The sequence below is a fragment of the Phragmites australis genome, chromosome 2, assembly GCF_958298935.1.
Source record: "Phragmites australis chromosome 2, lpPhrAust1.1, whole genome shotgun sequence".
NCBI lineage: Eukaryota > Viridiplantae > Streptophyta > Magnoliopsida > Poales > Poaceae > Phragmites > Phragmites australis.
In genome coordinates, this window is record NC_084922.1 from 27,402,422 (window position 1) to 27,546,300 (window position 143,879).

Genomic DNA, 143,879 nt, shown 5'->3' on the forward strand with positions numbered 1-143,879 from the left:
GGATACCTAACTCCTAATAGGCTAACTCAGGACACTCGATCATTTTTTTCTAGATCTGCTACCAGGCGCTTTGCTTGTGCGTGCCCTTGGCTCTGTCAGAACCAAGCTTGCATCATGCATTCAGAGCTTTGTTACGCCACAACCTCTGGGTTACACCGCTACGTCCAACCAAGCTTTGTTATAGCACATGCATGCCGAGCCATTACTGCTAACATGTACGTCAAGCTTGCATCGTCGATCGTTCTTGTGGGCCTCCATCGCCTTCTTCTTGAGTAAAGTTCATCCCCGATTTGTGATGGGAGCAGTATCTCGCTCAACAACGAAAAAGTATCACCATCAAGTGAGGAGAATGAGGCGGGAATGCCCATTCAACATGTGTAAGTCATGTGCTGTAAGGTAATGGGAAAGACCTTACGGATATGCTTTCAGAGGTGATGCTGAATTCAGATCAGGATGGTGCACTACTGCAAAAGGGCATATTAGTGTCGGTTGAAAAATAGTTTTATTGTCGGTTTTTCAACCGGCACTCTTTATTCGGCACTGATATTTGACTAGTATCAGTGTCGGTTGTGCACCCGATACAATTGCCATTTCTAGAGAATATACCACTCCCGTCACTGCTCTCGTCGCCGCTGCCGCCGGGCTCTGCCAAGCACACCAACAAATGTGACGGCTTGAAGGTCGCCGCCACAGCACAGCATAAATACGGTAGCTCGAAGGCCACTACCACAACACAGAACATGTGTGGCTCAGAAGCCCTTCAGCCCGTGCATGGTAGCACGACACGACTCCTTGCAGCCGTCGTCCGGCGCGCTCCGGTTCCATCCGGTGCTCCCCTTCGACGCTCCCCACTAGGCTCAACCATAGGACCACCGCGCCTTAGCCAGGCCCGCATGGAGCCCCTCCGGCTCAACCAGCCCCGGTGGAGTCCCTCGAAGTCGCCGCCATAAGATCCAACGGAGCCCCTCGAAGTCACTGTCACCTAATCCGGCGGCCACAAGCTCACCGTCGCCAGATCCGGCAGCCACGAGCTCGCCGTCGCCTTCCTCATTGATGGAGACCAAGAGAGAGAGAGAGGAGGAGGAGGGCGGCGGGGAAGAGATGTCGTGAGGAGTTGCCGGTGAGGGTCGGAGGACTGGGGGGGGGGGAGAGGTGGTGAAGGTCTAACGAGAGAGGGGATCGATGGTGTGGGTAAGAGATAAGGTCAAGCTATGAGCCCATGACGGACACGAGTTGAGCTGGAAGCCGATTCAATTAAAATTTTGGGTCCGATCCCATTATCAGTGCCGTATCAGTGCCGGTTTTTAATTCCAACCGGCACGAATAATAACTTATTAGTGTCGATTGTTTTTTAAAACCGACACCGATACTAGTTTTCTTACGAACCAACAATGATAATCGCATCAGTGCCGATTTTAATCTAACCGGCACTGATGACTCGACATGGATAACCAATTCTGTGGTAGTGGTGTTAGTTGCATGGGGCCTTGGGAAGCATGGTTTGTTTACCGCAAAATCTTTATATAAGCAGGTAAGTTTTGGAGGTGTGATTAGTAGAAAGATGAGTGTGATGTGTGGGGATCAAAGCTACCTTTGAAAATAAAAAATCTTTGTATGGCAAATGTTTCATGACAAGCTGCAGATGGCAGAACAACTAAAGAGGAGGAACTGGCCGGAGACTCAATTATACGTGCGCACTACAAAAGAAATAGCAATAGTAGACATAACATTATAGACGGTTACTTAGAAGCCATCATTTATAAATTATGCACAAATGGTTGATAGGAAAAAACGTATATGATATTCCTAGTCATCTAGGAGAGTGAGAACACAAATGGTTTTACAAAGGCCATCTGTGTGTTGACGGCTCTTAAACACAGATTGTTATACACACCGGATAGTCCGATGATCAGAAGATTATACGGATAAATGCACAGTGTGAAGTGGCTCGGTTATCTCATGTATACATACCGGATAGTCTGACGACAGAGTTCAAGATTACATCGAAACATCCAGTGTTCACAATATATTTGAGTGGGGTTCCAATGGCTAGTTTTACTGTACACAGTGGATGGTCTGGTGTTTGTGTTTCTATTGACATCGGATTATCCGGTGTTCACAGTCTTTTGAAGTCGTTGGTGCAACAGCTAGTTCGTGGGTTTGAGGATATCAATACCACCACTCGATCATTTGAATGTGCTGGAGTACAGGAAAGCTCATAGACACTTGAGAAGACATTCAAGCCACCAAAATACTAAAAGTGATGATCCAAAATAATTAAGCACAATATTAAGGAGTGATTAGTGCTAATAGGCCTAGAGAGAGTTGTTGCTAGGTATTGCTACCTAGAGAGAGGATCAAGAAGTGATCCTATATTGTATTAAGTGGTACATCAGCACCTTGGAGTCTTGATGACTCGTCGGCATCGTAAGCCTTGGTGGTTCATGATTGTTGACCCTTCGGCATGGTGTGGAGCAGTGGCAAGACTCTTGTACGGGGACACGAAGACCCTTGCTTTAGTTGCTCAAGTTCTGATGTGAAGACGGCGACAAATAACAGCAAGAGAGTCTTATGGTGAGGCCTTGCCTTAGTGACTTGGTGGCTCAAGGGTCATGATACGGTGATATCCGGGAGCTATAGCCTAGGTGGTTGCTTTAACATGGACTTGTGGTGGCGTTTATGCTATTGATACCATAGGATAAAAATCTTTCATGTCGAGTTTGCTCTCTCTACCATATTTACGTTTCCGCATTTACTTTTACAATCTATCATTGCATGTTTACCTTCATAGAGTAGATTACTAGGATTGGCTATAGGTTTCAAACCTTTTTGAACGATAGAGTAGACACACTAGATGAACCTAGAATAATTTAGATAGAAATTGATATAGGTTTATCTTGTAGAGTTTTTGGAGCCGATTAGTTTTAGATGTCCTAATTCACCTTCTCTTAAGACGTCACCGATTCCTACAGTTGGTATCAAAGTTGATTCTCTCAACCCTACATTTTTTTTAGAACATTGTGCTCTTAATAGGCTTAACATCCTAGAGAGTTGTGACGTCCGGGGTAGGGATGGATATCGGTAGCGCTCCACATTTTGGCGGTGCTTATTTCCCCTATTGAAAAATTCTAATGACTTGTCATTTGCAAGCCAGATATTTAGATGTTTAGAGAGTCAATGAGGAGGGGATGAAGCAACGTCTCACAAAAAAGGAGAGAAAATTCGATGCTTTAGCGAAGAGTATCCTTTTATCATCTCTAAGCATTGATGCATTTAATCGAGTATATTCTCTCACCAATGCTCATGATATTTGGACTAACCTCATTGAAATATATGAAGGCACAAAGGATGTACGCAATGAGAAATATCATTTGCTAGTCTCTGAGCCCAATAGCATTAAACAACTTTTCTATGAAAGTGATAATGACATGTACTCACGTTTGAATATTTTTGTCAATAAGATCAATAGGCTAGGTTTGGCACCAATTAGAGATGATTAAGTGGTGAGAAGAATACTTTAAGCTCATCTTTCAAAGTACAAGATGATTGTGTCCATCATCTACGACAACAACAACATTAGTAAGATGACTCCAAGCCAAGTTCTCAGAAAAATCACCGCTCATGAGATTACCATGAATACGAAGATTGAAGGTTAATCCTCATCCGGTGCCAAGAACTTTGTCCTCACAAGCAAGAAAGCTCCTTACCCACACATGAAAGAGAAGATAAGACGACAAGAGCAAGAGTCAAGCTCAAGTGAAGATGATGGTGATGAAAATAAAGAGAGCGATGAAGAAGATGAGAAAACCACATCAAGTGATGGAGAAGATGAGCAAATCATATCAAGTGATGAAGAAATGGATCCCAAAATCGTCAAGCTCATCTCAAGATTAAAAAAGGACCAACGCTAAGATTGATCATCCAATCTCGATGAAAAACTTAGTCAACACAATTGATCATATCAAGAAGTAGAAGAAGACCAATAATAAGAGTAAGACAATGGGAGGAGGCAAAACATTTGCAAGTATAGGAAGATGGGTGAGTGAAGATGAAGATTCAAGATCAAGTGATTAGAGCTTCACCATCCATTCCTCCAAGAGAAGTTCTTCCTCAATGTCATCATCATGCAAGTCATCATCACACAAGTACCTTATGGCTAAAGGTATGCAAAGTAATGTAAGTGATGATGAATCTAATGAGGATTCATCTTCTTAAGAAGAACTTATTGAATGGATCAATGAGTAACAAAATACCTTAAAGAAATAAGCTAGAGAACTTAAGAAATTCAATGCCCTTAATGATATTCACGCTACTTTAGTTTCTAATTATAAATACTTAATGAGCAAATTTGAATTGCTAAACAAGGAGCATGAAGAGCTTAAGACAAAACTTGAGGGCATTGAATCTCAACCTGATGTCCATTTGAAGCAATCTACCTTGCTTTTTTATTTTAATCCTAAGTTAGATACTTTCACTTCTTGTGATGATTTGATTGATCTATCTATCTCACCTCTTTATAATGAGACATGTATTGATAATATTATTGTAGAATCATGTATTGATCTCATTGCACAAGAGAATGATGAGCTCAAGTAAGAAGTGGAGAAGCTCAAGAAGACTTAGAAAGATTGAAGGGCAAGAATCATGTCCAACATCATCAAGATAACCGTAACAACATGATGACCAAGCTTGTGGAGAGGTCCACCGTGATATGTTTCAAGTATTATCAAGAAGAATACAAGTCCTTCCAATGCAAGAAAATCAAGAAGAAGACCAAAGAGAAGAAAAATGTGATGAACCTCTCAAAAAAGACCTCTAACTTCTACATCAAACTCAACTACAAGATCAAGACCAAGTGCAACCACTACAAGCTCAAGAAGAAAGACAATGGAAAAGTAGTTGCACACATGGTTGATAGAAAGGATTGGAGGCAAAACCAGCCCATTTGAACGCCCAAGAAAGTCATCACCAATATGAAGGGACCTCAATCGGTTTAGGTTTCAAAGAAGTATTGAATTCCATAGGTCAGCTTGGAGGATTTGGAAACTTGATGCACAAGATGAAGTGAATGTTCAAGCAAGAAGCCAATTGTACAAGATTGGGCGTATTGATGAAATCATTTATCATCATATACCCAAAATCCCCCATCAAAGTTAAAAGATGTGATGGTAGCTAGATTTTTGTTCATGCGTTTTGTTTTGCATCTAGTACCTTTGCCTTGTTTAGGACTGTATGTGCATATTTCATTTCTTTGCAATTCTTAGTGTAGATTTTTCATATGGTAGGTTGCTTGTGTTTCTCTCTAACCCATGAGCAATATATGGTTTTTTCATATGGTAGGTTGCTTGTGTTTCTCTCTAACCCATGAGCAATATATGGTTTATTAGTTTTAGGTTCTTTACATGGCATATTTCATCAAGTGGTATACTTTATGTATCATGAGTCCAATCTATATGATAATTTCCCCATTGTTATCAATAATAAGTGCGTGTCTTTCATAAGTATTTGATACTTGTATGCACATATTTAGGGGAGAATATCCTATGGGTTGTGATTTTAAGACTAACATGTGTTGCAAGTGATATATTTTTAGTCTTACGGAGTAATCTAAAAGTCCTCAGAGGTATGCAATGCTTATTCGTCAATTGGTATTATTGTCAATTCATGTGATCTTTTAAGCTACCTCCATACATAATATGATTTAATTTTCTTATCTCTACATATTATCTAGTTGTGCATATGTTTCATTCTCATCATATGTATGCACACATATAGACGAAGTTTAGATCATATTATGTGAGTTTTATGAATTGTGATCAATATGTTTTCATTTCAAATGGTATCCACGTAGCTTATTTCAATTGTATTCCTATAGTTGGCATGCATACATACGATTGATATCATTTACCCTATAGTTGGCATCATTCCTTTTAATTGGATTTTTACAAGTGCTATCATCTTATTGTATCATGGTTCATGAAGCTCTGTCCCGTGTGCTCTAAGGTTTTCTCTTGAGTTCAACATGTGTTTGCAGCCTTTTTAAGATTGTTGACAAAGGAGGAGAATTTTGATGACCAAAGCAAGTTCAAGTTCCATGATACAAGATTGTTGACAAAGGGAGAAGCATGATGCAAAAAGTGCGCATGGAAGGATTACAAGTGATATCAAGGCAAGAAGCGCGCAAAGCAAAGAGTTCTTGCATGGGTCAATCAAGGAAGATAGTAACGATGGAGGAAGGGGAGAATTGTCTCCGTGAGAGTCACAATAAAAGGGGGATAAAGTGAAGGTAAGAATAAGATATGACAAAGATGAGGTTTTTCCTTTACAATTGATCCATCTTCGGTTGGTATCTTTGGTGCACTTTCAATTATAGTGAATGTGATCCTTTTTGGGCATGTATGTGATTTTGGTGATTAATAACAAGTCAATGGGACTAGTGTGTTTGTTAATTATATGCTTTAGTAGGTCTCATGGATGCTATAAATGAAGAAGTCACTAAAGCCAAACTCAAGAAAGATTGAATTGGACGAGTTCAGAGAAGATTACCCTCACCGGACGGTCCGGTGCTCAGAAAAGATAACACATCGAATGGTCCGATGCTCAGAAAAGATAACATACCGGATGGTCCGATGTTCAGACAAATATACACGTAGAGTGTTTTGACACAGAAGAAAAGGTTAAAGAACACACCTGAGTATTTTCTAGGAGGTGCATTTCCGTAGCAATAGAGTTGTAAACACTGGATGGTCCGGCAATGAAGAGGAGTGTACACCAGAGGCTAAACTGGAGCAATTTTCAGAAGGTTTTCAGTGAAGGAGGAGTTGTACACATCGGATGATCCGATGATCAGAAAGTTATACACACCGGACAAATGCACGCTGAGAAGTGACTCGGTTGGCTCAAATATATACATCGGGTAGTCCGGTAATGGAGTTCAAGATTACACCGGAACATCCGATGTTCACAATGAGTTTGAATGGGTTCCCACGGCTATTTTTTGCTACTATACACGTCAGATGGTCCAGTGTTTGTACTGTTGTTGACGCCGGGTCATCCAATGTTCACGGTCTTTTTGAATCATTAGAGAAATGGCTAGTTTGTGGGTTTGAGGCTATAAATACCACCACACTCAGTCATTTGAGTATGCTAGAGTACAGGGAAGGTCATAGACACTTGAGAAGACATCCAAGCCACCAAAGTGCTAAAAGTGAACATCTAAGGTAATTAAGCATAAGATTAGGGAATCATTAGTGCTAATAGGCCTAGAGAGAGTTATTGCTAGGTATTGCTGCCTAGTGAGGGGATCAAGGAGTGCTCCTACATTATGTGGTACGTCGGTACCTTGGAATCTTGGTGACTTCCTGGCACTGTGAGCCTTGGTGGGTCATGATTGTTGACCCTCCGATATGGTGTGGAGGGGTGGCAAGACTCTTGTACGGGGATATGGAGATCCTTGGTGACTTAAGCTCCGAAGTGAAGAAGATGGCAAGTGATCAGAATAGAGGCTTGTGGTGAGGTCTTACCTTAGTGGCTTGGTGGCTCAACCTACTTGGTGTCGTCCGGGAGCTATAGTCTAGGTGGCTGCTCCAACGTGGATTAGAGGTGGCATTTATGCCATCGATACCACAAGAAAAAAATCTCCAGTGTCGAGTTTACTCCCTTTACCATCTTTATGTTTCCCCATTTACTTCTTGCAATCTACCATTACATGTTTACCTTTATAGAGTAGTTCGCTAGGATTGGTTATAGGTTGCAAGCCTTTTTGAACGGTAGAGTACACACACTAGATGAACATAGAGCACATTTAGATAGAAATTGATATAGGTTTATCTTGTGAAGTTTTTGAAGCCGATTAGTTTTATGTGTCCTAATTCACCCTTACTCTTAGGATGTCATCAATCCTTACACGCGCATAAAAAATCGCGTGAATTATAACTTGCGATGCGCGACCCCCGCGAGGTGGCTCGGGTGAATCTTTTTTATTTTTCATATGTTGAAAATATTGTTTTTTCTAAAAATAATATCACATACGATTCTTATTGAGAACCATCTGTGCTATGTCATATTACAGATAGATAGGTACTTGTATGTGAAAAGCTCAATATCACAAACACTTTCGCATAGACGGCTTCATTACCTGTCTGTGATATGCGATAAAAACCGTCTATGATAGTGTGATATGTGGTAGTGGCGCTTTATCGTGAGGTGGAGGATTTGAACACATCATGTTGTTCGGTGTCCCATGGCCATTTATACTTGGAGCAACATCAAGGAAGCTCTGGGCTAGGATAAATATTGGAGGGTAGCTTTATAGGGTCTCTAATAATACATGTCAACTAGTTATAAGGTTGTCCACGTCAAATTATTGTCTAGATAGAGGAGAGAGGTGAAGAAGAGAGAGAAAAACTAGCTCTTGATCTGTAGATAGACTGTAACCATAAGACAAAAGATTCATGTGATAGGTTGAGAGAATATGAGTGGGTGGACTAATTAAAACTTTAATTGTGCTATAGACTAATCATTGGAGATGTAAGTTTTTGCACTATTTATAAATGACGTGGAAGAAATAAGGTAGGAGAGTTATTTGCTTTGGTTTGCGGGTGGATCTTTTATGGAGAGTGAGAAATAAGAGGGCAATTGAGAAAAAGGTTGTGAAAAGCCTGCTAATATCTTGTTCAAAATCAACCTTTCTTTGCAGCAATGGTGCATTGTAACACCCTGATTTTCAGATTTCTCAAATTTCTAAAATTTTCCAAGATTATTGAATAGTTTCACCAGTAGAATAGGTTTAAAAGCTATTTTCTTAATCAATCAATCAATATAGGTTATTATTTTGTGTGTATTGCATGCTGAGTTTTGCTAGGAACTAGGTAAATGCATTAGAATTCTTTTTCTTTTTCTTTCTCTTTGGTGTTTCGAGTGAAAAAGATTTTGAAAAGGTTTTTACAAAACTCAGTAGTGAATAAGTTAAGGATCTTAATGGTTGGAATTCAAAATCTTTGAATTAATCATATATTCAATCCTTGATCATATCTGATCCTTCTCCAGTTCAATTTAAATCTTATCCAAATCCTTATTTAAAGTCAATCTCTCCTCTTTATCAAATGCTACCCAAATCCAAATTCCAATTCCATATCTACTCCTATTCTCGTTCAACCTCATCTTTTTCGTTTCTCTAAATTCACTCCAAGCTCAATTCAAATTCAAACCCTACTCAAATTTCTCTACAAAAGTTTTTTTTTAAACCCTAGATATACCTAAAGTGTCTTTGGGCTCAATCTTGCTCAAGTCCAAACCCTTAGTCAAGTCTTCTAGATGGCCCAACAAAGGGTCCACAAAATCTGTAAATTTTTGCAGAGTCCTGAACAGCCTCATCTTCACATAAAGTTTCGGAGTTCAAAACAGCCTCAAATACAAATCTTGAAAATACCAGCATGGAGTTATGGCCTCCGAAATCAGTACTGCGCAGATAAATCCGAGTTCAAATAGTTTATCTTATGGTGCATTTTTAGAAATCAAGATGACGTTTTCAGAAGTTTCAATGACTACAAAAGTTGTAGATCTTTTCGAGTACTAAAATTTAGAATCAATAAATGTCTAATTTGGAGTCCGGACAATGGAGATATCATCCTCGGAATAGAGAGCTACGAAAAAGGAAACCGTAACTGACTCGAACTCGAATCCGATTCGTGTTCGGTTTGGACTCCACCTCAACCAGCCACCCCTAGACCTATAAATATGAGTTACACGCCCTTTACTACCCCTATTCCATGCCCCCAAGCCCTAGAAGTCGCTGCTGCCATGTCTGTGCGTCGCCGGAGCGCCACCGTTCGCCGGAGCTGCCGCTGCCCGTGATGCGCTACGTCGTCTTCTCCGCGAATCCTCCTTCCTCGACCATCAAAGAAAGGTGAGGACCCCTTTTTATCCTCCCTTACTACTGCTTTAGCATCATACTAAGTCTCTAGCCAATCCCTAGCCTCGGCCAAAGCCCAATCTACGCCGCCACGATCGTCGCCATCGCGGACAGCCACACTATAGCCGATTGGCATTGACGTTCCTGACCGACCAGAGGTCAAATCACCAAGCCCTTTCACCGGTGCATGTCCCATGATGTTCCACACACCCTCACCAACCAGGTCGCCCAGTAGAGCAGCCAAACCACCACAATCAAGGTCGACATACCCGTTGTCCGGTTTCTGGACGCATTCTGCGCGCGCACCGGATTTGCATTCGCGTTCCCCGTCATCCGAAAGCCGTATGGATGCATCAACCGCGTCACGGCGTGTCCCATCGAGTCTTCTATGTGATCCTAGGAGCCCATCCTTGTTTGTGCATCGACACAACCAGGACGCCATTGCCAACCACATCATGTCGCAGCCATCACCCGTCTCATCTCCATTGATCGTTCTTCCTCTCAGTGGATGATCTACCCAAAACTATGCCATAGCATTGTGTTCTCGGGATATATGAACATCTTTGTTCAAACGGTTTCATAAATTTCATAGCCAATCTCTGGGAACGCGAGCGTCTTCGTTCCTGCATCTGTTCGCGGTCACCACCAAACCTAGAAGCAGTCATCGCTGTTTTGCCGCTACCTTGGATGGCCCCTTCTAAAACCAACCATACCATTGAGTTAGTTTTTCCGCATTCTACGCCATGCTTCCCTCGTTTCACTGAAACACCATTGAGCCCGACATCAATGTCTGTGGCCACGTGCCCGATCGTCATCTCCGACGAAACCTGAACCACCACTGCTACATAGAATCAACAGTAGTATCCTTAACCAAGAAGCGCAACCTTTGGCCTTTTTGATCCATCATAGGTGATCGAGACTAGATCTCCACGTATCCCTTCTTTAATCCAAGATAGTACTTGCATAGCATGTCAAGTCAGCACCACATCATTCTCCTTAGCTTAGTCAGCGTAGTCTGGTCTTCCCTACACTTCTTGAATCTATGCAATAATGTTGTCAAGCCTGACATAGTGATTGTGCAATAAAACCTTTCCCATTGAAAGATAGTTCCGGAAAATCAGGATTTCTTTTTCAATCTAATCCATCTCTCGAAAGTTGTTCTCTTTTCATCTTAACTCCGATTTAGGCGATTCTTGCATATAAATATTTCTAAAATCATCCCTATCCAACCATAGTATTTTTTTAAAGTGTTTTGATGATGTTTGATATGTTTTTCTTAGTGTTTGCTTTGTGTTGTTTATCGGTAGTTCCTGCGATTAGTCAATAATGTTCCGGAGCAGTTCGATGGACTTCAAGACCAAGATTTCAACAACACTGAGCAGCATTGGGCAACAAGGCAAGTGTCCTTGATCATCTTGAACCTATGTTTTTAAATGTTTTATTATACAAAATTGCATGCAGTGTCAATATGATGGGTAGTCACCTATGTTAGGGTTTTTCCTAGATTTTCTCTTATCCTCCCTTGTAACCTAGATGATTTATGGTCAGGTGTCTTTTATGGATAGATTGCTTAGCCATGCTTTTGGGATATTGGGAAGTGTCATAATCTTGACTATTGAACATATGCAACATTGGTGGTTAATTTGTTAATGGTCTAGCAATATGGAATCTTAGGCCTTGAGCAAAGTGGTTTTGATGGTTGTCATGGTTATGTTGTTGGTTTAGTGTTTGCTCAAGTAACCTAAGTAATGAACTGTTCATGGAGCAACGACCTAAGAAGTAACGTATCAATCACGAGACTGATATGGGTAAGACGTGACATACTAGTTAGAGTCTATCTAGTGTGTGTTGTGTTAGCACAAAAGGGGGCTTCTGGGTAGGAGTTTAGCTTGCGTAAAGCCTGGCGGTGAAACCTAGTGGGCAGACACATACTAGATCAATCTCTGGTTAGTGGTAAATGTCATTCAGTGATTCTTTGCGGTACACCACTGGCGTGTGTTAAGTGTTTCGCGAACACGGCAACATGAAATTTACTGACTCGTGGGGAAAGCTGGACAACCTCTGCAGAGTGTAAAAACTGTTACAACAGCCGTGCCCGCGGTTATGGGAGACTTGGATCCTTACATGATTAGTGGGTTATGGTTATGGATTTGGTTGTAGTTATGGTTCTGGTATAGGAAGTACTAGATGGTTATGGTTATAGTTCTGGTACAGAAAGTACTAGATGGTTGTGGTTCTGGTTCTGGTACAGAGAGTACTAGATGGTTGTGGTTTTGGTTATAGTATAGGGAGTACTAGACGGTTATGATATGCAAGGTGGGGAGCCTTGTATGCTAGGTGTTGAACTGTATAGGTTACATTCACTTAATAATTGCTTAATACTTTTGAGTCCACATATGTTTTCATTACTCGCATTTACGCAAATATACCATGTGTTAGCATATTCTTGATATAAGCCTGCATATCATTATTTTTCCCACACTTGCTGAGCACGTCATGTGCTCACACTTGCTATTTTTCCTATACCATGCGATATGTGTGTTGCTGCTCAGTGAGTGAAGATGTTGAAAACTATCAAGACGAGGTTGTGACGTTTTAGGCGCGTGCCTCCAGTTGGTTGCCTGCGGTGTTGTTGGGCACCAGTTTTTCTGTTCCGCTGCAGATATCTTCATAGAAGATAATATATGTCAATTGCTATAAGAGTTTAACATTTATTCTATAAAAGTATTGCTTTTGTTACTTCACCTATGATGTCCTTAAGTGTGTTGAACATCCTGGGCACATATAAGCCGCATCTGATTTTGGCCGCTAAAACCGGGTGTGACACGCATTCTGCTGGGCGCGAAGGATAAGCTTCAAGTGAAGGCGGTGCTACGGAAGATTGAAGACACAATTCGAAAGACGCTAGTAGTCTTTTTTTTCAAAGAGGAGACCTACACTCACACAGCTACATAGGAGCTGTACGAGCGCCTCCGAGAGGGAGCACTGGGGCTCGAACCCGGATCGCTCCCTGAGAGCTACCTCTAGGAGCTGGTAGTCCTTTTGGTGATGCTTTTGGGGTACATCCAGTGGATTGCTTTTGTAATGGGAAGCTAGTTTGTAGACAATTGTTGGTTTTAACACTATCATGTTAGGTTGTTAGCAGTTTAGAATCATAGTTCGGATTTCTCCCTCTATCTGTATGAACTTGGCTTTCAATATAGGTCGGGCTAGCCCCATGTTTTCTAAAACCAAATGCGTAATTTATTATTAAATGTTGTTCAAGAGGCGTGATCATGCCAGGTTTTTGATAGCTTTCGCGACGTATATATGGTTCTACAAAAATTATTAGAATAATCATTAACAGTCTTATTAGGGGAAAATAGATTAGCCTGAGGATAATGGTTGATAATCGCTATCAGGGTCTCTCCAGGGCCTTCAGCCTCCGGACTCAGCAGGAGGCCATATCCTCAGAGGCTACGAACCCCCTCGAGCCACCTCTCTGGTGCCTATGCGGCTTTCCAAAGCCTAAAGACGCAGCCGGCCTCCGGAGATAATATCAGGGAAGAAAGGACACCCCCTACAGTTGACCTGACGTGAGGTGACGGGCGATTAATGCCCGTGCAAGTGGTGCTTATCCTGACACCCTTACGCGATGCAAGTTGTCCTGACAACCCTACACGATGCATGTCGTCCTGACACCCCCGGCAGAGTGGTGCCGGGCCGCAATTGGTAACCAGCTCATCCCTCAGGGGCCAAGCACCATAACAGTTACCACGGTAGATATTTATCTTCTATGTATGGTAAAAGATAGTTATCCAGGATAAGATCTAGTAATTCAATCAGATCCTAAATATTTATACATCGTGATAACTTGTACATTAAGCTACGTACTACCTATAAATAGGGAGTCGTGGTCACCTGGAAGGGGAGGTGAGAAGGAGCACGCTCAACACAGCACGAAGGAGCATAATCACAAAACCTTCATGTGATACTCCCTCTAACTCGATCCATATTTTTACTATCAATACATTTGTGATATTCCTTACTCTCAAACTTCATCTTCAAATTTGAGTCTCCTCCTTAAAAAAAATCTCACTATACTTACTGAAGCAAGATAAACTCTTACTCTAACCAATCTTTCACGGTTGACTGGTTGTAAATTAAGAAACAACTACGAAACTTTTGACAAGGAGACCTAGCTAAATGGCAGCTATTGATGGTCCCTCATTTGGGATCTTGTAGCTAAAGGAGTGTGCATGCATAACACTGGTGCCATAATTTAGGGACAATTAACCAATCAAGTTACCACTAAAGTCCAAGCTACAAGACCTAGAAGGCGACTCCAATGATCAATTTTATATGGTTTCCGTCCAATGATATGTCCACATCCATGCCCAAGCAAGCATATTTGTAGTGTGCTCTAGTGTAAGTTTCCCTAAGCTAGGTAGCTAGCCCAGACACTGGTAGCTGTGGTTGTGGTCTTGTGGACACGCTGGCCTCCACCCATCTTTCTCAAGTCGTCTCGCCATCTGCAGAAAAAGGGCACAGTACAGATTCGGCCGATTTATAGCAACGCCATGGCGCGGAAGTGCTCCCACTGTGGCAACTACGGCCACAACTCCAGAACCTGCAGCCTAGGACACAGAGAAATCATGCTCTGCGAAGGCAGCGGCAGTGGTGGCGGCGGTAGCGGTGGTGGTAGTGGGCTAAGGCTCTTCGGAGTGCAGGTCCATGTCACCGCCGGCGACGGCTCGGCGTACATGAAGAAGAGCTACAGCATGGACTGCCTGCAGCTCGCTGCTGCAGCGGCTCCTGGCTGTTCCCTCGTCTCGCCGTCGTCGTCGTCGTCGTCGTCACTGCTGCTGTCGATCGACGAGGGCTTGGAGAGGGCGGCGACCAATGGGTACCTGTCTGATGGACCTCACGGCAGAGTTATGCAGGAGAGGAAGAAAGGTACGTGAAGACATGAGCAATATTTTTGCGGTTGTGCTCATGTTGATTCAAATATTTTTGCGGCAAAGTTATGCATAATATAGATTTTTTTTGTGAAAAATAAAGAGCGAAGATTTTTTGTTTGGAAATTCAGAAACCTTTTTGTACCTAGTTTTATTATCTTATTTTATAGTCCACCAGTCAGACCTAACAAAGTTGCATTATCTTATCCTGATGGTGCAACGAATGAAGCAACTAAGCATAGATATTTGAGTTTCTTTTACTAAATCTATGGACTACATGTCATCCTGCAATTGAATAATTCTTCTGTTGGTAACATATATCTGATGTTCTAAACAAATGAGATAATAACAATAATATCTGTGTGAACATGCATGACAGGAGTTCCATGGAGCGAGGAGGAGCACAGGCAGTTCCTAGCCGGCCTGGAGAAGCTGGGCAAGGGCGACTGGCGCGGCATCTCCAGGAGCTACGTCACGACGAGAACCCCGACGCAGGTCGCCAGCCATGCGCAGAAGTTCTTCCTGAGGCAGAGCAGCATGGGGAAGAAGAAGCGCCGGTCCAGCCTCTTTGACATGGTACGCATGCATCCCCAAGTGTGCGGTAGAGCTATCAGCATCCTGTAATTATTACCTGAATTTTGAGTCCTTGAATCAGTAAACAATCTGGTGCTACTGCACGCATGATGCAACAGGTACCGATTTGCGAGAACGGTGCGCGCATTTCGGAGCCACTGAGCAGCGAGGGCGCCTCGACTTCTCTGTCACTGAACATGCCGCGCCATGGATACTCCGAGAGGGCGGCCTTCGACCTGAACTCCATGGAGGAAGATGACAGGATGGTCGACGTTTCATCGGAGTCAGGTGCTAGGACTAGACCGTTCCCCGGAGCACCGACGGAGCAGCTTTCTCATGGCCATGGGCACAGCCACCATTGCTCGCCCCTGGACCTGGAGCTGGGCATGTCTCTGTCCACGCCATCCATCGGAACATGACGTGCCGTCGTGAAGCCTACTCATCACCGTCGTCGTCGTCATGTGCTCGCGCAGGTGGCTCCAAAGTTTTCAGTGCAAGATGCCATGGCCGTCGCGTGCCTGCTGTCGCACTTGTCTGCCAAATGGAGATGAGCTAGGCTTGAGGCAATGTTGTTTGTAAAGACGTTGTGCAAGTAGCACTTTAACTGTGGATACAAGTACCATGTGTACTATCTTTAGCTCCATGTAATCAGAATCGGCTCTGCTCCTGCTGTATGCCACGTTCTTCGTTCATCCCCCCAAACCAAAGCTTGCAATTTGCAACTATTTTCTCTCTCTAATTTTGCATCTCAAGTAACAGCAACATCTTTGCAGATCGATTTGGCTCTCCAACCAGAGCATTGGAGAACAGTACAGAAATCTCGCTGGAAACAATATAATTCCTTTGGAATTCTATGAAATTCCCGCGTTCCAAACGGCACCTTAACGATTTTAGCATGTACCGGCGTTTAGTACGTTTCAACAGTGTAGCTACGTACATATTCCCAATCTGTTTCACGAGAATAATCGCTGTGTTTGCCTGTCTGTCTGGTGCGTCGCTACCATGATAGGCACTGCTCACACATGCTTCCACAGGCAATGACAACTGGGATTCAATTCAGATGGCAATGGCTAGCAGCATCGTGTGGTGCCCTGCATCGTACCATCATTCGCGCGGGACCTAGGAGGACGATACCCCCAGATCTGCGATATGGTAGGTGCGCCGGCCGTACGGCCATTTGCAGTCCAGATTCATCTATTATGTAGTGGTATACTCCCTTCAGTTATAATACACTAGCGTATCAATCCGTACGACTGCACAGGCTAGAAACTTAACTTGTAGCTGAATTGTAGATATTTGTATTAATATTAGTTGTATGCTAAGATACATTAACTATTTATATTTAAATATTAGAATGTTAAATATAAATATAATTTTTGTTTATAATATTGGAATCATGTTTATTATTTGTGAATAGATCTAATTTATAATTTTCATTTTATGTCTTATGCAAATTGATTTTTATTTGTTTCTTGATTTTTTTTTGAAATCATTATTATTTTTAATATCGTCACCGTATCTCATATTATTTTTTTAAATACATTATAAATTCTTTGATATTACTTTTGTGTGATAATCTGTAATATGTTTGCGTTCTATTATTTTAATTTTGTAATGTTTGATTATAATTGATTTAGAATAGTGTGTTGATTGCTAACGTAATTAAGTTGGAGTTTGCTAACGTAATCTTGTTGGACAAATGATATCAAAAAAAAGAAGAAAAGGCAAGGCAAGGCAAGAAGTAATCTTAGAGCTGGACTCTATGATTTATTTTTTAATCTTCTATATTGTTTTGTCTAGTTGTTAATCTATGCTTATAGTTAGTCAATCAATTAATTCGACGGTTGGATGTTTTACTTTTTTATGAGAATTTCTAGGATTTTCTTAGGATTAATGTGGAGGCACCAAAATAAGCCTCCAATTAGTAAATATAAGATATTATTCGGGGGAAAAGATTTAATAAAAAAATTTAAACTTTGACTAATAGTAGCTTTCAAAACATTTTATTTAAAAACCTTAAAATCATATATGTGAATTTGTCTTAAAAATGCTATATTTTATTTAAAAATCTTAAAATCATATATGTGAATTTGTCTTGAAAAATACTTTAATAATATCATAAATTCAATAGATTTTATAAATGTAGTCTAAAAGAAATTAGTAATCAAAACTATACATTAGATACCAACTGAGCCCCGCACGGCGCCAAATTGCCAACAAATTGCATGAAGGGTCTATTTGGTTACTCTCCTGGCTAGAGCTGCTACGTCAAATCAGCCGCCTGAAGTTGGATGCACTGCCTTCGCCGGAGTTGGCACGCCCGAAGTGCCTGCCCGATTAGGCTGCCGTGCTACGCCATTCATTCATGCAGTAGTACCAGGGGCAAGTTGCAGGGCGTGCCCGATTGGGCAGCCGCATCCTTGTCACGGCTGCTGCAAAATCGAGATGGGAACATCGTATCCTCTTCCTCCTAGCACCTGTGGTTTATGCAGCAGGAACATGACTAGTCGATGCCGAGAAGGGAAAAGCTAAGGGGAGTGTGAGGCGTATCAGGTGCAGGGTGTCTGAGTCGAGTGGCAGAGGATAGAGATGGATGGCATATTTTTTCCCGTTGCTTTTGAGTGGCTGGTATATGCCACTTGGCAGCAAAAGAGGAGTAGGTTTTTGGTTGCAAAAGTCGCGTCGTGCTGGCTGCAGTGGCTAAATCAACATTCCAACCAACAAATCCATTCGATGGAGAAAGGTGAAGTGGAAAGGATACTCTATCCACCACCACTTTACTATGCACTGCAGTTATCCACCGCAGGCAGATGCGGGGAAAGGAGTGGATATTGGTTAACTGACGCTGAGCTCTCGCATTCACGTTGACTTTTATAATATTCCATTTAGTCATAAATAAATGTCATTTTAATTACGTGCAGTTAATCATTTTAAACTTCGATTACAAATTATTTTTTGCGTTGAGTTTAGATATTTAAAAATAATATAGGTGTATTTATCTTGAAAAGTATTTTTTACAATAATATATTTTTGTTATGTTTTATAAATATATTGTAACAAAAATTAGTAGTCAAAGTTGTGTATAGATGATCATGTCGATTTCCAAAATACTCCCTCCATCTCAAAATAGAATATGTTTTAAAGTTGAGTACAAGTATTAAGATAAAAGATAAAATGACAATCTGATCCTATTTTAATATCATTAATTGTATGAGAAATAAGAATTATATTAGAAAGAAACTTACTTAATAGAGGAGTAATACTGAAAAATTTGAACTAAATTTATCTCGAAATTGTAGAACGTCGTATATTTTGAACATTGTAGAAGAGGTTAAAACGTCATCTATTTTGAGACGTAGGGAGTAACACTTAGTTAATAGTAACTGCACACGTGAAATCAATCAAGTATATAGCAATAAAAAAGTATTGAAGGTAAATAATAAAAAATTGAATATATTTTTTAAATATATGAAAGATAAATATTAGATGTTTAGATATGAAAGATAAATAATAGAAGATTAAATATATTTATAAAAGGAGAAACAAGATCCAACTTTACACGGTGATTGTTTAATTAATTTGGACAGACGGTGAAGATCATCTAAATTTACCATAACTAGTGAATTATATAGAAGTACAGATAGTCAGAAAGTATGTAACTCTTTTTATTTGAAATAAATATATTTCTATAGATATTTTTAGATAATTATCATATTGCAGATCGTGCCGAAGTACTAATGAACTTATATTTTAGATATGAGGGAGTACTAAGTTTTACGCGCCTACCAAATTACTGAAGAGAATTACTAAGCTGCCAGAGAACACCGGCCGGAACAATCCTCACGGAGAGAACCTCGACGCATGCATGTATGTGCACCTTTTCTTGTCGTCTAGCTCCAGAAAACCCCAGCACGTGAGCTGGGGGAGCGGCCCCGGTGCATGTCCGGTACCCGCCACGCCGGCGATGGCCGGCCACGACAGCGGGATCGGAGTACGTAAACCCTTATCCATGTGCCCTCCACTGCCGCTCCCCGGCGAGGGGACCACACCGTCGTCCACGTACGGCCACGCCCGCCATCGCTCTGCAGGGGCGAGATATAATTTGGACGCAGCGCAGGTTCGCCTTTCGCGGACGGCGACGCGCGAGCGACCCTGTCCCTACCCCCCCCCCCCCACCTCCACCTCCACCGTCCCTTACATTACACGTACGCCTCTGCCTCATCGTCCGCGCGCGCGGGAGCGTTCGTGACATTTCCTTGGCGGGGCGCGGGCTTCGCAGCCACACGCTGGGCCGGGGGCGTGAGGGCATGTGCGCGCGCGCGGGACGACGGATGGAAAGGCACTCGTGCGGACGCTGGCGCAGGTCCGTGCATGGCGCTGCAGCGTGCAGAATATACTGGCGCCGTAGCCATCGAACCGGCGGTCGCTCCTGTGGCCTGTGGGTGGATATTATGCCTATTGGTGTTTCTGATGATTGGATCAATTATCCGAACAGTTAAAGGCTTACTAAAACAATCAACAACTCGATTTTTAGATCATATAAGGCGTATATAAAGCTGCTTGTTCTCATCCTCTCACAAAATGATGATCAATAAGTAAGATTAGCTGATAAATAGGTTGCTCCTAAGTTATCACATCAAAGACATGTTAATCTAGACCGAGTCACACCAAGCTCTTCAAGAACAAACTGAACCCAAATAATTACAGTCGTAGCATTAGCAAGAGATTTATATTATGCTCCAGTGCTGGATCTTGATACTGTAGCTTGCTTACGAGCACTTCAAGACACAAGATTTGATCCTAAAAGCATTAAAAGCCTCTTGTGAATCTCCTATCATGTGGACACTATGTTCAGTCTATATCAGAAAAGGCATTTACCATAGATGGTTACTTACTAATCTTTATGCCCAAAGCCAAAGTATATGAAATATACCGTAAAATTCTTTTGATAGCTATCAAATGCAAGGATGCTGGAGCATGAAAAAATTAACATACCTTGTTTACAACAAATACAATATCTGGACGAGTTAATGTTAGATATTATAAAACACCAGCAATACTTTTGTACCTCGTTGAATATTCACTATTTAATAGCTCACCATTAATAACTCGTCCAAGCAATTCAGACGCATACTTCTCTTGAGAGAAAATAATACCACCATTGGTTTTCTTTACATCCATTCCCAAAAAAATAGTGTAATCACTACTGCAAAAACCTCCTTCACTGTCGGCTCCAAAACCACCTTCACTGTCAGTTTTGAAGCAGGTAGTGGGCAACAGGCAATGATAGTCATGGACTATCATTGCCGGCTGGGTGGACCGGCAGTGAAGGGCCTTATTACTGCCGGCTCAAGAATTCAGCCGGTAGTGATACCCAAGGCATCACTGCCGACTCAAGGATTCAGCCGGCAGTGATACCCAAGGCATCACTGCCGGCTCAAGGATTCATACACACAGAAGGAGCCATGTCGAGGGCATCTGCCTTATACAATTCATACAAGTCCTTAAAATACACACATAAGGAGCCATCCCCGTTGAGAAAATAATCATATGTATATCTTACGGGGAACACCTGAAAACCCTATCTGGAATGCTCCAAGTACCACTGATGTAATCGGCGCATTTGAGTTGTAAAGTTTTTTTCTCTATCTGGTTTGACCAAAGGTTTGGTCAACTCAAACGGTCATGTAACATCCAACTTTTGGATATACACTCCCACAGTAAGCCATGCTAGTTCCTCTGCTGTTATTCTTGATTTAGCCAGGAAGCCCGCAATGCTTGGAGAATCTTTAATGATTGGGCCTAACTTGCTCTTGGTCTGCTTCTTGCTGATGCATTCATAGTCAGTCGGCGGCTTTCTTGAAACCGCCCCCATTTGTTTAACTTTAGCCATTTTCGTGAAAAATTTCATGGCATCTTCAGGCACAACAGGCTTCGGTGGAGGTGATGGAGGATGAAAATGAGATGTGACACTGGCATCCACAATCTTTTTGGTTTCCTCAGTAGTGAGTGAATAGACATTCTTGGGTTCTGCCAACTTCTTAGATGCCACCAACTTCTTAGATGATGTCGTCTGCTTGGATCCTGTGGAACCTTATCGTGTTTTCTGAGCTGATGGTTGGGTTCTTGATGGTGCTGGCTTCTTGAATGTCAGAGGGCTGGCGCCGAGCAATATAGGGGAGGGCATTCACTGCCGGCTCAATATAACGACCGGCAGTGAAAGGTTATTTTCACTGCTGACCCAATTTGAGCACCAGCAGTGAAAGTAGTTTCACTGCCAGCCTAATATGCCCACCGGCAGTGAAACCCTTTCCCTGCTGGTGGCTTGGGGTGCAAAAAGTTTTTCAAAGTTTCACACGCGCGCGAAGAGACTCGAACCCACGACCTGCACAAGTAAAACCGAACAAAACGCTGCGCTACTCAAGTGATTTTGATTTAATTTGTACTATCTATACTTATTAACATTCTGTTGACCTAAAATCCTAATACATATTTATTTAAATTTTAACTTGCTATATACCAAAATTATGTTTTGTATATACCTAAATTTCCTGGTTCAATTTTCTAATACAATAAAAAAAATATGTTAATAACTATAGGTAAATCATTAAAAATTGAAAATAAATATGCTCATAACTATAGGTAATTCATTAAAAATAAAAAATAGTAATACATAGCAATAGTGCTAGCTTGTGCTATTGCTAATTCATTATTAAAAATAAAAAATCAATATGCTCAATAATAAAGATATTTCTACCATAAACTAGAAACTGAAGGTTCCATAACAAAAGTGAGGTATATTAATTGCATCTAAAACAAATTCATACATAGTAATTAATACAATTTAGCTACTTTGTCTTAACGATTCTCTCTTCATTATGATCACGGCGTACATAGGGAGGTTCGTCAGTGTCTTCCATGGGATCTAGATCGACGTCCTCTCCAAAAGGAGGTAGCGCGTCGAATTGATTGTAGTCTTCCTCGTCAACAACATTCTCCACTCCGACAATCCTTCTCTTTCCTTAAAGAACCACATGGCGCTCCTCCTTGTTAGCCGGGTCTGGGTCCTTTACATAGAAGACTTGCATAACATCATTCGCAAGTACAAATGGTTCTTCTCTGTATCCAACGAGTTTTTGGTCCACTGTAGTCATACCGTACTTGTCGACCTTCACACCCCATGGGAGTCTCACCCATTGGCATCGGAAAAGAGGAACATTTAAGACTCTATAGTAGAGCTCCCAGATCTCCTCTACGAATCCGTAGTAGGTCTCCCTATTTCCATTGCAGTCATAGGCATCTCTACGGACACCGCTATTTTGCTTGGCGCTCTTATTATCTTGAGCTCTCGTATAAAATGTATATCCATTTATGTTATATCTTTGGAATGTGAGGATTGTAGTTGATGGTCTGTGAGCCAACACAGTCAATTGAGCACACTCTATCTTCTTATACATCACCTGTCTACGTAACCAGGCGCCAAAATGATCTCGGTACTCTCACGCGATCCAAACATCGGACTTCCCTGGGTTTATGGTGCACAACATTTTCTGGTGTTCTTCGACATATGGGTCCACTACAACTGATTGTTGCAGAACTACGAAATGTGCCTGCGTGAATGAAATGGGGTCATTAGTGCAGAATGAGTTTGCACCTATAGTCCTTTTCCCCTGTAGCCTCCCCTCATGGTGAGATACAGGCACACCAATCGATTTGAGATTCATGTAGTCGACGCAGAAATCAATGACCTCCTTGATTCCCCAGCCCTCGGCCATGCAGCCTTGCAGCCGATTTCGGTTACGAACATATTTCTTCAGGACTCCCATGAACCTCTCGAGAGGATACATCTAATGCAGAAAAACGGGGCCAAGAATCCATATCTCTTTCACAATGTGAACAATGAGATGCACCATGATATCAAAAAATGATGGAGGGAATAACACCTCAAGCTGGGATAGAGTCTCGACCATGTCTTCATACAGCTTATCTAGCTTGGTCGGATCGATGGCTTTCTGTGATATTGCGTTGAAAAACAAACACAGCTTTATGATTGGATTTCGGACCTTCGACGGCAGAATACCTCTAATTGCAATTGGAAGCACCTATGTCATCATCACATTATAATAATGAGACTTTATTCCAATTAATTTCAAATCTTTCATGTTTACTAGTGTCTTTATGTTGGCGGAGTAACCCGATGGAACTTTGATTCTATGTAAGTACTTGCACATTGTAATTTCTCTACCTTGCTCATACTGTAGCTAGCGGGACCAAGATATTTGTCGTCTTCTTCCATATTTTTGGGATGTAAATCCAATCTGAGTTTCAAACATTTCAGGTCCTTCCGTGCTTGGAGTGTATCCTTTGTTTTGCCAGGTATGTCTAGTAACGTACCAATCAAGCTATCACACATATTCTTCTCAATGTGCATGACATCGATTACGTGTCAAATCACCAAATCCGACTAATAAGCTAAGTCATAAAAATATATTCTTTTTGAACATAGGAGCTCTAAGATTAGATTTCAGAACTGGTGTACTCCCACGTCCCTTTCCAAGGATAACCCTAAGTCCCTTTACCATGTCATATACCTATCTTCCAGTGCGATGCTTAGGAGGTGATAGAGTCTCAAATTTCCCATCAAAAGCTCTCCTGTTGCTGCGGTATGGGTGATTCTTACGAAGAAATTTACGATGACCTAGGTACAGCATTTTTCGGCTATTCTTCAGCCACAAGCTCTCTGTTTCATCCAAACAATGCACGTATGCACAGTAGCTTTTGACTGTCTAGCTTGATAGGTTGTCAAGGGCTGGCCAATCCTGGATTCTTATGAACAGCATTGCGTGTGGGGTGAAGTTCTCTCGTTTGTATGCATCCCATACCTGCACACCATTGTTCCACAGTATTACAAGATCTTCCATTAATAGTTTTAGGTATACATCGATATTGTTGCCAGGTTGCCTCGGCCCTGGTATTAGCACCGGTATCATAATGTACTTTCGCTTCATACACAACCAAGGAGGAAGGTTGTAGATACTTCGAGTCACAGGCCAAGTGCTATGACTACTATTCATGTTGCCGAATGGATTCATCCCATCCGTACTCAACCCAAATCTTATATTCCTCACATCTTTTGCAAAGGGCTCTTTGTATTTCCTATCGATGTTTCTCCATTGTGTAGAATCAATGGGGTGTCTCAGCATTCCATCATCCTTGCGCTCCTCGGCGTGCCACTGCATCAGTTCGGCATGCCTTTTGTTTACGAATAAACGCTCCAAATGGGGGACTATAGGAAAATACCACATCACCTTGACGTGAGGTGTGAGGAACCGTCCAATCAGTATTCTAATTAATCATCAGGAGGATCATTATTCATAATCCAACCACGATGATTAACCAGAATCCCGTTCTAGTAGTCACAGCACGTGTTTTGTGCCCAAGGATCGGAACACATGGCTCCAACATAGTACATCACAACATAGCTTAATAAAGAGCAAGTAATAAACATTTATATTAAAAAAATTAAGCATGCAACTGATTCCAATAATTTATAACAAAAGTGAGCTAGGAGGAGACAAAAACCCCTCAACTCCTAACTAATCAAAAGATCTACACAGTGGAAAGAATAAACTAGACAACAAAAGAGAGTGAAGCCACATGCCCTTAGGCTCCACTCCAAAAGCTCGAGCTTCGGAGTAGGATGCACTACTCCTGCCCGCCACCCTGATCGGCAGGCACAAAGTAGCCGAACAACGCTCCTTCCTCAGCAGCCGGAGTACCTGCATCAACTTAAGGGTAGCACCCTAAGTACGAAGGTACTCGCAAGACTTACACAATATGGGTACATAATATCCCGACTCCAAGGATTATGCATTGAGCTATTAGCAAGAATATAAATATGCGATTAAGTTAATTAAAGTGGTAAGCAACAAACCAACATATATGAAATTACCCTACAACTACCAACTGATCATATGAAATTGTAACCACAATAGCATCAATGTATAACATGTGCCATCTCGACCACCTCCCATATATCCGAACCAAAAACCACATATCTGAACCATCATCCACAAGCAAGAACTCTACGACCGATACAAATGAAACCATAGCATGCTCATGACCGAGAGTGCGACAGTTCGAACTATTTTTACACCCTGCAGGAGGATACTCCTGGACCCACACAACTCGGGAACTATACGGCTTGTGCCACCCGCTAAAGTGCACACAAAGGGGTAACCGTGTCAACCTTTCCCAACCAACTCCAACCGTGTGCGGCATCCATCGCTCGGCGTAGCGGTACTAGAACTACTCCCGGAGAAAACTAGTACCACTTACAAGCCCGCCCGCTCACACCATCTATATTCAGGCCCCACAAAGCCACAACTACGAAGGTATTTGACTCGCCTTACCATTAGATCGGCATGTGGTGAGTAAGGTAAGTGCTAAAGACAACTGTACCGACGGACGGCCTTAAACGATGCAAGTGGCCTACGGTGTCCAGGTTCCCTTCCCGAACTGCCCCCGAACTTTCCTTGAGGGCGGATGACACCCCTAACACTGCCCATATCTCGTCTCATACTCACCACTCAACCAACCATAACAACCTCAACCATGTACCAGGAAATAATCCACGTCGTTCTTGTACTCTGTGCTGACACGGCTCGCATCGTACATCCATCTTCTGTCCATCTACAATTATATCATTATTGTAAATCCAAATTCATAACATCTAGAAGATTTTGCGATCACTAACAAATAACTTACATCGCCATCTCCTACCGGCAATTGGCCCGGGTTGAAGGAGCCACCTTTTGTATGCTTTCGCGTACGCTTCTGATGAGTATTTGTTGGTGCCATCTCTAGAAATTTTCTTTATTATTCAACCCTTTTGTAGGACTAATTAAGTAAAAATAAAAAATATGCTTATACATAAAGTTTATATATTGGAGCTTGCTAATTAAATAAACTATAAACAATATAATTGGATTTTGCTACAAACCTAAATATCATGGAGAAATTTTCTAATTCATTCAAAATCAAAATAAATACGCTCATACCTAAAGTTTCATATAGGAGCATGCTAATTAATTAAAATATAAAAATATAATTGGAGCTTGCAACATACCTAAATATTATGGCTAATTTTTCTAATTTATTATAAATCAAAAATAAATATGATCATACCTAAAGTTTATGTATTGGAGCTTGCTAAATTAATTAAAATATAAAAAATATAATTGAAGCTTGCTAAATATCTTAATTTAATGGTTAATTTTTCTAATTCATTAAAAATAAAAAATAAATATGCTCAAACCTATAGCTAATGTAAATCAATAATAAAGACACTTTCCACCATAAGCTACTAATTGAAGCTTCCGTATAATAAATGAGATATAATTGAATCTACATTGTCTTAAAACATCATGGCCATAGGTGCATCTCCATCTTTCAAAATCTAGAGCAATTTAGCAAATAGGTGCATCTCCATCTTTCAAATGGATTAGAGATGAAGTTACATACCTTGGAACACCTAGGGCATGAGGATTCCTCAATATTTTGAAGCCACTAAGAACCTGGTGACCAAAAATAGCCACCACCGAGCAAACATAGCTCCTCTCTATTGTGTGCTCGGGCTTGGGGAAGGAGAGGGTGGCTTTTATATAGTCGAGACATCACTGCCGGCTCATATAACAAGCCAGCAGTGATGCCCTGCTATCACTGCCGGTCGGTGGATTAAACCGGCAGTGAAGATAGAGCAGGGCATCACTGCCGGCTCAAGCCAACAACCGGCAGTGATGCCCTTATCACTGCCAGTTCGTAAGCCACGATAACTGTATTTTTCCTATGTGGCTTATGAACCGGTAGTGATTCCCCATCATTGTCGGTCCATTAGGATCCGACAGTGATGGGTCGGTATATATAGGGGTTTATGTAGCAGTGAATTCACCTAAGTCTTTTAGAGGAAAATCAAGCTTTAGATCCTGAAGAAGAGTTTCAACTGCAATTTCTAAAGAGCTTGCAAAAATTATATCATCCACATAAATAAGTAGAAATATAATTACTCCTCCCTTATTATATAAAAATAATGAAGTTTCTGCCTTGGAGACAAATAAAACTAAGCTGCTGTTATTTTATCCTCAGTCTAGAATACCATGCTCTAAGGACTTGTTTTAATCCATACAACGCTTTATCAAGTTTGCACACATATCCCGGATAAGAAGGATTTTCATACCCAAGTGATTTCCTCATGAACACTTTCTTCTCTAGAACACCATGTAGAAACACATTCTTATCATCTAACTGTCGAGACACCAACCCCTGAAAATAGCCTATACCAGAAAAGAATAAGCTCATACCACAAATAAAGAAGAGAGCTTCCAAAGACATAGCCCAAGAAAGCTTCTGAACCTAAGAAGAAAGCCCCTATGATAGAACCTATAGTGATCCCTGAGAGACGATATGTGTGCACTTACTGATAGAGAGAGGAACACCTAGTTGGATTTTGCTTTTGCCGTAGGAGAGATGAGTGACGTGAGTGGGAGTGGAGTATCTGAGACATGTATCGTCCCTCTTTTGGTGTACATGAGCCTTTTCCTCACTCTCGCTCGTAAGTTTCTGACACTCTTCAGTTCTCCTCTAGAGGCGTTGCCCGGTGTGGATTTTACCATAATGGTTTTGGTCCACGTGTAAGAGGATTTGAGTCCCAGCGCTTAGGTGGACCATGTTTTTCTCATTATGATACTCTCCCTCAGCGTGTTTGTGTTAAGTTGCATGCACTTACTATTTCTGCTTCAGAGTAGATGACTCAGTACTGGATTTTCTGGAGGTTTTTGACAAACCCCAGTACTGAGCCATCCACCTTCTATTCTTCTCATATGTAGGTGGCAGGCGGAGGCCTGGAGAACAAGTGACTCATTGACTCTGGTTGTTCGTGCCATATGACCAAAGATTCATCATGTTTCTCCAGTCTCATCCCAACGAAGCATCATGAGTACATCACATTTAGGGATGATCGGAAAGGTAGAGTGAATGCCAAATGAACGGTAGAGGTAAATGAGAGTTTCACTCTAAAAGATGTGGTTTTAGTTGAGCATCTGAGATACAACTTGCTTTCTGTATCTAAGTTGCTTGATGAGGATTTGGAAGTACACTTTTTGAATTATTGAATCTTTTGGCGCTTTAATTTGCAAGATTTCTTAAGTTGTGAGAGTTTTTGAAGTCAATTTTTCTAAGTCTTTTGGTTCTTCTTGGTGTTTAATTGCCCAACCTTCTTCTGAGCTTTGGATGTGGCATAGGAGACTAGGACACATGAACTTTGATTTGCTTACTCATTTGAGTGCCTTAGGTTTGATCCGAGGATTGTTCAAGCTCAAGTTTAAGAAAAATATTGTCTATGCTCCTTGTCGACATGGTAAGATGGTTGTCGCTTCTCACCCACCAGTCAATCTGGTGATGACTGAATGACCAGCAGAACTTCTCCATATGGACACTGTTGGTCCTTCCCGGGTTCATTCGGTGGGTGGGAAGTGGTATGTACTTGTTATTGTTAGCGATTACTCTCGCTCATCTTGGGTCTTCTTTCTTGTAAGTAAGGATGAAGTGTTTTCACACTTTCGGAGCTTAGTTTTGAGATTGTTCAAAGAACTTCTAGGTGTATTGAAAGCAATTCACAATGATAATAGCACCGAGTTCAAGAACTATATCTTTGGTACTTTTTACCTTGGACATGGCATTGAGCATCAATGTTTTGCCTCACACATTCCTCAGCAGAATGGTATGATTGAGACTTTGGTGGAGATATCTAGAACGATGCTCGATGAGCATAGGACACCTAGGAAGTCTTGGACTGAGGCCATTAGCATAGCGTGCTACATCTCAAATTGGATTTTCTTACACTCGATCTTGAATTTGACTTCTTATGAGCTGCGCTTTGGAAGGAGGCCGAAGGTTTTACATTTGAGAGTTTTCGATTATCGGTGCTTCATCCTAAAACATGGTAATCTCGACAAGTTCGAGTCGCGTTCTTCCAATGGTAAATTTTTAGGTATTTTCTTCATAATCATGCTTACAGGGTTTATAATCTTGATACTAACACCATCATGAAATCCTGTGATGTGACTTTTGATGAAACAACCCCATGTGCTAGTTCTGCCTTTGAGTGTGCAGGAGATTAGGAGATGAGCGAGAGAATCATTGTAGATGGTGACCTTCCTTCTCTCGATGATGATGAGGATGATCCACTACTTCCTTCGACCACACCTACTCTAGAGTTGGCTCCTACTTCTACTCCAGCAAAGGGTCCTACAGCCTCTATATCCACTTCACTTGCTCTCAAGCCTGCACCAGCTGTGTTTGAGGGGGAGGTTCTCTTACGGTGTGAGGCCTCTCAACACATTCAGCAGCAACATCCCCCACACATGATGATCGGAGATCTCGATGAGAGGGTAACTAGATCCAAGTCCGATTCTCATGCTCATTTTACTGATTCTACAATCGTTACTTCTTTTGAGCCCTATGATGTTATACATGCTTTATCTAATTCAAATTGAGTCAATGCTATGCATGACGAGTTAGAAAACTTTGAGAGAAATCAAGATTGGGTCCTTCTTGCTAATGTTCACACCATATGTACAAAATGGGTTTTTAAAAACAAACAAGGAGATGATGAGTCTGTAGTGAGAAATAAGGCTAGACTATTGTTTCAGGATTTCACTCAAATATAGAAGATATACTTTGGAGAGACTTTTGCACCGGTAGTTAGGCTAGAAGCTATTAGGATCCTTCTTACTTTTGCGGCATCCTAGGGTTTCAAGCTGTATCAAATGGATGTCAAGAGTGTGTTACTAAATAGTTTCATACAGAAAGAGGTCTATATCAAGAAACCCCCAGGCTTTGAACACACCAAATACTCACATAGAGTATACATGCTTTAGGAAGCTTTGTATGAGCTTAAGCAAGAACCTAGGGCTTAGTATGATAGGCTTAAGTTTTCTTGTTAGAGCATGGGTATGTCATAGGTCAGTTGATAAAACTTTATTCACTCTTAGGTGTGACAAAGATTTCCTACTTATTCAAATTTACATGGATGATATCATATTTTGTGGCTCTTCTCATGCACTTGTGAGCAAGTTTGTAGAAACTATGAGCAGGGAGTTCAAGATGTCGATGATAGATGAGCTCAACTTCTTCTTGGACTTCAAATCAAGCAATGCAAGCAGGGCACATTTGTCCACCAAACGAAGTACACCAAAGAGTTGCTGAAGAAGTTTGACACGAGCGACGCGAAGCCCTTGATGACACCGATGGATACCTTGACTATGCCTCATCCAGATGAAGATGGTGAAGCGGTGGACTAGCGGGAGTTCAGGAGCATGATTAGCTCCCCCCTGTACCTGACGGCGACAATATCAGGCATTCACTTCGTTGTCTGTCTCTACGCACACTTCCAATCCACCGAGGGCGTCTCACCGTCAAGTGATGAAACACATTCTGAGGTACCTCAAGCACACTCTCGAGTTTGGATTTTGATTTTCTGCTTCCTCTTCGCTTTTTCTTCGAGGTTTTTTCGATGCGGATTTTATTGGGTGTGGAATTGACAGGAAGAGTACTTCTAGTATGTGTCATTTCTTGGGTACTTCTCATGTATATTGGTTTTCTCGCAAGTAGTCTAGCGTTGCGTAGTCTACTACTGAAGCTGAATATGTAGGTGCTATTAGCTGTTACTCACAGATCTTGTGAATGGTTGCTACCTTGAGGGACTTTAGGTTAGATTTAAGGAGTGTGCCACTTTTGTGTGATATCATTGCCATGAGCTTAGCTAATAATCCACTCCAGCACTTCAGAACCAAACACATAGATATGAGATTTTACTTTCTTAGAGACCACAATAAGAAAGGGATATAGACTTAAAATACATTGATACCTAACACCAGCTAGCCGACACCTTCACCAAGCCTCTAGATGCTGCTAGATTTGCCTATTTGAGGGGAGAGCTTGGTGTGTGTCATCCATATGGCATTGTATGAGGGGGGTTGATTTTGTATATATTCTATCTTACTTTTGTTGCATTTGCATCGTATCGTATCATGTAAGATAATCATAGTAGTTTAGCTTTGAGTTCTATGTCTTTAGCATTTTCGATTGTTAGATTTGAATTTGGACTAAGTTGAGTAGTTATACGGAGCAAACTTTTAATCTTAGGCTCCTCTTGATGCTTTGACATGAAATATTTCAAGCAAACTAACTTTTCTTAAGACGAAATTTGGTAATTTTATGAATTATATAGACTATAAAATGCTACATTCCTGATCATCATGTTCATAATTATTTTGGTTTAGTCAATACTTGTGTTAAGGTTAGTTTGATGAATATCTTGTTCTAGGCTTCTTGATTTAAGTCACTGGATTGGGGAATATTGCACTATATTTTCTGTCTTTGTCAAATAGTTAGCTCCTAATGGAACCTTAGGAGAATATGTGTTCCTTGTGTCTCAAAGACATTACTTAACTTGATCATGTGAAAACTTGATTTTTTGTGAAAATATGAATAATCTTGTGAAACCAAATATCTTGTGCTAAAATGTGATCCAATATGGTTGCCTCAAAATCTCAAGGTGTTTGTTGTACCCAATCGTGCGACACTTTGCTTAGATAAGAGGCAACTTGAGGATAAAAATAAAAGAAATATGACTAATTACTCAATTTTGTTTTAAATCACTTGATCTAACTAAGTTTTAGTTTCATATGTGAGTGTTTGCAAAACCTACTGTCGTGAATGCTTGTTTGCCTAGTTTGATATTGAAGTTAGCTAGTTCTTAATGCTTGTATTAACTCGACACGAGTGAATGCTTATGTGGTGATCGTTTTGAACATGATTCGGCTATATGAAATTAAATGTGCTAACTAATTGTTCAAGTTTAGCTTGTGCAGCTTCATGTTCATGTGCCACTGCTTCTCTTTAAGCCTTTGTGCATTTGTGAGCTCCATCTTCTACTTTCTGTACCCCTTTGATATTTTTAGCTTTTGTAAATGTTTTATAGTATACTTGTGAAAGCTTATTAGGATTGCATGTTTATGCATTGCATAATATTTTGTCTTTGATGTTTGTATTACCAAATAGGGAGAAATGAATGAAAAAAAGGGAGAAATGAAAAATTTACACAAAATCAAAGAAAAATCTTGCATAAATGAAAAATATGCATTCATCAAGGAGAGTATTTGATTTTGTGTTTTTGAGTTGTTATTGCTCTTTTGAGGTTTTTGGATTGTCTTTGTCTCTCTTAGGCTTTATGTAACCTTTCTTATATCAAGTAATATGTTTTTGCTCTTTCTAGAATTTTTGTCATTTGGATGAGCCTATCTTCTTCAAATCAAAATTTTTGTACTTTGAGGTGTTGTCAATGCACTCATCAAGGGGAGATTGAGAAACCAAGTTAAAATATGCCTTGATTTATATGTGATGAGTGATTGATAAGGTTGTCGATTTGGTTTGTCGAGTTTTGGATTGCTTGAGCTTGGTTTAACCATTTTCATTATGGATTAACTAGAGTTGGAGTTGGAGAAATGTGTTTGCTTGTCTTATATTTTACAGATGACGGATGTAACTTGGTGATCGATGGCGGATGATTGGGGCTAAGCGGGTGCTTGCTGCTAGATGATCAAGGAGATCGGGCAGAGTCAAGGGTAATTCTAACTATACACGTGGAGATCAAGCAAAGCATGAAACGAAGAATGAAGATGGCGTGTTGACAAAGTCAAACGAAAGGGATGCCGATTTAAGTGATAAGACGGCTCGAGGGATCAGGAGTGCGAGAGACTTGCCGGCAGTCAGGATTGCAAGACGGAGTACACGCATCGACATCAGAGCGCTTGCTTAATGTGTAAGCAAGTGACAAGTCACGTTTTAAGAAACGTGCAGAAGGTTTCACAGTTGGACCTCAAAACTATGGAACAATTGAATGAATATGTGGCACTAAAATAGGGTTGACCTCTTTAAGTAATGAAGTTTATGTTTTTGCATATGCTTCAATTTCCCTCGTTCTAGTCTTTCTCTATTAGTTCCCTTGCAAGTTTGTAAGTTTTTTTTTATGATTTTCTTATTTTTGAGCTACAATTTTTTTTACCTTTGTGAAGTAATTCTTCTTGTTGCTCGAGGCATAAACGTTCATATACTCTTGTATTTGAGAGGGTCTTGAATCTCCTTATCTCTAGATCATCAACTTGGAGAATTGCTTCTTTCGGTGATTTCTTTTTGCTTTGATATTTATTAAAACTTCAAGTTTTTATACACAAAGATATATAAAATGATCTTGAATAAAGCATATGATTCATATTTCATCCGTAAAATTATATTGTCTTAGAACTTTCTTTTTCGTTTTATCTCTCTAAAGTTTATGCTTCCGTTCTTATATTTTTAAGAAACGTTGAGTGAAAAAAGAATAAATCATCTATTTTGTAAAAAAATTATAAAACATCTATTCATCTCCACTCGTTGCCTATCTCGGTATACATATTTGATATCTTGTTGCCTGGCATCTTCTTTCCACCAACGTTCTTGCTTGGACAAATAATATATATCTATATTAGAGTAGCTCCGTTAATATTTTGTTTCAAACGTGATTCAGAGTTGTTTTGGCTGGTGAAGCTTTTATTGTTACATTTGTAAATGCACGGTCGGTTGATCATGTTATATGTATGCTAAATCTAATCTTTACCTTTCATCCGTATCTGGCCTGATACTTGTTAATGTATTTGATTCAATCTATATTATATTTATGACCGGCTCTATTCGCATGCCATATTATCCTCCTCTTCAACTCCAAATACGTTTTTTCTGTCAGACTATGGATCTGTTTAAAACATGTTATTTTTCAGAATTAATGCTTTTTTAAGCTTTAAAAAGTTCAACATTTTAAATGTACCAGTTCTACATTTTGAATATACAATTTCAGCATGTCTAATATATATTTTCAACAATTCACACAGAAAGTGTTGCTTTTTTAATTTATTGAATTATGTTTCATAATTTGTTGAATGAATTTTTAAAAATGTAGTTGCATATAAATTGTGTTTTAACAAATCATATATATATATATATATATATAATATTGAACGTGTCATACCAAATTGCTAAATTAATTTGATAAATTGTTGAACCAAGTATTTCAAATTGTTTAAGTGCATAGAAAATACGCGACATTATAGTAAAATAGTAAATTAATGACAAGGATCGGAAGAAAAAAAGAAAAAAACAAACATGGGCCCGCATATCCCGTGTTGGGCCGTACAATGGTTAGGCGTCTCTATACATTAAACCATCTCCAACCATATTCCCTTCATTTCGTTCTCTTCCCGATTCCCTTCCCTGTTCTCATTTCCTTTATTTCCTCTCATCTCCAACAGCTTCCACTCGAGGGGAATCGCGAAGGGAAAGGAGAGAGAATCCCGTCCTGAAGGGAATAACCCTGGGAATCCCGTCGTGACAGAAACCGTGAAGAGAAACCGTTGGAGCGCTGAAGGGAACGAAAATCCCGTCGTGAAGAGATTTTGGCCCCTGAAAGAAAACCGTTGGAGGTGATCTTAGCTCATCGTCTGCCTCCGTCGTTACAGACGCCGCCGAGGAATTGATTCAGATAGCCACTTCTGCTGCATCTCTGCCGCCGCCGCCGCAATGGCGGGAGACAGATCCCCGATCCATCCGCCACCGGATTCCATCTGGTATTGTTTCTCTGGTGCTAATCCGCCACCTTTCCGCCTGTGATGGCTGGGCAATCTTTCCGCTTGCACACCACTTCTCTCGAGATCGATTGACAAAAGGGTTGTCATGTGAGCACCCGTTTCGTTTCAGGGTCCTTACTAGCCACACCATTGATCATGTGCCAAATATTTTCTGCTAGCTAATTAACGTCAGTCGCAATCCAACCAGATGAAACATCAGCAAAAAGGATATATATAGTCGATCATCACCAAGCATTATGGTGTGATTAGAGAAAGAAAGCCTCCACACGAGGAGGGGTTGATGTTGAACCGTTGAAGTACACGTGAATTACTTATCTTTCTCTATTAGTTTAAACTTTTAAAGTTAATTAGTCGGTGCATACAATCTAATAGCATCAACCAGTCATCCTCTATGAGATGGGAACCGAAGGAAAAGTCACCGGGAACAATAGAATAAACAGTAATCCATGGGAGAGTAAATAGTGTTTTGTGGTAAAAAGCACTGTAGTAAATACTGTTTATGAATTACTGTACTGATCTTACTATAACAAAGGAATTGTAGCAGTTCTGTTTCCTCTCTTATAGAAAAATTATAGCATAGGTAAGTCACAACTATTGTTTATAGGTGACTTACCTCTTCTAAATCAGATGATCTGATTCTGATGAGATGTGCTTCTGTCTGACGACCAGGGTTCAACATTTTGTTTGGCTCTACAATCTGCATAACGATCCACTGCGCACCGTAGTTATTTCCTGTAAAAAGAAAAAAAAAAAGTCATCCCCGGAAATCTTCTTCCACCTAATTCAGATAACAAGTTAACCCATCTATCTGCTCACAAAGCAGTGAGCAATTTTAATCACCAGCAGCACAACGGGGAAAATAAGGGGCAAAGTCAAACGCAGTATATGTTTTCTTAATCCAACGTTAAAATTTAAACTTGAAAAGGATGAACCATACCCCGGGGAAAGAAAACTTCGTAAGGGTGTTAACACATGGGTTATCTCATCCTTTCATCCCATACATCTCATATCTTATATTCATCTATTCATTAATTTTTTTACCAACGACACAATTTTTTCAACTACCTCTCTATTGTATGATTCTCAACGCAAATAAACAGTCTTAATAACTTATACGCGCACACACGAAAAGGAGCAATGATGCACGCCTGGCAGCTATAAGGTGGGAAGCCGCTCCAGAACTTCATTAGCATTTAGAACAGCAGAAAAGTAGCAGCACGCTGGTGGAACTAGCCGGTCAAGAAAAGAAAAGGCAGCCCTCGTATCAAGATGGCCAAAGAGCGTCCATTCCAGCAGCACAATCACACAAGAAAATAGTCTAACCACACAAGGTGGACACAGCATAACTGTCTTCTTCCTCATCACCTTATGTCCTTGCTCACTCCTTCCCCTGTCCATCCACAGCAAAGCAAATTAGTGGTGGCTGCGTCGCGGCCGAGCGAGCTGCTCGGCTCCTTCAAGCAACGCATCACAATCGACCCACTGGACCCTGTTGGATCACGGCAGGCCTAGAAAAAGTGGGAGCAGTATGTTTAGGAATTGTCTGTAATGTACTGGTGCTATTGGATTTCATGCCAAAGCTGTAAGCCTATGAATGAGGAAAGAGAACTCAACAAGTCCTAAAGGATAAGACCATCCCCAACGGAAGCTGCAAAATTCAGAAATTCAGTGCTACAGTGATTTGAGGACTACTGTTCATCCGTTTTCATCTCCAGCAGAAGCTTCATCAGTCCCTACAGTAATATAACCGGACCAGCACAGTGAAACGGGAGAAGCAAATTTGTGGTCTACTGTAGCGATCCTCAATACTGTTTATAAGTATAACTGTGGGATTGAAAAGAGAAGGAAAGTAATGAAAAGTAATAAATAAGATAGCTGTTGGAAGATGATGTAATAGTGTTATAGAAAATGAATTTTTAGAGTCTCTGTTAGAGATGATCTAACTGAAGGCAGAAGTTCTCAAACAATACGAAGGCAGATGACTGTTAGTGCTATCAACATTACCTAGCTGCATATGATGAGCCAATCCAAACATAGGATGCTTGTTTTATCCTTTTTCTAATTTAATGGTCCGCTGAAGTATAAGTCGGTTATACCAGCAAAAGATTTGTAGTCTGCTAGTTTCATGGGTCAGAATGCGGCCCATGGCCCAACTGGGCCAGCTGGTGCAGAGTTACTGTTTATGGCTTCTGTTCACCCCGTAAACAGTACCATGCGTGCTGTAACACTGGTCAGGCTCACAAGGTCACTTACCCGTTATGTAGATTAGGGGGTTTACAGAGTATTCCATATTATAATAGCTTACTTAGTTATTTAGTGTCAAGTTATTCTCTCTATAAAAAAGAAAGTCTATCAATAAAGTTAAGATTAAAATGGTGAAACCCTAAAGCTCTCACGTCTCCTGGCCGTCGTGCACCGAGTCCTCGTCGCCGCACCTCTCCTCTCTCACCTCTAACCTTTCCATAATCCCTCCAATAAATTCATACTCATAACATCTGATATTAGATATCACTTCGACGCTATGAGTTACACCGGAAGGTTCGATCCTCCATCCACCCTAGGATCAAGATGTGCAGATGTGATTGCTTGGACGAAAGACTACATGAGCTATGTTGGCAGAGGCAAACAGTAACTGCAGCATCGTTCATCCCGTGAATAGTGCATGCGGCCTGTAGCGTCGACCCAAAATTTCTTGCCAGCCGCCAATGTTCTCTCGGCGCCTAACGTCCACCTTATCCTCACGCGACTAACTAAAGAGATAAGAATTAAAGAGGTGGTGTCTCAATCTTTGTCCTAACTGTGATGAGCAGTTCAGCAAAGGTCATGATTGCAAACAACTCTTCTTCATCGTCGCTAGACGCGACTCCATCAATGGTGATCCTGCCATGAGGTCCAGTGGAGGATTGGATCCTTCAACCTCGTGGACGAACCTGACCAAGATGATTCAAGGATTCAGGGAGGAGTTTGACCGGAGGTTTGGACCCATGCCTTCATCGGGTCAGCCGGCAAACCACAATGGAGGGGCGCTGGACCGATCTGAGGAGGGCTTTGCGTCAGAAATATATAAAAACTACACAGATGGATATAAAAAAGGTTCGTATGTTTTTTTGTCATGAGTAGTTTCACGCCAAGAATGATGAGATCTGTAGGAGGATGAATGACTCCCTTCCGAAGGTTAGGGAAAGGAAGATGGCTGCCGCGCATCACCCACGCTGCGCCACCCCCGGAGAACGGGGATGTGGATGATGTGCAGCACAGCTGTCTCACAGCCTCGACGACGGACGTTCCCAACGTCCAGCCTACCGACGCTGTTATATATGCCGATCTCCGCAGCCCCGACAACCGTCACCGCTCTACCAATCATCGCCGATCAGCCAGCAGCAGCATTCGCGCCAGAGGTTGGCGTCACGCCAATGGTAAGCGCCGATAACCCTGTTGTTGCGGGCCGTGTTCCAACATCCACCGGCGGCCACGCCATGGCGAGGGCAATTGATCCAGGTGGAACAGATGCCGCCAAAGTCATCACCAACACCATGACTGGCCACACGTCAGCGTGTGTCGGCGACCAAGCCGTTCCCTTGGCGGGAGCGACATTCTCAGCGACGGCGACAGTTCCTTAACCACGGGCAGCGGTACCCGTGCAAGTACTCCCTCCGCGAGCCAGATTAGCGAGGGATGCACAAGCAGCAAGGGCAGCGACAGGAGGACCACCGGCGGTGGAACTTCACTACCGGAAACGAGACCTATACCGAGTGCCTACGTGTATGCCGAGTGCATTATATCGGGTACTCGGCAAACAGCAACCTACGCCGAGTTCCCAACGAAAGCACTCGGCAAACAATATGGCACTCGGTAAATTCATAAAAAAACACTCGGCAAAAAGAGAAAAAACACTCGGCGAATTAGGACACTCGGCAAAAAACGTGGCATGTGTCCCTCCGTTCGGCGTCTGATGGCGAGTCTCCACTTTGCCGAGTGTCGTCTAACGGACACTCGGCAAACATGTATGTTTGCCGAGTGCCCGATATTAGGCACTCGGCAAACTATTTTTTTTTCTTTATTTTCTTTTTGGTTTCCTTTTGTTCTCTTTTCTTTCTCGTAATAACAACCGACCAAGGGCCGCCACACATCGATTCCGGTACTACTGCAGTATGGTTTAAGGATGATATTGTTATGAACTTGGAGTTAGCATTCAGTCGTGCTTCAAGATTGAGATGCAGCAGATGTGGACTCCTGAGAGCGGCCCTTGGAATCAGTTGTGCTTTAAACATGTGTCAAATATGCTACCGTGTGAAGAGCTGAGCTCACAAACAAAGGAGAATGACAATTCTTCTTGCTTGCCTTAAAAAAGGAATTTCTCTGCTATATATTATCATTCCAGCTGTCATCCAGACAAAGAAGGAATTTTCAATGCTTGCCAAGTGGAAGAAGCAAAAGCTGTCACGTACGATGCTTAGAAACCGAAGCATCTACGAAAAAGAATCGTGATTTCGAGAGGGAACGGATCAGGTTTGAAGCCAAAGTGACGGTTGAATCATCGTTTGACCTTGAAACTTTTTCTACACTTAACATACAACATAGAATATTCCATGTTAAACTTTGGCATTTTTCTGGGTCCGTTTACTATTTTTAATTCATTAAGTGCATTTCCTGGCTTTTAATGGATATAAGTCAAATTTGATCTGCAAGCACATGAAATAATGAACAAAAATGGGTAGAAAAATCATATTCATGTTGTTGAGTCTATTTTTAGGCCTTACCCAAGAAATGAAAAGAAATTTGAAACATCTGGGCGGCAACACTCGACCACCAACATGTAGCTTATTGGTTTTCTAATTCTAAAAAAAACAAACGAAGTCTGAAAAACATGAGACTTGCCATAGCGTCATAATATGATACGTAGAGGCTGTGATACAAATTTGAGAAGGTTTCGCAAAAATTATCACGTATGATGCTTAGAAACTGAAGCATCTCCGAGGAAGAATCGTTGTTTTGAGAGGGAACGGATCAGGTTTGAAGCCGAAGTGATGGTTCAATCGTCGTTTGACCTTGAAACTTTTTCTACACTTAACATACAGTATAGCATATTCGATGTTAAAATCTGGTATTTTTTGGGGTCCGTTTGCTATTTTTAATTCATTAAGTGCATTTGTAGCAGAAAAAAAAATTCAGGTGTTTGCCGAGTGTTCTTGCGTTTACACTCGGCAAACAAGCGCTTTGCCGAGTGTTCTATATTTGACACTCGGCAAAACCAGACACTCGGCAATTTCACGAATATAGGGTTTCCCATCCCGGCCGCGCGCGGGGACAGATCTACTCCGATTTTTTATTCCTTCTCCCCGGCCGCCGCCGCCGCCTCCCGCGGCTCAATCCGCCGCTGCCGCCAGCGCCGCCCTCCCCCTCCTCCCAGATCCCCCTCCGCTGCTGCCGCCCGCCTCGCGCCGCCCCACCCGACGCCGCCGCCCGACGCCGCCCTGCCCGCACCGCCCCCCTCCGACGCCGCTCCGCGCCGGCCGCCCGACGCCGCCGCCCGACGCCCGCCTCGCGCCGCCCCGCCCGACGCCGCCGCCCGACGCCGCCCCGCCCGCGCCGCCCCCCTCCGACCTCCTGCAAATCAGCAAGGTACGTGCTAAAATGATTGGACTACATGCTAAATATGACTTTCTGAAGATTAGATTGACATACACTTAGTTGATGCACATCCATAATCACAAGCAGTACCATGTTTCTTTACACGTCCATTTATATCCAACAAATAATGGTTGACATAGTATTGAAAATGTAGTTATAAAGCAGTTTGCAGGCACATAGAGTGCATCATAAGTGTCATTCCTGCCACAGTTACTAATGTCCCAATTTTAGCCTTCCGAATTAGCCCTACTTGACTAGTGCTTGTTACAACTTGGCATATGCGACATCACATCCTTCTTATACTATCAGGGCAAATTGCATTTACAACAAAAAATTGAAGACAAGAAAAATCAACTGGGATATGAGTAAAGCAATGAAAATAAACTGTCAAAAAACTACAGTATCATTTTTGCCCATTAATGTTAAGTCGGTGAGCATGAGGATGTACGGGCTTAAACTGAAATCACTTGGCTTATGTCATGAGCAATTGTAAATGAAGTAACATTAACAAGTAGGCAATATTGCATAGTGCTATTAAAAAGACCACCAAGTTGGAAAATATCATCCAATCTGCCACTGACATGTGACCACCAGCATAAATGTCATCCTCGCACTACATGTTATTTGAATTTATGCCTCCTTGAGATACTACTGAGCTAATTTTCTCCTTAAAGGTTTGTTGCCACTAAAGCATGGCTAGAATAACAATGGTGAACAAGAAAGCTTCATGGGATAAATCAGGACAGTGAAAATTCAAAATTAATTTTACCTTCACTGATAGTACCCGCTGTGGCAGGTTGTCCAGCTTTTGCAGGCAGTGACAATTGTTTCTGTGAATTGTCTGAACCATATGAAGTAGGATTGATTGTTGAAGCTACTGCGGTGTCACTTCTTGTTGTGACTGACTTCTTTTTCTGCTTGAAACTCAAGAGTGCCTTGCCATCATATTCTACAGCATGCATCCAGTCCTCGTATGCTTTCTTTACCAATCCGTCGGCATAGATCTGCAGTTCTATTTGAGTACGGTCATAATGTATTCAACAGACCACACCATCGTCCTGCTTGGTTAGAGGATTCGGGTTGGTGGAAATCCTTAAGATTTAGTCAATAAATCCAAAAAACAACCCAAGGCAATCCCTCTCGTCCAAACACCAGCTGAATGTTTACGACTTCCAGGTCTCGACTTTGCAATGATTCAGTTAGTAAGTATAGGGACTGTACCAGGAAGGTAATTAACTAAGAAAATAGGGGATACAGAACCAAGACAAACAAAGTTCTGTGGTAATTTTCTTAAATTTTTATTCAAATGTTTAGCCTAATATATGGATGACAAAAACTGAAACATTACGGCATTCTAAACTTGAGACTAATATATATGGCATTTGTATTCTATCTCATTTAGCATATTTCTTCCATTAATCTTTCATGCTTACAATGCTAAATATAGGTGCTGTTTTCCATGAAAATATGAGACTCTAGAGTGGTTTAGTCTTAATCACTATCATTTTACCTTATTTTAATCAAATGTTTAGTCTAACATATGGATGCCAAAAACTGAGATATTATGTCATTTCTAAACCTGAGACTAAAATCTGGTTTGCATGTACAACTACTCTATATTTGCAAATTTTCTTAAATTAGAACAAGCTGTTAATTTAGGGTTTAGGATGTGCATGTCGCGTAACCTATGCGTCTCTCGTTTGAAAGAGTTATGGTTATAAATATGCAAGTCTTTGCATATCTATAACCGTAACTGTTTCGAATTGTCCATATTTTTTGGACAGCCTGAGGATGTGTAGATTGGGTTCGTTTCAATGCTCTACTCCGATCGGAGACAGAGTTTCGGCAGCGTCTCCCCGTTGTTCTCCGGATACACATTGTCTTGGCTTGTTGCCGAGACGTGTATTTGGAGAACAGCGGGGAGGTGCTGCCGAAATTCTTTCTCGGATCGGAGTAGAGCATGGAAACGGCCCAATGTACACATCGTCGGGTGGGATTAGGACCTATCTTTACCTATTAGATAGTTTGATGCATGCCGATTCCCTCTTATGGTAAAACACAAATATTTGATGGAAATAATTAATTGTATAGGTAGATGAAATTGATTTTTATATTACTTGCTGAATAAAAAATATTATATGTGTATGTTTCCCAATATGTTAGAGGATGGATGATCGTGAGTGGATGTACACTGGCCGCTCTAGTCAGGGTTTTTTGACCGATGAATGGATCCAGAAGACCGATGCATTCTTGGAATTAGCATTTGCTAGGCCAAAGGGACCTCGTGGAACTTGGTGCCCCTGCAGTATTTGTGCAAACGCGCGTCAACAAACAAAGGAGGTCATGGGTCAACACCTTTGTAAGAATGGGTTTATGCCACACTATACCCGGTGGACCTACCATGGTGAGTCCGAACGTGCCAGAGAGGAGGTGGTGCGTCAACGCACCAACGACTACGATGTCGGGGTCGGAGACATGCTAGATGACTTTCATGACGCACATTTTAATGAAGCACGTATGGAGGAAGTGCCGGAGTCAACCGCAAAGGACTTTTATGATATGTTGTCTACAGCGCAGCAACCCCTTCACGGGCATTCCAAGGTTTCTCAATTGGATGCGATCGGACGCCTAATGGCTATCAAGTCCCAGTTTAGCTTCAGCCGAGAAACCTTCGACGCAATGCTGACAGTTGTTGGTAGCCTTCTCCCGGAAGGTCACATTCTGCCAAAGAGCATGTACGAGTCGAAGAAAATCCTCCGTGCACTTAAGATGCCATATGAGCAGATACATGCTTGTCCAAAGGGATGCATCTTATTTAGGAAAGAACACGCGGACGCAAAGTACTGTGTGAAGTGCAATTCCTCTAGGTATCTTGAGGTAGACTCTGGTGATGGTCAGAAGAGGCAGCTCGCAATCCCCGTGAAGATCCTTCGGTATCTTCCATTCGTACCGAGAATCCAACGTCTGTATATGACTGTGGAATCTGCTAAACAGATGACGTGGCACAAAGATGGGCGTCGATACAATCCTGACAAGCTGGTACATCCATCGGATGGTGAAGCATGGAAGAGGTTCGATCTGATTCATCGTGACAAAGCTCTAGAGGCTCGTAATGTACGAATTGCACTCGCAACTGATGGGTTCAATCCATATGGTATGACTTGTGCCTCATACAGCTGTTGGCCTATGTTTGTTATTCCCCTCAATCTCCCCCCCCCCGGCGTCATCTTTCAACGACAGAACATATTCCTGTCGCTGATAATTCCGGGGCCTGAATACCCGGGGAAGAATATGAGTGTGTACATGGAGCCGCTGATGGATGATTTGGTCCGTGCTTGGGAGGATGGGGTCTGGACATACGACCGAGCTACAAAGACAAACTTCAAAATGCATGTTTGGTACCAGTACTCCCTGCATGATCTACCGGCGTATGGGATATTCTGTGGCTGGTGTGTGCATGGGAAGTTCCCATGCCCAGTATGCAGGGCGGCTCTGATGTTCATTTGGTTGACAAAGGGTGGCAAATATTCTTCCTTCGACAAGCATCGACAATTCCTTCCTCTTGACCATCCATTCAGACAAGACGTGAAGAACTTTACGAAAGATGTAGTTGCCGAAGGCTCAGCACCACCTAAGATGACCGGTGCCGCGGTTCGTGCTCAGTTAGACGCTCTCGAGTCCAATGCCCAAGGAGATGGATTTCTGGGATATGGTGAGCAACACGCCTGGACTCACAAGCCATGCTTGTGGAATCTCCCCTACTTCGATGATCTCCTTCTTCCACATAACATTGATGTAATGCACACTGAAAAGAATGTCGCTGAGGCCATTTTTGGCACAATCATGGACATTCCTGAGAAGACGAAGGATAACATTAAGGCTAGAGTCGATCAAACGAGATTATGCAATAGACCACAGCTAGACATGGCTCCTCCCAAAGGCGGGAAATCGTGGACGAAGCCAAAGGCCAATTTCGTTCTTACAAGGGCCCAAAGGAGGGAAGTACTTGAGTGGTTCCAAACCTTGATGTTCCCTGATGGGTATGCAGCGAATCTGAAGAGGGGAGTGAATTTAGCTACTTTGCGAATCAACGGGCTCAAGAGTCATGACTATCACATATGGCTTGAGCGGCTACTGCCGGTGATGATTCGAGGCTATGTCCCCGAGGATGTTTGGCTAGTGCTTGCGGAGTTGAGCAATTTCTTCCGCCAGCTTTGTGCCAAAGAGTTATCTCATACCGTGGTAGCAGACATGGAAAGACTGGCGCCTGTGTTGCTCTGCAAGTTGGAGAAGATCTTTCCACCCGGCTTCTTTAATCCGATGCAACATATGATTTTGCACCTCCCGTATGAAGCACGAATGGGGGGGGGCCCGTGCAGGGCCGCTGGTGCTACTCAATTGAGAGATTCCAAAAGATTCTTCGAAATAAATGTAAAAATAAATGCAAAATTGAAGCATCCATAGCCGAGGCATACATCCTGGAGGAGGTGTCAAACTTCACAACAAAATACTATGCTGACAATCTTCCCAGTGTGCATAATCCACCCCCTCGTTACAATGTTGGAAACCCCGAAGATGAATCAAAGCTTAGCATCTTTAGAGGGCAACTTGGCAGTGCAAGTGGTGCGACTAACAAGACCTTGCAACATGAAGAGTGGCGCACTATTATGTTGTATGTCTTGACCAACCTATCCGAAGTGGAGCCGTACATGCAGTAAGTGCTCAATACATTATTTCTCAACTAGTCACAAGTTTGTGTCCAACTCCGCTTCTTCTCATTGCTATAGGGAATTCAATGAGCAATTCTGGCATGAATCAAGGGAACCTACCCTCGAGGAAGCTTCGGCCCTTCTTAGAGATGGTGTGGGAAATGACATGCCCGATTTTATTTCTTGGTTCAAACAGAAAGTACTTTCTAACTTGGCTATTACACCAACTTGATTTCATTTCTAACTTGATTTCATTTCTTACATGCGACTAATACACCAAGCTATCCCGCTTAAACTTGTAGGGAACAACCGACGAGTCTATGAGTGCCGACTTGAGACAAGTTGCGGATGGTTGTGCCTATAGGGTCAGGTCATTTAAGGCTTACGATGTGAATGGATATCGCTTCCACACAGCAAGCCACGAGCAGAGTCGGCCCAATCGTAGAACAACAAATACCGGAGTTTTTACTGCAGGCTTAGATGGGGCTGAGTACTACGGAAGAATTGAAGAAATATACGAACTAAATTTTGATGGGAGCAAACCTCTGAATCCCGTCATATTCAAATGCCATTGGTTCGATCCAGAAGTAGTGAGATGGACCCCTAATCTTGGGCTAGTCGAAATTCGACAATCAACCGTCTTACCAGGCGACGATGTCTATATTGTGGCTCAACAGGCCACGCAAGTTTATTATCTCTCGTACCCGTGCAAAACCATTGAGCGTCTTAAGGGTTGGGATGTTGTGTACAAGGTACCGCCACACGGTAAACTACCAGTCCCAAACAATGAAGATTACAACATAGACCCCAACACATATGATGGAGAATTCTTTCAAGAAGATGGGCTCGTAGGGAATTTTGAGATCGACTTGACGGAAGCTCAGGGCATGGAAGTAGACAATGAAACTGGTGCTGACGAGGACGAAGAAGATGAGGTTGAGAATACAAGGGACTTGGAATTACTTGAGCGGTTACATTTAGACAATGACAGTGATGACGCCATTCCTCCTCCCGAGCATCAGGATGATTATTTCGACACGCGTGATAGTGATGATGAGACTTATGATCCAGCTGATCCCGATGATGATGATTATTTCTAATAACTGTATGTTTATTTGTAATAACTGTATGACTTATTCTTTCTCATAGCATGTTTTTTTTAGTATGCTTCATTTATTTACATCAAGTTGTAACATCCGTACTAATTGGTTTACTTGTTCTCATAGCATGGTGGGCGGTATGAGGAAGTTAACGTCGCTATACAAAAAGGCGACGGGGAAAGCCACGGATGCAGGTGACGGGTCCGGAAAGAGACCCCGGGGAAGACCTCCAGGAAGGCCGAGAGGTGGAGGTAGGGGTGGAGGAGGTGCTTCTATACCTGCTGTTGAGGAGGAGACTGAGTCGCCTCTAGGTGCGGCTGAGTCTGAGTCTGACTCGCCTATACCTACGGCTGCGACTCAGTCTGGGGATGAGGAGGAGCAGGTAGAGGAGGAGCAGGTAGAGGAGGAGCAGGTTGACCAGGGGGGTAGCTCTAGCTCTACTTCTTCTCATGTGTGGCTGCGTGGTCCTTCGAGCCTCCCGAGGCGACCGGTGCCAATGGCTAGACGCCCGCTCATTCGACCAGATGGAGAGAAGTAAATGGCTCTCTCTACTCTCATTATTTTTTTGCCTTTGTATCTTCAATATTTCAACACATACTAATAAATTGCCTTTACACTTGTGCAGGAACTGGCTGAGGGTTGGAGAGGGTGACCACTCACGCCATGTAAACGGCATCCTTGGACTTTTGATCAAGGAGAAGTTCCCTGGCATGGTTACTTTGGGCGGAGTAACCGAGCCGGCATACACATGGGCCCACTATGCAGCCGCGCCGGACGCCCGTGACCGGGAGGGAAGGGTGTTTCCCAATAGAGCCGAGCGGGTGAAGGCCGAGCTGTGGGTAAGTTTCGTTCGCACTACATTAGTCAATACTAATCGCATGGAAATTATTTAACTAATGACTGGATCCGTCGCGTCTATATGCAGGATTTTTTTAGATGCGAGCCGGGCTTGGAGGCTAGGGCAGCTGCTGTCATCGACAAAGCTGCCAAGAAACTTGTTAAGGATATGCACTATGAGGCGCGCGTCCAGGCCGTGATCAAATTTCACGCGGAACACCTTGGAGCGAAGGTGACAAAAAAAGACGCTAGGACCATATCTCTGACCCGGGAGCAGTACCTGAAGGTAAAGTACAATAAAGCTTATTGTTCCTTAGATTACTAACACTTAATTTCTTCTTCTTATATATCATGCACTTGATTATTTAGGTGCCTCCGGGGTGGTGCGCCGGAGACCTTCCGTGCTGGTTTGTGATCATGGACAAGTGGTGCGCTCCCGAGTGGGAGGAGAGTCACAATGCTTGCCGGGAAAGGCGATTGTTGATGCCTGGCGCGCCACACCATTAAGGCAACCTCAGCCTGACTGGTTTCGCGGCTAGATGGGTATGCAATAGCATCTGTTGTTTCCAAGCTCAGTTCTCCTTAATTTCTGTGCGGGCGTCCCCTTTATGAATGTTATTGCTTTTCTGTTGCAGTCGGCAAAAAATGATGGCCAGCCTCTCTCTCAGTTCAAGGCTTATGCTTTGGCCCATAAGTCAAAGGCGATGCACGGGGTTGCTTATGACCCGAATGACCCGGCCTCAGCGTACACCAACGAGAACGTCAAGGCTCGCCTGGATGGATACACATCGATGGCAAAGGAGGTCCACGGCCCAGACTTTGATCCGAGCGAGCAGGATCTTGATGGGGAAGTGGTTATGAGGGCGGGAGGAGGCAAGAAACATGGCCGGTTCTGGATTGGCGACGGCACACTCGATACGGCCACCACTCCCTCTCTCTCTCAGCTTAGAGCTCAGAGCACGAGCTCAGGTCCGGGTATACGCCCTCGCCCAGAGCCTACACGGATTGCGATGAACGAAATGCAGGTTAGTTCTGTTTCATTCATCCTCCACTATCTTTACATGCTTTGCATTGGAATGATGATGAGATTGCGATGACATACTGTAGGCCCAGCTGGATGAAGAAAAGAGGCTCCGGCACGAATTAGAGAGATCGTTCGAGGAGAGGATGGCGGCAGAACGATCCCAGTGGTATGCGATGATGACGCCCCTTTATGCTGCAATGGGTCAAACTCCGCCACTGATGCCGACCCCTTCTCGTCCACTTGCTCCACAGGCTCCAAACACTGGCGGCAGAACGATCCCAGTGGTATGCGATGATGACGCCCCTTTATGCTGCAATGGGTCAAACTCCGCCACCGATGCCAACCCCTTCTCGTCCACTTGCTCCACAGGCTCCAAACACTCCTATGAGTTAGTTTATAACCTTGTAATCACCATTATTACTATTCTTACAACCATAGAGTGTTGTGCTAACTATCTACTTTGTGCAGTATCCATCAGAGGGATCGAATACGCCTGGAGCTGGAGGTTCGCACTTTGGTACTCCACCTCACTTTGGTTTGTTCTCCTCACTTTGAAAACTTACTTTTGTAACCCTATATCCATACTTACCATTTCTGTTTACTTTCAAATGCATACTTCTTAATTAGCGTTTTTGCTCCTTAATTGATGCAGGTTAAGGTGGTAATCAAGTGTTGAGTCCGTTACGGCCTGCTACATTTTCTTTTTGTTTGGACTATGTTTTGCTATCTTGTCACGACAATTTGTCATGTTTGTGTCACTTGCGACGGTTTATGTGATGTTTGTGTAATATGCGATGTTTATGCGACGCTTTATCTGATGTTTGTGTAATATGTGATGTTTATGCGACGTTTTATGTGATGTTTGCGTAATATGCGATGTTTATGCGACGCTTTATGTGATGTTTGCGTAATATGCGATGTTTATGTGAAGGTGGTAATCTGTGAAATATATGTATATTATTTTGAATTGCAGTGACAGTTTTGAATCTGGTATGGATCAATTATCGACCTGCTAAATAACAGTTTGCCGAGTGTAACACTCGGCAAACAAGGCTATGCCGAGTGTTACACTCGGCAAAACGGACACGTGTCACAAGGCTGTTCAATCTGGCATTTTGGATGCCACTTTGCCGAGTGTCCACGGGATACACTCGGCAATGCGTGGCACGTGTCGCCAAACTGTGCTATTTGGGTGCTATTCTGTGCTCACTTTGCCGAGTGTATACACGGACACTCGGCACAGTGTCCTCGTGTTTGCCGAGTGTATCCCTGAGACACTCGGCAAAGTGTCCTCGTGTTTGCCGAGTGTATCCCTGAGACACTCGGCAAAGAGGCCGTTAACGCATTGGCACCGTTAGGTCACTTTTTTTTGCCGAGTGTCGTATTTGGTTCTCGGCAAATATGTTTGCCGAGTGCACGATATAAAACACTCGGCAAACAGTAGTTTGCCGGCACTGTGTATGCCGACAGTGATATGCCGAGTGTTACACTCGGCAAACATGTTGCCGAGTGTTTTAAGGCCTTCGCCGTGTGCCCTAGGCACACGGCAAAGTCTCGAAATCCGGTAGTGCTTGTGCCGGTAACCGCGCAAGGACACCCCTAACTTTTCTGGCAGAAGGCCTAATGTGGCTTGTTCTCCTCAGTACTATGCTCCTCCATCAATTTTGTGAGGTCGATGAGCTCCAATCTGCCCCATGACCATCCCGTGCCCAGATGTGCCTCGATCTCTTTGGGTCTACAGGAAGGACATCAAGGTGCTAATCGGGTGGTTTGTCATGAGACCAAAATGCAATGTGCTCGAACGTGGCCCTCATGGCTTCTCGTCACTGGCGGGACACAGGGAAAGGTACTGATCTACTACCTGTTCGACTATGGCTCCGATGACTTCTGCCGGAATTACGGCCACCTACAACTACATCGACGTCAGAACCTTCACCGACATCGACTACTTCAAGTTGGTCATCCTACAGTGCACCATCTTCGTCACCATACTGGGCCGTGGCCCCCTAGTTTTTTTTGTTAGTATCTAGTATGTAGTAGCTAATTTGGTCTATACACTGTTAGTGACCCTCCCTGCTTCAGATGGACTTCCTCTTGAGGCTGGCTCATGCTGTCTACACATGAACATAATCTAGCAAGTAGCAAGCATCAGCTAGCAAGTGCTGATGCGCTAGCTATCTTTCTCCAAATCGAAGTCCTTTTCAATGAGTACACATGACTATACCATAGCAACCGCAACATTAATTACATATTCCAAAAGAATTTGGTCCAAGTTTAAGTAGGATCCTTCAAGAACTATGAGCACATAGGTTGTTTAAATTTGTGTACCAAACAAGACCAGCACTTCACCTATTTTATTTCTCCAATTTCTAATGTGTTATGCTTCTAAAAGGAATTGCATGCACTGTGGTAGACAAATTTGATCAACGAATCGTGCAAGCACTAAATCAACTTTTGTGTGCTATCAATGAGTAAGGAGTGCGATTTTGTCTTATAAACCATTTCACACTAAATATATAATTATCCCACATTCGGTATCAGTAAGAAAAAATTTTTATAGCGAGAGCAAGAAAATCATGTTTTTGTGTGTAATGCTAATGTCTTGTTGAAGTGATGGATCTTCTTACGATTAAGGAAAATTTCTTAGTATAATCCGTCCCGCATGCTGAACCGGTAAATATTACTCTCTCATATTCAAAATTCGTACCAAAAGTTCGCCATATCTATGAAATAGTTGATGGCATTGGACGATCATACTCTATTAGATGGCATACTAGAACTATCAACATCTTTTGCAGCATTATAGCAGGGATAGAAACCGGAAATATTGCCACAACTACCCCCTTGATTTCCTGTGAATGGATCTACATTTTGAAAGAACACATCCTAAGAGTGGACTTATACAGTGAAAATGTGTGAGTATGAAGTTTAAAAATTGCATATTGTATTAGACACTACTACATATCACACTATCACAGACAGTTTTTAACGCATATCACAGACGAGAAACAAAGTCGTCTATGCGAAAGTATTTATGATATCAAGTTTTTCACATACGGATAACCATCTATCTGTAATATGACATAGCATAGATGGTTTTTAATAAAAATTGTATGTGATATTATTTTTAGAAAAAATAATATTTTCAACATAGGAAAAATAAAAAAAAAATTGCACCCGAGCCATCCCGGGGATGTCACGCGTTGCAAGTCATAAGTCACACAATTTTTTGCGTGTGTGTGGTTTGTAGGCGTAGAACCCATGACCTCATGCTTCGCGTGACTTCCTACCATATCACATGTACATCATTGCTGATTGGAATATGATATTTTATCCTTTTGATTTTTATTGTCTAAAACTTTGAATAATTAGTTGGGTATCTAAATAACTTCAAATGGAAAGTTATCAAATAAAAAGTTGTAAATCTTATCGAAAACTACAATTTTTATATAAAAAGTTTCTTCACCTGACTTCGCATGAATATTTTATGAATTTTTAAATATATACTACAGACGAATATTTATAAAAATCATTTGTGTTGATCATGTAGACACAAACAAATATGTATAAAAATTATCTGTGTCTAGGAGCGCGAGAACGAATAGATGGTTTTACTAAAAGGTCATCTGTGTGCAGATGGCTACTAGACACAGATGGTTTTTCATAGAGCTATATGTGTCATTCAACAACACATAGACGATTTTTTAGTAAAACCATTTATGTCTAGGAACTGTCAACTCACATACGGTATTTTAGTAAAACTATCTATGTGTTCTCATTTTTCTAGATGGCTGGGAATATCACAGACACTTTTATCTGTCAACCGTCTATGTGTAAATATCCGTCTATGACGTTGTGTCTGCTATTGTTGTTTCTATGGTAGTGAGAAACTCTAATATTTCATCACAAACTGTAAGGGCAATTCCAATGATTATAGATAGTACTAGCTCTTATTATTGTAGATGTGGAGAGGGGAAAAATGAGTAGAGTAGAGATAAGAACTAGCTGCTAGTTCTTATTTTGCTGATGTGGAGGAAAATCTTGGAGAGCTAGCTCTTGATGGAGAGAAATCAAGAGATAGCTCTATGCATTGTGAGGTATGAGAAATTGAAAATGGTGGGACTGTATAAATTTTGATAAGTGTGCTGAGAAAAATAAGAGATAGCAGCTAACTATAACCGTTGAAGATGACTTGTCTATGGATGAGGAAAAATAATCCAACAATTCGAAAAGCGTTAACTGAAGGCAGATGTTCAAAACAGAACAAAAAGGTAGATAAATGCTAGTGCTATAAACACTACCTAGCTGCATATGATGAACCAATTCAAACATAGGATGCATAGTTTTATCTTTTTCTCATTACTAACCCTCTAAGTGATAAATCGGTTGCATGCGATAGATTCCAACTACGCTTGGCTCTTGCATCTGAATATATATATATATATATATCTCTTTGACTTCAGTGGGGCTATGATGTTGTCAAATTTCAGATTAGTTGAAGGTGACACTGACCTATCAATGATGGCGATCATATGAGTACGTCGCTTGTGAGCTTCTTCGTAGTTAAACCATGAGGTCATTATCAGCCTTTGCTTCTTGCCCTAAAAGTGTAAAACTCTAATGGCAACCATAACCATCACCGACACTCCCTTTGTCAATGCAGCATGTACAGTAATCCAACAATGGGTGCTTAGCAGATGAGAGATGACATTGCTTTTCTTCAGTGCTGGCATCACCGGCAACCTATTGGAACGACCTCATGAAGGCCATGACTGTTGCCAATGGACCTACCATCAGGTGCAGTGATACGACCCACCATATCAAGAAGCTTAACCTCAACGGCACTTTCTTAGCATCAGATAATCCATATCATGAGTCCAGAGTTACACTCGAGCTCTTTCCATATTCACAACATTGTAGCCATCACAATAATTTTTGTCATCTGTCCCCATTGTTTCTATAACACCGCTATACCAAAGCAACTGCAACATTTCAGCTTTCAAAACAAGAACTTCAGTCCAAGTTCAAGTGGGATCCTTAAAGAATTATGGGCACACTCCCCAGTCCCCATTGCTTCCTGAAAACCTCATGGCGGCCGGCCGACGTGGAGTGGGAACTTCACTGCTACAAATGTGTAAATAAATATACCAGACAACAGTTTACTTCTTTTATTTTCTCCAAGTTCTTCCGTATTATGCTTCTAAAGAGAATTGCAGGCATTGTGTAGTAAACAAAAGTTGGTTAAGGAATTATGCAAGCAAATATATCGTACAGAAAGGATGTAGATGTTCTACTGCCATCTTTCATTGCTACCAACTAACACATAATTATCTCAATATTGAGAAAGCAAAGTATGATAATTAACATGCCCAGGAAAGGTCTTACAGACAGACCACAAAAGAGACTATAATAATGCCACACTCCAGCACTTAAAAATAAACACAAACGACAACCTAAGAAACAGACTGGGTACAGAACTCTTACATCAATACTGAGAAGTGCCAAGTGGTTAAGTGATAACAGATAAACCGATGCCTAGTAATGCATTTCAGGGAGCGTCTTCAAGTGCAAACCTCCCATAATTTCCACTAAAGAAGGAGGCCACGCCATAATGTATGGATGAACAATATTATCATATGTCCTCAATCTTTCCAGTTTCATCGTCTCTCCAAACATAGGGACAGGAACCAGCTTGGGGTTCGGGGATCATGATACATCCATGATGTTGCCAAATACGCGCAGCCATCCCGGACTGCCAAAACAAACAGCTCACTGGGGTTGTCCACCAAGTAATTCAGCTTGCTGTCATCATCCAATTCGCCTTGGAGGACCCGTTTTAAGTTCTCTGCCCAAGGGGACGGAGGGAAATTTTATGAGATCGGGTCTTTCGTAGAGACCCGTGCAGTGCTTTGACATGTGTCCTCGTGTGCGCAGGTATGCACGCGCGCGCTATGCAATCACACGTGTACGACGCGAATAAAGGTCTGACAGGGGTCTTACGCGCGCGCGGGCCTCATAAAATTTCTCTCCCAAGTGGACCACCTGTTCAGCAACCGTCTCTCAACACCACCATCCCTTGTGTGCATCAAGACACCAACGTTGAGTCCATCTGAATAAGCAATGCAAGTCGTGCCGTCCTTCGTTTCACCGACACCAAAAGCACAATGACTCAGGCACTGTGGGAGCTCAACGACTGAGAAATTTCATTGTGGCGGTGTCAAGTGAAATCAGATGCTTCTGATCGTGGTAAACCCAGTACACGAACCCATTCGCTTGCATGGTACCCTCGTTCTGAATCCAACGGTTATCTTCATATGACTTCACAGGGGCATGGGATCTTCACTCATGGGTGAACTTTCCGCTCCCTGTGTCCGAGGAGAAGACAAACACCCCGTACCCTCGATTTGTCATGTGCAAAAGAAACACAACGAGGAAAGGCATGCGGTCCTCGGCCGAGCAGAGCAAGCGAGGACTAAGCTGGATGTGGTGGCGCCAGCCACGGGACCCAGCAAAGACACCTTGAGGGCAAGCATCAAAGGCACTTCCGCAGCGGCGCGTCAAGGGGTTCATCACGACCAGTAATTCATCATCCCAATTCAGCAGGAGGACGTAGCCGCGGGAGCAGTCGATGACGTCCCAGCAGGAGGTTTCGCCGGGGGGCCGTGCTGGAGGGAGGTGAGGAAGAAGTCGCCGCCGCGGACGGCGGCGGCCAGGTACCCATCGCGGGGGCGGGCGGGGGCTAAGGAGGGGAATTTGGGGACGTTAGGATTCTGCGCGGGGGCAGGGGCCTCGAAGAAGAGGCCGAGGATAGGGGCGGGTGGAGGGCACGGAAGCGGCGGCGGAAGGCCGGGGAGGAGGCCACCGCGCGGCGCCACCGGCAGGTGAGGGCGGCACGGACGAGAGTTGCGAGGGAGGGGAGGCGGAGGTGGATGGTGGTGGTGCTTGGTTCATTTCGGCGTTTCTTCGGTGGCGGCTGGGTGGGGGAGCTTTCGCCGCCGGCCATTGCGGTGGAGGAGGGAAGGGTTTCGTGGCTGCGACGGCCTAGGGGCTAGGGTAACAGCCCACACAAGAATTAATTAATATAAATATAAATAAATAAATAAATAAGATTTTACAATATAAAAAACTTTCTAGATTGTTTGTTAGTATGATTATTTTATTTTACAAAAATAGAATAGGAAAAGAATAAAAAAAAGAGTAAATCTCCATCTCTCTTCTGGCTCAAATCTCTTTTTAGCCCACTCGCTTCCTCTCTCCCCTTCTCTTCTCTCCCAGCCTCTCTTCTCTACCCGGCCTGTTTCCTCTTCCTTTCCTCAAGCCCGTGCATGCCCGACCTCCACCTAGGTCAAGACACCCAGTCAGCTAACTCGCCTCTCCCCTCTCACTCTCTTTTATTCTCTCTGGGCCGCTCGTGCGCAAGGCAACCCAGCCAGCCAACACCATCGTCTCTTTCCTCCCGTTGCTCTTCATCCAACATGGCAACGACAACATGCCATCGCATCCAAATCTTTGGCCCGTAACATCTCCAGTAGGGCATGGTTTAAACGTAGAGTCTGAGCTCAAAACGATTTCGCCGACCACACCAAATCCTCTCAAATCCGAACGAATTCGGGATGAAAGCCTTCCAAAAGCTTGTCGCGTGGACTCCAAATGACCTACACGATGTTTTGCCCATGCTATCTCCAGTTGAGCTTGCTTCAAACAAGGAAATCACGTTCGAGATAAAGCCAATACCGCCAAAACTCTAGTCATCTCGGATCTAGACTCATCACAGCTCTTGGGTATAAATATGTGACCCCAGAACCTTCCTCAAACTATCCCGAGCGTTTTGCCCAACTCACCGACGCAAGTCCATCACCAAAAGGCCTTAACCTTGGCGCTTCGAAGGACTTCGCCATCGTTTCATGTCGCCGGGCCTCGGTGGAGATCGTCGGCAACGATACAGTGCCGATGTGAGTTCGGCATCGTCTGCTCTACCTATCATGCCGCTCATCATCGAGATCCGTTGACCATAGCTTCATTTCGAAAAGACTCTAGCAGTACATCACTATCGGCAGAGACTTGCCATAGTCCCCTAGCACCGGAGACAACCAAGGCATGTCGATACCGGTTCGGTTAGGTTAACATGAGTCGTCCAATCTGTGATGGCATCATAATAGGGTTTAATGATGCAATAAAAATAGTTTTAAGTATAAAATAATTATTTTAATTAGTTTTAATTTTATAATAATTTTAATAATGTTTTTTAATAAATAAATAGTTAATAATTCGGTTTAATGTTTTTTAGTTAAATAGTTCCAATAAAATATAATAAATGCTAGAAAATCCTAAATCACTTCAAAAATTTCTAGAAATTCCTAATCACTTAATTTCACATGTAATTAATCTTTTAGTCCTTTTTTAATCTTTCGAAAGCCCTAACTTGTCAACCATAGCTCTGATTTGATCTGTTCTTTTCGAAAAAAAATAGAAAATCATAATCTATCTAGTGACGTTGTCTGTCGTGTGGCATTTAGTTCTTGGTGTTTATATATTGTCTCTCTGCTTGTTTTTCCGAGTAGACACCAACATTTCCAAGGAGCAAGAAGGACTTTAAGAGCAAGACTTTGTTGAATACCTAAATGAGTATTAGGAAGGCAAGTTGTGTTCTTGACCATATTGATCCTAGTTTTCAAATGTTTTAATTTATAAATATACATGCTAATAATATTATTGAGAATCCCATGTTAGGCTATACCGTAGTTTTCCTTTAACATCCTTGTCTATAGTTTTGGTTATGGAATAGTAAATCATGCTTAGCCTTGCTTTGTGATGGTGAGAATAATAATAGCTCAACTGAATATGATAATGGTCTTTATGCAACTATGATTAAAAGATAATAGAATAATATTTTGTTAGCAACATGGAATTAGGATTTAAGCAAGTGGTTTGGATAAGACCGATGCAGGTTGCATAGTTGGGTTAGTAGCAGTATTTCTCAAATCTAAGGACCGGTTGGTGGAGTGGTCATTCTGAGTTAATAGTATAACTACAAGCTTATATGGAACGGACCTAGCTGATTAAGTAGCATTACTCTCAACATTTTGTAGACTAGATAGGAGCATAATGACTTGATTTCTTGGATCCGTATGGTACAAGAGGTAATTCATGCGGTGGTGAAACCTTAGCGGGTATGCACATGTTGAGAGTGGCTTTGTAAAAGCTTTATAATTGTTCCTTGTCGCACAGCTCATCAGTATGTAAGTGTTGGCAGACATAGGCAAAACAGGTATTCATAATTTACCAGTAAAGTGTATAACCTTTACATAGTGTAAAATCCAGTTAATCAATCATACTCACAGTCAAGAGTGATAAGGAACCTTCACATAATTAGAATATGATGGTTTGGTTGGTTTGGTTAGCTATGGTGTGGGATCTATAGCTGAGGATGTTGGTTTTTGAGTTAATTTTTGTCATGGGAGTCATGGTTGAGGTGTTAGATGGATGGTTAAGTCAAGATGCGGAAAGTTTTGAGGTTACTTTTTTTTGTTTACTTAATTTATTACTCACTTTTAACTGTTTTCAAATAAATATTGTTTATAGAAAAGGGACATTTTAGTCACATTATTATTCAAGCCTTCATATGCATATTTTCCCTCAGACCTTGAAGAGTATAAAATTTGATCACACTTGCTATACCCAAATACACTAAGTTGGAGAAAACTTTTAAGAGTCTATGGAGGATGGTGCATTCTGATGTGGTTATCCGTCAATTTGTATGTGGAGTTATCAAGAGGAATAAAGACTACGTTTAGATCCTCTGTAATTTTATTTGTTTCTTCGACCCTTGAATATTATTTTTTAAGATAATTTAAGTACAATTAAGATGTATATTGTTTTAATTATTATCTATGAATTCACAATATATTAGTATTGATTCCTAGCTCAGTATATATCTGAGAGTCTGTTTCGTGGACCGGTCTTGACAGAGACTAACCAGGTAAAGTAACTCCCGCCCTGTTAATTTCGTTAAGGCTGGCCTTTTCGCATGGAGCAGTTGGAGCCCATTTTGGAACGGAGGAGACCGATCAGGTGTCATGAGTGGGCCTAGGATGCAATTTTCACTTTTTTCAATCCAAAACTTATTGTTAGTTTATTTTCTTGATGACTGTGGTGGAATATTTTTATAACCTAGAATGGGTCATTGCGTATCCACATACATCCTAAAGTGGACCGCGCTGGAACAACCTACCTGTTGAGCTAAATTCACCATATTTGTGCAAAGAGCAATTGGACAGCTACTAAAGCGCCCATCTTCTTCTCTCTCCGTGTGCATCCTCGTGAACCCTCCCCCGTCACCACGTACCTCACCTGTCCTCCATCACTGTTGTGTTGATGCTTCCGTCTCCCTCCCTTGCCGCTACCATGTCATCTTCTCCCGACAAGGTTAGGGTTTAGGGCAAGGCTCTCTCCCATGGCTATAGAAGCCTAGAGGTAGGCGGGGGTGATGAGAAGGTAATGATTAGCGGGCAGCGGGAGCTGTCAGAGACAGAGAAGGATGGGAGGGGCAATGACATGGTGGAAAGTTCACCGAAGACGGGAAGAGGGCGGTGATGAGGTTGAAGAAAAATGCCCGCGGGCCTAATCGAGTGAGCTGGGCTATCAGGTTGATTGACGGAACGGCATGGCTCGGCCGTCCTATAGATAGGAGCCGAAATAAATACCACGGCTTCTAGACTAGCGGTAAGCGCTCTCTTTCTGAGCGTGTGTGGGCCTCAGGGATGATCCTCAACGCAATTTCGTGTTTATTTTTTTCTTTTTTCTTTTCTCTTTGGTTTTTTTTTCCTTCCATTCCTTTTAGTTGATTTTCCTGAATCTAGATTCTTTTACTTTTGTGCCGTCCATACGTACTCAACAATTCTAAAAACTTCAAGTAAGTATAGTCTCACGATTCCACCAGTTGGCCACTTCGTTGTGCACCAGTCACATGGCGGTGAATGTACTAGCAACAGAAGGGAACCATTTATTCACCTTTTTTTTTAAACCACATAAAAAAACAAGGAGAAAAGGGCCAAAGCCAAGTGCAATTCATTTAATTTTTTATTGAACCCCTAAAAGTAGGACCCATGCAACTGGACTGGAGTTGGATGCTTACTAGTATTTCACATGATGCATTCCTTGTAGTTCGCAGCTAAGACGGGAAACCGCTTGCACTTTTACAAAGGAATTCACTTGAAAGAATTCAGAAGAGAATTGAAAGAATGGGCCCATTCTCTCCCTTTTAAACACGAGCTAGTGAGGTATTCGAGTTGGGCACAGGATTTGTCCATTTTCTGGTATTCGAGTTGAGGTGAGGTGAGGATTCCGCGGCCACAATGACCTGCGTCAGTGATCCATGCCAGCCGCCACCGGCGAAATCCGCAACGAATTCTAGCCCCACCACCGGGGAACTGAATTTCTGGTATTCGTGTAGCCCTCACCTGCCACGTGTGGCGCTACATAAGGAAATGTAACTATATATGTCATTGTGTACGGACTATCTCGATTGTCTCTTACTTGATACTCTTCCATTTGTTAATTCTCTATGATTTTTTCATTTACCTCTCAAAACATACATGAATGTAACTATTGCTTGTTTCTCATTTTACTTGAAATCTGACATAACTTTTTTTGCAGCATAGTTGAAAGCTACTAGTCTCCATAAAAAATGTTCCCAAATCTGTTGCCGAGGAATAAAACTACAAATTAAGCAAGCAACAAAAGGCCACTTGTTTGTACTTAATTCAACTTTTCAGTTTTGGGCCTCATTGGGGGTGTACTGTTTCTGACCAGATTATTTGTACTTTGATTCACCTTGTTGATATTCTTGTTTTTTTGTACAGCACATGAGAATGGTTAATTTCCGGCTCTTCCAGAAGCTGCATAAGAAAAATCTACACATTATTGGATGCTATTTGGGCAACTTCGTTCAGAAAAGCTGCCGCAAATGATGATACGGAAAATTGCTGATAATTTTAGTGGAGAGACAAATGTTTTGTACCAGTTCAAGTATCAGGTCCTAACTTCTACAAATGCATGCATGGATTTGTTCTGCTGAATCATTTTATTGGATCAAGCATTGTCTTTCTGCATCCTTTGTTCCATGTGATCTGAAAGCAAATTTCACCACCCAGTTTTGTGTATCTTTCAATATTCTGTTTGTGTTGCCGATGAACACAGCAGTTCCCAAGTACCAAAATCAAACTTATCAAGCACAATACTGTTTTGTGAATTTGGCAATTATTCCCTTCTTTCCGTGGATAGCAATGTCAAATCAAATGTGCACTACAGCAACATGACATCATATTTACAGAATCAGACATGATACATACACCAATTCAGTTCAAATGAATGTACTCCGTGAAATGGAGTATTAGCAAAGCGAGATGGAAAAGAAACTGGGAAGGAATGCACGAACAGAGGAGGAGATCGAAGGAGGAATCCGTGAAACCATGGATTTGCCTCGGCGCAGTCACAAGGCGGCGAGGCCGAGGAAGTCGACGGCTGATTTGGCCATGATGGCGGTGAACTCCTGGAAGCTGATGACGCCGTCGCCATCGGTGTCGGCCTCGCGCATCATGTCGGTGAGCTCGGCGTAGCAGATGGGGTGGCCCATCCGCGCCATGGACCGCGCGAGCTCGGCGGCGGAGATGAACCCGTTGCCGTCGCGGTCGAAGGCGCGGAACGCCTCGGCGAGCTGCGCCTGGTCGACGGCGACGGCGGGGCGGCACGGCCCCAGGAGCAGCGGGGCCAGGGAGGAGGCGAGCTCGTCGAACTCGACCGTGCCGTTGCCGTCGGCGTCCATGGCGGCGATGAGCGCGTGGATCTCGTCCCCGGCCGCGGGACGGAGGCCCAGCGAGCGGAGTAGCGCTGCGAGCTCCAACTTGGTGAGGCTGCCGTCGCCGTCGAGGTCGAAGCGGAGGAAGAGCTCGCGGAGCTGGCGCAGCTGCTCGTCGCGGAGCCGAGCGCGCCCGCCGCCGCTCCCACCCGGGGTCGGGTCCTTGCCTTTGCCAGCGCCGGCGCCGGGGAGGGGCATGGATGCCGAGCGTTTCGAGCAGGCGGTGGTGGACATGGTCACGCGCGGAACGGGTGGTGGCGGTGGGTGGGCGCGTGCGCTCGCGCTGCCTTCTCGGACGCTGTCTTCGGGGCACTGACTTCTCTGCGTCTGCATGTCTTGCGCGCCTGAGGCGTGGGCGTGGCCGGCAAGATATGATCGCCGTTCCTTCCCCTTTCCGTTGGGTGCCCTTTTTTCACTTTGCCTGTAACTTTGCTTACCATAAAAGAAAATAAAGTGTCATTTTGACGATATGATCATGACTTAGCTTGTACAGTTGCATAGTGTGTGTTTGGTTTTCGGATGAGATTTTATAGGGCTGCATCGTATAAGTAGACTAAGCAAAGACGTATTTGTTGAAAAGATGAAAATGAGTGTCATTTTGATGATATGGCCATGGTGTAGCTTGTGCAATCACATAGAGTGTGTTTGGTTCCCGCACGAGATTTTATAGAACTACATCGTATAAGTAGGCTGAGCAAAATTATATTTGTTGAAAAGATTATTGTTTAGTTGGTTATGTCTGTCTGGATATGTTGAGTTAAGCTTCTGTTTAATTAACTGAATTTGAAGTCACATGAGTAGGTGCAAGAGTTAAGATTGTGATTGATTACTCGTATGAAGGTGATTTTGTAAAACTGAGAAAAGAACTCGCCTACACGAGCAAATACAGAGTATGCATCTATCGGCCTAGGATGTGGAATGAAGCTCGACGCTCTAGGACCAGACAAGATCATATATTTGTACCGAACCAAGCTCCAACAGTGAATACATATAACAAATGGACTTCTTTTTAGGATTCTACGCATCTGTTGGCCCAGACTGGGAGAGATACAAGAACCACACCTATAGTTTTGCACTTTTGCTGCATTTTGCCGTTAGGTTGCGACGAAATTAGGTATTCTTGTCTTGCGCAGTTAGAGGGGCTCGAACCGTGACTGTTCAAATTGTGAAATCAATAGTGAAAAATTCTTTTTAAAAACTAAGGGAGTGTCATTCCAACAGACAAACAGCTTATAAGATGCAGGTTACCAAGAAATATGAAACCATTTACACAAACAAACGCTTTTTAACACCACATAAGCTCACGCGCTAGAAGCCCAAGACCTGGTCAAAATGGTTTACGGTAGATATTTATTCCTTAAAAAACAGAGAAGGTTCTCACGGTCAGACACTCAGACTTGGTAGCTTGTACAAGGACGAAAACCGCATTCGGACGAAATACCATGGTCATGAGGTCATGCGCCGAGACTGGGTCAGTGTACCCTATCAAAATGGTTTACGGCAGTAATTTCTTCCATTAAAAAACAGCAGAGAGAGATCTCAACAGAGACTCCCGCAACGGTAGTACAATCAGCCGAGAGACCGCGAAACGCCAACGACCAACAACGAAATCTGTACGGAGCAAAATAAAGGAGACGGCGATAAGCAACCTATGAGAATCAATAGTGTCACTCGTATTTCATTGTTCACCATCCTATTCCAGATTGCAACAAGCATCCTCAGAAATTCTGAGCTATCACTGTAGCTGTATCCAATCAAATCGTGGACGGTTCGCTCAAAAGCAACTGCGTGCAGTGTGAGAAATTTATCTGGTGTTATGCATTCAGTAGTTCAGTGAGTCATGAAACAAGAATACAATGTTGCATAAGAATAGAACGCTGCACATGCGACGTATTGAGCATCTTCTAGAAAATTGGAGCTCAGTGTAGGATCTCCTCTGATGAAAGGATATCCAGAATCCATGATTTTCTACCTCAGCCACCATCTTTGAACTGCCGAAATGGGTGTGTTGAGGAATGGCGCATAGCGATAAATGTACGGGTTTACAGCCCGGCCTATTCTTGCCCACACGCTCTGGTGGTAGCCGGATGTCACAGGAGCATGGTACATCAGCTTCAATAGCTGCACAAAGAAATGCACCGAAAGGTTAACTAGGAAATGCAGTTATAAATTCGCTAGTTGAACACCTAATATGTTCTGTTAGATAGGACAGGAGCAATCAAAGAACCCAGAGTCAACGTTAAGTACAATGCCTGAGCTATCATTTGAACCACCCAATTGCTTGTGGATGAAAACTTACATATCAAGAACACATTTTTCAGTGAGTTAAACAGGAAACACAACTGCCACATATGAACAACTAGTTCTCAGAGCTTTGAAGTAGAATAAGTCACACTGCACTAATAATGCAGTCAGTAAGATGGGAAAGGAAAGCATATTATCCTTATGTTCTCCCAAACTACCGAAAGGAGAAAAACACGAAATGAGGATAAAAAGAAAACGATTTCTTCAGAGCAGGGTAACTCACATGAAAGTACATGAACGTCTGAATTATGTTGCGCCTCGATCTGCATGAGAAAAAGCACATAACATCTAAAGTAATCTCTCATACAAAAACTTTATAAAAATAGTCCTTTGAGAAGTAAATATACGCACGAGAAAAGTGAGATGATCATAAGAAACCCCAGGGTAATCTCAGCATTCGAGCAAAGTAGGCTGAGTGTAGTGTTATTTGTCTCTACCCACAGGCAAGGGTCCTCCAAATACTTCCTGAAACAAGCAAAAGTAAGAAATCACTAACCACCATGTGATCAAAATGGCGGAAATTGGATTATATAATTCAAAGAATCATGCACATGGGTAATTAAACAGAAGACCAAATTTGAATTTACTTACCTGTATAAAGAAGAGTGTGTAAAATTACGTCTTAGGAATCGAGCAACATGATCAAGTGCCCAACAAAGCACAGGAAGCAGAGCAACTATAACCAAAAAGAAAAGGAACAGTTTAGGACATAACAAACAGTGGGATAACAGAGATTAGACTCACAAATTGGATAAAGTGGGCAAAAAGCAGAATTTCAGCTTACTCTTGAAGTGCACATTAGACGTGAACATCATAAGAGAGAACATCAAATGAACAAAGTCCTTGGCTACAATTATAGATTGCAACCAAGGCTGAATTGCAGGCATGTTCCATGCCCTTGGTTTCTACAAGCAGAACAAAAAATCATAACAAGCAAATAGTAAAACAATAGCCCACACAAAACTAGAAGAGAGGTGCTTTATCCATTCATTCAGATTAATAAGCACTTACCCCATAAGTGCAGTATAATGAATACGTGGAGGAGCAGATTGTCCCTAACAATGAAAGTCTGTATACTTTACTTGAGATATGGTTAGGTAGAATAGGAAGTATTCCAAGACTAGCAACAACCAGTACCTGTGAAATCATAATTCACGAAGCCTTAGGTCAGTCCGACATGTAGACGTATCAACCAAGCAGTAGTGATGATGAGAACAAGAGAAACAGCAACAAATATATCACAAGCCACTGGTTAAAATCATGATCAGGTAATCACGCAGAGCACAAATATCAGCAGGGGGTAAAAATCCAATGACTACATATGTTGCCAGCAGTCAAAGTAATATGCAAAATATGAGGCCAGCTCAGGTGAAAAGAGTGGAATGACTAAAGTGAATGTGACATGCAAACATAATAAATCGCAGCTCCTGCTCACAGCAGCTAGATCTGTATGATTTCTAACTTAAGGGGGGTGGCAATTCCATACCCAGGCGTTGATAGAGAAGTGTATTGTCCGTCCATCTAACCGTAAAGAATTTCCACTCCTCTCTACTGCTGGTGGTTGGTTGGCAGCAGCTGATCTCGCACTAGATCCTGCAAGAGATCAACTTTGAATTTTAGAAAGACACGACATGAGAGAATAAGGACAGCCCCTTCCATTTGATTCAAACTGTAATTCCAAAAAGAATTTAAGCACCACAATTTTCATCGTACCTGACTCATGAGCTCTGACATTCTCACCGGATGGTGTAGATGAAGACCTTGCTGCTGGTCTAGTGGACTGAGTTGAAGTCATGGAGGACATTGGCTCAACAATCAAACTAGGATCCTGACATGTAAAGAAAGAATCTCAAATGTTTTACCAGTCCTGCTTTTATTAATTTGCTTGGATACCCTTGTACCACCTTGGAAAGACCAAGCATAAGCAGCAAGATTTTGTAACATAAAAAACTGATCAAACTGTCCAGAAGCTACTATACATAGCAAAGATGCTATAAGCTGGAACACTATGAAACCGCTAAGGAGAATGTTGACTGAAATAATAAGAGCGTTAATTGAAGGTGAGCATGCACAAAAAATATATATGGTATATTACGCTGACAGTTCAGGCCTGCTTGAAACAAAACTTTTGCATCCATAATTGGCAAATACTAGCATCTAACCATCTAGCCAAGTTAAACATGATTACGCGATCATGTCGGATGAAAACATAAAAAACAGCAATAGAACAAAGTGTCAGATCTTTGCGTCCTTAATTGTGAAACTCCAAAAGGTGTTGTTGCGGCAAGAATAGATTGAAGTGTTGAAGTGTGGATGAGGAAGCAAAAGCACCAATAATTCCAATACAACAGACATACGCGTGCGCTCACCCCCCCCCCCCCCCCCAAAAAAAAAACAGAGTGGAGAACCCTATAACGGGTTCAATAGATAAATCTCTTCGGCATTTTATCATATTGATTTGGCTCAATAACTATTCAAGCAGCAGTCCAAAATTCAGCCACTCGGTGCCTGAGCTACCTCAGTCCATACAGCTCTAATGAACCACACTCCAATTCCTCATGAATAACTCCACATAAAAAGCATATGCACTACCAAATTTACGCATGTGTAAACAGTATATGTCAAAATATTGGCTGAGCCGTCGCGTATATGTGAAATTGAGCACAACTACAGCACCATGGCAACTCGTATACCCAATTTGATCTTGTGAGTTATGACAATAGAGGTACACTACAATACTACAATCCAGAACTTTGTTTCTTTGCCAAAACAATGTACAACAACTACCTTAAAAGACATTCCATTTTCTTTCGTTGTCTATAAACTTCTGTTAACAGACACTAGTAGAACCGACCCTTTCGTAATCGCACCAGTAGAACCGAACCTCAGCAGAGGGATAAGTAAGTCAAACAGATCAAGCTCACTACAGCACGAGGCGCATCCATTCAAGGTAGCTAGCATGAGGGACGCATCCAATCCGGCGCCGCAACAAGAAGAAAGCGGAACCGGCGTTTGGGGAGGGGGACCACTCACGACGTATCGCTGGTAGAACTTGCGCTTGAAGTGGTCGACGACGTCGGGGCGGGAGGCGAGGTGGGGCGGCACGAGGACGTTGGACCAGTACCCCGCCCACCGCGCGTCGTTCTCGTAGTCGTACGCCGCGGCCGCGATCCGCTTGAGCCTCTGCGGATCTCCTCCCCCGCCGGCGCTCGCCTCCGCCTCCCCCATCGCCGTCGCGCGCCGGGATCCTCCGGGGTCTGGAACTTCGCCTCTTCGGATCCGGGAGAGAGAGACGACTGCGGCCCAATTTTCAGGAGATGGGAAGATTTTCTTTCTTTCTTTTTTGATCTTATTTTTCTTCTGCTTGCTGTTGCGGGGTGGGGCCTGGAGGTTGTTGGCAGTTGGAAAATTTCAGGCTTGTGGAATGGAATGGTGGGCCCCGAACTCCGATGCACAACGCCTTGCCTTCAACTTCACAGCGGAAAATGGCCACTAGATTCGGCTAGATTTCTCAATAGTCATCGGATTTTTTTACTTGATTTTATATTTTAGTCGTACTACCTTCTTATACTGGAAACAAATTTGTAATATAGTTCATATGGCATGCTAAGATAAGCTGACGTGGCAAATTTGAGCTACATCTAAGGATGACAACAGGTGTCAGACTCAGGTAAAGCGAGAACGTACTTAATCCGAAAATCAAACTTGATCCAACTCCGATATTCATATCGGCTGCAAAACCATCCAGCCCAGGTGGAGAACCGAGACTCGACAACGACCTGAAACCCGATCTTTGTGTACTCTGCAGTTTGCCTATTGTTCCCATCAATGAAACAAACAAGCAGTTCTCTAGAGTCCAGACGAAGGAGCATCTCCACGCGATTGATCAAGCCAAATGTCTTCTCAGAAAGAAGTTTGAACCAAGCAGTGACCGGTGTGGCTTCCAAGATAGGTGCCCGGGTGCAACACTGATTTTTTCGTGGAATATCCAAACTGAAGTGGTTTGCACGGATACAATCACAGTTAATAGATGATTTTTCAGTGGGGAGAAGAGCTAGGAGCTCAGAAACAACATTGTCTTCAAAGCATTCTCTGAGGAACGACCCAATAGTTAAAGTGTAAAAATGTGCATAAAGTACATTTATGTGAATCATATCACTTGCAAGTTGCATTGCATCATTCTTCCGTACTTGCTGACTACACAATGCAAAACGAAAAGAGATAATAATTACTGGTCAAAATATCTGATCTAGTCATTGCAATAGCCACATGGAATAGAAATGGAGCATGAGGCAAAACAACCACCACCTTTATTTATAAGTGATGAGACGAGGGAGCAAAGACCACACACGACGGAGACGAGTAAGAGAAGGAGCATCTGTTGTCGGCGGCCAGCGAGCTTGTAGATCCGAGCTTTATTGACAAAAGGAGCTTGCAGATCCACGCCGGCTACCTTTATTGACAAATGGAGCTTGCAGATCCACGCCGGCTACCTTTATTGACAAATGGAGCTTGCAGATCTTCGCGGGCTTCCGCGCGGCGAGCGGCGACGATAGCCATGGCGTGGGCGATTGGCAGCCGTGGGCACGGAGGTCGGAGCAGCCGAGCAGGCCAATGTCAAAACCAAGCTAACGGACGGCTCAATGAGTGGATGCCGATTTGAGCCGGAATCGACGACTCTTCTTTCTTATGCGTGTGGTTATGTCTTAATGTTGGATAAGCTCGGTTACGTTCAGTTTTATCTCGGTTACTTTCAGTTTTATCGTTGTCAAAACCTGTTAAACCTGTGGCTTTTCATTTTAGCTAGCGATTATGGTAAGCGTGATTAAGCTGTAATTTGCCCAGGGAATACTTAGCTGGCCAGTGGTGTGAGTTGTAAGCATTCTGAAATTTTATCAAAACTGATATGCGATGAGTTACAATAAAGTTCATCATTCCACCAAATTTCCCCGCGTGTTCTCGCTTGATCCTTAGCTGTCGCTCGATTCACCATCGGGTTGTGACAAATTGGCATCATAGCTTACGGTCCTTGGCAAATCAGCGATGAATTCGTTCTCCGGTGAGGGTTGCTCGGTTTTGTTTGGGCATAAAATCTCTGGAACCGGGACAGATTGGAGTTGCAGTGGTGACGGAGGAAGATTGGATTCAGAGGAAGGTTTCACAGCTAGTACGTGAGTAAAATCCCCGACTCGATCTCCAATCTTGACGGCGGTAGACTGGTGGAGTGGATTGATATGGGAAGCTTGGCTGAACCGATCCGCTCTGTACTTGGAGAGATGACGCGCAACACCAAGAATTCCATAGAGGTAGCTGCTACGGCGACTTCACTGGCTGGGGTGGCAAACCCAAAAGATCTCGATGGCTCTAGCTTAGGCTTCGTGGAGATGATGCAAGATGAGGTAATCGATCTGAAGTCCCACTTGGGTAGTGTTGAGGGAAACCTGGTGCTTATGCAGGAGAAGATTAACTCGATACACACTACTCTAATGGGAATTGCTAGGAATCTCAAAGGAGGGATAGATCAAGCACTATCTGTTGAACAAGGTGTATCTAGAATTGCAGATCCAACTGTGGATAAGGGGTTAGATGGTCAAGATGACAAGGAATTAGAGAGACCCTTCCAGGAGGAGAAAGATGGGAAACACTCTAGTGATAGCAACCTGTGTACTAATCACCATCATTCTGCACCCCTTGGGGTTGTCTACACTGAATTACCCTCCAAACACATCACCTTTGCCCCTGAGATGGAAATCACTCATGACAGACCTATGATTATGCACAATATGTCAGGAGCTAGATTCAATCACTCTTCTGTTTATGTACCACCATATGCTATATCAACTAAAACTCATAGGATAGGATCTGGTTTCACTCAGGAATATCTCTGAAACTCTGGTTACTATGGCTATTTGCTCTATGTGGGAAGAGCTGAATATTGGTGGTTTGGACTGAGGGTATCTTCTAGACAGCTGGGGTGGTCTCAATTTTGCATCATGGTCTGCAATAGGTTCTCTGACTATGGTGTCTACGACATGGTGGAAATGTTTCACTCACTTATCCATGATGGTAATGTGGTTTCATACATAGAAATATTTGATGAGCTGATGGCTGGTATGCATAGACAACACCCAACACTCCAGGAAGACTACTATATAAGATATTTTGTAAAGGTGTTGAAGGAACAGATTAAACACTACTTGAGGCCTCAAAAGCCAAAATCACTTGAGGAGGCTTATTATATTGCAAGAGACTTGGAGAGGGCCACTTATTCCAGGAAGCAAATTCCTTTGAACATAGGTATCTTCAGCAAGGGTCACACTCAGTATGGGGCTGAGCAGAAGCCAACTAACACCCTCAGCCTGAGCCATAAGGTAGAGGTAGTGCAGAAACCTGACAAGCTACCAACTATTATTACTAAGGCCAAGGAACCTAGCACATGTTGGAAGTGCAGTGATCCCTAGACACTTAAACATAAGATGAAGTGCAAATTCTACCAGAATACCTCTCATTCTATGACCCTTGAACCTGAGGAACTCTTATTACTTAAAGGTGAACAGGATAACCTACAACCTGATGACACTACAGACCAATTGCAAGATAACCTTCAACTCATGCAAATATCCAAGCAAGCTATGATGGGGACCAAATCTGTTGCTACCTTTTGCTTACCAATTATAGTTGGGGGGGGGGGGGGGGAAGAGCTGTAGCCATGGTTGATAGTGATAGTACCCACAGCTATATTGATGTTACATTTTCCAGCAAAGCTGATTATCCTATCTAGCATACACCATTGCAGAAGGTGGTGGTTGCTAGAGGGGGAGAACTTCTATCCGGAGGATACACACAACCTTGTCAATACCTGATTCAGAAAATGAAGTTCCAAGGCACTTTCCAACTGTCGCAACTCAAGAGTTATGATGTGATACTTGGGTGTGACTGGATTTACTTGCACATCCCAATAAGCATGGACCTTAAGGAAAGGATTTTGACTATCACTAAGGAAGGATCAGACAAGATATGCTTCACTGACTGCTATTCCAGTGGATAGTGTCATCTTATCAAGGCACATGCATTCTGCAAACTGATGACCAAGGGTGCTTCTGGGTATTTGCTACACATCAGGGAGGTAACACCTGAGCAACCTCTAACTCTACCTTATGAGGATTCCATAGTAAAACTTCTAGATCAGTATGCAGTAGTATTCACAGAACCATCAGGCTTACCCCTACATAGAGGTTGTGTTCACTCCATACCTTTGAAGCATGGTAGTGTTCCACCTAATATTAGACCCTATAGAATGCCACATCACCAAAAAGATTAAGTAGAGAGGTTGATCAAGCAAATGCTAGATCAAGGAATCATTCAACCTAGTGAAAGTCCTTATCTCCACCTTTAGTTCTAGCTAAGAAAAAAGATGATACTTGGAGGTTTTGTATTGATTATAGGCAGCTAAATGACCTCACCATCAAAATCAAATTCCCTATCCTTGTAGTGGATGATCTTTTTGATGAGCTCCATGGGGCTAAATTTTTCTCAAAATTAGACTTAAGGTCTAGGTTCCATCAAATATTGATGAATGAGAATGATATCTCCAAAACTACATTTAGAACCCATTTTGGTCATTTTGAGTTGGTGATGCCGTTTGGGCTAATAAATGCTCCAGCTACGTTCCAATCAATGATGAACACAATCTTTGTTGAACACCTTAGGAAGTTTGTGCTCATTTTTTGATGACATATTAGTGTACAGTAGTAGCCTAGAGCAGCATGTAGAGCACCTTAAAGTGGTACTTCAAATCTTGAATTAAAACAAATTATCTGCCAAAAAGAGTAAATGTACATTTGTAGTACAACAAATTGAGTATCTAGGACATATAATCAGTGAAAAAGGATTATCTACTGGCAATTCCAAAATAGAGGTAGTCAAGAAGTGGCCCATTCCTAAGGATATAACACAGCTCGGGGATTTTTTGGGGCTGACTGGGTACTGTAGGAGGTACATAAGACACTTTGGCATAATTTGTAGGCTCCTCCATGACATGCTAAAGAAAAACTCATTCGATTAGGGGCCAATTCAGACTGCACCCTTTGAGGAAATTAAATAGAAACTCACCATAACTCTTGTACTGAAGTTACCAGATTTCAAGCAACCATTTGTGATGGAAGCTGATGCTTGTGGGATTGGATGGGTGTAGTTTTGATGTAGGAAGGCAAGCCCATTGCTTACTTCAGTAAATCCCTGAGTCAAAAGGCACAAGCCCAATCTATCTATAACAAAGAGGCTTTAGCCATACTCGAGGCAGTGAAGAAGTGGACGCACTATTTTCTAGGGTCAAAGTTAATTATAAGAATTGACCAACAAAGCCTTAAATTCTTGGCTAAACAGAAGATCACAGAGGGAATACAACATAAGTTGATGTTGAAATTGCTGCTTTTGGATTACGTAATACAATACAAAAGGGGAAAGGAAAACAAAGCAGCTGATTCACTTTCTAGGATGAACCATGAATGTTTTTTCATTTCAACTATCCAGCCTATATGGATATCTGAAGTCCTCAAGAGCTATTCTAATGATAGCTTTTATCAGCAACTGATGGCACAACTGGTTGTGGCTCCAAACTCCCACCCTGATTACACATTGCACTCTGAAGTATTGAGATATAAGGGGAGAATACACATTGGCCAGGACACAAATATACAAGATCAGATTATCACTATCTTACATTCTTCTGCAATTGGTGGGCATTCAGGCATAGTTGCCACTTATTAGAGGATTGAGAAGTTGTTCCATTGGATTGGGATGAAAGGGTCAATAGAAACGTTTGTCACTACTTGCCCAGTGTGTCAGAGAGCAATGGGAGAACAATGTCACTACCCTAGACTCCTCGATCCATTGCCAATTCCTGATATGGCTTGGACCCACATATCCATGTATTTTATTGAGGGCTTACCTAAATAAAATGGCAAGGACATCATATTGGTGGTAGTTGACAGGTTGACCAAGTACTCCCATTTTATTCCTCTGGCACATCCAATTACAACAGCTGATGTAGCACAAACCTCTATTGACAATATCATGAAGCTTCATGGGATGTCCACAGCCATTGTGTTAGATAGGGACACGTTGTTCACAAGTGATCTATAGCAAGCATTATTCAAATCTTGGAAGGTATCCTTAAAGTTCAGTTCTGCATATCACCCTCAAAGTGATGGGTAACCTGAGAGGGTCAATCAATGTTTGGAGTCCTACTTGAGGTGTATGACCTTCACTGAACCTAAGAGGTGGTTTTACTAGCTGTCATTAGCTGAGTGGTGGTATAATACCAACTACCACTCTTCCCTCAAGTGCACACCATTCCAAGCCGTGTATGGTTATTCACCTCCCATCATAAGTGAGGTATCTATACCAGGCCCTGATTCACCAGCAAGGACATTCCTAGAAGAAAAGTAGGATATGATCAACAAGTTAAGGTGAATCTATCACAGGCTCAAGCCAGGATGAAGAAGTATGCAGATCTCAAATGCACTAAGAGGGAATTCAAGGAAGGTGACATGGTTTATCTCAAAATGCAACCATACAGTAATACTGCATTTGGACTGAGAGAGTCACTCAAGCTATCCACCAAATACTATGGTCCCTTTTCTGATTCTACAAAAGATTGGTTATGTAGCTTACATACTGCAATTACCTCCTCAAGCTCAAATCCCTCCAGTCTTCCACATGAGCCAGCTCAAGAAGCATGTAGGAGCTCATGCTGTGCCTATTGAAGATCTTCCAATGGTGGATTCTTTTTTTTTTCTCGAACGCGCAGGAGAACTGCGTGTCATTTCATTAAAGAAGAAGAATAAAATTACAATTACAAAGCCAAAACAGCCAATACAAAAACAAACATACGCGTCACTCACAAAGGAAGAACGACCCTAACAAACCCCAGGAAGGGTCCTAGGCTACCCAGCCAACAAGTTTTGGAGCCCTGCCGCTCCAGCCATGCACCACATCGCCCCCTCATCAGCAATCAACCTCAAAAGCCCCGCCAGATTAGGCGTGTCCCCATTGAAAACACAAGCATTGCGATGCTTCCAAATCTCCCAAGCAACAAGGATGATGAGGGTATTAAGACCCTTTCTTTTTTGCTTGTCGACCAACTTGAGCGCCCAGCACCACCAATTAGAAAAAGAAGTCAATCCAGGCTGAGGTGAGATGGATTGCATCCCCACCTTCGCAAGAACAGCAGCCCAGACCTGCCGAGCAAACACACAAGAGACCAACAGGTGATGGATGGTTTCACCGTTTTGATCACAAAGAGGACAGGCTACTGGATGAGGGAGCCCCCTCTTAGCCAATCTGTCCGCCGTCCAACAACGACCCAAAATGGCTAGCCACACAAAGAAACGACAGTGAAGCGGCACCCAGGTCTTCCAAACGCGCTTCCAAGGCGCAAACCGGATGGATCCAACAAAAAAAGCGCCGTATGCAGACTTACTCGAATAGCCTCCAGATTCTGCAAATCTCCAAACATGATGGTCCTGAACACCCTATTGGAGTTCAAAGTCCTCCAATAAAACCCAAAGTTGTAGATATTCACTAATAGCCTGCATAGAAAGCGCGCCTTTGATATCGGCCACCCAACGTCGATTTTCTAGTGCTTGCTGAACTGTTCTTTGGTTGATTACTCGTCGGGGCACCAAGGTAACAAGATGAGGAGCCACCTCAGCCACGGAACGGCCATGAAGCCAGCGCTCAGTCCAAAATTTTGTGTTACCCCCGTCTCCAACCACAGTGCTAATAGCTATTGAGAACAAGGCCTTAACATTTGGATGCACCTGGATTTGCAACCCAGCCCAAGGCCTTGTCGAGTCCGTCTTCTGCAACCCAGCAGTTTTTGAGTATCCTCTTGGGGGCCATACACCCCAGTGAACCACCAATTATCTCCAGCATGATGAGAGAACTGAACCGAGGTAGAGAAGCAATCAACCCTCGTACCCAAGGCCTGACATACTGAACCTTTCCAAGCAATGAGAACACCCCCTCTTGTGCCATTGGCAGACAGGGTAACATGATGATCAAACTCAGAGCCTAGCACCGAAAGCAACAACTGAACAAAAAAATTTGCAACCTTTGTCTCTTGAATGCACACAATATCAGCCTTAGAGGAGAATACCATCTCTCTGACCGCATCCCGCCTCACCTTCTTGTTAAGGCCGCATACATTCCAAATTAAAGTGTTTGCTGGAATCATTGAAAAAACAAGAGCAGAAACGACCAAGGTGCTAAAAGCAAATATTAACACCGCATTTGCCCATCCTCTGCTGATCTAACCTGCCCTGCCTCATCAGGAGACCATCCGAAAATGGCAGCAAGGGCAGACAAGTGCGCACGAGAGAGAACACTATCAAAGAGCTTATTGTAGGTGTCCTGATCTTGAAGAGAAAAATGCTCCCTGTCGGAAGACAACCCCAGCTTCTTCAAGATGTTTCTTTGAGTCTCCTGAACACCTCGACCTGGAGACCAGGGCGCCGCCCCAGCCAAACGCCTGCTGCGACGAGGCAAGGAACCGGGCGGGGGACCCTTCCTTCCTCTAATATGCACCTTAGGCAGAGGCAGGATACTATCAATAGGCTTGGACATCTGAAGGACGAACTCATGAAGACGTGCATCAGCCAGGGAATGAGGAGTAATGGAATGAGGAGAAACACTTAAATCATCCGAGACCGGGCCAGTCACAGAGGCACTAGGCCTCACCGGACGACGCCGTTGTCTGGAATACACCCGCAGGTGAACGAAAGCTGGCCCATCATGAGGAGAGGCAGCGCCAGGCCTAGGGAGCACCCTAACCACTTCACCAGAGCCAGGCCCAGGGAGCACCCCAACCATCTCATCGCTACAGGCACATCGTCCTCATCAAAGCAGGCGGTCATGAAAATCTTGTCCCCCACCATGCACGAAGGGGCAACGGTACACATCTCCCCAACCACCATCTCATCAACGCAGTCGGACGAGGAGGATTTATTCCTCCCGAAGAATGAGGGGACAGAATCGCATGTGTCCCGGGATTGACTGCCACCCCCAGCAAACTCAAGCCCAATATGGCCGCCGTCTTCCTCGACCTCTGCATCTTCCGCGGCAACCTCCTGGGAGAGCTCGACAAAGGCGGCGGAGGATACATCAATACCACCTTCAGAGCCCGAAACGCCATCATTAAAGACAGCCAAAACGTGATCCTTTCCAACGCAGGTGGGCCCCAGTCTTAACTTCACCGGGCCCCATGTGCAATCCGCAACAGGACCCGAGGTGTTGGGATCGCCGATCCTGTCCCGCTCCGGCGAAGAGCCAGTACGAAAGCGCCGACGCCGAGGTTCATCATCATCATCCCCCGGCGATGGCGGCGAACCAGGAACGGAACGAACGCCCGCCTGGTCCCTCGTGACCTCGACGGAAATCTTGTAAACAAGAGTCCTCAACTCCGACGGACCCTCCGCCGCCACAGGCATGGCCGGTTCCGCGACCAGAAGCTCCAAGCCAGCTGGAATTAAACCCAGATCATGAGACCAAGCTGTGAGATGAAAGACGGAGAGGTCGGAGCGATCAGCAGTTGCCGGATGGAGCTCCTGAACCCAACAAAATGAGCCCAGCAGCCGCCTTGCTGTTGCCAAATCCCACACATGCGCTGGAACACCAAGGAGAGCAACCTCGATCTTGAACGGCAGCGACCTCCCGGTGGCATGAGCCAGCCTAGACCACCGCTTAGCCAACAGCGTGAAACGGGGGGTGTAGATAGGCAAACCCCCATTGAGCACCACCGCCGCTGAAGCCTCACTCGGCAGGAGAAGAAGGAAGTCCTCCGGCGCAGAGGAATGGATGGACAGATACTCGATCGGCAAACCGAACCTATCGGCGATAGCCTCCGCCGCTTCAGTCGGGGTGACCGCTGGCCTGGGGCCGGCAATCGAAAGAAACACCGCACAACGAAGGTCCTCCTCAGCCCTACAGACGCTCGTCGAACGCTCAACCACGCAAGACAGGCATGGCCGAGAACCCTCCAAGGCCTCCGCACTGGTCACCGGCACCTCCCGGACAGGAGATGAACCACAAGAACCAGGGACATCCCCAGAGGACGACGGCGGAGGAGGAGCCCCAGACCCGGTGGAGGGCTGACGCCGGCGAGGCCTGCGACGAGGACGACGACCACCCTGCCCACCATGTCGACCCGGCGCACCAGGATCAACGCAGGACGCAGGACCCGAGGAGGAATGCGGAACACCAGCCAAGAACGCTCCGTGGCCTCCAACCAGAGCATTGGCCTCGCCCGAAACAGGAGCGACTGGCGGCGAGACGCGGCGCCAGCCGGAACGCCGTTTCTCAGGAAGGGCTTGCCGGCGGACCATGATAGCTGATGCCGGACGAGGACCCCCGCGCGAGCACTCAAAAGCATGATGCCCAGCAGACAAGCAACTGAAGCACCGTGTTCGATTCCGGCATTGAGCCGCGCAATGACTCACGGAGAAACAATTGAAGTATCGCCCACGGAGGTCTCCAGGAACTTGCTTGTGCGGCCGACGAGGAGGACGAACAAACTTGCGCCGAGATCTCCTGTACTCCACCCGCAACCACCCGTCCGCGTCCGGGACATGGCACTGGGTAGGAACTTCCGAGGTAGAACGACCACAGGACAAAGGCGACTGCTGCTGCACCTCGCTGGACGAGGCCAGTGGGGCAGCCGGAGGGACCTCCGCCCACACAGAAGCCACATCCCGATAGGACTTGGGAGCCTTCCCGCGCACCACGTCATGAAAGGACTTGGGAGAAGCCCCTCCCCGCGCCAGGCAGCCGTCGGACTCAGACGAGGAAGGGCTCACATCACACCACCTCAGTTCCTTCAGACGCCCTGCAGGGATGAAAGGACCGGCCAGTGGGGATAAAGGGGGAACTGGCGCTCGGGCTTTAGGGGAGAAGGCCAACCTCAAAGGAGAGGAGGCCAGGAAGGTGGCCGCCGAGCCATGGATAGGCGCCGGCGTGGGGCTGAGGAGGTGGGGAGCGCCGGGGAGAGGAAGGGGCGGGAGGAGAGCAGAAGAGGCTTCCATCGTCGCTGTCCTCTCACCTTGGGTGAGGTAAGTCGAAGAAGACCTCTCTGATGTCCGATGCATAAGCTTTGGCTGATGAAATGTCATCTCCCAATGGTGGATTCTCAGGGTAGAATTAAGGCTTCACCTGTTGCGGTTCTAGAGACAAGAATGCTTCCTCGTGGTGAATCTGTTATTACACAGTGGTTGGTCCAATGGGAAGGGCGGCTGCCAGAAGAAGCCACCTGGGAGGAAAAGACCTTCATCAAGTCCTCCTTTTCGAGTTTCTACTAGAGTGTACTCAAGGAATAGTAGCCTAAAGAGACCTTGCAGGATGAACCGCGAGGGGAACAAGATGCTGAGCTCACTTGAGGACAAGCACTCTCTCAAGGGGACGGGATTGTCAAAACCAAGCTAACGGACGACTCAGATGAGTGGATGTCGATTTGAGTTGGAATCGACAACTCTTCTTTCTTATGCATGTGGTTATGTCTTAATGTTGGATAAGCTCAATTACTTTCAGTTTTATCATTCTCAAAACCCTGTTAAACCTGTGGCTTTTCATTGAAGCTAGCGATTATGGTTGTAAGCATTTAAGCTATAAACTGGCTAGGGAATACTTAGCTGGCCAGTGGCATGAGTTGTAAGCATTATGGAATTTCATTGAAACTGATATGCGATGAGCTACAGTAAAGTTCATCGTTCCACCAAATTTCCCCTTGTGTTCTTGCTTGATCCTTGAGCTGCTGCTCGATTCACCGTCGGGTTGTGACAACCAAGGCGCCAAGAAGGGGAGGGGAAGGTGTCGTCGTGTGCTCGCACCATAGCCTGCACACACATACACGCACCTAGGGTTTGCGCGTGTTTTGAACTCTAAACTATGAGGGGCAGGAGCAGCGACACACCACACACGAGGTAACAACCTAATGGACAATGGGTCGGCGGAGTCAGATGGGTCGTAAGGGGTTGAGCACTTGGGCCACGAGATTTTGGGTGACACCTACGAGTGCAAAAACAGACCCGAACTTGAACCCGACTCGGGTCAGGGTCTTGAACTGATGGCTCCACGAGGCGGTTTTTTCACCCGAACCCACCATCGTCGGGTCTAAAACCCACGGGGACCTAACCCGATCCGGTCCACTAGCATCCCTAGCTACATCTACGGTTCTCTTAATGACAATACACGTCTAGTTCATGCTATCTTTATGAGTTTAAGATGGTGAGAGCTAAACTCTGAACTTCTCAATTCTCAACCAACCCGAAATCTCAAGTACACTGGACAGACGTAAAGCAAAACCATCATCCTAAATTTTAAGAATTGGGGACTATTTCTTAGGACATAAAAGAAAAATAAACTAAGTTTAGACCAAAGTCTTTCGACCCTGCTTTTTATACAAAGCAAAAGAGAGTAACATTCTAGGGATACCAACTTACATAGTTTGGTACAATTATCGTAAGACTACATGTCTAAAAATGCACACAGTTGTTCAAAGAGAGCAAGGGTAGCAGTGAGCCAAGTTGGGTTAGGACCCTGCAGGTTTTAGACCTAACAGGGGCGGATTCGGGTGTAAAATTTAACCCACGGGGCCATCGGGTCGGGCCCTGATTCTAGGCAGGTTCGGGGTTGGTACAACTTTTGCACCCACAGGTCCCCACGGGCCCTGGATGTAACCTAACTTAGCTCAGTTACCCCATTATCCCACACTAAAAAACAAACCATAGGTCAATCGCTTGCGGGATCTGCAGCTCGGACCACACCCCCCTCATAGCCAACATAGACAGCGGTGACGCCGTCTCCACCTCGGCCCTCTTGCCATGTGTGACACCCTCCTCCCCCACCAAACCAAACCACAGCCACGCTCGTGCACAAGCCCGGCTGCCATCTCTGTCATCCTCTCTCCCATTCCTCCTCAATCCCCCCGCTGAGCCCCTCATTTCTCTCCACAATTCTCCAAATCTCTCTCCATGTCAGAGAAAAAGTGCCGCTCCAGGTTGGGTGCGGCTGGCCCCACCTCTAGGTCCCAGAGACCGCATGCCTCCTCATCTGCATCCAACGCCGAGTCCCTCTGCTCAAAGGTTTGCCCCGATGCCTCAATCCTCGCCTCCCTCTGCTCCCTCGTCTCCTCCTCTTCTAAATCAAAGACTGTCACAAAGTCCCTCATCTCGGGATCTCCTGTACCTCCTATGTCAGTCCCTAGATTAAGTAGCTGGTACACAAGTACAATAGGTGTAGTATCACAGTAAAACATCTAATTACTAAGATTCAAAGTACAAAAGGTTACAACACATACTGTATATTACAAACCTGGTTGAGAGGCTAACAAAACATAGTGGAAAACAAAGATCCAGAGCCACAAGTAGCTAGGGTGTCCAACACGACTTCTAAGACTATCCTTCATCCTCGCCTTCACCTCCGGCGAAATTGGCATCGGCTTCCTCATTTAAATGATAGCAAGAGTGAGTACGAAAGGTACTCATCAAGCCTTATACTACTTAAAGGTGTTGATAGATGCATAAAGGGGGTAATTCAAGGATAAGGCTTTACTGTTTAGTTTTAAGAGTAAAGCAGTTTAGGCAGGTATCCAATTTTATCATCTAGGATTGGCTTCAAAATAGTTTAAACAGTTCAAAACCAGGTAACAAGCTACACCTGGGGGTTTTTTAGTCCTGGGAGGGGCTACACCTTATTCCGCAGTCTCTTTCATAACATCTGGTATACCTCTAGTACCACACAGATCCTGACGGATTTAGCTAGCAACCTCATCACATGGACATCTATTCCACACACCCACTCATCAAGACACACACACCCAGAGTCTAGTTAATGCGATTGCTACTTTTGCACGTCCATGACTGTGAACATGACTATTCAAATAGGTTTACACTCTACAGAGATTGTACATTGTAGCCACACGACATGCTTAGCCTCCAACCGTTGCAAGCAGAGGAGAAAATCATACCAAGACACTCTAATCACCTTTCCTACACTCTAATCACCTTTCCTACCGGGCTTTTCTATGAGATTTTCCCCAAGCGCTAGGGTCCATGTACTGAAGGCAATCCCCTTTTTAAGCCTAGACCGGTACTAGAAACCTTCAAATAGAGGGAGATATGGATACTTAACTACTCACTTCTCTCAACCTCCTAGTATGATGCCCAACTCAGTCCGGTGAAAGAGACGTCAAGTCCTGCCTATTCAAGATGCATGGTTGCACGGGGTGGCTAGGCTAGACGGCGCAATGACTCGATCCTTAAGCGGCCGAGGTAGGTATCTTCTGGCAACCACAGAGGTGACTTAAGCCCCTAGAAGCATCCTCATCCAGAATACTACTCCACCTGCCGCCGCTAAACAGCTTTCACCCATTTTTACACATCACTCATCATATCTCACACGACATCAAGGAATTCACAACTATCACAGAATTCACAACCATCAAGGATTTATGGTATATGAGTTATCATTGATAACAGTAAATCTTATCTCTGAGGAGAGGTGTTTTAAAAACAACATCTCCGAGGAGACTTATTCAATCATAAGCATGCTAGATATTAAGACACCATCTATCATTATTATAGATAACAACAAGTAATTCAAGGGTGATATGTATTTAGGATGATAACATTTATGGCATGATAAGTGTTTAATATTAACTACTACAAGCAGTTTGTAAAAGCGCATTACATAGCACATGCGATACACGCCCAGTTTTAGTTGACATTGTAGATTAGTTGAAAAGATATGTTCAATATGATCAAGAAGATATGACTTGCCTTCTTTGAGGTGTTCTTTAAGATCTTTGTTGCAGTCATAATCTTCCTCGCTCCTGACGCTTCCTGCGCCGCACTTGCATAATTCTGACAGTTCTGCAATTGTGACTACGATCATTAACGGGCTATATTAGGGAAGAATCAAATAACACCAAAATGGAAAGCCAAATGAACCCTAATGGGTGTCACACTATGATAGATAGGTAGATCTCGAATTTAGATTAATTTTTGCAAAAGAATCGCCGAAACCAAAATTGAAACGGAGGAGTTATGATGCTCGAAAGACTTGCCGGAAATGAAAAATCCTAGAAATAGAGAGGGGGCACTAACTTGCGGACTCGATCCACGGATTTTTGAACCAGAGGGAGATTTGTGAGTAGAGTTCATGGTAGAGCGAAGCCATGGGCGAATGGGCTACACTGTTTGGTGAACGTAGTGTATAGGCCGGTGGGCCGAAGGGGAGCTCGGGTGGCTGGTTCACCATGGACTTGTGGGCCGGTCCGGCCAATGGGCCCACGAGGCAGTGGAGGTGAGGCCAAGAGTTAAGGTTGGCTAGGTCTGTGAGGTCGTGAGGCGCTTAGGGGAAAAGAGAGAGAGAGAGGGAGGAGGGAGACCGGAGGTAGCTCGGAGGTGTGAAGCCGGCAGTAGGGAAGATAGGGGCACGACGACACGAAGGTGCAGCAGAGAGGATGCTAGCGAGAGGGAGAAGGCTGGAGTGAGGGAGTGGGAGCCCGAACGGAGATGGCCGGCCAGAGGAGAAGACAACACCGAAGATGGAGACGGGCTGAGCTTGCTGGAGGCGGACTCTAGCTAAGAGTCTAGCGACGCGACTGGATCCAGGGATGGGGTGCCATGAAAGATGAAGGCCGAAGAGTGGCGGGTCGACGCAACGACATAAATGATGGCAGGTCGGTGCAAGATGGCACGTGCGATGATGTAGGCTAGCGGCATGGTGGAGAAAGGCACGGCCAGGTGGTGGCGTGAGCCGGTGATGCGAGGGTGGCGCGACGGCATGGACCAATAGAGAGAAATGCTGGCCCAACGGAGAGAAGACCGGAGCGGCGGTGCGGTGGAGCATCACCAAGGTCGGCGGAGCGGTATGGCGCGAGTGGCGCTACGACGCGACGTGAACCAGCGGCGTAGCACATGTACACGGCAAATGTGGTGCGACGACGGTAGGGACGGTGACATAGGAGGACACGCGGATGGCAGCATGACAGCGGCTCGGCTTGAGGTCGGGCTGCAAAAGGATGGAGGCGCGACGTGGTGGCCTTGTGCAGGGGAGCGAAGGGTGCGGTGGCACGCACGGCGGCGACGACGTGCGGGCAAGATGGCACGATGAAGGAGGGGCAGAGGAGGGTGCTGAGGGTGAGGCAAGAGGGGAACCTCATTGTGGTGTTGGGCGAGATGGTGGTGACCGGAGGAGGTCAAGCACGACGACTCAGCGGTGCAGAGGATAGCACAGCGGCATGGTGACACACACAGGATGGCTAGGACGATCGTGTAACGGCTGGATGACACGATGATGTGGTTGCAGTGGACGACGATGTGCGTGAGCTCGGATGGCATAGACCAAACTCAGTGGCGGTGCGACCGAGCGTGCGCGTGCACGAGTCACAACATGATGGTGGATGGTGGAGGAGGCAGTGTTGGGGACCCGTGTTTCTGTTGCCGCTTGTGTATGCTTGTGTGTGTTGTGATTGTGTGCATGTGTGTGTGTGTATGGTGGGGAGAGGAGGAGTAGAGGCTTGTAGGTGAAGGAAGGGAGGAGGAGAAGGGCAAGTTCGTTTTGGTTGCCTGGTGAAAATATCAGAGGAGTGAAGGTCATTGTTGTGGTGTGAACACAGGAGAAAGTGGCGGCGATGGACTTTTGGGTTCGGGTGAAAGATCAGAGAGGAGAAGATGGATTTGAGTGCTGTGTGAGAGAGATGAGAGAGAGAACATAGAGAGAGATTTGTAAGACAATTCTATTGCATGTAATCAAATTTGTAGACTTGATGCATGGTAATTCAATTTGAATAATTTGAATTTGAAATTGGATTTGGAATAAATCAATTTGGATTTGAGCTAAAAAGAATATAAGAATAGACATTCAATTCAAATCTTCACTCAAAGAAGCATAAAAGCCATAAACCAATCGTGTATGAATCAATTTAATGCAGGGGTAAGTTTTGGAAATAAACTTGGTGCAACTTGGAATACTTAGTCCACTTAGATATATGAATGTATACCTACTGGTATATATATACACATATACATACACATACTTCCTTGGCTTTAGTTAGCTTAATTAATCATTAAAAAAATTAATTGGGAGTGAAATTTACAATTAATTAACATGTTTTAAAACTCATGATGTTGCAAACCTACCCCAATTAAAGATAATCTCGACCTTGAGATTTGGAAAGTTCGTTGAAGAGGTTTGGAAATTGCTTCATTAGATCATCTTCGCGTTCCCATGTAGCTTTTGTGTTTGTGTGATTACTCCACTGTACTCGACAGAACCTGACTGATGTTCTTCTGGTTTGACGAGATCCTATGTCCAAGATCCTGATGGGTCTCTCTCATATTCAAGATCTTGCTGCAAATCCATGGTCTCTAAGGGAACCTGCTCCTCTGGAACTCTCAAATATTTCTTTAACTATGATACATGGAACAGACTGTGTACATCGGACATTTATGCCGGAAGTGCTAACTCATATGCCACAGCTCCAATCCTTTTCAGTATCTCATATGGTCCCGCATATCTGGGTGCCAATTTTCTACGAAATTGGAATCTCCGGGTGCCTCTTATTGGGGACACCTTGAGGTAGACGTAGTCTGCTGCTTCAAAGGTCAAGTCTCTCCTTCGGTTATCGACATAATCTTTCTGTCTACTCTGAGCTGCTCTTAGTTTCCTTCTGATCTTAGCAACTTGTTCTTCTATGTATTTTGTTAATGCATGTTCGAAGAGCGTACACTCTCCTACTTCTGAGCATAGTAACGGTGTTCTGCATTTCCGTCCATATAAGACCTCAAAGGGTGATATTTTCATATTGGCTTGAAAAATGTTATTGTAGGAGAACTCTGCAAATGATAGACTTTTCTCCCAGTCTTTTTTGTATGTTATCGCATAAGCTCTCAAAGGATCTTCCAAGATCTAGTTTACTCTTTCAGTTTGACCATCAGTCTGTGGGTGGTAAGCAAAACTAAAATCCAATTTAGTACCTAAGGCAGTGTGCAAACTCTTCTAGAACCTTGATGTAAACTTGGGTCCTCGATCGGAGACGATCCTTCTAGGAACTCCGTTCAATCTCAGAATGTTGTCAATATGCAAGGTTGCCAACTTGTCCCCGCTGTAGGTTGTCTTGACCGTTATGAAGTGAGCTACTTTAGTCAGACGATCCATCATAACCCATATGGAGTCATGACCCTTCTGAGTTCTAGGTAACCTGACTATGAAATCCATACCAATTTCATCCTACTTCCAAGTTGGGATCTGGAATGGTTGTAGCAATCCTACTGATCTTTGGTGCTCTGCCTGACCTTTTGACAGGTGTCACACCGAGCAACGAACTCTGCTACGTCAACCTTTATTACTATCCACCAGTATTTGGTCCTCAGATCCGTGAATATTTTGCTACATTCAGGATGAATATAATAAGGGGAGTTGAGGGCTTTATCCATGATCAACTCCCTTAGGTTCTCTTGATCTGGTACACATAACCGATCCTTGTACCATGCAGCTCCTTGCTGATCCACTCTGAACCATGGTGCTTTATCTAAACCGAGATTCTTTTTTATTTCTAGAACCTCTTCATCTTCTAACTGGGCTTCATGAATTTTATCTCCCAGTGTTGGATGTAACACTAGGGTATGAACTTGCCCTTGTGTTATGCGCAGATTCAATTACTCCATTTCTGAGAGAAGTTCTGGTCTTAACTCTAGTACTTGAAGACTACTGTAGTAAACTTTTCTACTCAGGGCGTCAGCCACAACATTAACTTTGTCTGGGTGATATTGGATACTTAGATTGTAATCCTTTATCAACTCTAACCATCTTCTTTGCCTCAGATTCAACCCTGACTGAATGAAAATATACTTCAGGCTCTTGTGATCTATATAAATCTCGCACTTATTTCCAAGAAGATAGTGTCTTCATATCTTAAGTGCATGCACAACTGTTGCCAACTCCAGGTCATGGGTGGGGTAATTTTCTTCATGCAGCTTCAGTTGCCTAGATGCATAAGTTACAACCTTACCTTCTTGTATCAATACACAACCTATATCTTGGCCACGAAGTCTTTCTGGATATCTGGCAACTTTAACACCTGGGCGATAGTCAGTCTCTTCTTTAGTCTTGAAAACTCTTCTCACAGGCTTCATCTCATTAAAACTTGGCATCTTTCTGGAGAAGCTTGGTCATTGGCTTACCCAATTTTGAAAATCCCTCAAGAAACTTGCGGTAATAACCCGCCAGTCCAAGGAAGCTTCCGATCTCTGAGATATTGATTGGTTGAATCCACTCAACCACTGCCTCAACTTTTAAAGGGTCCATCGATACTCCTTCTGCCATGAGGACATGTCCAAGAAATACCACTTCTTGAAGTCAAAACTCACACTTGCTGAATTTGGCGTAGAGCTGGTGTGCTCTTAGCCTTTCCATAACCACCCTCAAATATTGTTCATGCTCTTCGGTACTCCTTGAGTAGATGAGAATATCATCGATAAACACTATCACAAATTGGTCTAGTTCTTCCATGAACACCTTGATCATCAGATTCATAAAGTATGCTGGGATATTTGTCAATCCAAATGACATGACTGTAAACTCATACAATCCATACCTTGTTACAAAGGCGGTATTCTGGATATCACTTTTCATAATCTTTAATTGGTAGTATCCATATCTCAAATCTATCTTACAGAAGTATTTGGCTTCTCTTAACTGATCGAACAGATCATCAATTCGAGGTAGTGGGTACTTGTTCTTGATGGTCGTCTCATTCAAGGAACAGTAATGAGCACACATCCTTTGACTCCCATCTTTCTTCTCTATAAATAGAACTGGTGATCTCTAGGGTGAAGAACTAGGTCTGATGAACCTATTTGCTTGTAATTCTATGATATGTTCTTCAATAACTCCAGTTCATTGGCTGCCATTCTATAAGGTCTCTTGGCAATCGGGAATGTTTCGGATAGGAGATCAATAACGAACTCTATGTCACAGTCTTGTGACATACCAGGTAATTCCTCTAGGAGTACATCTGGATACTCACATACTAATGGCATATCTTCTATTGACTGGGCAGTCAAGTTGCATACCATTAGGTCAAATTTGGGTCATTTAGGCTCAAACTCTACCTTGATTCTTTTATAATTGACCAAGGTAACTCTTTTACTAGTATATTGCCTTCATGCTTGTTTAACCAATCCATTCCCAGTATGACATTTATTCCATTTGAATTCAGAATAACTAGATTTACTAGGAACTCTACCTCACTTAAACGGAGTTTAAGTCGGGGGCATCCTAGACGACACAATATATTTCCTGTATGGGATTGAACAAGCTCAGGATTCTTAAGATCCACAGTTGAAAACTTATGAAGCGCAACAAATTTGAAGAAACAAACGAATACGAAGCTCCAGAATAAAATAAGACTGCTGGCGGAGTTGAATTGATGGGGAACTCACCAAGTATGACTTCCGGTACTTCCTGAGCTTCCTGCACGTTGATATGGTTCACGCGGCCTCATCCATAGCTCTGTTGTTGTCCTATGGACTGGCTTCCTCCTTGTTCTGCTCCAACTACTGGGGTTCTAGGGGCTATCTATGGGGATGAACGAGCTAGAGCATTGCTCCGGTTGGCATTGGGGCAGTTCTTCATGAAGTGGTCCATCTGACGGCAGATGTAGCATGCCCTATACGTATTTACTGGGGTTTAAGCGCTGCTCTGCTGAGACTGTCCTGTGTTAGAATTGTGAGGAGCTGATGTTGTTGTGCGGGAGGTGGATCCCGGAGTCTGATATTGCATAGTTTGCTGTTGTCGGTACTAAGATCTTATCACAGGCCAGGTCTGTTCCCTTGGGTCCTACTGTCCTGCTGCCTCTGGTTCTGGTCAAAGAATTTCCTCTTCTTTTTGCCTCTATGGGTGCACGGTCCTCTTCCAGAAGGATAGTCCTATTCATCAGGGTGTTGAAGTCAGGGTAGATGACATGTACTAGCTGAACATACAAGCTACGCTGCAGTCCTTTTTTGAAGCGATCCTGCTTCCTTTTGCCAGTTCACATGTCTTCAGGGGCATAGCGAGAAAGGTGGATGAACTTTCTGATGTATTGGTTCATTATCATTGTTCCCTGCTTCAGACTACAAAATTCGTGAGCCTTCATTTCCGTAGTTTCTTCCAGCACATGGTATTTCCGGAACTCTTCACAGAATTCCTCCCAAGTGATGGCATTTGCATCCATAGTTCTCCCATCATTCTATCGCTAATCCAATGAGTTGGTGGGCTGCTAGATTCACCCTATCTTGGCCCTCACAATTGATGACTTTGAGCTTTCTAGTGATGGCCCTAAGCTAGTAATTAGCCTCTATGGGGTCTTCTGTGCTATCGAAGGTCGGAGGTTGAATCCTCATAAACTATGCCATCTTGTTTTGAGGCCTATATCCATAACCTCGGCTGTTGTTTCCTCTTTGTGCTATGGCCTCCAGAAGATGGGTCTAGTTATCCATCACTACCACTAGGTCATTAACCGATGGTGAGGGTAGTGGGGTCCTTCGACTGCTGCAGTGGCTCTGATGGACTTCCTAGTACTTTGCTTGGTCCTCCTCATTTTCTTCCTATTCACTTGCTTCCCAACTAGGTTGGGAGTTGGTAACTCTACCTCTTCCGCTACCTTGGCCCATAGCGGCCCTCCCTTTGGATCCTCTTGCATTTCCTGCTTCAGATTCACTCTCAAGGGACACCATGGCGAGGGCCCTCTAGTGTTGTTTCTGAAGGTGAGAATACTACCTGGATTGCTCCATCTATTCTTTGAGGATAAGAGAGGAAGCAAGAGCTAAGATAAGACTACAAGATTAGGGGCAAACAAGATATAAGAAAGGGAAACCTTGCCAATCACACAAACAAGAGACAATAAAAAGCAACACCACACATAAGCACAAGCAACAGAGTTAAACAAACCTAAGACCTAACTTCATTAGGTCACTAATACTAAAGTTCTCGGATCTAGTATACGACGAAAACATGCTCACGGAGCATCAGCCTACATGGTTATGTTCAACTAGAGCTACAAGTCTATTGATAGTGTTGCCGGTGACAGACTCCTCCAGTGAAAAACAAGGTTTTCAAAAGGAACAAAAGGGGTAAGTGAGCAAGAGACATATAAAGGAGAGTGGAAGTAGTTTTCATAATATAGATTTTAGTAACTAAGTAGACAACAAACACGTCTATCCTAAGGTCACATTTTACAGCCAAGCATTGGCTCTGATACTACTCCTGTAAGACCCCAATCTCGGGATCTCCTGTATCTCCTGTATCAGTCCCTGGATCAAGTAGCTAATACACACAGTATAACAGTTGTAGTATCACAGTCAAACTTCATACAAAATTACTAAGGATCAGAGTACAAAAGGTTACAACCTATTCTATATATTACAGACCTGGCCGAGAGGCCAACAAAATACAGTGGAAAGCAAAGACACAAATCCACAAGCAGCTAGGGTGCGAATGTGATTTCTAAGACTATCCTTCATCCTCGCCTTCACCTCCAGCGAAGTCGATATCGGCTTTCTCATCTGAATGATATCAAGAGTGAGTATGTAAGGTACTCAGTAAGCCCTATACTACTTCAAGGTGTTGATAGATGCATAAATGGGATAATTCAAGAATAAGGCTTTACGGTTTAGTTTTAAGCATAAAACAGTTTATGCAGGTATCCAATTGTATCATCTAGGGTTGACTTCAAAACAGTTTAATAGTTTAAAACCAGATAACAAGCTATATCTGAGGGGTTTTCGGTCCAGGGAGGGGCTACACCTTACTCCGCAGTCCCTTTCATAACACCTAGTGTACCTCTAGTACCACATAGATCCTGGCAGATTTAGCCAGCAACCTCATCACATGGACAGCTAGTCCACACACTCACTCATCAAGACACTTGCTCTCAGAGTCTAGTCAACGCTATTGCTGCTTTCGCATGTCCATGACCGTGGACACGGCTATTCGAATAGGTTTACACTCTGCAGAGGATGTACATTGTACCCACACAACAAAATCAGCCTTCAACCGTTGCAAGCAGAGGAGAAAATCATATCGAAACACTCCAATCACCTTTCTTACAGGACTTCTCTACGAGATTTACCCTCAAGCGCCAAGGTCCATGTACTGAAGGCCAGTCCCTTTTTAAGCCTAGGCCGGTACTAGCAACCTTCAAATAGAGAAACAGATGGATACTTGACTGCTCACTGCTCTCAGCTACTTAGTATGATGCCCAACTCAGTCCGGTGAAGGAGATGTCATGTCTTACCCATTTAGGACACATAGTTGCACGGGGTGGCTAGGCCAGATGGCGCAATGACTCGGTCCTTAAGCGGTCAGGGTAGGAATCTTCTGGCAATAAATACCACAGAGGCGACTCAAGCCCCTAGCAGCATTCTCATCCAGAGTACCACTCCACCTGCCCCCGCCAAAAAAATTTCACCTATTTTTACACATCACCCACCATATCTCATATGACATCAAGGATTTCACAACCATCACGGAATTCACAACCATCAAGGGTTCATGGTATATGAGTTATCATTGATAACAATAAATCTTATCTCTGATGAGAGATATTTTAAAAGCGACATCTCCGAGGAGACGTATTCAATCCTAAGCATGCTAGATATCAAGACGTCGTCTACCATTAATATAGATAACAACATGTAATCCTAGGGTGATATGTATTTTGGATGATAACATTTATGGCATGGCAAGTGTTTAATAGGATTAACTACTACAAGGAGTTTGTAAAAGCGCATTACATAGCATATGCGATATACGTCCAATTTTAGTTGATCATGTAGATTAGCTGAAAACATAGGTTCAATATGATCAAGGAGATAGGACTTGCCTTCCTTGAGGTTTTCTTCAAGATCTTTGTTGCAGTCAGTATCTTCCTCACTCCTAACGCTTGCTACGTAGCACTCGCATAATTCTAGCACTTCTGCAATTGTGACTACTATCATTAATAGGATATACTATGGGAGAATCAAATAACAGCAAAATGGAAAGCCAAATGAACCCTAATGGATATCACACGGAGTATAGGCTGGTGGTCTAGAGGGGAGCTCAGGTGGCTGGTTCACCATGGACTTGTGGGTCGGTTCGGCCAGCGGGCCCACAAGGTAGTGAGGCGAGATGAGGCCAAGAGATAAGGTTGGTCGGGCCTGTGCGGCTGTGAGGTGCTCAGGGGGAAAGAGAGAGAGGGAGGAGGGAGACTAGAGGTAGTTCGGAGGTGTGAAGCCAGCGGCAGGGAAGATGGGGGTACGATGGCGCGAAGGTGCAGCCAAGAGGACGCCGGAGAGAGGGAGAAGGCCAGAGTGAGGGAGTGGGATCCCGAATAGAGATGGCCGACCGTGGGAGAAGACGACGCCGAAGATGGAGACGGGTCGAGCTTGCAGGCAGCAGACTCCAGCCAAGAGGCTGGTGGCGCGACTGGATCCAGGGATGGGATGCCAGGAGAGATTAAGGCCGAAGAGTAGCGGGGTTTCTTGACCAAGCGGAAAGGAAGGCAGGCCAGGGCAAGACAACATGCACGGCGATGCAGGCCATTGGCGCGGTGAAGAAGGGCGCGGCCAAGCGGTGGCATGAGCCAACGATGCGAGGGTGGCGCGACGGAGTGGACAAACAGAGAGGAATGTCGGTCCGGTGGAGAGAAGGCTAGATCCATGGCGTGGGCTGGAGCATGACCGGGGTCGGTGGAGCGGCATGACGTGAACCAGCGGCGTGGCGTGTGTACACGACACGTGTGACGCAACGACGACCGAGATGGCAGCGCAGGAGGACGCGCTGATGGCAGCACGATGGTGGCTCGGCTTGAGGTCAGGCTGTGGAAGGATGAAGGTGCGGCGTGGCGGCCTTGTGTAGGGGAGCGAAGGGTGCGGCAGCACGCACGGTGGCAATAGCGTGCTGGTAGGATGGCGCGACGTAGGAGGGGTAGAGGAGGGTGCCAAGGGTGAGGCAAGAGGGGAAGCTCACTGTGGTGTTGGGCGAGATGGTGGCGGCCGGAGGAGGTCGAGCATGGCGACTCTGCGATGCAAAGGACAACGCAGCGGCACGATGACACACCCGGGAAGGCCGGGAAGATCATGTAGCAGCTGGATGGCACAACGACGGCGTGCGAGCTTGAATGACACATACCCAGCTTGGTGGCAGCGCGGCCGAGCGTGCGTGGGCACGAGTCACAGCACAACAGTGGAGGAGGCGGTGCTTGGTACTTGTGTTGCTGCTGCCGCTTGTGTATGCTTGTGTGTGCTGTGATTGTGTACATGTGTGTATGTATGGTGGGGAGAGGAGGAGCTTGTAGATGAAGGAAGGGAGGATGAGAAGGGCAAGTTGGTTTTGGTTGCCTGGTGAAAAGATTAGAGGAGTGAAGGTCGGTGCTGTTGTGTGAACACATGAGAAAGTGGCTGCAGTGGACTTTTGGGTCCGAGTGAAAGATCAGAGAGGAGAAGATGGATTTGAGTGCTGTGTGAGAGAGATGAGAGAGAGAACAGAGAGAGAGATTTGTAAGACAATTTTATTGCATGTAATCGAATTTGTAGACTGGATGTGTGGTAATTCAATTTGAGTAATTTGAAATTGAAATTGGATTTGGAATATATCAATTTGGATCTGAGCTGAAAAAGAATCTAAAAATATATTTGAATTGAGAGACATTAAATTCAAAGCTCCACTCAAAGAAGCATAAAGCCTTAAACCAATCATGTATGAATCATTTAATGCAGGGGTAAGTTTTAGAAATAAACTTCGTGCAACTTGGAATACTTAGTCCACTTACATATATAAATGTATACCTACTGGTATATATACACTCATATACATACACATACTTCCTTTGACTTTAGTTAGCTTAACTAATCATAAAAGTTTTAATTGAGAGTTAAATTTGCAATTGATTAACATGTTTTAAAACTTAGGATGTTACAGCGCGTGTGCTGTTAGCTAGCGACCGTCTGCTCCTGCTGCTGAGCGGTTGGGTTTAGGGTCCCTTGTTGGGTCTCGGGCCCTACCAAGACGGGAGACGGGTAGTTTTGAACTGGGTTTGATTTTTAGGTCCGAGTCAAGTTATATGTTTCGGGTTTTAAGTCAAGTGCGTTCTAGCTCCACTTGATCCCAACTCAACCCGTTGCCACCCCTAATAGAGAGCAAATGTATATTTTGTGATGTATCCCCTCAAAGGGCAACTATACACCCATGGTATATTTTGTGATATATAATATGGATACATCTGAATTTGTTTCCCAGATATGAATATAGGTATGTCTGAATCTATTTTCCTAGAAATAGATATGGATATGGATAATCCATATCCGAACATGTAGAAATACCTCTATAGAATATAAATATGAATAACATAAAGTTGTATTATTTTATCTTGTTCTCTTAATTTTTTTTATCATACCTATTATTTTATAATTTAGTATTGTATCACATATACTGTAGCGATAAATTTGACCCTTTCAGCTCCCATCCAACAGTCTAAAATCATCTAAAGTTATGGTATTGTATTAAAAGTGCCTCTTTGCTTTAAGGTAGATGATCAATCCATTAAAAATGAAGTTCCTTATGTTAAATTGATATCATGTCCGTGTGAAATAAATTTATTATTTCATAATTTATCGTTAAATCTGTAGGATATTTGCATACAACTGAATCTAGTACCTATTCATATGCGGATTCGTATTTGAATAATCTGATTCGTATTCGCATTTGAGGATATTCGGATTCATATTCGTATCCATATTAAAATATGGATAGTAATATGAAAAGTGGACTATTCAATTCATATTCGATCCGTTTTCACCTCTGTATATTTCATAGGTAAAGCACCAATTTTACAATTGAACATATTAGCAACTCTAATATGATCATGTAACTCTACACCCACAATAAACACTTCACTCTTCAAATAGTTAATTTTCAATCCAGACATGTTTTCAAAGCAATACAACAGGAATTTAGTATGAGCAATTTATTGATCATCCATCTCTTAAAAAAATCACTATGTCATCAACATACTATGGGTGGGTTAATCCTCCTTCCACTAAGTTAGGCATTAAACCTTTTATGCAGCCTGCATCTCTAGCACCTGTTAACATGGTGGATAAAGCATCTCCAACAAGTTTGAAAAGCAAAGGGGACAATGTAATAAGATATGCTCTTTGTCTATCCAAACGATCGAGCCTTTATGTATGCAACCTATTCTGTAGGAGTTTCGACTAACTATCTAAATCAACCTTACACAAAATTTGACGAACAATCTGAAATTCGAAATCAACCGGGGAGAAACTAATACATCATTTTTCCTTTTAAATTTCACCGCACATATTGAACCAACTTTTTTTCGAAGTAGGAGATCTACCTATTATCACTACCACAAAAACAGCGAAAGCAGACGGTATATCATAGACCGTTTCTTTGGAGCTGCCACAGACTAAATATCCTCAGAAGGTTGCTAAGGCAGACATGTCTGTAACAAGCCACGTCTAGGTGTAAATGAAATCACAGATGATTTTTGAAAATCTATCTGTTTCTATCATACAGACACATACAACTTTTAGAAAAATCTATCTGTGACATTGTCACAAACAGTTTCTTGTAAGATCTATCTGTGTCTAGTCGGTAAATATAGATGGATTTTATAAACACATGTTTGTATTTAAAGACCGCTAAATATTTTCAAATTTGACCATCCGTCTCCCCTAGCTTTTTTGGCTTCCAACACACACAAACCGCTCATCTCCCAAGGCTCTTTTAGCTTCAAAAAAATACAACCCCTTGTCTCTCCTCAATATAAAGTGACAAGGAGTGTTCTTCCTCACTCATCATTCGTGTTAGAGAAGATAGATGTCGTCAGGGGCTGAATCCCTTTCACTACACCAAAGTGAGTATCATGTGGTTCCTTTCAATGCACTGATATTTTCATTGCTTTGATCTATGCAACTGATGGCACAACCTTGTTTCTATCGTAAATCTATAATGGTGCAATTCGTGGCAATTAGAAGGTGGCATGATGGGATTGTCTCTATGGCTACTTCGACGGTGCGGATGCTTGGCGTTGACTTTGGCCCGGTGGAGTTCATCTTCTTCACTGTTGAGAAGGCCCCCTCTGTCGACCTTGTGTACGCCATCAATCGCGTTCTCCATTCGGTTATACCGGATGAAAATTTTTCCATTGTTGTTTGTCAAAATGGAGACATTTTCATCAACTACAAGACATGCTTGAATGCCCATTTCTTAGTGAACCATAGCTGATGGTTTGGTAGTAATGTAGTCTAGTTCTGGCTGATGCGTGAGATCGTCAAGAGCCAGATCCAGATGATTGCGAGATGCTAATTGAAGATGATTCTTAAGTTGACATTGTGCTGAAACACAGAAGGCTAAGATGATGTCTATAATCTCATCTTTTTGAAAGATGGCATCGATCGACCCAAGTTTGTCAATCACTTTTCATCTTTTTGGAAGATGTCGTCGTCATGATGTCAATCATTTCACCCTTTTGGAATACGGAGTCAATCAACCATTAATGATGTCACTACTACAAAAAACATCATCACTGCCAGTTCAAAATTGACATCATTACCGGTTTCTTAGAAACTGATAGTGATACTGGGTATCACTACTAGTTCATGTCTTAAACTGATAGTGATAATCCTTTCGTATTTGTAAAAGCACTTTACCAGGAACTATTTAACATGGGGATATGTCTCAAGTTCGAGAAACTCAAACTCGAGATAGAAGACCACATGCCAAAATATTCATAGTAGAGTATTTTATACCTATATCTAAATCTACATTCACAGTGACAATAGTAAGCCTAAATGAATGGCAAAAACACAATCCGTCTTCAAAACATTTGAGTTTTTTGCCATTTATTTAGATCTACCTATTGTCACAATCTTCTTCACACAAGATTCGCGCGCACGGTGGAGACGTTTATCTAAATCTACATTCGTAGTGGATACGGGAGAGGATATGGGGAGTGGAGATGAGGTGATCGTGGGAGAGGAGATGAGGAGACAGGGAAGGCACATAGCCGTGTAGGTTGCTCGGGAGACGGTGAGGTGGCTCAAAGTTCAGTGCAGGGGATGAGTCAAAGCTTGGTGCGGAGAGCGAAATGATATGTCTATGACTCTAAACTCGGCAGACGGCGAGGTGGCTACGGTTGGGTGGACGGCGAGGATGCATTGAAGCCGAGAGTAGGGATCAGTGACATTCTAAGAAGGGGGTGAATTAGGACACTTAGAAACTAATGGCTCTAAAAACTTCATAAGATAAATCATCTTAATTTCTATCTAAATGTGTTCTAGGTTTATCTAATGTGTCTACTCTACCACTCAAGAGGATTACAACATACTCTAGCAAGGTAAATTACAAGTATGTAAATATGGAAACATAAATAAGGTAGAGAGATAAACTCGGCACAATGGATTTTTATCTCGTGGTATCAGTGGCACACAAGTCACCCCTAGTCCATGTTAGAGCTCCACAAAGTATATACTTCTGGTCGCCAAGTCTCTTGGTCATAGCTCTTAAGCTACCAAGTCACCAAGATAAGACCTCAAGCACAATGAGCTATCAAGCCACCAAGGTGAGGTCTCACTACTAACTCTCTTCTGGTCACTTGTGTCTCGTCTTCACTTCGGAGCTTTAGTCACAATGACAAGTGCCTCCGCGTCCAAGCACAATCTTCTTGTCGCCGCTTCACACAAAGTCGGAGGGTCAATAAGTTATCGGTGAGTCACCAAGACTCTAAGGCGTTGACGTACCTCTCGGTACATAGTTAGATTACTTCTTGATCTACTCTCTAAGTTGCAACACCTAGCAACACTTCTCTTTAGGTCTATAAGCACTAATCACTCTCTAATGATGTGCTTAATCACCTTGGATGAACACTTTAAGCACTCTGATGGTTTGGATGTCTTCTCAAGTGTGTATGAGCTTCCTTTGTACTCCAGTAGTTTCAAATGACTGAGTGGAAGGGTATTTATAGCCTCAAACCCGTGGACTAATCGTTGCTCCAATGACTCAACTTTACTGTGAAATCGAATAATCTGGTGACAACAGTAGCACGAGCACCGGATCATCCGGTGTGTACATCAGTGGACGCTAGCCATTGGAACTCCACTCAAACTTTTTCTGAACATCGAATTGTCCGGTGTATCCTTCACTTTCATCACTAGACTATCATGTGTGTTGTCTTGCGCCAAGCTAAGCCACTTCTTCTCTATGCAATTAGTCTGGTGTGTAGACCCTCTGATCACTGGACCTTTTGGTGCCTTGATCTTCATCTTCTATTAAGGCTTTGACATCTTGCTGGATAATACTATGTTGTGTTAACTTCTTCATCACCGGACCATCTGGTGAGTTGAAATCTTTTCTTCCCTCATTTGCACAGCTTCTATTAAATGCTTCGGTGTAGGCATCCGGTATGTATTACTGGTATGTAGTACTCTGATCACTGAACCATCCGATGAGGCCTTCATTTTTCTCTTCTGAGTGAAAACACTTCGGTGTGCATAGCCTTCTGAGCATTGGACTATCCGGTGAATATAACACACCCGGGAGGAATACTTCGGTATATACAAAGTCCTGAGCAGTGAACCATCCGATGTAGTAATTTTTTCTGCGACTCATAGTAGTCATAGACGAGTTTAAACAAACACCGTCTGTAACTCTTACTACATATATACAGTTATCTAGAAACTCTGTCTGTGTGTAAATGTATTACAGACAGTTTTGAAACTGTCTGTAATAATATCAATATCACATATATTTTTGTAGAGACAGAATCTAAAACCAATATGATAGGTTTTAAAATCTATTTGTAATAATCTATTTTAAGATAGTATTTATTAAAAAGAAGTAGTTATGCCTAGAATAATACAACGACTCGAAACGGAGAAACAACACTGCATACAGCACCAACATGAAACCACACCAAGGGGAAACACCGAGACGACACCAACTAACAGGACAACCATTTGGATACAAAGGGCTAAAGAAGATACTGCAACCACAACCACAGGAAAAAAGGACCACATGGAAAGAGAGCCTAAGAAGCCATCATTGAAACACCAGCAACAACTATCAACAACATGCGAACCTCTAAATGCCCAAGTGACTCAAAGAAGGTACGTGGACAGCTCCGAAAGGTTTTTTGCATATGCATCGATCTCTATGTTCTTTCCAATGATACACAAACTTTTCATGAGCTTCAAATTGCTCTGCCTCGCTCTTGCTTTAGCTAGATGGGTATTTTTGGTTGAGGGCGTGAAACTACGTTTAGACTATATAAGTTCGACTTCTCACATATATGAATTTGAATGTTTTTTTTAAAAAAAAAATAGTTATGTGCATATGTTGTTAGTATAGAGATCGAAAATTATATATTTTTTTATCTTAAAAAAGAGAGGTATTTTTGGGCGAGAAGGCGAAGGTGCTGATCGATCGCTCTAGATCTACTCGTTTTACTGCGAAGTCATGCATATGCCCAAGAAGTCGTATGCCGTGTCGTACACACCGTGCGTGGTCTGATACAGGGGGCAGCAAATTAACAGGCGAAGCTCCTCTCCCTCTCACGATCAGGAATGGACGATCGAAGAAGAGAGACCACGAGATGGGCGCCTATAACTTTTAGTTTCGTCCAAGCCAGCTTTTCAATACATGCGGCACTCCGTGTCTCAGTTCTCGTAAAAAAGTGTTACCGAAAAGGCGTTGCCCTTAAGACCATGCATGGCCCAAATCATGGACCTGTGTAATTTAGAATTGAACAATCAACGTAATGTTCATCCAATGGTCACCATCATTTGGATTCAAAAGGTTAGCAACGTGAGTACCAATTGATCGGTGTTGCCAGCCGCCCACAGGGTATTTAACTATTTATCACTCTTATCAGATAAGTGATAATAGATTTGCTACCATGATCTATTATCAGTGACTCAGCTAGCTCTACGTATTAGCGAGAGATTGAATTGACATACGATAAAAGTGACAAATAGTTAAAAAATTCGTTGCCCCACGGGACAACCTCATCAGATTCTTCCCAGTATGCTTTTTGACACATGCTCCTAATTAACCTTGCGTGTCTGCTTAATTATGCCGGCTAAGTGCGCTCCTTGTCATCTGATGGCCTTCGTTTGGGCTTCACGGTTCCGTTTGGTACTGCGGTGGCTTTCGAGCAATTATTAATTTCTAATTTTCGATACAATGGTTACTCAGAGAGCATAATACTTTTATGTAGAGCCGTAAGAGCAAAATCCTACAAGCCGTAAGATTCCACGACGCAGTGCAAAACACAACAAAATTATCTACAAACGAACCTACCCTAGTGAAGACCCGACGTTGTTAGCCCACCACCACATGTCCACACGCGCCGGCGAGGCCTACTGGCTACTGCTGGCTTCAACTCGCGAGGTGGCACCTTTACTCTCTCCTTTCTGCCCGACCGGAGGCGGCGGAAAGAACGGCTCGCGGCTGGTTGCAGCAGGTGCAAGGACAATTTGATATCCACCGGTGGCTGCCGCGCGCGGGCCGACGTGGAGAGCACCGGGCCATCGCTCGCTTTCCTCGTGGCCGCGCGTGTGCACCCTCGCGTTGGAACGTCTTGTTTGGGCGAGAGATCTCACCGGCCGGCCGGAGCTTTGCACGATGGTGGCTAGCTAGGCACCGCTGGTTCTTGTTGGCGAAGTGGACAAGTGCTCAAAACCGTATGTGTGGCAACTGGCGAGAGATGAGATTCCTTTTCCCCCTCATGGAACCGATTGTGATACTAATACTGGTTCCGTTTCTCATTTTTCTCCCACAAACCACACCACTGATGACTCGAAGTAGTGACTCATCACTATAGGGCATGGCTCCTTTCTTCTTAAGATAGGGCTCCCTCCTTGAAAAAAAAAAGACACATTACTAAAGAAAATATTTGTATAGACTGTTCGAAAATATTATGAGGGATGTTTTTTCGAACCATATGTAAAAAAGAGTTTGTACAAATTAGATTTGTATAGACAGATTTTAAATCATCTGTATAAAAGATTTATACAGACGACTCGTTACTTGAACCATCTGTACTAGGAAATATCACAGGCGGCTCAAAGTTGTGAATCGTTTGTGATCTAGGAATGAGAGCCATCTGTTGTGCATTTATATAGACGCTTATAGGCCTAGAACTGTCTGTACATATATTTATATATTACTGAATTTATATATTATTGTATGTATTCACAACAGATTTATATATTGCTGAATTTATATACACAGATCATTCAACAACATACTCACAACAGATCAAACACGTTCATTCAATATCACAAAGTCATACATATATCATGCAAAGTCGTTATGAAACTTGTAAAGTCATACACATTCATTTATACAAAGTCACAAAGTCATGCACAAATCATGCACTTGATCTTCAGATTTATCATTTTCATTCAAAGCAAAGCATTCTTCATTCTCTATTCTTGAGTCAACCTTGTACCTCATAATATATAAACCAACAAATTAGCTTTAGCATACTGAATTAAAAAGAAATAATGAGTTCTTCATTTGCTTCATTTTCTATATCATTAGCCATAAAGTTATAATACATCAATAGACTGCAAGATGCAAGCATTTTGAACTGGCCAGCTTCTATTGAGATTACAAACATTGGCTCTTAAAGTTGCCGCGATCATGAAAGTTGTCGCTCTCCGCATGTATGAAATAGATGAGTCATTTTTGAACATGCATGAGACTATTCTTCTTCAGCTTATTTGTAGGAAATTTATATATTTGTTGAAGAAAATTAAAATAATTAGGCACAATGATAAAAATATATATTTTAATATACTATAATTATACCAACCGGTGGATATACTGGTGAACTAGAGCCAACGATTTGCATCATATATTGGGCAACATAGTACCCATAGAGGTTGGTGTCCTGCGACTGCCTGTGACACTATAGAAATTTGTGCACATTAAATTTAGTTCTATAGAATACATATTATAACAGTAAATTGATGTGCGACGGAGAGATTATTACTGAGAACTTATATTGGTGGGTCACTGAGGGTTTATCTCTCCGTACAATCCCGCCCATCAAAACATACTTCGTAACGTCCTTGTCAGCAAGTTTGTCAAATCTGAATACCTCTCTATGTCGTAGTACATCAAGTCCATATATAATGCAGTGTTGATTGTGTGTATAGATATATACTAGCATCCAATGGTCTTGGTAGTTGTACGGTAAAAAAACAAGGTCCTTCTATCTACAGAGAGCGACCATCGTCTCCACAATGTATTTCTCGACCTCCCCGAAGACCAAGTGATCGTTGACCCACATACGACATGTGGGTCGAGGAATTCAATTCTCAAATTCTCTCTCTTGGCTTGTAATTTAGATGAATGAGTGTATCAATAAGTTAGACGGTTCACTAAGCATAAACCACGATTAATAACACTTACAGTGTCTAGCATCTCATTTAACCGACATCTAGTATGTCACGACGGTAAAGTGGGAATAAATCCTCAAAGAGATAAGTGCTCAAAACCATATGTGTGGCAACTGATGAGAGATGGAGATTCCTTTTCCCCATGAAACCGATTGTGATAGTGATACCTGTCCTAGTTTCTTAGCCACCAAACCATACCCACTGATGACTCGTCAAGTAGCGACTCATCACTATATGCCATGGCCCTCTCTTCCTAAGATAGTGCTCCCTACTTGTAAAGAAAAAAGGACGTGTTAGAACTACATAAGTATACATCGAACATCTCTTTTACCAACAAAGTTCCCCTTTCTTCTCTCTCCGGAGACGATCCAGCTCGTACGTCAACCATTCTTCGTCAACAACTGGACGCACACGGTAATAGGCGTAGGGAAGCAGGACAACGCGGACCGTGGAATTGCGATAGAGACGCGGAGCAACTGCAGGGGCCAAGCCAAAGCGATCCAAGACGGTGGCGGCAAGGCTTCATAGCTGTGTGCAACTGTGCAAGGAGCAGAAAAATTTTCCTATGGAAACATGCAAGGCAACTGCCGAAAGGCAACCCATGGGAGACTTGTCCAACAAGCATAGAAGTAGTAGTAGAAGAAATACTCATATCTGCAGACACGCATTACACCTAAATACTCCGCGCATATGTGCGAAAACTTGCAAGTTTCCAACCTCAATTTCACCTGAAAATAGCAAAGTAATATAAGTTGGAGATGCCATATACATGCATAGCCTTTTCGGGTGAATGCAAATTTTGTACGCTTTGAGTGTGCACTTATACTGTTCAAGAAATTATACAAAATATTATATATGCGCATCATCATGTTAAATATATGTAAACGTGGAAAAAGATAGTGCAAAAATATATACGTTGGAAAATTAAGGATAAGCCTCAAATTCCGTGAAAAATATAGTTATCTCCTTTCATCACACAAACAAGCAGATTTTTCAAAAAAAAAAACTTTTCTACATAAATTTGAGATTTTTTGGAATACATAAGTGCACAATCCAACTTAGGTGTTTCTACACACCTAGGTCGCACTTCCCTTTTCAAGTTCTATACAGTACAGACATGTTTCAACATGAAAATCTGCAGGAGATCACAAATACTACATCCTACGAAAGCTGCAAATGCCCAACTAAACCATGCTCACTAAATCCATAACCATAACCTTAACTGGATTCCTTAGTCCTTGCAATCCACCGATCTCAGGGATTACATCAACCATTAGTCCATGCAGGTCAACATCTACAAGTCCAAAGTGACAATGCAGAAACGTCATAAAGTGAGTTGTCCAGCAAGGCCTCTCCCGTTCGGCTTTAAACTTTTAATACCCAACAAACTACAGAGCTATTTCTGGTGTTTGTTCTGTGCAGCCACCTAAGGAACCATGCCCCGTACGCATGGAAAATACTTGAAAACTTGGCAGGGTACTTTGATGCCATTTTTCTATTCTGGCCACGACCTCTTTTTTTGACAACGCACTAGGCTAACCATGTTTTTAAATACTAACTTGACCTACTCATCAATCACTTGACACAACCAACCAGCGTCAATAAAACCCAGCCCCAGCCCAAGCTACACGCCCATTGTTCAGTCATCCATCCAAGACCGACCAAAACGGGCGGCCCCTGAAACCTGCCAGCATTTCGAGAAAGTGAAAGTTCAGACAGAGTGAACACTGGTCGTCGAGAGCTCGCCGGCCATGGCGACCTACGACAAGGCCATCGAGTCTTACAAGAAGGCGGTCACCACGGCGGCGTCCCTGGCGGCGTCGGCGATGCTGATGCGCGGCGTCGTGAACGAGCTGGTGCCGTACGAGGTGCGGGGCTTCCTCTTCTCGGGCCTGGGCTACCTGCGCTGGCGCATGTCGTCGCAGCACACGGTCGTCATCGAGGAGACCGAGGGCTGGGCCAGCAACCAGCTCTACGACGCCGCGCGGACGTACCTCGCCACGCGGATCAACACCGACATGCAGCGCCTCCGCGTCAGCCGCGTCGACGAGGGCAAGAGCTTGATGTTCAGCATGGAGGAAGGTGAGGAGATGGCCGACGTCCACGACGGCACCGAGTTCAAGTGGCGCCTCGTCTGCCGCGACAGCACCAGCGGCGGCAACGGGAACGGGAACGGCCGCGGCGGCAACGGGAACTACCGGCTCGAGGTCCGCTCCTTCGAGATGAGCTTCCACAAGAAGCACAAGGAAAAGGCCCTCACGTCCTACCTCCCGCACATCTTGGACACGGCCAAGAAAATCAAGGAGCAGGACAGGACGCTGAAGATCTACATGAACGAAGGTGAGTCATGGTTCGCCATCGATCTCCACCACCCGTCGACCTTCAGCACGCTCGCCATGGACCACCAGATGAAGCAGTCGGTCATGGATGATCTCGAGAGGTTTGTCAAGAGAAAGGAGTACTACAAGAGGATTGGCAAGGCATGGAAACGGGGGTACCTACTGTATGGCCCGCCTGGGACTGGCAAGTCCAGCCTGATTGCAGCCATGGCCAATTACCTCAAGTTTGATGTTTATGATCTCGAGCTGACTGAGGTCAACTGGAACTCAACACTTCGGCGGTTGCTCATCGGGATGACCAACCGGTCAATCCTTGTCATCGAGGACATCGATTGCACCCTCGAGCTGCAACAACGGGAGGAAGGTCAGGATGGTACCAAATCCAATCCGTCAGAGGACAAGGTTAGATGCACATTTGAAACCTCTTCCTTAAATTTCTTATGCGACGCTGATGTGGCTTTGGCCATTCTGCCATACAGGTGACACTATCTGGGCTACTCAACTTCGTCGATGGGCTTTGGTCTACAAGCGGGGAAGAGAGAATTATTGTCTTCACAACAAACTACAAGGAGCGGCTCGATCCGGCGCTTCTTCGCCCTGGCAGGATGGACATGCACATCCACATGGGGTACTGCTGCCCAGAGTCGTTTAGAATCCTGGCCTCCAACTATCACTCTATCAGCAACCATGTCACATACCCGGAGATAGAAGAGTTGATCAAGGAGGTGATGGTGACTCCGGCAGAGGTTGCAGAAGTGCTTATGAGGAACGACGACACTGATATCGCACTTGAGGGCCTTATCCAGTTCCTCAGGGGAAAGAAGGGTGATGCCAAGGATAGCAAAGGTGAAAATGTGGAGCATGTGGCCAAAGAGGATGAGAAAGAGATGATGATGAAAAAAGAAGTCTCAGACAATCAAAATCTGAATGATGCAGGGAAACAATGATGCTCAAATAGTGTGCATATCATATAATATTACCATATAAATAGTGCCAGAAAAATCATGTATTGTTTTGATAATTAATAAGAGATCCTTTTTGGATCTAGAGAGCAGTCTGATATTATGAAACTATAATTCCTTCATAAAATCAGATGCCACATTGAAAAGTACATGTAAGCCTAGTTGTACTCACATGAGTATATGCAGCAATTTCAATGTACCATTTTATATAAATAATCTACAGTATCCAAGTAATCAATGTTGTCAAAACCAACAGACTACAGGACATTTTGCATACCGACATGGCTTCTCATAATAGATTAATCTTCAGAATCGTTGTTCACCACATTTTTTTCTTGTACGCCATTTTCTTCTCATACGTCGTACTCAACAACTAGACCAAGATTATCAACAAACTTGTGGTACACCTGGCACCCTGCACACTGTTTGTGAAGTTTATGTATGTTAGAACATAAATTTACAACATATGTAAGAACACAAATGAGTATACAGATCTGGGTTTCTGCCATATAGCGATTCAAAAAGGACAAGCAATAAGTTTGGACTAATATAAGCAAAGCTGCTGAGTGAAAGTTGCACATAAATAAACACACAAAACAAAGTTTACCTGAAGAAAAACTGTTCCTCTTTCATAGGCTACTCTGTTTATCAAGCGCTTGGTCCTTTCACCACATGCATTACATGTAAATTGAACAAGCAAGCTTCTTCTTGGAAGCTTTATATCAACAGTGGCTTCCTGAAACATCACAAAACATCACACACAAGTTACATTACGAACATTCTGGCCTACAGATTAATCTGTGCACTTCTGCAGCATCAGCACACAATCTTCCAGCAGTTTGAGTTATCACTGTTCATTTCTGAACCAAGTTTATTCCTCAATCAGCAAGCAGTTTGTGCTCATACAATTGACTGCTGAATTCTATATAAAAATGTAAGACCTTATCACTTTTTTTATATTTCCACATCAGTAAGCTCTTAACCTACCGAACTTACAAAGTACAGATTGTGCTGTCTTCTGAGGGCCGTATCTAATCTGCAAGATGCCCAAAGAATGAAAGATATAGAAATGTGCAAAGTACAATATCTGAAAGTATTAGAAATTTTATATGAACAACAGTACTTTTGTGTTCGCATATAGTTTACTTCAGCCAGTGAACAAAAAAGATATGATGCTGGAAAACCACACATTATTATGACAATAGGAAAAGCCACAACCCCACTATCTCAAAATTGATAATCATTAACCACAAGGAGAGTTGATATAGAATAGCTAGCAACCTACATCAATACATCAGGTCAAATCTCATATGTTATCCTATTTAAAAGTGTCATGTTTGCATAGTACTTGACAGTTATTCTTGCTTGTAGGTCAACAATCAGGTGTATATATGCATGATGCCATCTATTTCTACACATAAAGCAGTGTAGAGTATATATTTGACAGAAAAACAATGCACAATGATTATTCAGAAATCAGAAAGCAGTGCCCCAAAAGCCTAACTAATTACTATCCCCTTAAGCAGATGACTAATCCCCACTGCTACTGGCTGCCTGATCCAATCCGTAATCGCTGAATCCCTTACTAATCGCCACCACCACCAAATTCCAACAGAGAGCAGGAAAATCTCAAACCAATTCACCCCTAACAAGTTAAAGCCGAGATGATAAGCGGGGGGGAGAGTGGTTACCGTTGGCGACGCCGCCGCGTCCGAACTAACCTCGCCGGAGCAAGCAGCTACAACCAGCCTCCTACGAGGACAGGAAACCCTCAACCTGCGAGAACAGATAGCACGTAGGCTCAGTCACCAGCGATCCGAGACCGACACGAGAATAATAAGCTAGAACGGAGCGCACCCGGGTGTCGTCGCCCTGAGCTTCGAGGAGGCGACGAGGGAAACGCGGGGAGGAGGAGGCGCCCGGCAAGCGGAGAAGCTCTCCGTGAACTCCGCGAAGGGCGGCAGCGCCGCCGAGCAGCAGCCGTACACCGCGGCCGTCGTCGTCATCATCGCAAACAACTGGATTCGCTCGCTTCTCGTCGGCAGACAAAATCGCAGGAGGAAGGAGGAGCGAGGCTGAACAGTAATTGGGCCGTGCACATGGCCCAAGTAGAGCCCGTTTAACCACGTGTCCAGCAAACGCTCCCTTCTTAGCCCATGGGCCCACAGGCAGCGCCCGATCTCTCCTCGATTTCCGTCGAACTTTTTTTCTTCATATATATATATATATATATATTTTTTAAATAAAAAATTATAAATATATATATCCGTTTTGAAAAATTATAAATCTAGACTCCTATCAAAATAGTTATAAAAAACAAAGTTTAGGAGAACTAGATGATATCATGCTTTACATCACAGAATTTTTTTATGATTATTTTAATAGTATTTTGAATTTTGAAAGTGTTGGAATATATTTTTTAATTTAAACCAGCCTGTCGCTCTTCCAATAATTGATAGATAGCATGTTACAACGGTGAAAAAAAAGTATAGAATTTTAATTTTTCAAAACGGCATGTATATTTGCATTTTTTATTTAAAATAAAAAAATCGATTTCCGTCTCCCCTCGCTGTTGCCCGCTTTCGTTCCCGCCGCCTCCGCCGAATTCTCCATTCGAAACGAGAGGCGGGAGCAGGCAATCTCCACGCGGCGCGAGGGGGAGGGAGAGTCCCCGTGATCTGCTCGCCGCCAAAGCTGGTCGCCGTCGACTCCATAGGTAAAGGTCACATGTCTTATCTCCGCGCCTCCTCCGCGGCTACCCTATGGTCGCCAATTGTTCGACGTAATTCCCCACCGGCTGGCATGGAGAGGGCTAAGACGGAGGCCGGCCGTGTGGTGTCCTGTGCTGAGGGACTATCAGCGGCTGGTTGCCACTGGTGCAATGCACGGATGGGCTATGCAGGGTTGGTTAGTTTCGAATCGGGGAGCTGGGGAGTCACTGATTTGATGGTTGGTGTATTCCTGCTTCCTGTATGAAAGCGTGGAATTCATAAGCCCATAGACGTATAGTGCATAGCCCGTGCATAGGACATTGTCTTTGACTAGGTGATATCGTGCGCAGTAGCTTGATTACACTAAAAAGAATTGTGGCCTGATTTAACTATAAGCAAGTCATGTGAGGCTTTGGATGGGAAGCCTGCAAAATAGTTATTTATGATCTGTGATGCTGGGTATGACCATTGTAAAACAGCATTTCCCCCTTTTCAGTTACATATATCTTACCTGATGTGCTTTAGCTAAACACCTTAAAGTTGATATGCTAACATTCAAAGGTCGTATATGTTTTGTCCAGGGCTGGGTTTCCTGTAAACCACAGGATGGCTCAAGCCACAAGGCTGAACCTGAGAATGCAGAAAGAGATTAAGGCCCTGTTTGGGGAGGGAGCTCGAGCTTTTCTAGAAGCTGCTGGGTTCTGGAAGCTAGCTGGTCTGTTTGGCAACCTAGCTTTTGTATGGTTGACTAATGGCTTGAGTTATATGAATTGTCCAAAATACCTTTTGGGGAAATGAGATACGTGTGGGAAGAGGGAGCAGCCACTCATGACACCTTGTCGCGAATGGAAGCTTGGGTCGAGGGATCCCAGCTTGGCAGCGCTAGATTTAGGTGGCGGCTGTGCGTGGTTTGCTCAATGAGAGGGGAGAACGAGGGGAGAGAGTGAGGAGCTCGAGCGGAGGAGTGTCTGGATCGATGGGGAGGGCCAGAGGGGTGAGAAACAATATGTATATTAGTGGCGGTGGTAGTTAAATTCTCACAAATCAGTGACAAGCAACCTCAAATCGTAGAAGCTCGGGAGCAAGTCATTCCTAGCTTTTCGCTTGTATTACAAAACGAGCTTCTAGGCCAGCTCGCTTGTGGGAGAATTTAGCCCGTTTGAGGGACCTTCTGGCTTATAGGGCTTATGGGAGAAGCAGAAGCTACTAAAAGCTCCCCAAACAGGGCCTAAGCTTCCATTGGATGATCCGCTTCATGGAGTCTTACTTAATCTTTCTGAAGATGAAAATGTCTTATCATCGTTATCAAGCATTGAAGCCACTATGTCCTTTATATTTTACTATTTTCTGCATTATTTTTAACCAACAGCTAAATCCGGCGTTGCAACTTTATTTTTCCTTGCTTTGCATGTGGATTCCTACTCATTATATCAAGGAATTGAGGGGCCTGAGGGAACGGTTTATGCAACGGAGTTTTCACTCTGAAGATCCAAATTCCTGAAAGGTACACTTGTTTGTAATAGAAACCAACCCCCCAATGTCTAAAAAATATAGAAGAAAGAAACCAATCGACAATCATCACCCCCTTATATTGTTCTGATTGTCTTGCTGAATGCAGGTATCCTTTTCATCCACCCGATGTGACTTTTTCTACTCCTATTTATCACCCCAATATCGACAACGGAGGACGCATTTGCCTTGATATTCTAAATTTACCCCCAAAGGTAATTGATAGAAATCAATTTAGGGGCTGATGAATTTTGTGCACATAATGACAGTGTAGAAAACTCATAAATTCATATTATCAAATATCATCTGTTTTTGTCATATTGATAACGAATATTGATGCACAGGGCGCCTGGCAACCATCAATCAACATTGCTACTGCTTTGTCAAGTATTGGCTTGCTGCTAAGTGAGCCAAACCTGATGATGGGCTGATGGCTGAAATAGTAAGCACATTTTAATGACAGTAGCTGGATGATACACTGATTCATAATACACTTTTGCTTCATCATCCAACCATGTTATCTTTTTGTGGACAGAGTCGAGAATACAAATACAACAGATAGGTATTTGACATAAATGCTCGGTTATGTGGTGAGAAGTATGCTAATCCTGCTGCCGTTGGTGCTAGTGGGTGGGGTTCTGTAGATGTTGCGGTTCAGGTAAACAAGCATACAACTTCTATTTTGCTAATTTCGTATTCCAACATTGTTTGGGGTCGCCATTAAGGATCCCAACATCCCTTTGGCTCCACCAGTCTAGGTTGAGGACCCTAAGGCTCCGGGAGGGTCCCGCAGGCCATGCTTTAGGGGCCCTCCTAATCCTCGAAGCCTCCAGCCTTTCAGAAAGATCAATCAGGAGAGGGCTCGTAGGCCACCCTCACACTTGCAGCGAAATGACCGGCATTTAATACCAGTCAAGTGGTGGTTGCCTGACACGCTGACGCAAGTGGTGGTCACCTGACATGCTGGTGCAATGCGACGATAGAATAAATGACCAGCTACTAGGACAACCGCTTCACCAACCGTAGCCATGAATTATGGGGCTATCCAAGTACCCTATGATACAGTAAAGAACTTGTACCTCTATCAGACTTATATGAGCATATTTGTACATTCACACTATGAATATCAGTATAAACAGACCCTTGGCCACCAAGCCAAATGGGCAGATTTATCTAGAAACGTGTGGTGTTCTATTCATCTCTACTTCTCCTTCAAGCTTGAGTCATTCCAGTGAATTGGCTCTTGTCGTACTTTTGTTCGATGAAGATATTTTCTTTTCCCAACAGCTAGTGCCGTCCATGAGAGAATATGCGTAGAAGCACTAGAGGAGGTAGGATGCCACCAAAGAAGAAGACGGCCAGAGCGGCGGTCGACTCCCCGACCACACGATTCCCAAGTCACGACCAAGCTCACGCTACGCCGATGCCAGCCCCTCAACTAGCAAAAATGAGAGCTCCGTGGCCACTGGCGACCTAGCCATGACCCTGGCTATGATTGATGTTAGGGACCTCGCCGTTCTAGAGGCCCTTCAATGACAGCAAGGAGCGAGCCTTGCTATGCCCCGGGGGTTGTGGCTGAGGCTGCAGCCGCACAAGCCGCCGCAGTCGGCCGACAGGCACACGTAGTGGCCCTCCGAGTTCAACTGGAGGAGCTGCAAGCGACCCTGTGGGTAGCATGGCTGCCTACATACATGACTGTTGTGGTGCATATAATGGTCAACGCTGCACTGGCCCAGGCTCCGGGGGCAGCGAGGGCTTCATCGTCATGACGCATCACCATCGCACGCCATCCATGGTCCACCAACAGGCAGCGAAGCTTCGAGCCTGTTGGTGTGAGGTTCCGCTCGTTAACAGACTCCCCCTTCCAAGCGAACCTGCAGGTCGTATCCTTCCCGGACGGGTTCCGGACCTCAAGCTGCCTAAATGTAAAGGTGATTCAGACCTGGAGGAGATCACTCGCGTGTACGCCCTGGCCATCGAAGCCAACAGAGGTGGGCAGCCCGCCATGGCCAAGTGCTTTCCTCTCGTTCTGGAAGGAGTAGCCCTCCGATGGTTCAGGACACTAGAACCTGAGTTTATTTACACTCGGGCCCAGCTTAGTGACACCTTCTACAATAACTTCCAGGGTACTTTCATCGAGCTAGTGACCTCTGGGAGCCTATATGCCATTAAGCAATAGCCCGGTTAGACCCTTCGGCAGTACTTCCGAAGGTTCGCCCAAAAAAAGGCTCAGGTAAAGGGCATTTCGGAGTCATTGGTTATTGACGCTACTACCTAAGGTCTGGCCACTGGGACTCCTCGATCGACTGAAGCGATGCCCGGTGCGCTCAGTAAGTGTCCTCATGTGCAAATTCGAGAAATACGCACATGCGGAGGAGGAGCGGTTTCGTTGGGAGATTGTGTGTATCACTACGACCCCCTTCATCGAGCCCGAGAGGCCCACCTCTCAAGCGGGGTCCTCGCATGACCCACCACTTCCATCAGTAAAATGGGGCTCCGAGGAAGCCGAGGGCTTCGTGGCACGCAGACCTTGGCAAAGACAATGGCGCGGCGTGCACAACATCGCTCAAGACCGAAAGGCTCCGAGCTCGTCCTGTTCCGGGGGCACGACCGAGGATGCTCCAGAGCCCTCCTCGAGCAGCAACATGCCTAAGGCTGGCAGCCAGAAGAAGGATATTGGTGCACTCTGCACGGGGTGAGACGAGCCCACAACACCGAAGATTGCCGGACCCTTATCACCTCTCAAGAGGAGTACCTCAAGAGGCAGGCAACACGTGCGGCGAGGGACTGAGCTGGCGACGAGCAGCATGGTGGTCGTAGGCTAGCAGCAGGCCACTAGATTGATAACCTGGCCTTTCAGAACCCTCCCCCGCTGGTTCTATCTCCGTCACCGCCGCTACCCACTGTGCAGCACGCCGACGAAGAGGACCATGCTAGGCCGATGGTCCTAGCCATAACAGGAGGACCCTCCGATGGCTCCTCAAAGTGGTAGCTGTGGGATTATGCACATGGGATCAACCACGTTGGGGCCACCAGCATCCACCACTGAGTCCTTAGATGGGTCGAAGCCCTTGTAACCTTCTCCCATGATGATGCTATGGGAGTAACCTTCCCCCATACCGACGCACTAGTCATCACGGCCAACATCGCCGAAATCAAAGTCCGGAGGGTCCGGGTCGATGGAGGAAGCTTCGTAGATATCATCTTCGTACATGCCTTTGACCAGCTCCACATTCCGTAGAGCTAACTCTCTTCAGCCCAGAGGCCCCTTCAAGGGTTCAATGGGGCTCCCCTCGATGCACTATGTGGACCGGGGACATGCCCTATACATACAATGTCATCCTAGGTCAGGGAACTTTGAACAAGTTCGAAGTAGTCTCCCATCATAATTACCTCTACATGAAGGTACCTGAGCCCCAGGGTTTGATCTCCATACACAACGATCAAAACTTGGCTAGGCGCATCGAGTATGGGCACCTCGCCCTTCTTGACAGCCGCCGCTTTCATAACATGGTTGAAGGCTCCCTTAAAGATCCCTCTCTGGCATGCCTCGAACGTTGGGTCCCTCTAAATCCCCAGACGGAGGGGGACGTCAAGCATGTCCTATTGGGAGTAGGGAACCCGACCGAGCTTTCCAAATTGGGGTAGACCTCATTTCGGAGGAAGAACCCAGCTCATAGCCATCCTAAGAGACAACTCACATGTATTTGCATGGTCTCCGCAGGACCTCCCCGGAGTCGACAGCCACATCATTGAGCATGCCCTCCGGGTCGACCCGTAGGCTCGTCTTGTATGGGAGAGGCTTCGCAAGCTGTCCACCGAACGAGCGGAGGCCACAATGGAGGAGGTCTAGAAGTTGCTGGAGGCTGTCGTCATTCGGGAGATCATTCATTCGGAGTGGCTGTCAAATCCGATCCTGGTCAAGAAGCCTAATGGGAAATGACGCATGTGCATTGATTTCACCAGCTTCATTACCCCCTTCAGAGTGTACTGCTACGTTCGGATGCCTTTTGGCCTCTAAAATGCTAGAGCTACCTTCTCTCACCTAGTACAGAAGATCTTGGAAAAACAGTTAGACTGCAACATGGAGGCCTACGTCGATGATGTAGTCGTTAAAAGCAAGCTTGAAGCCGACCACATTACGGACCTACAGGAAACCTTCAATAACCAATAGGCCGCTAGCGTGTAGATTAACCAATAAGCCGACCACATTACGGACCTATGACCTGTCAGAAGGTTTCTTTGTACCTTTATGACATCAGGGCTTTCGCCTGCGACCTGTTGGAGGGTTTTTAGTACCTCTACGACATCAGGTCTTACACGTATGACTTATCGGAGGGTTTTCAGTACCTCTACGGTATTGGCGCTTTCACCTACGACCTGTCGAAGGATTTATTTGTACCTCTACGACAGCGGATCTTCCGCCTACTACCTGTCGGAGGGTTTTCAGTACCTTTATGGTATCAGGGCTTTCGCCTATGACATGCCAGAGGGTTTTTTTTTACCTCTATGACATCGGGACTTTCACCTATGATCTGCCAGAGGGTTTCTTTATACCTCTATGACATCGGTACTTTTGCATACGACCTACCGTAGGGTTTTCAAGGTTTTTAAGGTATCTCTGCTACCAAGGCCACGCCATCGATGAAGGAGGTTTTTAAGATGTCCCCGTCACCGTGGCTAAGCCATCGGTGGGGAGGTTTTTAAGATGTATCCACTACCGAGGCTAGGCCATCGGTGGAGAGGTTTTTAAGATGTCTCCGCCACCGAGGCTAAGCCATCGGTTGGGAGGTTTTTAAGATGTCCCTACCATCGAGGCTTTTCCATCGATGAGGAGGTTTTTAAGATGTCTCCGCCACCAAGGCTATGCCATCGGTGAGGATGTTTTTAAGATGTCTCCACCATCGAGGGTTTTTTAAGACGTCTTCGCTACCGAGGCTAGGCCATCGGTGGGGAGGTTTTTAAGATGTCTCTGTCGCTGAGACTAGGCCATCAGTGGGGAGGTTTTTAAGACATCTCTGCCACGAAGACTAAGCCATTGGTAGGGAGGTTTTAAGATGTCTCTACCACCTAGGCTAAGCCATCCATGAAGAGGTTTTTAAGATGTCTCTGCCATCGAGGCTAAGCTATCGGTGGGGAGATTTTGAATATCTATGCATTATTCTAGCTAACTTAAGCTTTGACTGTAGATATACCTTAGGTTTTACTGTTTATTGTTCAATAGAGATATAATTTAAGTATTACGGTATCCTGTTGCTACCTAGCAGTCATTTGTCGTAAAGACTTTCAATCAGATAAGCTAGTTACTTTTAGAGTACGCTGACTTTGTTGTATAAATACTAACTAGCTAGGTAAGTTATTGCTAGGTGGCCATAAGCGGGCGTACCTTTGCCAAAATGAGGCCTCTACAGTAAGGTCGAAGGCTAGGAAGAACTCCGCAGCCTGAAGGCGGCGGAAGGGTCGGCTTCTCTGGCTTAAGCTGCCTGTCGAAGGGTCGGAGGCACGTCAGGGGCCCCAACCGCTCTAGAGGCTCAAGCGGGGCCCTCTACGTTGGAGGTTTGCTGGACTCTATTTATGGCTAGGGCCTTTTTCGTGACTTAGTCCTCATCGCTAGGGTATTGCACCATTTGCGGTGGAGCTAGGGGTGGCATAGCGGGCTGAGGGGCCTCGGTAAGGCTCAATCGCCTACCTGGTGGCCCGATGCAGGCTTGCGATCCCTAGGTCATATGTCGTCGGCTTTTTTCTGCCTCTTGAGGTAACCTTCCCGAAAAGCTATGAGGGTTTGGTAACCGTCTGTATTGTGGCCATGTTCGGGTCCATGCAGGATGCATCAGTACACTTCCGGTGGTTCCGAAGCTTGTAGTCGGTGCCAAGGATGTCAGCGGGATTTACACCCCGGGGTCGGTGGTCTCCCCGGAGCCTACTTCCACGCGGGGAGGTCATCGGGGACGCCAGGTGACAAGATCTTAGAGGACACTAGCTCGATGAAGGTGCCCTAGGTATTGTCGTCATTGGAGGCATCTAGGGGTCGAGCCCACGCATGAGTGCCCCTGGGCTTAAGGACCTAGAACCAATGGAGGACAGCTTGTTTGGCTACGGCCTCGGCCATAAACCCCTAGGGTGCGACTGGGTCCTCGCTACGTCATTGTTGGAACGCCTCCGCACCGGCTCTTGGCTTCATGCCAATCCAAGCTGTTTGGTCACGATGGTTAGATGGTCGCCGTTCTGCCTAGTTGTGGAGCTGGTGGGTGCACACGGCGTGCCCGATTGCGACTGCAATGCATACATTTGCATGGGTGCGATGATGGAAATGACTGCTTGGGCTAGCGTATTGGTGGTCTTCGGTGATGTCCTACCTCCCTTTGTACTTCTATGTTCAAGTCCTCCCGACAGCACGCTATTGACAGAAGCGAAGATGTCTTCCACGAATAAAGTGTGGCGAGATTCTCTTCTAGAGAGGAGACTTAAGCTTAGAGAAGAAGTGGAGATGAAGGAGAACAAAAAATATGTTGATAGTAAAAAATATTGGTCCCCCTGGTCTGGTGGCCAAGAGTCTATGTTTATAGTGTCATTTAGGGTGTAAATATACAGGTATACCTTACAGAGATAGTGATACAAGCTATCACTACACCGCATGGACCTAGGGTCAGCCGAATTGCACAGCCCGGGCTAGGTAGAATACTTTTATCCTACTCAGAAGATATTATCTACTATGGTTAATACAGTAGTGCAAGTGGTTATAGGGACGTGGTACCCAGCCAGTCGTTAATTGCGACGTCGCGCTATCCCGAGTGCCAGTGGCCTCCATTTGAATCGGGAGGCCAGAGTGGCCACCACTTGCACCGGTATTAACTGCTGGTCACTTCGTGTCAAACCAATTGCTTTTGGTGTTCTCCTTTTGCTAATATTCTCTTCGGATGTCAGCTTCTTCCCCTGTCTCGAGAGGCGGTGGCCTGAGGGTTTCACGGCCTTTGAAAGTCTTAGCTTTTGCATGAAATCCGGAGCCCGAGAGCTCTGGAGAAGCTCTTGACAGTGCCCCCTTAGTACTATCTATGGGCTGAGATATTTCCCCCTACACGATCTTTAACACGTTCAGTGACACCTCTATTTCTAAGGATGGAACCATAAGCTACTCCGACAACAGTGAGAGTTGCAGTGGTATGAGCTCTGGAGATAGGGAACTCGGTGCGAGATCTAGATCAGTAGAAGAGGCTGGACCTTCAAACACTACAAATGTTGTAGAGGGAGTTCATGATGAGTTCCCATTAGATGTTAAATCCCCATATCGTGTATTCACAGATCCATTGTTTGTTGATGAAGCGCTCTGGGTCATCTCTAGTGCTTAAAACTTTATTTTTACCAGTTCCTGGATCAGTCGCTGGTAAATTTAAGTCTTACAACAGGTGAAACCATAGTCATACAACAAAAGGTCTGGTGAAATAGGTCTACCATCCTAATAATACATAAAGTATTATGCTAAGGCTTGCGATAATCATAGTCCATGACATCAGAGTGCAATGGTTCATTTTTATAAGATGGGTTCTGTGAAAACACCATATCATCAATATGACATGAAGTTGGTTTCGGCCGTGGTGGAAATTCAACAAAGCCCAAGTTTTAATGGTGCTGGACACTCTGTCCACAGTAACCCACGGCACACTGCTAGACCTTCCTCAAAAATAGCCTCACCTTGCCCACTCTCACTCCAAGGAAACACACACATCCCAAGCTAGTTGTTGTGATTGAACCATATGTCACACCTGGTTTTAAGACCAAAACCAAATGTGAACTATATGTATGCCAGAATCAGTTTACACATATAGCGACGTCATTAGTGGATAATAGACATAGTGCTCATTTCAACTGATCAAACAGATCTTCAATGTGGGCCAGTGAATATTTGTTCTTGATGATTATTTCATTAAGAGCTCGATAATCTATGCACATTCTTTGTGTTCCATCCTTTTTTGGTACGAAGATGACTAGCGCCCAAGGGCGAAGAACTAGGGCGAATAAACCATTTGTCTAATAGCTCTTAGATTTGCTCCTTGAGCTCAGCCAGCTGGTTGGCATCCATTCTATAAAGTCTCTTATATATAGGAGTAGTTCCAGGTACTAACTCAATAACAAACTCTATTTTACGGTCTGGTGGTATACCTGAAAGATCATTGGGAAAGACGTCTATGAACTCGTTCACCACATTGATCTCTTCCATAGGAATACCCTTCATTTGATGGAGCGAGCATTTCTTTGCTAAGGGAATAGTTGCAACAAACTCTACTTACGTGCCTTCATTATTGGTCATTTGATCTGCTCTTCTGGCGTAGTCTATAATGCCTTTGTATTTTGCTAGCCAATTCATTCCCAAAATAACATCAATTCCACTGGATTCCAGAACTATAAGGTTGCTAAGAAGTCTACCCCCTTATATTAAAGCTTAGCTTTGAGCATATATACTTTGCCCTCATCTCTCCTCCAGGAGAGCTAAGTATCATTTGTTGATTCATAAGCACAATTGGCATATTATACTTTGCAACATATCTTGCAGTGATGAAAGAATACGATGCTCCTGAATCAAATAAAACTAATGTTGGGTTTGAGTTGACAAAGAGCATACCAAGCACCACATCTTGTGCTTCTTGGGCTTCTTCTGTAATGACATGGTTGACTCACCCACGTGCGTAATTCTGTTGAGCGCGATTGTTTGGAGCCGGTGCTTGATTTCCATTGCGGCCTGGAGCTTGATACTGACCTGGCCTTGAAGCATTCACATTGCCATTCTGCTTCGGGGTGTTGTTGAGTTGCTTCTTCGGGCATTTATTGGCATAGTGCCCTTCACTACAAACAAAACATGCTCTTCCAGTGGATGGTGCTTGATTGCCATTTTTTTGCTGGTGTGCCGGTGGTGGTGCCTGACGAGGGGCTTGAAAGCTTGGGCGCGGGACTTGCATCTATGGCTTATTTTGATTCTGTTGGCGGAACATCAGTCCTTGCTGAGGCGGGTTATAGCGGGGACAAGAGTGACTGCTTGAGCTTTGGCCTTGAGAAGACATCTTCGTCTTATGATCCATCTGCCGGCGTTTGTGTTCCACCACCAATGCTTTGTTCACCATAGCTTGGAAGCTAGCAAAGTCTTGAGGAAGCAATGCATACTGAATCCCATCATTTAGTCCTTCCAAGAAGTGCTTCTGCTTCTTCTCATTTGCATCCACGTCTTATGGGGCATACCTTGACAATTGAGTGAATTTGGCCACATATTCACTCATAGGCATTGCTCCTTGCTTAAGTTCATGGAATTCCTTCTTCTTGATCTTCATTGCTCCAGCTGGTATATGATGAATACGGAAACTGTTTCTAAACTCTGCCCAGGTAATGTCTTGTGGATCTTCATGAGCATTGGTATAAGCATCCCACCAATCTGCGGCTGGTCCAAAGAGTTGATGTGAAGCGAACAAGACTTTTTCCCTGTCATTGCACTAAGTAGGGGTGGAAATGGATGGCAGGAAATCCGAATTATCCGATTCCGTATCCGTTAAAATGCGAATATGGATATCAGTATTCGTATTCGTTTCTGAAATGGATACTAAAATGGATATATCCGAATTCGTTTTCGAGATTCGGATTCAAATGTGGATATCCGAATTCGAGATATATCCGATTCGTATCCGTATCCGCCAACCAGGGAACTAAATTTTGCTAAAGTTTTAGAAATTTCAGATATGAACGAAATTCCAACCCAATCAAATTGGAACAATTTTAGTCAAATTTCATCAAATTTCAGTTAAATTTGATCAAAAATTTAAATTTTCAACATATTCTTTGAACAAAATTTGTAAAATTCCGGCCCAATCAAAGTAGAACAAATTTCATTCGAATTTTATCAAATTTCAGTCAATTTTTTTCAAAAATTTAAATTTCCAACCTGAATTTCGAAGATCGAGTAGATATCCGAATGCGGATTCGTATTCGTATTCGAAGATATCCGGATCCGTATTTGTATTCGGATTAAAATGTGGTAAATCGTACTATCCGAATTCGATTCCATGCGTATCCGATCCGTTTCCATCCCTAGCACTAAGCTATCCGGAGTTTCTTCTCTGTAGCCTTTAACCAATCATCGGCATCCATTTGTTCCACAGCTTGGGAGAAAAGTGGAGGCTTAGTTCTCATAAATTCTCCCAACTTATTCTGCAGTGGAGGAGGAGCCTGCATGTGTGCAGGGGCCTGCTGCATAGTTGCCATGGTCTGAGCTAATCTCTGAAGGATCTGCATTTGCATAGCCATCATCTGTTCCATGTTGAACTGAGATGGCGGAGGTGGATGCGGCAATTGCTGGTTGTTGTTGGTGTTGGTATTGTTGTTGCCATCAGTGCGGGGATTACTCCTGGTGTTGACCATCTGTTGGTTATAATCTGGTTGATAACAATTAGGCTAGCTAATCTATAATAGGTCATAACTGGATCAACAGTTTAAATTAAGCTGACAAATAATACTTCATGTAATTATTTGGTGAAAAACGGTTGTTATGGGTTGTGATGATAAAATCTGAGTTCAATATGATAAACGAGGGAAATAAATTGAGACTTGCCTCCGCTGAAGTCCTCGAATGGGTCCTGCTCAAGGTCTTGTGTTCCTGGCTCCTCCTCTTCCTCCTCAAACTCTCCGGTTTCTAAAACACGGGCACACAAACAACACAAACACACAAATAAATACAAATAAAGCACAAAATAAATTCCAAAAAGTATGAAACTGGTGCAAAAAGATAGGATTTGAATTTAAAGGAATATTGGTGAAAGAATCGTCAAAATCAAAGTTGAAACGGAGGAAATCTGAACTTCGGAAGTTGGTTGGTAGATTAAATTGAGAAAAAGAAAAGCTTGAAATATTCTCTGAAAAATCAGATTTTCGGGGAAAAGAGAGAATTACTGATCCGTAGCTTGGCTCATGGGTCTGTGGACCAAAGGAACTTTAGCCTAGGGTCTATGGTGGATCGGGGGCATGGACCGGATGATGTGGCATCTGACTGGGCTAACGGGAGTGGGACCGGGCTAAGGTGGTGGCCGATGTGGCGCTGGCGTGACTGCCATGAGTAGGCGCAGGCCTTTGGGTTGGTAGGATGTCGCGAGAATGGCAGCGCCGAGGGGGTCCACGGCGGGGCTCATCGGAGAGCTTGCCGTTGGCGGCTCTCAGCCTCGGTTTGGGACGAGGGATAGCTCACGGTGATCGGCATGGCACGGCGGAGTTACTGGGGAGTACATCATCAGCAAGCAGCGGCCAGAACAAAGTTGATTGCTTGCCGTAGATGGAAAAGGCAACGGTTGACGAAGAAAACACGCGGAGAAGCTACTTGGCTTGGGTTTTTTTGGTGCTGGGAGCACATACGAGGTGTGGGGAGGACATGTCGGCACTCGGCTTGGCCAATGGGGCACTAACGGTGGCCGGTGACGAAGATGGAGCTCAGCAGCCATGGCGACACAGTGATGGCTTAGAATATAGAGGGTGAGGCTGAACATAAGGCCTATGGAGGTGGAGGGTAGTCAGGTGGAGCTCGCCGTGAGGTCCAATTGGTCGACGGCGGCTCCAAGGAACGGATCGACGGTGGTGGTCGCCGAAGAGGGGAACCACAGAGGGGGGGGGGAGAGAGAGAGAGAGAGAGTCGAAGCTTGCCTTGGAGCGCTCGGCGAGTGGCGGTGAGGTGCGAAAGAGCAAACGACGGTGCTTTTATAGCCGGACGGAGGGAGTGACAGTGCCGGCAATGGGGTCCACGGCGGAGCTCGCGTGCAGTACGACGAACGCGCTTGTCAACGGGTGACAATGTCGGTATTGTAGCATCACAAACTTCGCATGATGCAGGGAGGGATAAGTCGGGCTCGACAGTCGAGGTGGTGTTCTAATTCTTCGCATGTGTGCTAGGGCCGGCGGAGCTCCCGGGCACGGTCGTCATGCGGTGATTGTGAGAGGAGTGGCACGGGACCTTGGTGGTGGTGCGGTGGTGATGGCAGAGTTAGGTGGGCGGCAGGGTCCGGTGGTTGGAGGCAAGCGTAGGCGCAGGAGCTAGAGGAGGAAGAAGAAAGAGGTGATGGGCTAGCTAGGCTGGGCCGCGGTGAAAGAAAGAGAAGAGAGAGATGGGCCAGGAGAAGAGGAAAGGAAATGGGTCGGCCGGGGGAAAAGAAAAAGAAGAGGTGGGTTGGGCTTTGAGAGGAAGGGCTGATTTGAGCCTAAGAAGAGGAGAAAAGATTTGATTTTTTTGGAAATAGGTTTGAAAGTAGATTTGAACTGATTTCTTTTGAACAAATTTTGAGATTTGAATTTTGTTCGAAAACTGGGATGTTACAGTTGAGGAGCAGTGGCAATGTATTGTTACAGAGGGAAGAAGTGATGGAAACAATTAAAGATTGTATACCTAGCAAGAGAATATGGCTGAAGAGGAGGCAAACTCTGTCTTCAACTTAGTGAAATAACTTGACAAATTGATACTTGTATGATGACCATGTAATTTGCAAGTTGCAACAATGTCTATATTTGCTCTTTACTGCTGCAAGAGGCCTTCCAACAATTAGTTTGGCTTGATTACGCAGAGTACGTCTGTTCTTAAAAATCTAGGATATTCATTTTGTTATCTTGGGCAGATTAGTGTACAAGTGATATGAAATGTTTATGATCTCCATTCAGATAGCCTTCACACAAAATATTGCTACCAGAACTGACGAGAATGAACACTAGACAATGAAGAACAGCAATGCCCCCAAGTTGGCACAGAATTATCGCCAACTTCCTATTTTTACAACAACGAGAAGGAAAAAGGTATAAGCTTCAGAGAGATGCTAAAAGCTAAGGAAAACTGGGTCTTAAGTTAATTTAAAAATCAGCTCATGTCTCTCTCTCTCTCCTGACCAAATGTTTTACAGTTCCAATAATTCAAATGGATTAACAAAGCTAAAAAACACTATGCTGGTTCAATTTGCTCATGCAAACTGAAATCAAACTACAATACATGGATTTCAACTAAACTCCAATTAACAAAGTTGAAAATGGTAGGAAAAATAATATGAGCATCTCTACCCGCTGTAGGCAGTCTTCTCCTGTGCATGTTAAATGTCCCAATGGTTCCCTCTTTGCCGTGCAAATCCCGGCTGAAAGGAAGTGAAATGCAATATGAGGCCCCCGATAAAAAACAAAAACATAAATACTCATAAGCCTCCAGCATTAATCTCGTGTGAAGCTGTCTTTCTGCCGTTGGCAGCATGAACTGAAGGGCTATATGCCTATACCTGAAGCAGCATGGAAGGGGCTTTCTTCGGTGTCTCTGCAGCTATATGGCTTCGAGTCTTTCTTCCATTGGCAGCAAGAACTGAAGGGCTGTTACATCCAATGTCCCAGAACGTACGCTTCTTAGCGGTCGGCGCTGGTGATGTGAACCTGTGGCTCGCGCTTCTCAGCTCGCCTGCAGCTGATGCATCTCTCTGCGCCTTTCGCGAGCTCGCCCTCGTGATGACTCTTCCCTCACATCTCTCCGCTTCACAGTTGTTAGAAGCCTTCCTGTTGATCATTTCACGGATGAACTCGTCCTTCTGTTTGAGCTGCATTATGTGGTCTTTCTTTATCTTCTCTATCTCAGCCTCCAATGTCTTCACTTTCCTCTGCAGCTCCCTGACCTGTGCGTTGTCAGCTGCAGGCCTCTTGGAACCTGGCGTGCTGAAGCAGTTCCCAGCCAAGATAGATCGCTTGACCTTTCTTTGGGTTGAGCATGGAGTTGAAATGTGAGGCGAGGGAGCGGGACACTGTTGTGGCGAGGTGTTGGAAGCAAGCGACTGAGCCTGAACTGTCAGTAGCTTCTGTTGCTGCTTTACCAACTGCTCCCTCAGCACACTATTTTCCTTCTGCAGCTCCAGTACCAGCTTAGCCTGATCAGTTTCAGAATCTGGTACATTCAAAACCTCCTCAGTAGCTGCAGTAAGTGCCTACAAAATTGAAAGATTTCCAATTTATCATGTGTTCTAGTGAGTAGAATGTACAATGTTTTATTCACAAGATGACAGTTTCAGACCTTTGTTTTTATCTCCTTGGCACGATCAGCCCAATGAAGCGTGTTCTGTGTCTCACCAAAGGAAATATTGGAGGGGCTAATGTTGGCAATCATGACGGTGTTGCAGGATCCTCCGAGCGAATCCTTGAGGAGTTGCGTCAGTTTGGAATTGCGATATGGTATGTGCTTCTTCCCCTCCACGAGGGCATTGATGCAGCTGCTGAGTGCAAGAAGAGAGCGGTTAATGTTTGCTCCTTCCATCGACCTCTGTGTTCGTTGGTCGGTTGCTATAGCTCTTTCTGATCCAGCAAGATCGATGAGAGAGAGTTTTCCAACTCGTGTTACTATGTTAATTCCATCCATGAATCTATATTCTACAACAACCTGCAAATTTTCAAAGGTGGTGAGTGGATTTACTCTAGGAATTATTCACCACAGGATTTCAAAGGTGTATGTAAGAATTCTACCTGCAGTATCGCATGAGAGCGCGATGAGGTCTCATTTACTCTAGTCGGTTCAGTTGTTCGATTCTTGTTACCTTGCTGAAGTAATTTCATAACCTACAAAATAAGCATATATTTACGTAAGAATATTCCTACCATTTTGCTTGAAAGCCACTGTAAGCTCAGCATGCCTAAGAAATAACTCATTACCTCGTCTGTGGAGTATGCTCTATAGTGAGTAAGACCCGCAGCAATAGCTCCCTGAAATGTCACAAAACATTTTTCTATTAGATTAGAATAGCATTACTAAAAAGGCTTGTCAAAACATATGGAGAAAATATGTACAAAAAAGATGCATTTGACTGCTCAATGTAATTTGCCTTCTTTTCTACAACAAGGATTACTTTTTTACCATATTCAATACAAACAGCTAGCTAGGAGTCACCAATGGTAATTAAATTCACTGAATGGAACTTGCTTTAATAGTTATAACTTATAACATGGTTAAGCATTTCAGCTCACGTACCTGCTTATCTTCTCTCAGGTGGAGGGGTCTACCAGGAGACAGCAAGTCTCTCACCGTCTCATTGTATATCTCGAGGTACGACAGCTGAATTGAGTGGTTGCCGTCGTGGCTCCTCTGCTTCACCTTGGAGAACAGATCCTTGATTGCAAGCACCATTACGCCGGGGTTTTCCATTGTCCCAAGCATCGTGTAAGTCTTGCCGGCCCCTGTAGCTCCATAACAGAACACTGTCCCATTCCTACCTTGCAGGACACCCTCCACAAGATCAGCTGTTCTGCAGGACCAGAAATGGAAGCCTATCAATTGCAACTGAGTAATACTACTATAGTTCTCATGAATTGTGAGCTGCTATTATGCAACATGATCAATGTAATCTTATCAATTTGTGCAGTTTCATCAGCAGATTTCATTGCCATCATTAGATAAGCAAATAATAGTCTGAATTTTGTTGTCTTTTTCTTATCTTAACAAGATAAGCAAATAATAGTCTGAAGTATGCGCATCTGATTGAAAATTGGGTGCTACATTTGCATGTAGCCATGGGATGGTTGTGCTCTTACGAGGTGCTGTAGACTTCTGCCTGCGTCGTCGAGTCAGGGAAGGCGGAGTCGAAGCAGAAATGGCGGCCGCGAACGCGCTTCAGCCGGAGGTAGTCATTCTCGGAGGCGAACTCCGTGAGGTAAACGTCCTTCTTATTGACGATCTTGACGCAGCTCCTCGACCCCGCCTCCTTCTCCTTCCTTGACATCGGCCGCAGCCTCACGAACACCAGGATCCGGCTCTCCACCACTTCGATGTTGCCAGCCGCGGCTTCCCCGACGGCCTTCAGCTTGCCGCCCACGCCGCCTCCCAGCGAGAGCTTCCTCGCCGCCGGCGCCGGGAGCGCTGGGGCCATCTTCTTGATGGGGCAGGACATGGCGTTACCGGCGCGGCCCACCATGTTCTCCTTCTCCTGCGGCTCCGCCGGTCTGGTGAACACGACGAGGTGGTTGTTCTTAGAAGGGGCTCGCCCCTCCTGAGGCGCCACGTTCTCCTTCAGCACCGCCGCCTCGGGCACCGGAGCGGAAGCGTCGCGGTGGCCCTCGGCCCCCTTGCCATCGACCTCCTCGGCGTTCTCGTCATTGGCCTCCTCTTCCGCGTTGAGGTGCTGGATGCTGCGGCGGTGTTGCCGCGCGGCGGCCGCACCACCCTGCGACGCGGCGAGCTGCTGCTTGTGCTGCTCGTAGAGCAGGGTGAGGGCGCGCATCTTCTCCTTGAGCCCGTGGTGGTGGTGGCTCTCCATGCCGTCACGCCGCGCCCCGCCGTCGTGCCCTAGAGCCGGCGCCGCTGACGCCGAGACCCACGCCTCCGCGCCCGCGCTGTCGCAGGACGCAGGGGTGGCCCGCGACCGCGTCGCGACCGGCATCTTCTCCTCACACCAGATCTGAATATCACAAGCTGCTCCGCCTCAGCATCGAACCCAGCCGCTCCTCAAAAGATCCAAGGAAGCGAACTTGCGCGAGCTTTCTTGGAAATCTTCCTCGTATTCCCGACAAAGTGCTCGAATCAGCGCACCAAATCGCAGAATTCCCAACACCGAGGCAGGAAAAAAACCTCGAGATTTCGGCAAATTTCTTGCTCGATTGGGGTTGGGGTTTCTTGATCTGAGAGGCAGAGAGGAAGAAGGCGTGTAGTAAACAGTAGGGCCGTAGCTGGGGAACGAGGTGCGGGGGACCAGCCGACCAGGGTGCGCCGTTGCCGTCGGATCGGGACGGAGACGGGGGACGGACAGAGGGTGCGTGACGGTTTGAAATCCTGGGGAGGGATCGGGCTCCAACGGTCGAGTGCGTACTGCGTACCTCTCGCGTGGCCCTGGCTTACGCTGACGTGCGGGCCCGCAGCTCATGTATGGCGTGATTAGCAACTGTACACATGTTTTATATATAAATTAGTACAATATGTGTGCATTGTAACGGAGCCTAATATGATACTAAAGTAATATTTAATTCATAGAATAATAGTGCTCTATGATATCTAAGATCCAACATTAAAACAATGATATGACTCTTAATTTCTTATCTAACATCTTCATAATAACATCTTAGAAACATTTAGGGTTTGATTGATTACTCGTATGAGGGCAACCTGGTTCAGTGGATGCTATAATTTTAGAAAGAAACATTTTTGGTTATTTGTATGCATTGTTTCAATCTAGCTCAGTGAATGTAAATGTACGTCCACAACCTATCTCAAGAGGAAAGCTTAACACAGCTTGATCTAGTGGATGTAGGCTCCTACATTTGCACATACAGGAGGATCCACGTGTCAATATAAAAAAATTACTTTCATATGAGCAACCAATCACAATCTTAACTCTTGCATCCGCTCATATAGCATCATATTCAGTCAACCAAACAGCAACTTAACTCAATTTATCTAGACAAATATAACTAACTAAACATTGTTCTTTTCAACTAATATGATTCCGTTCAATCTGCTTTCACTCAACCCGTATATACGGTCCATACGTAAGAGATCTATGCAGAAAACCAATCACACCCTTATATACAAGAACATCTTTGTATGTAATGTTCTTACTGATTGAAAAGTAGAGTTTTTTGGGTAAAACAGCAACTCAGCTCCTCTGACCGAATAACCCAACTGTGTATGTTCCCCGCTTTCTCCAATAACACATTGCCTTATATGCCTTATCTAGTAGCTCTTGAGTCCAAATATTCCGTTGTGTCCTGACGCCTTGTAACTCCACTTCGGTCGCTCCAGCCATATGCGGAATATAAATATCAGGCATTGTTTGCTTGTGTCATGATAATCAAAATGAATTAAGACAATTGCATCAAGTAAGACAGGGAACCAACAATCATTTTCAGAAACCAATGTCAATTACATCGAGTAATGTCCTCTGCAACGTTCTGGTAGAAAGTAGAAACCCATTGATATAATTTGCACATTCTGAGATACTGTAACTAAGACATTTCTTTACATAACCAAATTGGATATATTTGTCCATGTGGATGTGTTACTTTGTAAAATAAAATAAAATAAAAGAAGAAAGCAGCACCAAAAGGAAAGAAATGACCCTTTTTTTCTCGCTAGTTGCTGGGATATCACCCTCTCCTTATGTATTTTTAATTTTCCTTTTGTTTTTTTCTGTGATATAAAGTCAAAACTTATTAAGAACATTGCATGGTATTGGATAAATGTCAACGAATGGAAAGTTAAGATTTGGTTACTAGTAACTTCTCTGAAACATAAGTTAAAATCACACAAGCACTTTGAGTTGCAGCCCAGTACATAAATGCTTCAGCTTCATACAATTCGTTAAGAAAAACTTCAATGATTGAATAGTGGGATTCCTAAACAATGTGGTTTGAGATTAAGTCAATTATGCATGTGCTATTCTGTTAGTATCCTAGACAGTTTCCTTTATATTAAAGGGCAGATCAGTCTGTTACTGAACTCTTATATTACTTCAGTTAAGCAAAACCAATCAAATAGGCCCAGCTGACTAATGCAAGGAATTCGTCAATTACAAACATGTACAATACATGTGCATGAAGATGAAAATTTGGCCATGAATAATGTAAATGGGCAGTACATTAGCATTAACATAAATAATTTCTACTGAGTTTAAGCTCAAATTACATGATGACTGTGACATTTAGTAGCCTGTATGTTCAAGTTTTTCATGCATACGGCAAGCAATGTGCACTATAAGTTCCATCGTTACCTTTTAAACTTTGAAACTGATCAGATTGCAATATCAAAGGAGAAGCTGCATTTAGAGCCTTGACTGGAGCAAACTGGCTAGCCACGAATAACAAACTGAGCAGTTGTTGAGTTTCTGCTACTCGTGCTCTTCCACACCAGCTAGCATAAGACTTCTCTTTTAGCCTAAACAATTTTTCCCTGACAGTTTTTTCGCATCCTTTGCGAGGCATGACCCTGGTAGTCACCAAGATAGAGATAAATTACAGTCCTGAATAAAAAATATTTTATCTGGTGCATAGGAATATTAGCATTGTAAGTTAAATCAAATAGAAGAGACTGTCAATGTTTTAAATTAAACCACACATCAAGAATCATGATAGCATTGCTACGTCACCCTGATGTTTGATATCCAAACAAATTTTAAAAAAATACAAAAATAAATAACGGGGTCAGGGAACAAATGCAACTATGGTATACAAAAGGGTTCAAAAAGAAATAACTGGAAACAGGGTAGATATGCAGGCATAATCCAAATATTAAGGAAAGACAAATGGATGCTATTACATGCTTAATTGATCTGGGACAGTGAAAAGAGTCTACTTGTTTGATTAGAGATATACACACCTAAGGTATTCAATGGCACCTGTAATTAAGAACAAAATGTTAACCTCTGATTTCACTAGAGGTGATCTATTCCTGATCGCAGCAAAAACAAGTAGGGAAAGCTCAATTAACTCAGGGTCACATCAAAAACAAAGGGGCACGTCAGGAGGCGTGTGGAGAAAGGGGAGGCACAACCTCCTAACAACGGAGACTGGAGACATAGAGGCGGACACATGGGTAGAATGGCGGGTGGCGCGGTGGCTGACCAGGACGATGAAGGCGTTGTCACACAGGCGGGCGTATCAAGGGGTCGGTGGTGTTGGCGGTCTAGTGCGGCGAAGGCGGCCTGAGATGTAGCCTAACGACGACCTGAACACAAGGACCGACGGAGGCCCGAGTCTGATCCCAACGATGACGGCATGAGGCGTAGATGGGGATCATGTTTGGCCTTGCCTTGATCATCGCAGGAGATAGTGGCTGCCGACGCAGGAGAAGGAAAGAGCAGGCGGGCAGGTAGTGGGAGGCGTTTGGTGGGCGGTGGGGGGGCATAGGAGGGCAAGTGAGATCTAGGAGCGGGAGGGGGGGTGACAGGGGCAGGCGGTGGGAGGCAATTGGTAGGTGGCGGGCGAGCAGGCGCCTGGGGGTAGGAGAGGTGTGAGCAGGCAGGCGATTGTGATGGTGAGAGGGGAGAGGAGGGCAGGAGAGGCGGGCGTGGGGGTGAGGAGAGGAAAGAGATGCGACGTTCAACGAGAGAGGCAAATGGATTACAGACATGGGTCGTGGAGTTTGAGGGCGGGTGGTTGGAGAAGAGAGGAAGAGAGATGGAGTGATATATGGTAGGGATTGTTAATTTGTTATTGAAAAGATTAGCCTTTTGATTATGAAACTCTTCATGTCAATAAATTATGGGAACATCTGAGTCAATGACTATGGGCTAAAGTAGCAAATAAGCGAAGCCACTTTTTGACGGTAAAAAAAAAATCTACATATAATTAATTCAAAATATAATAACCTAAAGAAGTAAAAGAATATAGCATAGTAAAATAGGGATTTACATATAACATGATTGAATCAAGGTGGTCGTGAGACGTGAAGATGGATGATGTTGACGAGATGGCCTTTAATTATGTGAATGATCATTTATCTTGATTTAATTTTTGAAAATAGATTGGCAGAAGAAAAGAAAGCACGCTGCAATGAAAGAATGCAATCAAGGATGACGTGTGGGGAGTAGATCGATTATTAATTGGCTAATTGATTGTGAATTTTCATATTATATATGAGAGGAGAGAAGATGTGGGACTAACTTTGATTATGAATTATTTGATGGTATAAGACGTACAGTAGAGATTGTTCAGGTCTACCACAACATGTCTATTTTAGACGGGTATAGATAATCACGGTATAATGATGATACACTGGATTAGGAGATGATGAGCGGTCTGGTCTGATCTGATTTGTGAGGAGCACCAAAAAATAGGTTTTTGAAAGCACTACTGCCGCTTTTAAGTTCTAACAATTTCAGTTCGAATTTTGTATGATACGTGAAATCTTGCTCTTAGGTTGTCCAAAATCTTAATGAATGTGGTGGTGCTAACTTTAATTTGATTCATTTTTTTATTGCTTCAAGTGACGTATTTTCAATAGGTAGAAGTCAGAATGGGTGGAATCGTAGCTCAAAGCGTCGATACATGGTGTCTATTTCTTTTAGTGACAGAATAGAAAGTGGAGTATCTCGTTTGATTGTGGCTACCTATTTAGTGCCTCTTTAGTCTCTTTTACTTGTCTCTCTACTACACATGTAATTAACTTTGACATTGCTATACATAATAATTTTTTGATTTGTAGTTAAGTGAATATGGAAGTATTATAAATTCTTTCTTATTCGTTATATTCTTCCTGTTTTTCCCTAACATGTAATAAGAAAAAGGTCAAAGTTGGACATAAGATAATAAAGTATGTATATTCAAGATAGTATGATGCGCAAAATAACTTTAAAAAAAAGAATGGAACATGCATCTTTGTGCATTGATAGGACATTTCAAATTTCTAGATACTACTATCCTTTTCCAAATAATAAGCTTATGAGTTATCACCAAAATAGATGCAAAGCAATTACCTCCATTACATTTATTTTTTCTCCATGCAAAACCATACCCCCAATAGCCTCCAGTACTAACATTGTTCCCAGCACTTCTTCATTGTGCCGCTTCTTGTACTAGTTCAAGTAGTGCCACTATCAACAACTATCAATGTTGCTTCAACATGCGCTCAAAAAGTGTCTCAACGAACTACTCCATTGATGTTAACTAAATTTCAGTTAAAAGTATGCCTTCTTCATAAAAACTTTCCAAGTTTGGATTAAAAAGTTCGGAATTCTAATGTGAAAAGTCTAGGAATTTTCAATTGAAGAAAGTTTGGAGTCCAGCATTTGAAATCTCTATTATAATCTATTTTGGTGGAGTTGAACATAGCCTCTAAATTTTTTGTGACGACGGCATTGGCATCTGATGAGGCACAAACGGAGATAGGTTTTCATTGGCGAAACAGGACATGGTGTTGTGGATGCACTCAACCGCATGGTGTAATTCTAGAGTAAAAGCTATATTTTGATCTTGTGTGTTGTATGATATGATTAACTTTTTAATTAAGCTTTAAATGCATTGCATTATTGGCCACAAAAATCATCACTCACAAGAAATGGAATCACTTTTATTTTACCAGTGTCAAAATTTGAGATATTTAATACAGACTTCAAAATTCAAGCCATTTTCACGTCTTTTAATCGTTTTGACGTACTTGTACAAGCCTTGAAGTACCTCCCCATCAAGACGGTACATTCACTTTTTTAGCTTAACTTACAAGTACAAGTGTTTTGAACTTTTGATCTCCTTAGCTAATGGGTCAAAACCCAACCCGCATCCAACCCATCCCAACCCAAATGAAATCATCCCATTCCCCTAACCCAACACAACCCACAAAATTGATTCCTCAACCCCAACCAACCCAGGCCACCACGTTGCTTCCACCCAGACCAACCCAACAATGGATATAATCCGTGGGTGAACTCATGGTTTCAACCCAAACGGATCTGAAAAATCCACATGTTGTACAATTGCAAATTAAGGAGCAAAGGTGGGGCGGCCAATGGGCCCGATCTTTTTTAACCTCACATTAAGCATTCTCTCTCTCATCCTCTTTCTCGTTGTTCCTATTTCCTCTTCTCATTCTCCCATCTTTTCTCTCACCTGAGCATACATAGTGGCATCGTCGCCCAAAATTACGCCACCTCCTCGCTTGTTCTCTAACCGAATGGAGAGCGAGCTGGACACTAACATCACTTCTCCACGCCTTCCTTCTTCGCTCAGGTCACTTTGGTGTACACGAGCAAGCTAGCAATAGATCTAAAGTGGACTTCCGCCTCCCCCCATGATCTAGCGCTCGTGGGCAGCAGCTTCAACAAGATCGGCTCCAAGATAGGGGCCATAGGTGGAGGCAGAATCAAGAGGAAGCAAGATGGGGCGTAGGGTAGCACTGCGAGGTGATGAAGGCCAAGAATGCAATTTCCTCCAAGCAACTCGCGGAGCTCACCATTGTCGACCCAAGCACCTCAAAAGGTCCGACGTCGTCACACGTTTTGGCACCATCCAACCAGTCTTCAGCGTCATCGCATGCCTTTGCCTCTTACGCCACGTTGCGTCAAAATGTGTTGCCATGGGTTCAACCCATGTGTTGAACCCATTTGGTGAGCCGAAGTCGTAGGTTAAACCCATTTTGTGAGCTGAAGTCTAGCCCTAAGCCATCCCGTCCCAACCCAATCTGCAGTTTAACCCGTTTGAACCTGTCCAGACAGAACCCAAACGAGAACCCAACCCTTTCAACCCAAACAAACCTGACCCATTAGCAGGCCTAATCGACTCCTTGTCCCTTCACAAGACCCATCAGCCCAATTGCCCAAACACCGTCTCAAACCAGTTGGACCCACCCAGTAACGTACACAGGCAAAGCCCAATTAAAGCCACGAGGCGAACACGTCCCAATTATTTCAGAGCCCGAGAGCCCAGGCGGGACGCCACCCCTCCTCGGCTTGGGTTCAGCCCGCGTCGCTAGTACGGGCGCCCCACGGCCCCCACCCCTCCGCCTTATGGCAGGCAGCGGCTGCAGCTTGGAAGCACTGAAGCACACGCATCACCACCCCATCGTCGTCTCCACCGCCGATCCCCCACCTCGCGCCACCCCGATGGCCGGCGGCGGCAGTGGAGGCGGGGACATCGGCGCCGACTCGGAGCGGCGCCTCAAGAAGACCATGGACAAGCTCTACCACTTCCCCAAGCCCAAGCCCAACAACCCCAGCACCGGCGGCTCCAAGCCCCCCTCCTCCTCGGCCCTAGCTCCAAGGTTTTGCCCTATCCTTGCTCGTGCCTCTCGCGTGCCTTCTCTCTCTCTATCCGCTTTGACGTGGGTTTGATCTGATCTGGTGCGGCAGCTCCGCGAGGGCGGCGCAGGCGGGGAGGAGGTTCGGTGTGGTGCGCGGGTCGCGGCTCCCGCCGCAGGTGGCGGCCATGGCGGCGATCTCGCCGCCGCCTCCATGCCGTCCCTGGGACCGGGCCGACCTCATGTGCCGGCTTGCGTCATTCAAGGCCATGACCTGGTTCGCCAAGCCCAAGGTACATCCCATCCCTGTTACCCGTTTTGACCCTTCATGTTGGCATGTTGCTTGGTGGATTTGTGGCGTTGCACGGTTCCAGTGAGCTCTGGCCACTGATTTTGAGAAACTTGTAACTCCTAATTGAGATGGTCCACGTGCTTTGTGACAGAATGATGGTTATGAGTGAAATGTTGTAGACCAAAAGAGTTTGCGGCGATTTCACTTAACACACCTGATAAAATGTGATTGAATGTTTGGTATGTTTTGGAAATTCATGGATTGCTCGAGTGTGTGATGATTTATTGTGTGTGAGGGTTGGTTAAGGCCCAGTTTGTTTCAGCTTGGGATTGTAGATTCTAGCTTCTATAATCCCAAGCTGAAACAAACGGACCACTTCTAGCTCCAGATTATAACAATCTAATTGTTGGATTGTAACAATCCAACAATCCAGTCTCTCATAGCTTTTTCATGGATTGTCCATCAAAATTACCCACCTGCCACTCCTCATCGCATTGCTGCCGCTCCTGTGCATGGGCACCAGCTCCACCTCCTCCTGGCCCACCATCCCGGTCGCCGTTGCTCAGCCCGCGCAGCCACCGAAGTGCTCCGCAGCGTCGCCCGTCATCCCGGTCATTGCCGCCGCGCCCTTCGCGCTCCTGCGCAACCGCCACACCGTCCTGCGTGCACCGTCGCTCAGTTGCACGACACCTCGCCCCGGCCGGGCCTCCTCCCCGCCGACCCGATCGTCGCCGTTGCGCCCTTCGCGCTCCTGCTTAGCCGCCGCGCCGTCCTGCGTGTGCCGCCGCTTGGTCGCGCGCCACCTCACCCCGACCGGACCTCCTTCCCGCCGACCCGGTCATCATTGCCACGCCCTTCGCGCTCATGCCTAGCCGCTGCGCTGTCCCGCGTGCGTCGCTGCTCGACCGCGCGCCACCTCGCCCTGGCCGGACCTCCTCCCTATCGACAAGCTCCACCGGATCCCACCGCCGCTCTCTCTCTCCCCCTCCCTTCGACTTCCCTCCTGCGCCTCCCTCTTCCTCCCCTCCGACCTCCTCTCTCCGGCACCGCACCGCTCAGTTGGCCTAGCCAACCGGTCTCGCCGGCGTGCCTCGCCACCGCGCCTGCGTCATCACCGAGCTGATCGACCAGCCTCTTCCCTTTCTCCCTCCAGCCTCCTCTCTCTCCCCCTTCGATCTCTCTCTCTCTCTCTCTCTCTCTCTCTCTCTCTTCTATGTGAGCCGCACGAACGGAGAACCTGGCCTTATACTTGGCCTCCCTCGTCTCACCCCCGTGTGAGCCCCACTGGTCACTGGCCTGTGAGTAACCCAAAACATGAGGACATTACAGACAATAGACATCCAAAAGCAGCAATCTACCCACCTTAGAATTCAGGTTGCCAAACAGCTACTAGCTTTTACAATCTAAATTGTAACAATCCAGCTTTTCACAATCCACAATCTGTTTTTCACAATCTCCAGCTAAAACAAACAGGGCCTAAGAGCTGTGACGGTTATGGCCTTATGGTATACCGATGTTGTACTGCAGTTGATGATTGTGCATTTCAGGTGAAGTATCTTTGATTCATATTGGTGGTTGATAGCTGGTTGCTTCTTTTTTTTTTTCAGGTTATTAGTCCTGTTAATTGTGCAAGAAGAGGATGGACTAACATTGAGCCTGACATTATAACATGTGAAGCTTGTGGGGCACGACTCCTGTTCTCCACTCCTTCCTCGTGGACAACACAGCAAGGTGCGTGCATTTTCTGCTGTGTTAACCTGTGTCAAATCATCTGAAACTATGAGTCTATGACTAAAGACAGCAACTCTTGTGTGCTTCTCTTATTGGATATGAAATACACAGTTTACACACTACTATGTCGACTTTATGTTAACAAATTCTACATTCTTAATGTTTCTGTAATGATGATTTATTGAATGATCATAATTCATATTCCTTTTTAAATGTAAGAGAGTAGCCTGCATGCTTCATTTACTTGCTTGATTTGCGTATTCATTTCATATATCAAGAGCTGTGTTTTGTGCAGTTGAAAAGGCTGCTGCTGTTTTCAGCTTGAAGTTGGACACTGGACATAAACTACTGTGTCCCTGGATTGATAACATATGTGATGAACCACTTGCCTTATTTCCACCAACGCCTCCTCCTGTTTTAGTTGAGAACTACTACAAATCTTTCTCCTCTCTGCTACGACTTTCAGCACTTCCAAGAATTTCGTGCTCTTCTCTGGAGATCATGAAAAAGAGGAGTCCACTGCTAGAGCAGTTCCTATCAGAACCGTTATCTTCATCAGTTGCCCTTAAAGGGGGGTTTGTGCTTACTGAAGACTCAACAATCAAGGATTTAGATGACTCTTTTCAAGATGCTGACACATATTATCAGGTGATTTTCTCTTCATCTATTTGTGGAGTTGCTGTGAGATTTTGCTTGAAATGTTTTATACATGAGCCAGATGCCGAGCCCTACCAAGGATTACTTTTAGGTGATAAGTATGTGATATTGTCATATTGACCATGCACAATGCACATATGCAACTTTCCAACTGCAGTTTCGGTGTAACTGAATAGATTCTGCTTAGTTAAACCCTATTGATGTCTTCACTGGATATCATGTTCAGCTGTTGATATCTAACCTCTTGTGGGACACACACAGAAACATGCTTCATATATTTTTCTTTTGTTGGTCAAAGTCAATACCATGTTATTAGGAAAAGTTCATAATACCTCTGATGAAGTAAATGTAAACCTACAAAATATATGCTGTTACTTCAAAAATAGTAATGTAGATAAAACGTTTCTTAGGTTCTTAATGAAATAATCTCCGTCAAACATATAATATAAGGTCCTACTGTATGCATGTTTAAGAACTTGATTCTTTTTGTTACAAGCTTATATGTTGGGTCGATTGGAATAATTCTGCTATTTAGCTGTGCATTCCATATTAGTCATGAAGATATGCTTCATTCCTTGAAACCTTTTGTCTCTATTTTTGTGATTTCACTGCACATTCCTACATCAAATCATTGATCTCTCTTTCCAACTTAACGCTTCACTTCCTAGCAGGCTCTGAAGATAATAAGTTTGTGTGGATGGGAACCCCGCCTACTTCCTTATGCTATCGATTGTGGAACCAAATCTCATTCAGATGCCAACTCTACCTCTAAATTGGCCCAACCAGAGCAAATAAGCAAGACCATGGAGGATCGGGTCATACTTTACTCACCTAATGATGTTAATGGTGCTCCAGCACCTGCAGATGCTAATCAAGAAGATCAGCATTATGATCCATTATCAGTTGTTTTAGATTGCCAATTTTGTGGAGCATGTGTTGCCTTGTGGCCTTTTTCGCTTGTAGAACGACCTCTTCAACTCTTTAAGCTGATTTCAGATTCTAATAGACAAGATGATCAGGATAATGGACATGTGAACCTAGTCGGTGGACTAAATTCAAAGGATGCAAACATTGGTTTTAATTTCACCATTGCCGGTGGTCCTCCACCGACTAGACAGAGTTTCCGACCAAAAGTTTCATTTCCTGTTGTCAGTCGACATTTGAAAGCTGACTTGAACTCCCGTGGGACATTGTTTTCCTCTGGAAGTGATAGCCACATGGTTCCTGTTGCTTCACATGTCTCAGGTCCCATGAAACGCAAAAGAAGCATGGATCAGCCTCATATGTTGGAAGGTGATAATACAACCTCCAATATTGTTAATACATCCACCATAGGAGCAAAGCATGACCAGCCAGGAGATAATTCTGAAAAGAGCTTAGCAAACTCGGAGGTGAGCACTGAACCAAAACAAGACTGCTCACATTCAGACATAAATAAGGATACCAATATGGATGAGGCTTCCAATGAAGAACCAGAAACTCTTAATGGCGAGTTCAGGGTCAGACATGGGTCAGAATCCGACTTTCTGCCAGTTCAGTGTGCAAGTGAAGAACCTCTTAATGGCGAGAAATTTGTAGAGACAGATGCAAACAACTCGAAGCCAACTGAGGTTGGCACAATCACAAAATCATTTGTCAATAGGGAAAAAAGTGCATATGGACCATCAGGTAAAGAATTTGTTTTTGTTTCTTTGCATAATTGAAACATTAGGTAATAATAATTTGATTCCTATATGTTCTGTGTAGTTGTTACAAGTGAAAGGAATTGAAGTCAATAAAACAAGTAAAGAGAAAATTGAAGGGAATGAAAAAAATACGGAAATAGTAGGAGTAACGTTTTAGTTGTTAAGCCCACCTTTCATATTGTTGTAACAGTTTGGGAACTTCTAACCATATATTAGCATATTCAAAAGAATAGCTGTGTGGCTGTAGCACGTACAGTGCTGAGGGCTGCTCTTGTGTCATAAAAAATGTACTCATTTCGTGCTATTATGTTACAGAATTAGACTGAATACTATGCATGCATATAATGTTTCTTATCTATGAGTCTTGAATTGATGCTGTCTTTCTGTGACAGGAAAACAAGGGCTGTATGACAGAATGAATGAGTTCGATCCTATGAAGCAGCACCGGACATTCTGCCCTTGGATTTCCCCTGATGATGGTGAACCCTTGCCTGGATGGAGGCTGACTCTCTCGGCGTTACATGCTGAGGATAAAAGATCTGATGGGGACTCGCAACTGGAGGTTCAGATCAGCCTTCTCGATGAGGTAGTGTCCTTTCTTTGAATCATGCCTTGTATCTTTACTCTTTAGAACGCAACCTCATAGTTGGTTTTATTTCCAGGAGGATGATCCTATTGCATCTGTTAGGAAGCTTTTCATGACACCACCTCCCAAAAAGCTGAGGATACACCAATCAGAGAAGAGCTGAAAACTGTAAGCTATATCAAGGGACACAACCAGACTGCCAGATCGATGGAAAGTTGGAAACCTTTATGCTGAACGCTGTGCAATGTACAAATGTTCGAGGCAGGAGCAGGGATAGGATTTGTCGCTTGATCAACTGTTCCAGACTGATACCGCCAAACGACATTGGAGTCTTGCTGTAACGACCATTGAGTTTTCACTCCTTTTTTGGGTGGTTAAAGAATTCCCATTTGATGCCTCTGCGCATGTACACCCTGATTTTGTAGCTTAGTAATGTAATGTAATGTTATATTGCTGTACAATCACCTGTGAACTGTTAAACCCTGGAAGAATTTTGATCAGCGAAACTGTTCGACGCCTTACTGATTCACCTGGAACTGAAACATATGATGGGAGGAGAATGATAGATTCTGCCATTCAATAGTCAATCTCAATCTCTACCGTATAAAATACGAGTTAGTTTTCATATCATATTTTCTCTTACTCTCTTCCTATTTAATAAAAATCTTCAAAATTTAAATAATTTACTTATTTTTATTATTTGTTTTTGTCTTTCAGTCTTCTCATCTCGTTATTGGCTAGATACAAGGTTGACCCTTGGGTATATGTATTATCCTGCTACCTATCAATCTAAGTCTAAGTCTGTATGCTACACAGCGTGCTCGCAAGTAGCAACCAAATCCAAGTAAGTTTTCATATCTACTAATAGCTTAAGGTCCAATATTATGTTATCTAGTAACCTAACCCAACCAAATCATAGATGATGGATTGTTTCCAAATTAACAAAGCATCGTGTGCAAGTCTAATCGTGTGGTACTATAGTTATGTCATCATCGACTCCAGTCAAATCGATCCTAATTCCCAGTAGCAGCAGCGATCACAATCATCGCTCGTTCCCCTCCCCTCCTTTCTACCTCTCCATGTTTCGTCCAAAATGATGTGTCTGCATCAGCTCACCTGATCCTCCTCCTCCCAAAGCTTAAGATCAATCGTCCAAAATTGACGAAGGTCTAATCTCCAACCTCAATCGTGGTAAGCCATTGTTCACTCGTTCCCCTCCCCTCTTCTCATCCTTATCGCCAGCAGGCATGGTCCCCATGTTCCATCGAATCAAGGGCTAATCCCCAACCAGATAATTACGTTTATTTGATTGAATTCTTTTACAGCTTTGCACTAGTTGTCAACTATTGATGTTTTTTTTATTTTAATTTTCAGCATTGTTTGTACCCAATTATCATTGTGTGATAGCATAATATCTAGAAAACATCTATCTAGCAGCAATAAAAGGAAAGAAAAAAAGAAATGAGTTGATAGAATCACGTAAAAGACACCTTGACAATTGTTTTAATGCCCAAAAATATTGTATTTGCAATTGATATATAAATATTTTGATGTTTATGTTTAATAGGCCCTATTTTAGTTTCGTCTCAGGTCACCGAAATCTCAGAACCGACCCTAATTAGATATGTGATATGTTTTACTTACTGAAAATAAATAAAAAAATTAGAAAGAAAATTAGTGGATAATCTTCTTATTTTTTTATCTTATTCTAAATCAAACTACGGTATAGTTCCTGACGCATTCGTTTAGTGATGCTTCGATGAGTATCCATATTTTTATATCTTGAATTTATGTTTGATGTTACTAAGTCTATATCCATATTTTTATATCTTAAATTTCTATTAATATTTTTATTTTTATTATAACGTACGAACACTTAACTAAGTAACTATAATGAACGCAATTTCTCAGGGTTTGCAACGGAACTGCCGTGTATCGGTGCATGTGTATCTTCGTGTTTGAGGAAAACAAATGTGTGCGCCGTGCTGCATGCACTCTTCATGCGAACTGCATGCATCTGCATAACGACGCTCACGACATGCCAATCGCGTTCGATGATGTCTGTCTGCATGTTGTTTCGCTTGTACTCTCTCGCAACTAATGATGATTTAGACGGGTCCTTTCGAGCCAACTTATTCTTGAGTGGCCAACAAATAGTTTGCATATTAATTGTATCTTCCGGATATATTCTGCAACTGAAAGCAATTGTGCCTTCCCCGTCAGATACATGCAGCACGATTCTAAGGCTCCATCGACGAGTCAGTTCATCCAGTAACCCACCTTCGACGCTCGAGTACATTACTTGACAAAAGCAGATTACTCATCATAATCCAGCGTCTTTGATGATTCTAACTCAAATATTTGATCTCATCTTGATTGATTTAGTTGGAGTTTCCATCTCGAAGTCTGCTTTTGTCAAGTACACTCGAATATTTAATTTGCTTTTCGAGGCGTGTTGGATTGCAATTTCAACGCCTCGAGGAATTCTGGTCCAAGATGAGGTCCGTTGGTTTAGATTATGCCGAAGTGATACTTAAGTTTCAAGGCTATCTCTAACAGATATTATAAAAAATTTATCCTCTAATATTATTAGATCATCTTTTATTTTTTTCATCTCCAACCGTTATCTTATTTTCTACCTTCTATTATTCTCCTCCTTCTCTCGTACCACACACACATACTAAGGAACGGTGATAAAGGAACCGGCTTCCTTCCACAAATTTACCAGACTTGGCTTTCCGCCGTATCCCTATAGCTCTGGAAAAGAACCTGAAACCGATTCTGTTGCTGACCTTATGCGGAAGAGGAGAGCAGCAAAAGGACAGAGATTCCATCGGCACAGTGATTTACGACCAGAAGCCGATTCCATTAGAGATGGCCTAAGCCAGTTTTTGCACGAAAACCTCTATCTTTGCATCGTCCAAATCCAGCTTAGCTCTGAGCATTCATATATGAAGTCGTCATCCTAAGCTAGATGTTGGGCCAGGTTGCCGGGCTGGGCCAAACAACCTCTCTGGACCGGGTCTAGCTAGCCTAGCATTTCCTCGCAAAAAGGAGCAGACTGTTGGTTACACTGTGGATGATGACTCGATGTATTTATGATTTATCTTTGTTGGTCGATTGCAGATATTGCTTTGAATTTTGAAAGCAACAAGATTAGGAGGCTTGTTTCGCAAGTAAAACTGTCATGAAACTAGGAAAACGTATCATCTAGCTATAGCTGATAAAGATTCGAGGTTCAGAGACTTAAATGGATAAGAGATATATATCCTGACAAAACTCTTGGTGTAGGCTCTTACACATATATAGACTCTTACACATATATAGAGAGGGGAAAACTAGTATGTATTATCAGGAGTATATATTTTTGGTTTGATTTATAGTTAATCTCATTATAACTGAAGTATATAATACTTTTTAATGTATATATTACTTTTTGATACATATATACTATTTTATGAGATATATATACTTCTTTTATAAGTAATTTTTTTTCTAAAAATATATATACTTTTTTAAATATGCATACTCCTTTCTGAACACTTATCAAAATAGGAGTATGTACACTAAAAGTACATAAAGACTTCATGCTCACTAATTAACAACCATAGCCAAATTCCCATATCCACGTTGATGCATGGATCTCCACTTGCGGATCAAGAATGATCCCAACGGCTGCATGCTCGCGCGCGGTCAAAAGGTTCTCTAGATTCGGGGTTGGAAGATTTGAACGGGTTTGATATGGAGTACAATGCCACAAAGAGGTATTAATTTGTCCTAACAAAATTATTACTATTGCCGTGATAGAGATACAACTTGGATGGGTGAGATAAGAGTTACTACTATTATTATCCCAACAAAACTAACTACCATTGCAGATACGACGTAGCAGGGACTGTGCTAATCCGCGCGCATTAGGAGGGCAGCTCGCAGCCAAAACTTTTTTTTTTTAGAAAGTTTTTCTCTACACAACTTTATTTTTGAAAGTTTTCTTATAAAACTTTTCTAACTCAAAAGTTTTGAGATAAAAATTATAAAAAAATTACCGAACAAAGTTTTGAGACAAAAGTATCAAAAAAAATTTAAGAAAAAATTATAAAAACAAGTTTTCTGTGAGCTACGACTTAAGCTGTTACATAGTCGTACGTGGTGCTTCACTTGGTCATAGGAGGACGGACGGATGTACGTACAGTATGAGCAATAAACACGTGGACAATACATTGTAATCAATTTCCCGTCACCTGGCTGTTAATTCAGATCCTTCTTGCCGACCAAGGTTGCTTAATTGCAGCCGGCTAAACACGTACGCTGTCAAAAGATCTCGACGTGTGAATATCTCTTTAGATATCCTCGAGCGCATTTACACCATCCTCAGCCACTGCCATGTGGGCCCAACATCGCCCGCCCCACGCTGCATCCCGCCGTGATAAACACCCGACGGTAATACTAATAAGGGGGTTACGCTAATCGGGCAGGATAAGCACGCGCGCCGCCAGCGCCAGCCGAGACGCGGTGGATCCCCAGCGCCGGGCGACCAGGACTCGCAGCGGGCACCCCTCACGCGCTGCACGCCTATATAAGGTGAACTGCCTCCCCGAAATCCCCAATCGCTTCGGCCATTCTCGATCGCCGCGTAGAAATCCTTGTCTAGTCCCTAGATAATCCCACCCAATCTCCAGCAGCCTACTCCCCCCACTCCCCCGCGGCGAGCAAGATGATCTCCCCCGACGCAGCCCGCAGCGTCGTCGGCATCATCGGTACGTGCTGCGTGGTGCTCTACCGCACGGCTCGGTTCGACCGGGACCGTCTAGAAGCGTCTGGATCGGTCGATCGGCCGCTGGGTTTGGTTCGATTGCGCTGGGTCGGTGGCTGACGTGTGGTTTCGCTCTGGTTGCAGGCAATGTCATCTCCTTCGGCCTCTTCCTCTCCCCTGTGTAAGCCGCCTGCGCCGCCGCCTCGTATCTCTGATCTCTCTCTGCTTCGACTTCGAGAAGTTTGGCGGTTTTGGCTAGGGTTTTGTTTGTACTGATGAGGAGGCGGCGCTGCCTGCATTTGTGTGCGTGTGGGTGTGCAGGCCGACGTTCTTGCGGATCTGCAAGAATAAGGACGTGGAGGAGTTCAAGCCGGACCCCTACCTGGCGACGCTGATCAACTGCATGCTCTGGGTCTTCTACGGCCTCCCCATTGTCCACCCCAACAGCATCCTCGTCGTCACCATCAACGGCATCGGGCTTGTCATCGAGGGCGCCTACCTCATCATCTTCTTCCTCTACTCCACCAACAAGAAGCGCGTGCGTCACCTGACCCTGCATATCATGCGATTTCCCCTCGCTCCCCCGTTTCTTTTCCCGATCGATCTGTTCTAATTTCGAGTTTGATCCGCCGTGTTTAACTCATGCCTCTGCGTTTGCTCGCGTGTGCAGTTGAAGATGCTCGGCGTCCTGGGCATTGAGGCGGCGTTCATGGTCATCGTGGTGCTCTCGGTGCTCCTGGCCGCGCACACCCACGAGAAGCGCTCCATGATCGTCGGCATCCTCTGCGTCATCTTTGGCTCGGCGATGTACGCCTCCCCGCTCACCGTCATGGTACGTACGCATCAATCCAACGCCCTTGACCCCCCATCTCTTGTGCGGCTTGGTGCGTTGCGTTTGAGTCCGCCGCCGCGTGCATGATTTTTGCTGCTAATTGAGTGGACGATCTCGCCAGTGTGGGGAGATCAGATGCATTAATTAGGTAAACTGCGAGTGGTTATCTGCATGGTTAATTTTTTGGGGCCCACATGTCGGTGGATGGTTAAGCTAATTAATCAATATGGATAGAAGTTAGAACTAATACTGTTGGGGGGAGAGATCGAGGTGTGCCTGCCTAATTTGGTTGGAGGCGGCGGTGATGTTGTTGGTGTTGTGTGGATGCGTGCCTGATAGGTTAATTTGGTGCGCATGGTCACTGGCTGATGGGCCCAGCAAGGATTTGGTGGACCTACTTGTCAGTGATTGGCTTGGTTTTGTGTTCACGGGGTTCTACTGTTTAGATTAGATTGAGTTGTTTTTCTGGAACATGTAAGGGAAGGTTAGGCATCTTCTCCAGGTTATGTATGTTCTGCCGCGTGACCACTGCCACTATTAGCTAGATGTAATTAATTACTAACTAGTCTGGGGTTGCCATCACATTTAGAGTTTGTTGCATGATGTAGACACGAGTGGATCTGTTAAGGATTTTGCAGCCTACTCAGGGCAAGTGACTCATCATGTTGTAGTTGAGGCATTATTTGTCTATTAGCAGCATTCATATCTTCGTTATTTGTGAACAGATGGGAAACCAAATTTTGGAAGAACAGATGGGAAAACCAAATTTCGTTTAGAATGTCTCATGGAATGCCCCTGTTTTAACCATCGTGTCGAATCTGTGAACTTATCTCTTGTTCCTGGTACAAATCAACGTGCGCCTGCTAAAGTCAAATTTTCTGTCTGTTCCTGGACACCTCATGATAATTGTGAAAATGCTGTTCGATGTTCTGTCAAAAAGGTCATCTTCTCTACCTGAAAAGATACCACAGCCGGTCCCTACGTGTTGTCTACTTATTCATCTGGTACTTG

The 143,879-nt window shown here is 44.0% G+C and overlaps 8 protein-coding genes, 2 long non-coding RNA genes and 1 pseudogene across 12 annotated transcripts in view; 6 read left to right on the forward strand and 5 right to left on the reverse strand.

The window, feature by feature from the left end:
* The first annotated feature begins 14,333 nt into the window (after positions 1–14,333).
* On the forward strand, positions 14,334–16,113 carry LOC133906495 (transcription factor MYBS3-like). The gene is made up of 3 exons (XM_062348421.1): positions 14,334–14,848; positions 15,230–15,426; positions 15,543–16,113. The coding sequence occupies exons 1-3, from the start codon at positions 14,473–14,475 to the stop codon at positions 15,840–15,842; spliced, it is 873 nt and encodes a 290-aa protein (XP_062204405.1). The 5' UTR covers positions 14,334–14,472; the 3' UTR covers positions 15,843–16,113.
* Positions 16,114–48,907: 32,794 nt separating this feature from the next.
* LOC133909972 (uncharacterized) lies at positions 48,908–49,270 on the forward strand. Its single transcript, XR_009908472.1, has 2 exons — positions 48,908–48,998; positions 49,116–49,270. It is a non-coding gene; the product is annotated as an uncharacterized LOC133909972 (long non-coding RNA).
* A 4,473-nt stretch (positions 49,271–53,743) lies between these two features.
* Positions 53,744–55,466, reverse strand: LOC133904730 (uncharacterized; annotated as a pseudogene).
* A 4,590-nt stretch (positions 55,467–60,056) lies between these two features.
* On the reverse strand, positions 60,057–61,827 carry LOC133906539 (probable calcium-binding protein CML12). The gene is made up of 2 exons (XM_062348483.1): positions 60,483–61,827; positions 60,057–60,360 (listed from the first exon to the last, which is right to left on the reverse strand). Exon 1 carries the CDS (start codon positions 61,650–61,652, stop codon positions 60,954–60,956), a length of 699 nt encoding a protein of 232 aa, XP_062204467.1. The 5' UTR covers positions 61,653–61,827; the 3' UTR covers positions 60,057–60,360; positions 60,483–60,953.
* Positions 61,828–62,971: 1,144 nt separating this feature from the next.
* On the reverse strand, positions 62,972–67,014 carry LOC133906548 (uncharacterized). The gene is made up of 9 exons (XM_062348492.1): positions 66,657–67,014; positions 65,337–65,451; positions 65,110–65,216; positions 64,635–64,760; positions 64,408–64,528; positions 64,215–64,299; positions 63,975–64,088; positions 63,847–63,886; positions 62,972–63,440 (listed from the first exon to the last, which is right to left on the reverse strand). Exons 1-9 carry the CDS (start codon positions 66,849–66,851, stop codon positions 63,288–63,290), a joined length of 1,056 nt encoding a protein of 351 aa, XP_062204476.1. The 5' UTR covers positions 66,852–67,014; the 3' UTR covers positions 62,972–63,287.
* A 34,100-nt stretch (positions 67,015–101,114) lies between these two features.
* On the reverse strand, positions 101,115–106,494 carry LOC133906572 (mitochondrial protein import protein ZIM17-like). Of its 3 annotated transcripts, XR_009907817.1 has the most exons (6): positions 106,290–106,494; positions 106,124–106,208; positions 105,040–105,168; positions 104,710–104,854; positions 101,780–101,859; positions 101,115–101,669 (listed from the first exon to the last, which is right to left on the reverse strand). XR_009907817.1 is itself a non-coding variant. In XM_062348521.1 (4 exons), the coding sequence occupies exons 1-4, from the start codon at positions 106,439–106,441 to the stop codon at positions 104,786–104,788; spliced, it is 435 nt and encodes a 144-aa protein (XP_062204505.1). In that variant the 5' UTR covers positions 106,442–106,494; the 3' UTR covers positions 104,612–104,785. The 3 variants fall into 3 exon arrangements, 1 of the variants encoding a protein (XP_062204505.1); XR_009907815.1 differs by having other exon boundaries at positions 101,115–101,859; XM_062348521.1 differs by lacking the exons at positions 101,115–101,669; positions 101,780–101,859 and having other exon boundaries at positions 104,612–104,854.
* Positions 102,629–104,857, forward strand: LOC133906563 (AAA-ATPase At3g50940-like). Its single transcript, XM_062348509.1, has 2 exons — positions 102,629–103,872; positions 103,950–104,857. The coding sequence occupies exons 1-2, from the start codon at positions 102,883–102,885 to the stop codon at positions 104,415–104,417; spliced, it is 1,458 nt and encodes a 485-aa protein (XP_062204493.1). The 5' UTR covers positions 102,629–102,882; the 3' UTR covers positions 104,418–104,857.
* A 506-nt stretch (positions 106,495–107,000) lies between the features above and the next one.
* On the forward strand, positions 107,001–109,361 carry LOC133909973 (uncharacterized). The gene is made up of 5 exons (XR_009908473.1): positions 107,001–107,148; positions 108,579–108,647; positions 108,762–108,867; positions 108,997–109,094; positions 109,188–109,361. It is a non-coding gene; the product is annotated as an uncharacterized LOC133909973 (long non-coding RNA).
* A 12,018-nt stretch (positions 109,362–121,379) lies between these two features.
* On the reverse strand, positions 121,380–128,455 carry LOC133906611 (kinesin-like protein KIN-8A). The gene is made up of 8 exons (XM_062348566.1): positions 127,375–128,455; positions 124,208–125,550; positions 123,648–123,921; positions 123,332–123,382; positions 123,146–123,238; positions 122,700–123,062; positions 121,924–122,613; positions 121,380–121,785 (listed from the first exon to the last, which is right to left on the reverse strand). The coding sequence occupies exons 2-8, from the start codon at positions 125,050–125,052 to the stop codon at positions 121,744–121,746; spliced, it is 2,358 nt and encodes a 785-aa protein (XP_062204550.1). The 5' UTR covers positions 125,053–125,550; positions 127,375–128,455; the 3' UTR covers positions 121,380–121,743.
* Positions 128,456–132,081: 3,626 nt separating this feature from the next.
* Positions 132,082–137,789, forward strand: LOC133906618 (uncharacterized). Its single transcript, XM_062348577.1, has 7 exons — positions 132,082–132,356; positions 132,445–132,625; positions 134,232–134,355; positions 134,651–135,003; positions 135,684–136,680; positions 137,090–137,283; positions 137,360–137,789. The coding sequence occupies exons 1-7, from the start codon at positions 132,103–132,105 to the stop codon at positions 137,444–137,446; spliced, it is 2,190 nt and encodes a 729-aa protein (XP_062204561.1). The 5' UTR covers positions 132,082–132,102; the 3' UTR covers positions 137,447–137,789.
* Positions 137,790–141,787: 3,998 nt separating this feature from the next.
* Positions 141,788–143,879, forward strand: part of LOC133906628 (bidirectional sugar transporter SWEET6a-like) — a 3,572-nt gene continuing 1,480 nt past the window's right edge. Inside the window, exons 1-4 of the mRNA XM_062348585.1 lie at positions 141,788–142,040; positions 142,181–142,217; positions 142,358–142,574; positions 142,707–142,868. Of these exons, the coding sequence (XP_062204569.1) occupies positions 141,998–142,040; positions 142,181–142,217; positions 142,358–142,574; positions 142,707–142,868 (459 nt within the window). The 5' untranslated portion in view covers positions 141,788–141,997. The remainder of the gene's footprint in view (positions 142,041–142,180; positions 142,218–142,357; positions 142,575–142,706; positions 142,869–143,879) is intronic.

Bases quoted from the DNA above. Each gene is read 5' to 3' on its own strand.
- LOC133906495 (XM_062348421.1), top strand. From the start codon at position 14,473: ATGGCGCGGAAGTGCTCCCACTGTGGCAACTACGGCCACAACTCCAGA. The intron at 14,849-15,229 runs GTACGTGAAGAC...CATGCATGACAG, and splicing joins TATGCAGGAGAGGAAGAAAG to GAGTTCCATGGAGCGAGGAG. The intron at 15,427-15,542 runs GTACGCATGCAT...ATGATGCAACAG, and splicing joins GGTCCAGCCTCTTTGACATG to GTACCGATTTGCGAGAACGG.
- LOC133906539 (XM_062348483.1), bottom strand. From the start codon at position 61,652: ATGCAGACGCAGAGAAGTCAGTGCCCCGAAGACAGCGTCCGAGAAGGC.
- LOC133906548 (XM_062348492.1), bottom strand. From the start codon at position 66,851: ATGGGGGAGGCGGAGGCGAGCGCCGGCGGGGGAGGAGATCCGCAGAGG. The intron at 65,452-66,656 runs GTGAGTGGTCCC...TTTACATGTCAG, and splicing joins AGTTCTACCAGCGATACGTC to GATCCTAGTTTGATTGTTGA. The intron at 64,089-64,214 runs GTAAGTAAATTC...TGCTTGTTTCAG, and splicing joins ACACACTCTTCTTTATACAG to GAAGTATTTGGAGGACCCTT.
- LOC133906563 (XM_062348509.1), top strand. From the start codon at position 102,883: ATGGCGACCTACGACAAGGCCATCGAGTCTTACAAGAAGGCGGTCACC. The intron at 103,873-103,949 runs GTTAGATGCACA...TCTGCCATACAG, and splicing joins CCAATCCGTCAGAGGACAAG to GTGACACTATCTGGGCTACT.
- LOC133906572 (XM_062348521.1), bottom strand. From the start codon at position 106,441: ATGATGACGACGACGGCCGCGGTGTACGGCTGCTGCTCGGCGGCGCTG. The intron at 105,169-106,123 runs GTAACCACTCTC...GTGATGTTTCAG, and splicing joins ACGCGGCGGCGTCGCCAACG to GAAGCCACTGTTGATATAAA. The intron at 104,855-105,039 runs GTAAACTTTGTT...CTTCACAAACAG, and splicing joins GAGGAACAGTTTTTCTTCAG to TGTGCAGGGTGCCAGGTGTA.
- LOC133906611 (XM_062348566.1), bottom strand. From the start codon at position 125,052: ATGCCGGTCGCGACGCGGTCGCGGGCCACCCCTGCGTCCTGCGACAGC. The intron at 123,383-123,647 runs GTACGTGAGCTG...GTGACATTTCAG, and splicing joins ACCTGAGAGAAGATAAGCAG to GGAGCTATTGCTGCGGGTCT. The intron at 122,614-122,699 runs GTCTGAAACTGT...TCAATTTTGTAG, and splicing joins CCAAGGAGATAAAAACAAAG to GCACTTACTGCAGCTACTGA.
- LOC133906618 (XM_062348577.1), top strand. From the start codon at position 132,103: ATGGCAGGCAGCGGCTGCAGCTTGGAAGCACTGAAGCACACGCATCAC. The intron at 135,004-135,683 runs GTGATTTTCTCT...ACTTCCTAGCAG, and splicing joins ATGCTGACACATATTATCAG to GCTCTGAAGATAATAAGTTT. The intron at 136,681-137,089 runs GTAAAGAATTTG...TTTCTGTGACAG, and splicing joins AAGTGCATATGGACCATCAG to GAAAACAAGGGCTGTATGAC.